General features: G+C 37.1%; 4 protein-coding genes across 9 annotated transcripts; 1 reads left to right on the top strand and 3 right to left on the bottom strand.

Moving 5' to 3' along the window:
* Nucleotides 1-2,234: 2,234 nt before the first annotated feature.
* LOC114317458 (uncharacterized) lies at nucleotides 2,235-37,408 on the top strand. Of its 2 annotated transcripts, none has more exons than XM_082893595.1 (8): nucleotides 2,235-2,595; nucleotides 7,337-7,729; nucleotides 9,550-9,623; nucleotides 10,188-10,619; nucleotides 11,648-12,974; nucleotides 33,089-33,183; nucleotides 34,912-35,053; nucleotides 36,344-37,408. In XM_082893595.1, exons 1-8 carry the CDS (start codon nucleotides 2,364-2,366, stop codon nucleotides 37,027-37,029), a joined length of 3,381 nt encoding a protein of 1,126 aa, XP_082749721.1. In that variant the 5' UTR covers nucleotides 2,235-2,363; the 3' UTR covers nucleotides 37,030-37,408. The 2 variants fall into 2 exon arrangements, with proteins under 2 accessions (XP_082749721.1, XP_082749720.1); XM_082893594.1 differs by having other exon boundaries at nucleotides 7,337-7,735.
* A 1,339-nt stretch (nucleotides 37,409-38,747) lies between these two features.
* On the bottom strand, nucleotides 38,748-44,119 carry LOC114317459 (E3 ubiquitin-protein ligase, putative (DUF177)). 2 transcript variants are annotated; one of them, XM_028264184.2, is made up of 7 exons: nucleotides 43,559-44,119; nucleotides 42,785-43,015; nucleotides 42,495-42,587; nucleotides 40,474-40,569; nucleotides 39,533-39,613; nucleotides 39,165-39,204; nucleotides 38,748-39,043 (listed from the first exon to the last, which is right to left on the bottom strand). In XM_028264184.2, exons 1-7 carry the CDS (start codon nucleotides 43,703-43,705, stop codon nucleotides 38,967-38,969), a joined length of 765 nt encoding a protein of 254 aa, XP_028119985.2. In that variant the 5' UTR covers nucleotides 43,706-44,119; the 3' UTR covers nucleotides 38,748-38,966. The 2 variants fall into 2 exon arrangements, with proteins under 2 accessions (XP_028119985.2, XP_028119986.2); XM_028264185.2 differs by lacking the exon at nucleotides 40,474-40,569.
* Nucleotides 44,120-44,170: 51 nt separating this feature from the next.
* LOC114317479 (alpha-1,3-mannosyl-glycoprotein 2-beta-N-acetylglucosaminyltransferase) lies at nucleotides 44,171-58,548 on the bottom strand. Of its 3 annotated transcripts, none has more exons than XR_014343577.1 (16): nucleotides 58,174-58,548; nucleotides 57,472-57,562; nucleotides 50,969-51,003; nucleotides 50,787-50,863; nucleotides 50,646-50,691; nucleotides 50,478-50,540; nucleotides 50,179-50,245; nucleotides 50,002-50,070; nucleotides 49,810-49,879; nucleotides 49,647-49,708; nucleotides 49,161-49,250; nucleotides 48,969-49,063; nucleotides 45,356-45,422; nucleotides 45,221-45,259; nucleotides 44,962-45,132; nucleotides 44,171-44,454 (listed from the first exon to the last, which is right to left on the bottom strand). XR_014343577.1 is itself a non-coding variant. In XM_082893596.1 (16 exons), the coding sequence occupies exons 2-16, from the start codon at nucleotides 57,518-57,520 to the stop codon at nucleotides 44,347-44,349; spliced, it is 1,104 nt and encodes a 367-aa protein (XP_082749722.1). In that variant the 5' UTR covers nucleotides 57,521-57,562; nucleotides 58,174-58,548; the 3' UTR covers nucleotides 44,171-44,346. The 3 variants fall into 3 exon arrangements, 2 of the variants coding, with proteins under 2 accessions (XP_082749722.1, XP_082749723.1); XM_082893596.1 differs by having other exon boundaries at nucleotides 45,360-45,422; XM_082893597.1 differs by lacking the exon at nucleotides 45,221-45,259 and having other exon boundaries at nucleotides 45,360-45,422.
* A 46,426-nt stretch (nucleotides 58,549-104,974) lies between these two features.
* On the bottom strand, nucleotides 104,975-111,289 carry DWF1 (cell elongation protein / DWARF1 / DIMINUTO (DIM)). Of its 2 annotated transcripts, none has more exons than XM_028264181.2 (3): nucleotides 111,099-111,289; nucleotides 106,528-107,792; nucleotides 104,975-105,839 (listed from the first exon to the last, which is right to left on the bottom strand). In XM_028264181.2, exons 2-3 carry the CDS (start codon nucleotides 107,773-107,775, stop codon nucleotides 105,384-105,386), a joined length of 1,704 nt encoding a protein of 567 aa, XP_028119982.1. In that variant the 5' UTR covers nucleotides 107,776-107,792; nucleotides 111,099-111,289; the 3' UTR covers nucleotides 104,975-105,383. The 2 variants fall into 2 exon arrangements, with proteins under 2 accessions (XP_028119982.1, XP_028119983.1); XM_028264182.2 differs by lacking the exon at nucleotides 111,099-111,289 and adding an exon at nucleotides 110,994-111,095.
* Between the last annotated feature and the right edge of the window lie 10,607 nt (nucleotides 111,290-121,896).

Below are 121,896 nucleotides of genomic sequence, written 5' to 3'. Positions count from 1 at the left end.
ACCGATAAGTGCAATGAGCTAACTGTGACAGTCTAGACTGCTCAATAATGGCTTTGAATCTGGTGTTGTTCTCTACTAACCACCATGGCTATGCAAGGATCTTGGAAGAGTGATTATGACACTTTCGGGGCCCTCGTTCCTATAACACAAATGACATCTCATTACAAGCTACCATACAACACACACAAAAAAAAAAACTCATATACAAATTAATTTCACTTTTACTGAGGAATGTTTACCTCCCCGTGCCAAATAGCTGCAGCCATATGACTATTGAAACTCCGCAGTATTGACGGATCAGTCGGTCCACCTGGAAAAGCATGAGTAAGGTACTCTTCCTGGACAGGAGGAGAATCAGGTAAGGAGGTATCCTCCACAGCAATGTCAGGCATATCATAACCTTCAACTCGTCTTTGGCTTCGGCCCCGACTTTGACTGGCACTGGGAATATCATATTCTACCGAAACTGGATCACGACCTCGACCACGACCTCGACCTCGTCCTCGTCCTCGCCCACGCCCTCGTCCCCGTTCATGGTTTACATCCAATTCACGACGTCGTCTATTTGAAGCAGTAGGTGGGACACGTTGTTGATATTCAGAATCCATATTATCTGCAAAAAATAATAAGTGTGTGTAATGAGTGCATGTGTAAATAAAGAGAGTGTGTGTAAATAAGGAGAATGTGTGTAAAATTAATGAGAGTGTGTGTAAAATTATAATAAGTGTTTTAATTAAGAAGGGAAAAGAAAAAAAAAAAAAAACCTGTTCGGAAGTTCACAACCGAAAATACATATTCTGTTCGGAAGTTGAAATCCGAAAGAAAAACATAATTTCGAAGGTTGACTGTAGTCCAAATTCAATTTTTTCAGAAGTTGACTATCGAAACAATGTAACATTTTCGGAAATCTACTGATGAACATATTGAATTTTTTCGGATTCCTACGTCCGAACACATTGCTATATTTCGGTTAACTAGTTCCGAACGACGGTTCCAAATCAAAAACTCTACATTCCAAGTGAAAAACTCTACATTACAGATGAAAATGAGGATTGAATAAGAATGATGATTCAAAAGTAAACTCACCTAATGAGGATTGAAAATCTGATGGAATGCTTCAACGGGATGCAGCTTCATGGATGGAATGCTTCAACGGGATGTATACTTGGGTTGCACACGGTAATGAAATGGAATGCTTCAATGAAAATCTGAAGATGTGCTTCAGTTTCAATAGGTGCTTCAGCTTCTATGTGATGGAATGCTTCAAGGTTGAAGATGTGCTTTAGATTCAATAGGTGTGTGTATTTGGGGTCGGGTGTGTGTGCGTGTGTGTGAGGGTACATTTGGAACTCACGGCGTGTGTAGTGAGGAAATTAATTAGGAATTAATTTTTTGGGTGTGTGTAGTGAGAAAGATGTGCAAAGAGGAGATAGGTGTGTGTATATAGAAGCTCCCGTGGAGAGGTGGTAGTTGAAGGTGAGAAACGACAAACATGGTGATCAAAGGTCGCTGAGTGGTAATTGTGACTGTATAAAAAAAGTAAAAGTGGCCTAGAGGTTTCAGAGTGTGGGGTGTTTTGGAAAGATGATTAAGTTATTTTTTGATTTTTTTGTGAGAGATTTTAACCTATTTTCCAAAATAGCTATATTGAAAATTTGGTGTCATGGTTGGTTTAGAATTATGAATAATATTAAAAAAAAAATGAATTTTTAAAAGAACTGTAATTAGAAATTAAATGGAATAAATAATTTATTATTATCATTATTGTGTAAATAGAATTACTTTTATTTATTATTTATTTTTTTAATTTAGATGGTGTTGATTTCATATACCCTAATAATTTATTATTATCATTATTGTGTAAATAGAATTACTTTTATTTATTTTTTATTTTTTTAATTTAGATGGCGTGGATTTCATATACCTAAGATATGTTTGTTTGGGTGGACTGGATTAGCATTCGTATAATTAATAATCCTAAAATTACGAATACTTTATTTAGCCTAACTTAACTAATAGTCATCAAGTTTAAAATAATGAATCAATTGTTTATCTAACAATGATTCATCCCATTAAAAATATCACCACTAATAACACTAATGCATTAAAAAAATAAAATAAAATAAAATAAAATATAACTCTAAGACCAAAACATCACATCATCAATGACGGAACCCACTGCCACCTAATTAGTGGGAACACTAATTAGTGCTCCCAAGCATTTTTCTTGTTTATCCCATACCCAATGTGAAAATGGAACAAGTTACTGGTGGTTTTGGCGTGCCAAGTCAGGCAGAGTTCTCCATTGACGTTGTAGTTTGAGACTGACTGTGTTGTCTATCATCATCGTCTTCATCGTAGCTATGGATATGCTTTCACTTCTTCATCATCATCGTCGTCGTCTAGCTATAGTCATGGCTTCGTTTCTAATACTCTCATCACAACCGTTGATTGTTCAGGCCGCCATTGATTCTTCTGAATCCAACGGCAGCAGCAGCAGCAGCGGAGTATTCGAGTGGGAGATTCTGACCAAACGCAACTTCTCCTCTCAGATCCGTCTTCACCCCCACCTCCTCCTCATGGTCACCGTTCCCTGTATGTAAATCTCTCTCTCTCTCTCTCTCTCTCTCTCTCTATATATATATATATATACATATGAGTGTATAATGAATTCTTCTAGGACTCTGTCTATATAACAAATTTTTCATTGTGAGGCCATTTCCAGCCATTACTCAAAATTTATTTCACTCAAATTTGAGTAAAAACCTTATTTGATATGAACTAACTACTCAAATGGACAAACTTATATTTAGGTAAAAATTTGAGTATATAAGATTTGTCTATATAAGCTTTCACTTTGTTTGGATCGAGGGAAAGGGAAGTGAAGTGAAGGGAATAGTTAGTTGTGAGGGGTAGGAAAGGAAAGAGAAGGAAAGGGATGGAAAATATCATCCCTCTTGTTACTTAATTTAGTTAATTTAATATATTATTATGAGAATCACTTCCTTTCCGTTTCCTCCCAATTTTGGAGGGGAAGTGGAATGCTTAAAATGTTTGTACTCTCTCCCCCGCGTAACCACAACATGCACTTTCCTTCCCCTCCTTTAAAAGAATCCAAACATGATTTTAACTAATTTTATACTTCCAAATCTTAAACCATCAAAATAGGCTTGAAAAGTTTGAGTCTCCCTTGAATTGGGTAAAAAATTGAGTTTGGGTCAAGGAGCTGAGGGTGTTTTGAGTGATTTTTACCCAAACCTAAATTTTATACAGGTTTGAGAACATGATTGGAGATGCCTTAATTGGATGGAAAAAGGTTTAGAAGAAGATTGTAAAGCACTATTTTTTAATTATCGAGCAATGGGTCTACTACATGGTTATCATAATGAGTAAAATTTATTGAGGTGCTTATAGTTATTAATTTATTTATTTGTAATTTTGGGAATCTGTGCATAGTTGGTACAGTTTTTGATTGATTTTCGAGAAGCTTGATGGGTGTTTTTAGCTTTTGTTTTATGATTATCAATTTTAAGCTTACAAAAAGTTGTACCAAAACATGATCAATGTCTCCTGCTCAGCGGCAGCTCAATCCAATTTTTCCCAGGTCACATGCTTAAAAACTTGTCTTCCAATGCAACGGGTTCCAAACTCAGAAAAGTTAGGAGGGTCTGGCAGGTAGATAGACCGCCAAATGTCAAGTTAAAAAGTGGCGGGAGAATCTGTTCGCATATGCAACTTATAGTGACTTTCTGGGTGGTAAACTGATTTTTGCAGGGTACCTGAAACTGAACTTTTGACAAATTTGCATAAATCTGGGGATGGTGGAAAACGGACTATGATAGGAACCAAAACAACAATGGATGGGCTTATGAAACCATTTTTGGTTGTGACGTGTTTGGAATTTGCTCATTCCTAGTTCTCTAAAGATTGCTACAAGATTTCTTATTCATGGTGGAATTTGGAATTCCAAGTCTTCATTGCATGTAGAGATAAAACTTTGGTGTGGGTTTTGATATTGTAAATCATTTGTTTTGGGATTTTCACCATATTCAAGTCTATCTAGAGTGGAATTGTTTGGAATTGAACTTACAATGTGATCCCTTACAAAGATGTCAGCTATGTGACATACAGTGAATCTGATAAAATTCTAAATATTATTATTAGTAGTTTTTATTTAATCACTTATATTCTTTTCGGGGATAAGAAAGAATAGTAACGACAACTCTGATGGTGTGTCAAATTCTTGAGCCAAAGTCATTTTTAGCTATAGCTTCATAGAAAACACCCTCCAATGGTTTGCCAAATCTTGAGCCTAAATTGGCAATGCCAAATCTTGTGCCAAATTTGGTGATCACTAGATGTTTCTTGAGAAATAAATCCAATGGTCAAAAACTGATATCAAAGTTGACTATGCCAAAATAACATGAAACCAATGGAGTGGTATAGCTAAACAAGAACTTTGGCAAAGCCATTTTGGCTTTCACCGTTGGAGTTACTCTAAGAAGATGGATACAATGAACTAGGGTTGCACACGGTTTAGGTCGGGTTTACCCATAAACCGTCAACCGACTGTCAACATTTGGGTTGAGAAAATGTCAACTAATTTCGACCTAAACCCCCTTCGACACCCTCCGCTCATGCTCTTCCATTTCACAGTTGATATCGGTTCAAGTATCAGGTTGGACCTTAACCCAAACGCAACTGAGAATCTCATAAGTCTATCAATTTGGTAAACAAGAATGAAAAAAAATAAAATAAATTGAAACAAATTTATCACTTTCCTTTCCTTCAGCATAGATCTGTCATTTTGGTAAACAAAAATAAAAGAAAATAAAAAAATAGGAACCGAGATATAGTAATTTAATATTCCATTTAAGATTTTCATAGGACTTTAAGAAGATCGCCAGCTGGGGTCGCTCAAAGCCTAAAGTATCAGATATACTCTTTGGATGAAGAAGAATTATATCCGGTAGTGCAGTGCTTTACCATTTTTTGAATTTCAATTTGTGAAGGAGGGGCTGTGGCTGAGACTAAGTAAGGATTGTAAATTGTAAAGATGAACTTGAGACCAAAACGGTGCCTACTACGGCTAGGGTTTGAGAAAAGACAAAATCGTCTCAAAGGGAGAGAGAAGAGAGGAAGTTTGGCCAAAATGAGATGGGTTGGGAAGATAAAGGTGTAATATGAGACTCCCATGGAAGCATACCATGTGTAAAATATTTAATAACATCCGGTCAGTTTGGGTAATTCGGTTCAGTGTACAAGCAATCTGAAATCCGACCGATTACTCAAATTATTTATCTCTTTAGGCCCGCAACCGACCCTGCAAAGTGAGAAACCGTCCATTGTAGTGTTTAGCGGGTCGGGTTCGATCAAGTCCATCGGGTGATCAGTTTTGTGCACAGCCCTACAATGAACAAACATGAAGTACTTGCCATGCAATTTTAGGAAGATTTGCTGGATCTACGTGGGCTGTTTCATTATAGGTGCTGTAACTTGTTTGAAAATTTTGGAGTGGTTAAGTAGAGTTAATATGGAGAGATATTGAATAATCTTAATGACTTGGGAAAAGAAGCACTAAGATGAGATCTTTTGAAAAATATATTCTTAAAGCTAAGAGCAGGATTTGTTAATACTGAGGGTCACACCTTGTGGGAAAAAGTGGTGGTATATTTCAAGAAGTGACTTATTTATTTGTAGCATAAGCCATTTGAGTTGGTGTACTAATTAGCACATCTTTATGGAGGACCTCTCTTGTCTAAACTAGATCATCTGTCTTCCATAAAAACCATGCATTAAAGAGAATGTATGCATTGTAATCAGTAGGAAATTCATTTAAGTCTTTGAGGATTAGAAAGATTTGCATTTATTGAAATTGGAAAGTTTGCTCTAGAAATGAAGAGGAACCAACACAACATTGTCAGGAAAAAGTGTAGACTGATAGTTGAACTTTTAATTTCTGATTTTCAATTTAAAAAGGCATGTACCTCAATCAAAATAATTAATCATACTTAGTGTTCAAAGTTTTCCCAATTATGAGGGAGTATGTTAGATGCTAAAGTGATTCTTGCTATGCGCTTGAATTAAGTTATGGGGAATGGGTTTGTTGCGTAGTTTTTAAAGGAAAGTGGATTTGGTACTACAGTTGTTCAAGAAGTCCAGTGCAACTTAAGGTTTGGGAGAAGAATCCAAGACAAAATAGTGAAATCTATTAGATGAGGTCAGTTGTGTCTCTAAAGAACAAGCAAATAACATATGGCTGGCTGCAATGCATTTTAAACAAGAAATCCGATTGCGCAAAATTGAGGAGTAATCCCCATACCACTATTATGTTAAAGACTAATCAACCCAACCCCTCACTCTACTTCTTAACCCTTAATTTCTCACTAAAAGAGACTCACATAGTTACTTTCCAGATAATTGTAGCACATAATCTCCTTAAACCCAGTAACTAGCTTCTTAGCAAACCAAGCTAATTTGAACTCCTTTTGACTCACAATCACTAAAACTTTCTTCTATCTTTTAGAATCCTAAATTGTAACCCTGTAAGTATTTCATTTTGCCCTAGGCTATGAAGCACGGACACCTCTCCGGAGGTCGCGTATAGGTGTCCGACACGTGTTGGATACAGACACGCTCTGGACAAGTGTCGGATACGCTGGAAAGAGTTGGACATGCTGGGACACTTTGGATACACTACGGACACGCAAGGGACATGTTGAGGACAAGCTAGGGACACTCTGAGGACACGTTAGGGACACGCTGAGTACTTCTTTTTAAAAAAAAAAAAAAATTGATAAAATTAAATATTTGACATAAAATACATATTAAATATTTAAAAATATACATATAATAAAAATATATGTTTTGAACGTGCCCCCAACATGTCGTGTCCTGCATTTTTTAAAAATTTACGTGTCCGCGTGTCCGTGTCCGTGCTTCTTAGGCCCTAGGCATACGATAAACCTAACTGCATGTAGCCAAGTTTTGTAATGTTGTCCTACATCAGAAAGCTAATAAAATTGAGGAAGTTAAACTTTTCGTATGTGTGCATGTGAGACATTTATGTTGCCTGTAAGTTTGCTCTGATTGCAGACATTTCCTGTCTTGCCTGTTGACTACTGATTGTGTTACTTGTTCTGTACACTTCATTACAGCAATGCTGTTTTCTTATCATGCATTATGTGGTATTATATATCTTAAACATGTAGCCAATGCTATTATCAGATGTTCTTATTGGAATGAATTTACATTTAACCAAATTGTATTGGTGAAGTACTTTGCATTAGCAGGTGTCTTTTTCAAATATCTGATGGTCCCGATTTTTAATGATCAGGGTCTGGCGAGTCTCGATCCCTTATGAAGGAATTAACCCAGCTTGTTGCCAATAAGCAAGAAAAGTTTGGCACCCTTAAACTGGTGCTCTTATACAGAAATAGAGAGAGGATGCTTGCTGATGTCATTGGTGCTACCGAGGGAATAACAATTTTATGCTATCACCATTCTTTACCTTACAAGTATCAAGGGAGACTTAGAGCACAAAATATATTATCGTCTGCTCATTTTCTTATGACACATCCTCCTGAACAACTTCCCCTTGAATCTCTAAAAACGCCAGAGGACTTGAAAACATTCCTTCAATCAACTGACAAGGCTTTACTTCTCCTGGAATTTTGTGGATGGACCCATGCATTGTTGGCCAAGGGCAAGAACAATGGAACTGAAAATGGCTTTGGTACCTTTATTCACTTATTTGTCTTCTTTCATAGTTTATTTTTTTGGGTTGTTTATTTCTGTCGTTATTTGACTTCTAAATATTCTTTTAATTTCGGGAGGAGATGAGAAATCCAGACCAAGAAACTTTCAATCTTGGGGTCAATTTTTAACCCACAAACTCTTTGCTAACTAATTTAAGAAATTCTAATGGAAATATTAAGGTCTACTGGGCTTCCTTTATAGGTAGGGCTATCTGCAATTTTCTTAGCCTTCAGATGATTGTTCTAGAATTCTAGGCTACATTTTCCCTCACGATAGTAGATGGTTATTACAGATCCTTTCCCATTCAAACATCCTGAAACTGCATTGAAAATGCCTATGTTTATCGATTTCTTAATCAATGCATGTGTCATACTATCTTGTTTTTCTATTATCATTATCAGCCTGAAAAGACTTTGTAAGTTGGACTTGATCATCGTCACAAAAGCAGAGTCAGGCAGGGTGGCAAAGGGGCCAATGGCCTTCCATTGGTCACAAACATCCTTTCACTGCTCATTACTGAGATGTTAAAGCTTTGAAATTTTAATGATTGAACACCCGCCAATTCCAAATAGGACCTTCTTTATTGATGCTTTTACGCCCCACTATACCATGTCTTTTCATGTCTCAAACCGCTAATCACATTCCTCATTTGAATGGACTGTCCTATCTACTTCCACTTGCCTAGAGTACAAATCTAAAAGTTAAATTTTTTCTTATCTTTTCATTGTTGTTGTTATTATCACTATTTATTCTTGCTATTCTTACTATTTTTATTGTTGTTGTTAACACTATTATTGCTATTGTTACCACTATTATTGTTATTGTTACCATTATCCTTAAGCCCCAAATTCTTGTTTGATTTTTCAAAAGAAAAGTGAAATAAAGGAAAGAATGAATAGGATATAAAACACATTCCTTAGCGTTTTGTGATATAACAGGATATGAATTAATAAAAAAAATTACTTCCTAATCTCTATTTAATAGGAAGAATGTGCATGATATATTTTAAATTTCATAATATACCTAAAATGTGAAGCATGAGAGTTGAAAATTATGCATGAAGTAGTATTATCCTATAAAATAATCCGTTCCTTTCCTAATCACTGTTTCTGCCTGATATTGGCAGAAGTGGCGGTCATTGGAGCTAACTGCATCTGAATATCTTCTAAAAGTAAAATGGTTATAATTTTTCTCGAAGCATAAGAGCTAAAAGTGAAGTATGAAGTAGTGTTACCCTATAGAAACAAAACTTTCTTAAACCTGTGCTGCCTAATAGAGGCAGAAGTGAAGGCCACAGGAGCTATATGGTTCATGACAGCATGTTGTAAATGCATGTAGGAGTACAATTCCACTAGATTGTGTGTATATTGTATTACTTGGGAAAATGATAATAAAAAATACAAAGTAACAAATGTTGTCCAGCAGATACTCGTGGGATTATAGTTAAATGCATGTAGGAGTACAATTCCACTAGATTGTGTGTATATTGTATTACTTGGGAAAATGATAATAAAAAATACAAAGTAACAAATGTTGTCCAGCAGATACGCGTGGGATTATAGTAAGTTTCAATTGGAAATCTCTAGACTAAGTTGGTTTTATGATTGTGTAGTATTTCTTACCATAATTTTTGCATTTATTGTTTTGCTTGATATTGATTTACTATGTTCATGTGATATGTCGTAATTATTTGGATTTGTCTATTATAGATGGTTAGCATGAAATTGAAAGTGTGTTAATGCTATGCATGGTCATTTTGCTCCTTAATGGTGCTGATTCTTCTTGTTGCAGATGGCCAATTCGGAGTGAGTTTTATTGGTGAGACAAATAGATCACTTGCAGCCAAAGGGAAGAAAAACCAGAAGGTGGATGGTAGTAGCTTGTTGCACACAAATAAGAAAGCTCTTTTTAATTAGGGTAAATTATGCAAATGTTCCTTGCAGTTTACACGATGTGTCAATTTGTTCCTGTTGTTTTAATTTGCTCGATTTTGCCCCTTAATTTAACGGATTGTGTCATATTAGTCCAATAAATAACGGTCGTTAGGTTTGATGGACGGGAAGTCGTCACATGCTCAAACGATGTGTCAATTTGGTCTTTATGGTTTACACGATGTGTCAATTTGGTCCATGTTGTTTTAATTTGCTCGATTTTGACATGGACTAAATTGACACATGGTGTAAACTATAGGGACCAAATTGACATATTGTTTGAGTTTCCGTCCACCAATCCTAATGGCCGTTATTTATTAGATCAATATGACACAATCCGTTAAATTAAGGGGTAAAATCACTCAAATTAAAACAACAGGGACTAAATTTACACATCGTGTAAACTATAGGGACCATTTGCATAATTTACCCATGTAATTAAATGTTTCTGAAAAAGAATGTGGCAGTAAATATTTTTTATTTTATTTTTTAAAACAGGGGATGGAAAATGAAAAGATGACTTGCGGTGTTCAAAGTGGGGCTAGTGGACTCTCTTGGCTTGGGGAATTTAGCTCTGTAACTGAAATTGATTTCCTTGTGGCTAAAAATATGAGTCCCACTGTTGGGATTTCGTGCAGCTTTGAACAGTTCCAGCGGTTTGAATCTTTCTTCTCGAAGTTCATGACTGTTGCAAGAGAGTTCTTCTTGCCTCCTGAAAGGCTAAGATTCGGCCTGGTACCTGAGAGGTTGTTGCTTTCATCATTGGGTGTTGGAGATTCTGGTTCATGGTTTTCGTCTTTGGATGTTGGAATTTCTGGTTCCTGGTCAACAATACTTTATTTTGCTGGATGTCCCAGTTGTTCAAAGGTTCTTGGAGAAGGGGATGATCTCAAAATTGCTCTACAGATGCAAAGTTCACTTCTTGTGGAGGTGAGTTTCTATGTTATGCTTTTCACTCATTAGCTGCTAATTTCATTTCTCTATGAGGTTTCTATGGTAGTCTTATCTCCAACTGCTGTAAAAGGCTGCAGCTTTCAGATGCATGGCTTGGCTTAGTCACAATGTTGTATGCTTCAAATAACTCATCAAAACAGCATGCACATTAATTATCAATGGCATCTAGATATTTTGGAAATCAATTGAACTTTGTTTTTGTTGAGGCTTCTTTGGTTTCCTTGTTCAGGAATATATATGCTTTTTAACTTTAATTATTGAGCTTAGATCATTATTTCTTGGACCTTTGATTTGTTACTTGCATTCTTGCAGTCTGTATGTATCGGTGTGGTTGTCTACTTGGTTTGTTGTGTGAAAATTTGATTCCTTGTCTTACATCATATACTTTCTATTGTCGAGTTGTGTTGCATGGAATGGTCAAGCTATTCAATATTCATTATTGCAATACTTTTAGTTATATTTTTTCGGTTTTCGGCAAGGTCTGGCAGTAGTCATATATCTTGTGCTATATATAGATGTATCCTGGTCATTTAACATGATGCTGCAGCATTTTATCTATCTCTTGTAACCTCGTATTTCTCTGGTTTATTGAATAGACATTCAGTGAAAAGCGTTTTATTACACAAGTGGTGGAACCATGTACGTGCACTTCTTGTATTACAGTTGCTTTGATCTCTGTTTTGGCATTTATATTTATTTTACTTCTTGTATTAACTCCCACGTGCATTTGAATAAACACCAGTAATATTAATTATAGTCTACACATGTCTGGACATAGGACATGGTGCATCAATCCGATCCCTCTTTGAGTACTTTTTAACAGCCTACTAAGTTCCACATTCATTTAGTCACTTTACTGAACACTTCACCAGCAGATGTGGGCATAGGTCCTTGCACATTCACAAATATATAATTTGGCCATTTCTTTTGCCATTGTTGCTGTCATGATATCATGCTGGTTTTGCGATATTGATTCATGGATTTTTTCCCCCATTTTCATGTAGCTGGGAAGTGGTGGGAATGATCCTGAGCCTGCTTTACCTGCAAATAAACCTTCAATACTTCTTTTTATTGATAGATCATCTGATTCATTAGAAACTAGAAGAAAAAGTAAGGAGGCTATTGATGCTTTTAGAAATTTAGCTTTGCACTATCAGACATCATATGGGATAGGCGAGCAAAACAATATCAAGACTGACAAATCTGTGTTTGACACCAATCAAGCATCGAAAAGCATCACTGGACATCAAAGATTCAAGCTGTCTCCAACTTCTCGAAATGTAGAATTGAAGGATAAGATGTCTATCATGATTGTAAATGAGGAGAAACATGTCACCCTAGATAAAATTGCTTCAGATTTACAAGGTAAGTCCTTGCATGAGATCTTGGAATATGTACTTCAGCATAAGGACAAAGTAAAATTGAGCTCACTTGCGAAAGAGGCAGGTTTCCAACTTTTATCTGAGGATTTTGAAATCAAGATACAAGAAGCTTTACCAGCGCAGACAAAAGTTCTTCAGTCTGATCAAGTTTTTTCAAATCCGACAGAAGGCCTTCCGGAAGCCAGCTTTGATTTACACAAGGATCAGATACCATATATGGATGGCACTTCTGTGGCGCATGAGGAGCAATATAAACCTGCTAATACTGATGAATCTTCCCAGTATACTGAAGAGAAGACAACTTCTGATACAAACAAACAGTCATATGGAGCACATGATCATTTTCATGGAAATCAAGTTCTTGGCAGTGCTGAAGATGCGAAAATGGAACAGAAAACCTTTTCAGAAAGAGCTAATTTGAGTGAAGAGATTCATTTTAAAGGTTCCTTTTTCTTTTCTGATGGTGGATATCAGTTACTTAAAGCTCTATCTGCTGGGTCAAAGATTCCGTCAGTGGTAATAGTTGACCCCATTTTACAGAAACATTATGTCTTACCTGAAGAGAAAGTTTTCAGTTATTCTTCACTATCTGATTTCCTTGATGGGTTTCTCAATGGAAGTCTTCTTCCATATCAACGATCTGAATCTGTTGTCCCAAGCCCTAGGGAGGCTCCAAGTCCACCATTTGTTAATTTGGATTTTCATGAGGTGGATTCTATTCCTCGAGTTACCACCCGTACTTTTTCTGAGTTGGTTATTGGTTTTAATCAGTCAGATATTTCAAGTGCTGTCCATGCTTGGAAGAAGGATGTGTTGGTCCTCTTTAGCAACAGTTGGTGTGGGTTTTGCCAGAGAACAGAGCTTGTTGTTCGTGAAGTATACAGGGCTTTCAAGCACTATGCAACCATGCTGCAAAATGCACCTAGGAACGAGAAATCGGTGTTAACTGGTACGTGGTAAAGTTATATTATTATTATTATTTTTTTTTGTCGTTCATTTTGGCTCTCTTTGCGCATTGCTTTCCCAGTGAAGGCATTTTTGGTTTCTTCATAAGAAGAACTCATCTCCAAACATCTTAGAAACTATTTGGACTGGTTTTTGGTAAAAGTTAAAAATGTGATGAAAAGCTTGGGCCTACTATCTTGTGTTGAATGTATAGTTGATGGAGAGTTAGCTACCATTAAGCAAAATTTTTTGTTTCAAGGGCATCCACCTCCCCATTGAAACATGCAAGTTGCTTCCTGCATGATAGTCAGCTATGAAGCACAGACACCTCTCCGGAGGCAACGTACAGGTGTCCGACACGTGTCCGACACTCTACAAGACGTGTCCCTTTTTTTTATAAAATTTTTTGCAGTCAGACACGCATTGGAAACGCGAAGACACGTAGTGGACACTCACGGGGCAAAATATAATTTTTAAAACTTGTAATGGGGTACAAAATGTAAAAAGATAACACCTCAAGAATTAGAGAGGGATCGAAGAAGCCCTAACCTAACTGTTGGAGATGAGAGAGAGAGAGAGAGATCAATTGAAGCCCTGAAGTTGTTGAAAGAGGTCGATTACCAGCCCTAATGAGGGGTTCTTCTTTTTCTCTTCGTTTTTCTTCGTCTTCTCTATTATTGTTCTCTTTGATTCATTCGATTCTGCCCTCTTCTTCGTTTTCTTCGATTCTGCTCTCTTGTCGTTTTCTTCTTTTGCTTCTCTTTTCTTTCTGTTTTTCTTTTCTTCTTTTATATTTCTGATTTAGTTTCTCTCTCTCTCTCTCTCTTCTTTTTCTTTTACTCCAAATAGCCTTTTTTTTTCTTCTCCCCTTTCTATTTCTATTTTTTTGGTATCCTTATTTTTTTTATAAAAAATCAAATTTTATTAAAATCTTGTGGGTATTATGTTTATTACTTTTAAACATATATTAATTTTTTTAAATTTTCTTTATACATATATTAAATAAATAAAATTATATATATTGAACGTGTCTCCAGCGCGTCGTGTCCCCCGTTTTTTGAAAATTTGCATGTCTACGTGTCCGTATCGTGTCCCGTGTCTATGTCCGTGCATCATAGGTAGTCAGAGTTCTGCATCTTGATTTATTCTGAAGTGGAGATGATTCATGGACAATTCTGGAAGCTAATATAAGTCATATTTATTTTATGGAGAGAAAGTTAAATGGAAGTTTGAAGTTTATGAAATTCAACTTCGGATCTAATTCAGTTGGAATGCAAGTGGACTAAATTCTTGGTTGTTTATAATTTTTTTTTGAACAATTATGATGTTATATTAAAGCCATGTTTGGAAGTCCCATGGGGAAGCAAATGGCTCCCTTGACATTTTACATAGCCTTTTAAGGTAAAAAATGTCATATGTTGTATGGAACCATTACCGGAATGTGGCAGCAATCTTTCAAATGATGTTAGCAATATTGGGTTGTCAATTTGGGTTTACGCAACGGGACTCTACTAATTTTCTGAAATTTCTCTTTTTAGAGGAGGAGTTTGTCATTTCAACTGCCTTTGGAAGTGCGAAGGAAACATAAATATTCAAGGGGATAGGCATTTGCTCCTGGACAATGGTTTTGTTGTAGTTAATAAATACTATAAATTGTTGGGTGATGCCTAGCCCTTTTGGATAAATTGGTGAAAGTATCTTGTAGTTTTTTCATAATGTGTGCTTCTAGTTCACCCGATGGATGAGAATCAAGTTGCAAAAACAGTGACACTGAAGAGTTGGAGTTGACTTTGAATTTCAAAATGATTTATTTTCACTTAGAAAATATGAGGAAGAAGAACTCCGAAAATATGAGGAAGAAGGAATATATTTCTATTATATTCAAAACGTCTTATTTTACAAGACCAAATGACACTCCTTATATAGGAGATATTACAAACATCATTATAACCCATTATATGCCACTTACATATTATATATTACCACTATCTACCACTATCATATTATATACATGCCACTATCTACCACCAACACCACTATCATATTCTATACATGCCACTATCTACCACCAACACCACTATCATATTCTATACATGCCACTATCTACCACCAACACCACTATCATATGCCACTATCTTATTATATGCATTAACACAAATTTCCAGCACTCCCCCTCAAGCTAGTTTGAAGATATCTTCCATAGCCAGCTTGCTAGTCAGCTTATCAAATTGCTTCTTGTGTAGTCCCTTCGTTAGCACATCAGCTAATTGTTCACCTGTTGGAAGGTAGGTCATACAGATTATGCCAGCATTGATTTTCTCCTTGATGAAATGTTTATCCACTTCTATATGTTTTGTGTGATCATGTAGAACTGGATTATGAGCTATAGATATAGCTGCTTTGTTGTCACAATAGACCTTCATAGGTGTCGGGTGAGAAAGCTTTAATTCTTCAAGAATTCTTTTAATCCACATTACTTCACAGATTCCATGGGCAACAGCTCTGAACTCTGCTTCTGCACTACTTCTAGCTACCACATTCTGTTTTTTACTCCGCCATGTAACTAGGTTCCCACCTACAAAGGAGCAGTATCCGGATGTTGATCTCCTGTCTGTAACACTTCCTGCCCAGTCTGCATCTGTGTATACTTCAACTTGAAGATGTCCATGTTTCTTGAACAGTAAGCCTCTCCCTGGAGTTCCTTTCAAATATCTTAAGATCTTATAAACGGCCTCAAAGTGCTCTGCCCCTGGTGAGTGCATGAACTGACTTACCATGCTGACTGCAAAGGCAATATCAGGCCGCGTATGAGACAAGTAAATCAATTTCCCGACAAGTCGCTGATATTGTTCCCTCTCTTTGACTTCTTCAGCCTTAGCAGCTTGTAACTTCAAGTTAGGCTCGATCGGAGTCTCCACCATCTTACAACCAAGCATACCTGTTTCTCCAAGGAGATCAAGAACATATTTTCTCTGATTAACGAATATACCTTCCTTGGATCTTGCAAATTCCATTCCGAGGAAATACTTGAGGGCTCCCAGATCCTTAATGTGAAATTCTTTTGCGAGTTTCTCTTTGAGGGCTGCTAACTCTGCTTCATCATTACCAGTTAAAATGATGTCATCAACATAAACAATCAAAATTGTAATTTTACTGTTTTTTGAATGTTTATAAAATATTGTGTGATCTGCTTGACTCTGCGAGAAGCCACAACTGATAACTGCCTTCCCAAAGCGTTCAAACCATGCTCTTGGTGATTGTTTGAGTCCGTATAATGACTTGTTCAATCTGCATACTCTGTCGCTTCCAAGTCTCTGCTCAAATCCCGGCGGTAGGCTCATGAACACCTCCTCTTCAAGATCACCATTGAGAAATGCATTTTTAATGTCAAGTTGATGTAGAGGCCAATCTGAATTTACTGCAAGAGATAACAGTACTCTGATGGAATTTATTTTAGCAACAGGAGCAAACGTCTCCTGATAGTCGATCCCATAAGTTTGAGTGAAGCCTTTAGCCACCAGTCTCGCCTTGTATCTCTCAACGCTTCCATCTGCGTTACATTTTATCGTAAACACCCATTTACACCCAACTGTTTTCTTGTCTTTGGGTAGATCAACTATCTCCCAAGTACCACTTCTCCTTAAAGCATTCATCTCCTCCATGACTGCTAATTTCCAATTCGGATCATCCAATGCTTCCTGTATATTCCTTGGAACAAACAAGTGTGAAATCCTAGATGTGAAAGCTCTATGGTTTTTAGACAGTCTTTGATAGGAGAGGTAATTTGCAATAGGATGTTTAATGCAATTTCGGACACCTTTCCTAATTGCTATAGGAACATCAAGGTCGGAAATAGAAGGAATAGGATTACCTAAAATTTCGATGCCAGAACTCGGGTGGACATTCGGGTCATTAGGATGGACATTCGGGTCATTATTCCTCAGATGAAATCGCTTCCTAGTATAAACCTGAAGCTCAGGATTTAGATCATTTTGTAGTACTTCTCCCCCTAAACAAGAATCTTCTTGACTAGGCACCATAGAACTTGGTTCTCCTAAGTGATCATTATCAGATAGATGTGGTTTTTGTGTAGGATAAATGACATTGGGGAGCGGGATAGAAATATCCCAAAAACGGTCTTCTACTCCACTTGTCTCCCCCTGAAGAGAAGTGTTGGGGAAATAGGATTTTGTTTCCACAAATGACACATCCATACTCACATGAAATTTCTTGGTTTGAGGGTCGAAACACTTATACCCCTTTTTGTTTGAGGAATAACCCAAAAAAAACACATTTTATAGCACGGGGGTCAAGTTTTGAACGAAACTGACTAGGAACATGAACATAGGCAGTACATCCAAAAACTTTGGCGGGTAAATCAGAAAACAACCTCGTGTCAGGAAAAAAAGTTTTGAGACAATCGAAAGGCGTTTTGTATGTTAACACCTTTGTAGGCATCCTGTTTATCAAATAAGAGGCTGTTAAAATTGCTTCACCCCATAAATATTTAGGAACATGCATGTAAAACATTATAGCACGTGCTACTTCAAGTAGATGTTTATTTTTTCGTTCTGCAATGCCATTTTGTTGAGGGGTATCCCGACATGTAGATTGATGAAAAATTCCCTTTTTTTCCAAAAACTCACCCAACTGCTCATTGAAATATTCTGTTCCATTATCAGAATGTAAAATACCAATTTTGGTTTGAAATTGGTTTTCAATCATATTGTAAAAATTTGTGAATAAATTTTTCACGTCAGATTTTTTATTCATCAAATAAATCCAACATAAGCGGGTATGGTCATCAATAAATGTAACAAACCATCTTTTACCAGAAAGAGTAGTGATTTTAGAAGGGCCCCAAACATCACTATGAATCAAATAAAAAGGTTTGGAAGCCTGGTAAGGTTTTGGCAAATAAGTAGAGCGATGAAATTTTGCAAAAATGCAACTTTCACAATGAAAAGAAGAACAATCAATCCCTTTAAATAATTATGGAAATAAATGTTTCAGATAAAGAAAACTAGGATGTCCTAGCCTATAGTGCCATAGCATTATTTTTTCTCGAACAGAGATTGAACTAGTACTATTAAAGCTCTGAGCTTTTTTATTACTAACAGGTACTTCATCAAAGTAGTAAAGACCTTCAAGCATCCTAGCACGCCCAATCATCATCCCCGAGTTCTGGTCCTGAAATTCACAATGGGATTCAAAAAATGTAACACGACAATTAGAATCCTTAGATAGTTTACTGACAGACAAAAGGTTACAGGCTAAGTTGGGGACGTGAAGAACGGCATTGAGATTAATTTTCTCAGTTAGTTTAATAAATCCTTTTCCTGCAATAGGTGAAAAACTACCATCGACTATTCTGATTTTGTCATGACCGGAACAAGGGAAATAGGTACTAAATAAATGGGAAAAACTAGTCATGTGATCGGAGGCACCGGAATCTATGATCCACGGAGAGAAGTTTAGGCAAGAGAAGGCTTTAGGATTTCTACCTGTTTGTGCCAACAAAACACTAGGAGTACCGGATGAGGAGTTGGATTTTATCAGCTTTAAGAGTTGATCAATCTGCTCTTTGTTGAAGGGACCTGAATCGGCTTCATTAGCGGTAGGAAAGCCACGATTCTTCTCTCCTTGTTTGCTGCTTTTCCAGTTGACAGGTTTGCCATGGATCTTCCAACACGTTTCACGTGTATGGCGAGGCTTGTTGCAAAAATCACACCAGACCCGTGGCTTATCATCAAACCTGCGCTGGTAATTTGCAGCCTTGTTGGCCGCAGCATCGCTAATTAAAGCAGAAATTTCAATTGATTCACCAGTACCTTTTTTCTTAAGCATGACGCTCCTTCGGCTCTCTTCCCTTCTGACTTCGGCAAATACTTCGCCAATGGATGGGAGAGGAGGTCTGCCAATAATTCTTCCTCGCACTTCATCGAACTCAATGTTGAGGCCGGCAAGAAACTTGTAAATACGGCTGTCTTCCACAGTTTTCTTGTGGTGGTTGCAGTCGTCAACCGATTTCCGTTCGTATGTGTTGAAGATGTCAAGATCCTGCCACAACCTTTTCAACGAATTGAAATATTTGTTGACGGAATCATCTCCTTGACGAATCTCTCCCAACTTCAAAGTTAATTCGAAAACTTGAGATTGATTTCCTAAGTCAGAATACATCTGACTAACATTATCTCACAATTCTTGTGCAGTAGGATAGCACATGTAATTAGAGCTTATATCCTCCTCCATGGAATTGACCAACCATGTCATAACCATGGAGTTTTCAGCGTCCCAACTGTCGAACAGCGGATCATTAACAGCAGGAGCCTTCTTGTCACCAGTGATGTAACCGATCTTTCCTTGCCCACGGATATACATCCGGACAGATTGTGACCAGCGGAGAAAATTATCACCATTTAGGCGGATGGTGGTGATTTGGATAGAGTGAGAGTTTGATGTTTTCAACGGAATGGCAGCGGCAGGGGTTGAAGTGGTTTCGGACGTGACTTCCGACATGGCTATGACGGTTTTAGGGCTGCTGTGTTTTTGTAGCTCTGATACCAACTTAGAAAATATGAGGAAGAAGAACTCCGAAAATATGAGGAAGAAGGAATATATTTCTATTATATTCAAAACTTCTTATTTTACAAGACCAAATGACACTCCTTATATAGGAGATATTACAAACATCATTATAACCCATTATATGCCACTTACATATTATATATTACCACTATCTACCACTATCATATTATATACATGCCACTATCTACCACCAACACCACTATCATATTCTATACATGCCACTATCTACCACCAACACCACTATCATATTCTATACATGCCACTATCTACCACCAACACCACTATCATATGCCACTATCTTATTATATGCATTAACACAAATTTCCAGCATTTTCTTTCTAAAGCTTCTTTTTGAATATGCAACTTACATCATTTTGAATAGTGGAGAGGCTTCATAAATTGCTGAAGCTTCTATCGTATGTACTTGCACGCCAAAAAGATGCATACAGGGATGGAAACTGCATTATAGAATAAACTAGACAATTGATTCAAATCAAGTTCTAGCTCAAAGAAATGGTGTATGTTTAAACCAAACCAAATCAAGCCTTGTGTCCGAATCAATTGGGGTTGGCTATATGAATCTTTTTTTTTTTTTTTTTAATCTATTTTGCTCTATCAAGGGCCATATGCTTAGTTAAATTACGCAAAGTCATATCCTTCTTTGCTACGATATCTTATGTCAATCTAGGTTTTCCCCTCCCCTAGTGTTTCCATTAACTGTGATCCTACCACACTACTTCACCGTTGCCCTAAGAAGCACGGACACGGACACGCGACACACCACAGACACGCTAATACGTTAATTTTTAAAAAATGCAAGACACCACACGTGAAGGACACGCACAAAATATATAATTTTATATATTTATTATATGTCATATATATGAATATATTATTCAATGATAATAAAAAAATGTAATATAACACTTGTTTTATAAATTTATGTTGTTTTTTTCTTTTATTATTGTATCCCAAGTTATTTAGTTCAAACTTGTAATTAGTTTTGCGTGTATCTAATCGGTGGACATGTGTTTAAGCAACGAAGAGTGTCCGGATTTAAAAAACTTTTTAAAAATAGGACATGTTTTAACGAGTGTCAGACACGTGTTAGGAAGTATCCAATGAGTATTAGTGTTTGACATAGATATGACACGGATATGCTATTTTCTTAGAAGTGTCCGTACTTCTTAACCGTTGCCTCTACCAGTCTTGGTTGTAACTGAACAAACCATCTATCTCTTTTCTCGCTTCTTATCTTCAATCTATCCCATCATTTTACAAATGTATTCATTTCTAATTCTTTCTTGGTTTTATCATACATCCTCCTCAACATCTGTTAAGTTACCAATTTTTCCAAAAGCCTAAGTTATGAGGAAATGGGTCCAATCATGTATATCAAACTATCTAACACCCTCCCTCATGTGCAATCCCGTTTTGCACGTGGACAAGTGGAAAGACAAACAGAGAATCAAATAGAAGGAGAAACAAACAATCAAACAGAGAGAAAGAAACCAAACGGGGGTAGAATACCAAATACCAGCGGAGAGACTTAAACCCAAGACCTCTCTTAATCAGAGCTTTGATACCATGTTAAGTTACCAATTTTTCCAAAATCCTAAGCTATTAGGAAATGTGCCTAACAATGTATATCAAGCTATCAGAGTCGGAGTACTCAATGGTAGGTAGGGTGCGTGCCCCTGGCCTGCACACCACAAGTGTTGCCGAGTGAGCACGTTGCACGTGAGGGAGGGTGTGAAGTAAAATCCCACATCACCTTAGTACTAAAGTAATATTAAGCATATAAGCTTGAAGGCATATTTATATTAAACAAAATGAAATCATGTAAAATTCAAAACCCAAATAGTCTACAAGCAAAACTTGCTATCCAAAATCTCCAAATATATAGTTACTATAAAAAGGTACTCAAAACTTTCAAAGCCCTATAGTTTTAACAAAACAAATAGATAACCCTATTGAAAAGAAAGGATTCAAACCATTTCCATCACAAGAAACAACCATATAACTTTGATTACCTCCAAGATAACCTAGGATTGTGCAGACTTCATTGCATCCAATGTTAGCTTTGTTTGCTCCTGGATCAACTCTGCCCTCTTCAGGTATAAACCATCTTCCATCCTCGCACAAGTTCTTCCACTTTTCTTCCAACTCCATCGCCTTCGCAGTTCTAATCGTACTCATACTATCCTTCATTGAATTCTTTCCTACTCCTTCAACTCCAGAGACTCTTTCAAGCAAGGGAACATAGACCAAAAGTCCTTTTGATCAACAATTGGGTCGTTTACTTCGACCTTCGACGTCTCTTGCAAGACGAGCTAATTCCGAACGTCTTTCGGCAAGGTGCAGAATTATTAACCTTAACATGCTTTCTTGATTTTTTAGTGTCACTCTTACGAGCGCTATCGTCAACATTGTTCGCTCCACCACCCCATATTTTCTTGGAAAGCTTGAAGGTCTTGAGCTCATGGGGCTTGGTAAAAATCGGATCCTTGCCTTTCTCAGCATTGATTTGGTACTTCTTTAACCTCTTAACCTTATGCATTAATTGATTCTTCAAAACATCAGCACGAAGCAATTTCTTAATAAATTCATGAAAGGCACCCATATTAGCGTGAGGCTTAGACCATTTCTTTGACTGGGATTGAATCATTCTCTTTAACGTATGAAGCACTGACACTTCAAAACAAGTGTCGTATTTGTGTCGGACACACAGACAAGCGGGAACACGTATGGAACAGGTCACATGGCGTGTCCCCATATTTAATTAATTTATTTTCAGGGGACACACCGGGGATATTTTGGGGACACATTAGGGATATGCTAACTTGTTTTTTCCTCCATTTTCTTTTGTACTTTTGATGAATGTTGAATGTTTATTATTATTATTTCTTCTTAGATTTAAATACTTAATAGATCATCCATGAAAAAAAGATATAAACTGTAAGTGTTAATTTAAAAGTATTTTTTTTTTTTTATAAAATAAATAAATATAGAATTAGAGTTTGTTTTTATTAATATTGATTATTTGTGGATGTAATATTAATCTAGATAATAAATAAAAATATCTGAAAACATATTTTATTATTATGTCCCAATTTTTTTGAAATCGCTGTGTTCTGTGCCACATCCGTGCTTCTTAGTCTTCAACACCGCAATCTCATCATCCTCACTCCACAACCTATTGATCATGAACTTTTTCTCTTCCATAGCAGCCTCTTTCTCATCACCATTAGAAACCTTCATCTTCTTTTTCTGATACTCCTTCCCATTTGGTCGATCTCGCCAGGCGCTTTGTAGGTTTCGATGTCGAGGGAGCAGATTTGGACACTAGTTTCTTGGGCTTGGTCGAATTAACCATTGGTTTGGATCATTGTTTTGACACGCAACACGATACAGACATTTCAATTTTCAAAAAATGCAAGACACAGTAAGTGGACACATACAAAATATATAATTTTATATATTTATTATGTCATATATATGAATATATTATTCAAAGATGATAAAAAAAAATGTAATATAACATGTATTTTTATAAATTTACATTATTTTTTCTTTTATTATATCCTAAGTTATTTATTTCAAACTTATAATTAGTTTCGTGTGTCTAGGTGGACACGTGTATTTAAGCAATGGACTGAATGTCTGAAAAGTGTTAGAATCTTATAAACTTTTTAAAAATAGGATACGTTTCAACAAGTGTCAGACACGTGTCAAGAAGTGTCCAATGAGTGTCGGTGTCAGACACGGGCACGACGCAAATAAATTATGTTATTTTTTCTTTTATTATTGTATCCTAAGTTATTTAGTTCAAACTTATAATTAATTTCGTGTGTGTCTAATTGGTGGACATGTGTGTTTTTAAGCAATGGACACAAATGTCTGAAAAGTGTCCAGATTTAAATTTTTTTTAAAAAATAGGACACGTTTTAACGAGTGTCAGACACGTTTGAATAAGTGTCCAATGAGTGTCGGTGTTTGACACGGGATACCGATGCGACACGGATACGCCACCTTCTTAGAAGTATTTATGCTTCTTAACTGTTGCCTATACCAGTCTTGGTTGTACCTGAACAAACCATCTATCTTTTTCCTCCCTTCTTATCTTCAATCTACCCCATTATTTTTCGAATGTATTCATTTCTAATTCTTAGTCTTATCATAAATCCTCTTCAACATTTGTTTAGTTACCAATTTTCCCAAAAGCCTAAGCTATTAGGAAATAGGCCCAACAATGCATATTAAGCTATTAGAGCCAGAGTACTCAAGGATAAGTAGGGGGCATGCCCTTGGCCTACACGCCACGTGTCGTTGAGTAAGCACATTTGGTGTGAGGGAGGGTGTAAAGCGAAGTCCCACATCACCTTAGTACTAAAGTAATATTAAGCATATAAGCACGAGAGCATATTTATATTAAACAAAATGAAACCATGTAAAATTCAAAATCCAAATAGTCTACATGTAAAACTTGCTATCCAGAATCTCCAAATATATAGTTACTATAAGAAAGTACTCAAAACTTTCAAAGCCCTGTAGTTTCAACTAAACAGACAGATAACCCTACTGAAAAGAAAGGATTCAAATCATTTCCATCACAAGAAACAACCATATACCTTTGATTAGACTTCATTATATCCAATGTTAGCTTTGTCTACTCCTGGATCAACTCTGCCTGCTTCAGGTATAAAGCAACTTCATTCTTGCACAAGTTATTCCACTTTTCTTCCAACTCCATTGCCTTCGCAGTCCTAATTATACTCATACTATCCTTTATTAAATTCTTTCCAAGCTCTGGCATTGATAAATTAGAATACTCCTTCAATGCCAGAGACTCTTTCAAGCAAGGGAAGATAGACCAAAAGTCCTTCTGATCAACAATTGGGTCCTTTACATCGACCTTCAACGTCTCTTGCAAGACACGCTCTTTCCAAACTTCTTTCGGCAAGGTGGAGAATTATTGACCTTAACACACTTTCTTGATTTTTTAGTATCACTTTTAGGAGCACTATCGTCAACAACATTTCTAGCTCTACCACCCTATATTTTCTTGGAAAGCTCGAAGGTCTTGAGCTCATGGGGCCTGGTAAAAATTGGATCCTTGCCTTCTTAGCATTGATTTGGTACTTCTTCAGCCCCCTAACCTTATCCATTAATTGATTCTTCGAAACATTAGCACAAAGCAATTTCTTAATAAATTCATGAAAGGCATCCATATCAGTGCGAGGCTTAGACCCTTTCTTCGACTGGGATTTAATCATTCCCTTAAACCTATGAAGCACCGACAATTCAAAACAAGTGTCATATCTGTGTTGGACACACGAGCACAGTGGGGACACACCACATGGCATGCCCCCCTTATTTAATTAATTTATTTTTAGGGGACACGCTGAGAACACTTTGGGGATACACTAGGAACATATAAAGTTGCTTTTTCCCTCATTTTTTTAGTACTTATGATGATGTTGAATGTTTTTTTTTTTTTTTTTTTTGATATAAATACTTAATAGATCATCCATAAAAAAAATATAAATTGAAAGGGTTTTTAAAAAAAATATTTTTACAATTAGAGTTTGTTTTTGTTAATATTGATTGTTTGTGGATATAATATTAACCTAGATAGTAAAAAAACATATATGAAAACATATTTTATTGTCGTGTACTCGCCTTATCCGTGTCCCTATTTTTTTGAAATTGCAGCGTCCCGTGCTGCATTTGTGCTTCTTAGCCTTCAACACCGCAATACTACAACCTATTGATCGTGAACTTCTCTTCCACAACAGTCTCTCTCGCTTTTTTTTTTTGAGCAACAACAAAATTTTATTAAAATGTAAAAGTGAAAGAGGACAAGGAGTCCTCATACAAACAGAGAGAGAGAAAGAGCAAAACAAAAACACAAAACTCATAGCCCTAGGGAAGGCAAACACGAGCCCAATCCCTAGAGATCAAGAACAAAGGGACTCTTTTAAAAGAAGGGGATACAAATGCCCAAAATGACGCCAAATATTCCACCCTATCCCACAAAGCCTCTACACTTGCTTCCTTGCCATCAAAGATTTTAGCATTTCTCTCCAACCATATGGCCCGAAAAATAGCAAAAACAATGCTTGTCCACATTGTTTTGGCTCTCGTAGTTCTCCCAAACCCTATAAATCGAATAAGAAGCATTTGAATGCAGTCCCGCGAAGTAACCCACTGCTCATCACATAAGCCGAACAACCGCTGCGATAATACACAAACCACCGGGCAGTGCAGAAATAGATGATCCGCTACCCGCCAAGTTCCTCTTGCACATCACACACCATTGAGGGCAACGAGAGTGATTAGGTCTTCTCTTTTGGAAAACATCATTAGTTGTGAGAACTAAGAGACTGATTAGACTCCTTCCCATTCGAGTTGATCTTGCCAGGCGCTTCACGTGTTTTGATGCGGGGTAGCAGATTTGGACGTTGGGTTCTTGGGCTTGGTCGAATTGACCATTGGTTTTTGGAGGCGATGGGCTTGATGGTGAAATTCGAGACGGTCGAGGACGGTTGGGTATCGGCGGAACAGATTTTCAGATCAAATTCTTCATAGTTAGACGAAGAATCAGGCTCAGAGGGTTTCCTTTTCTCTTCCTCTTTATCTGATTCTTCTTCATCAGACTCTTCGACTTCGTCTCCATCCTCGTCTTCTTCAGATTCAACATTTGGGTTGTTTTGTTCTTGATCTTCTTCTTGTCGTTGATTTCTTCATATTCGTCTTCTGAAGATGAAGCAGATGGAGAGAAACAAATCAAATATAGTATGCTAAAATCTATGGAGAGAGGTGTTTTGGTTTGACAAAACATAAAAAATGGGTTATAATGCTCATAGAAATGTGTTATGATAACATGATTAATTTGAAAAAGAAAGCAACATTTTATTGGATGTCTAATTGTTAAAAGAAAATTGTTCTAGAAGTACTTTAAATTCTAATAGTGTAATCTAAACAAGTCTATCCTAGTCGTACCACATTTTAGAGAACTAGTAGGCATGCACGTGCTTTGCATGTGGCAATATTCTACTAATTATTGTAATTATTCTTGAATTTAAGAGAAATTGATGGTGCGCATTTTTGAAAAGGGCATACGACAAGAAATGTTATGTCATTTTAAGACGTTAGTTATGCCTTTAAGTAAAAGTTATTGACTATTGTGAATATGTTATGAATAGAGTACGCTATAAATGTTATGAAAATTTGTAGTGACATCTTTGTGATATTTGCCACAAAATATTATGTACGTTGTGAAAAAGTATGCACAATATATTACTTCTAGTACTGCACGTTGTACCAAGTTTTTGAAATCATTGAAACAGTCAATGATTTCATAAATGTAATTTGTTCATAGTATTTGGATTGTTGTTGCTTTTCATTTGTACTTTTTTTTAAAAAAAAATTATTAGGGATTTACATGTGTTTTATGTTAATTATGTAGAAAAAAAATTGGCTGGTGATGTAGTTGAGAGACGATAGATAATTCACTTAATGTGTGTTGTAATATGTCGCATGATACTCCGAGAATATTTATTAATTTTCCTTTATGCTTGTAGTATAAGGAAGCACGTGATTCACCCATAGGAACTACTGAGGTCTCAACTTCATTTATTTATTTATTTTTTGATCGACAAATGTTAGTTGTTAGATTAACACATGGGAGAAAATCTCCTCACCCTTGGCAAAGCACCAAAGTACTTGCACTCCTTTAATTCAATCCCCCTAAGGGGAATTGAACCCATGACCTCCTTGGGACAAAGCCCTAAGGAAGACATGATGGCCAATAATATATATATATATATATATATGTGTAAATAAATATATTGATGTATATTATTGATTGATGTATTACAAGATTGATTGATATTGTGTTATGTATTACAACTCCTATATATAGAAGAGAAGGTGGTAGTAGGTGTAGTGTAGTGGAGGAGGTAGGTGAAGTGGGTGCTAGTGGAGATGGTAGGTGGAGGAGTAAATTGGTAAATTCTAACAGCCCCCCGCAAACTCAAGGAGGATAGAAACTAACCAACTTGAGTTTGGAGAGAGGAACAAAACAAGAAAATACATAAAAATAAACAAGAAAATACATAAAAAATAAACAAGAAAATACATAAAAAAAAAAAAGGGATAGGAGACACTGTATGGTCGTGTCAGACCGTTGGTGAAGACACTGTATGGTGGTGTCATAACGTTGTAGAGGACACTGTATGGGGGTGTCATAACGTTGTAGAGGACACTGTATGAGGGTGTCATAACCATGTAGAAGACAGTTTATGGGGTCATGTCGGACCGTTGTAGCAGACAATGTTGTGACAGTTGTGGTGACAGTTTACGGAGTCTTGCTGGACCCTTGTAGAAACTAACCGGAATCAATGTCGGGACAGTTTACAGAGTCTTGTCGGACCCATAAAGGAGCTAACCGGAATCAATGTCGGGACAGTTTACAGAGTCTTGTCGGACCCCTGAAAAAAGCTAACCGGTATCAAATGTCGGGACAGTTTATAGAGTCTTGTCGGACCCTTGGAAAAGTGGCACCCTCAAAAGGTGTGCCCAATTTTGTCAAAAGGCGTGCCATCAAAAGGCGTGCCCAATTCATCAAAAGACGTGCCAGATATGATGGCGAGGCACGTGGGCGCCTTGGCTTGCGTGCCCGTTTGTCGGCTGGTGGCAAGAGGCGCGCGATGCGCGTGGCTGCCTCGGCTATATAACCAAGACTGAACCTGAGGCTGAGGCAGAGGCTGAGACAAAAAAAAAACCTGCGAATTTCTCTGAAAAACTCTTCGTTGTGCTGAGAGAGAGAGTCTGTAACACTCTGTTACGAGAGATAGTCTGTAATACTCTGTTGCCCAGAAAATGGCCTCGTCTTCCCGGAGTCTGCTCACTCTCTTTCCCGACCTCAACGAGTCAACAAGAGAGAGAACTGGTGCGGTGGCACTGGAACCTCAACCAAGTGCCCCGGAGTTTGCTCCGTTGAATTTTCCGATGCGGTCGGTGGAGCAAAAAATGGCGGTGCAGTCAGATGTGGAGGCCAACCAGTATACTTTGAAGACATGTGTGGAAAGCATGACGGCGGTCACTAATTTGTCGAACCGGCTGCAGAGTAGGACAAATGAGGTGCAGCATGTAAATGCCCAGCTGGTTCTGCTCCAACGCATGTATAAGGATGCGCGAGCAGAGATCAGTGTGCTAAAGGCAGAAAACAAGGAGCTGAAGCGGAAGGCCACCGTGATGTTCCGATTTGGAGGTCCTCCATATGCTGCAGTGGAGGAGTATGGGGGAGTGAACTTGCTCGGCGGCGTGGAAAACACGGAGGCAGCACCGTCAAGGGCTGCTCAGGACGGAGGCAAGAAGAAGAGACCGGCGGCAGAGTAGAGAAGAAAATCCTGCCTGTGGATGTGGTTGTTGTTTTTTTTTTTTTTTTTGTTTTTTTTTTTTGTAAAATGGTGATCGGGGTGAGCCCCTGATATGAATAAAATAGGAGTGTTGGGCAAAGATGTAAATTTCGTGGGTTTGTTTGTTTGTTTTTTTTTTTTTTTTTTAATAAAAAAGAGATATATATATATATATAAAATAAAGAAAGTGGGAAAGTGGCGGTGGATGCAAAGTGGGTTGGAAAGTGAAAAGATGAGAGAGAGGAGGCATGTGGGTTGAGTTGTGTGGGTGGAGAATAAAGAAAAGAAAAGAAAAGAAAGGGGATCATTGTGTGTTGATCATTACCGAGAGAGAGAGTTTGTGCATGCGGACCTCATTTGAACAGCATGTGTAATGGGTCTTCTTTTGTCAAAAGACTGACACTGCAGGCCAAGTGGCCTAAGCTCCAATGGAAAAGAACAGGTTGGCTTGGTCTGCCTCAGTCAGTGAAGACATTCTGGTGCAAATCATAAAATGACCTGTAATCGTATGGAGAAAAGGAATGAACAAAACGGAGCTGAGATACACTATATATATGTGCGTGTTGCTGGAGATGAGAGGAGCCTTGGGTTTGAAGAGGAGGAAGAAGACTACGGCGGCCACGAGATCGAAGCCTAAGCTGGAATCTGCGTCTTCGGACTCTTTGGCGGCTGCGTAAGCGTTCCAATCGGCGAGCAAAGACGACGACGATTTCTGCAGATCGTTGCTGCTACTGGGGCCTCCGGCGAACCATGCTTGGGCAGTTTTCTGCATATTTGTAGAATTTTGAAGGACGGAATGGAGAGAGACGACTGTGATGATCGAGAGTGAGAGACTTCCGAGAAAGAATCGGATTTATCACCAGCAATTTCACTCTCTCTCTCTGGAAAGACTGAGAAACAAGCTTTGATGTCTGATCTGTTTGATTGGCGAGGAAGAGGAGGAAGACGCTGGCGACTATACATGACGCTACGTTTGTACGGCTTCTGCTTCTTCGAGATCTCAGGTAATGAGGTTGAGGTTTGTGCACTGGTATGTGGGTGAGGGTATGGAGGAAGGAGAGAGAGAATTTGAAAATTTGGGTTTGTCCGGCGGACGGCCAAGGTGAGGCTGCCGCCCGCCGGTGAAGCGGAATCACTAATTTCTTAACCTTGCTCTGATACCATGTAAATAAATATATTGATGTATATTATTGATTGATGTATTACAAGATTGATTGATATTGTGTTATGTATTACAACTCCTATATATAGAAGAGAAGGTGGTAGTAGGTGTAGTGTAGTGGAGGAGGTAGGTGAAGTGGGTGCTAGTGGAGATGGTAGGTGGAGGAGTAAATTGGTAAATTCTAACAATATGTGTGTGTGATGATAATAACATTATTACCCAAATATGGACACAAAAATATACGCATTATTAGTAATTCATCCTCTGTAAGTTTGTGAATGCTACTACGAACAAAGAAACTTTGAAGAAGTGGGCTTTTGATATTTCCTGAGGACATTTAATATAAAATAGTTAAAATAATGCCATGGTAGGAACTTAATTAGGCATAATTCAAATGTAAATGCAATATAACTATATTTCACACTTTCTCTTTTCCTTTCCAAATTTCTATCCAAATCCATAAACCAAACATAACCTCAATACTATTAAGGCAATTGGACGAGAAATTGTGTACTACTTTGAGTTTTTTTTGTTTTTGTTTTGTTTCTCCCTATCATGTATAATCAATCATCATGGATGCTTTTAATTACTATTTCAAATACCAGCAACATAGAAAACAAAGCCTGAGTCTCTTACTTTCCCATCTTCTATCATAAATCGAACAGAACATGAGTGTAATAGGAAGAATAATAATTACCAGAAATCTTGATCATCTTTTGAGAAGGATTTAGACGAGGCCAAAAATCCCATGGAAATTGAACTCTCTGATGTGTTTCTATATATGGGGAAGGCTATGGATCCGTTCCTACTCTTTTTGTTTCCCAAACATCTTGGGTTTCCACCATGTTATACATTATGTACACAACTTTGAGATAACCACTCTATCTCTACTTGATTTCTCAACCGGGTAATGCGAACAGTGTCTGTAGGGGCACCAACAGTCAGCCATACTAATTCAAATGCAACTCGTTGCGATGAGCCACCCTTTCAATATTTAACCTATTTGTTGCAAGGACTTGAAGAAAAATAACATAACTATAATTAATAAGAAAGAAAGGGGAAGTAGAAGAATGAAAATTGAATACTAATAATTAATTAAAGAGAAATCAGAAAGAGAAAGAGAAAGCAGAAGAAAGAGATTCATAATAATTAATTAATTAATAAGAAAGAAAAAGCACAAGAATAAAAAATATATATATACAAAACCTTTGATGCATAATTATGTAGATCAAAACAATGGAATAAATATCTATCAAAAACAACTAATCCAGTTCATTTATTCAAAAACAAAAACAAAAACAAAAACAAAATCCCACCGGTAAATCTTCACACATGGAGAAGAAGTTGTTAGGTTTCTCTGTCAATTGAATAGGGACTCAATCTAAACCCTTATTTTAGTTCATGATGCGGCGGAGAAACTGTGATTGTTGACTTGATGGAACGGTCTGTGTTCTGTAACAGACATATCCCTTCTCAATCGACGTCAACATTGAAATCTTAGATTGGTTCTAAACGAAGTGCGCCAGGTATGTACATTTTTTTTGTTAGGGACATTTGTGGAATACGAAAATATAGAAAACAATTGGATCCTTCCGCCTTTTTAAGTAGTAGAGATGTGGCGTACCACGTTTCGGATACCGTTTTGCATACCAAAATGATCCACGTTCTAGGTAACGCAAGGTCCACATTTTGTCCCGTAAAGCATTGTCGGCTGCTCTATAAATATTTTCAATTTTCCTAATTATAAAATGATATAGGGAGGATTACACTAACGGTCCCTGTAATTTGGGACTTGTGTCACTTTGGTCCCTGACCTTTCAATTGTGATACATTTAATTCTGAATTTTGAATTTCGTTCCAAATAAGGACAATTGAAGACATCGTTGCTCCATTTCAAGGTCGTCAATTTGATAAAATATAAACTAATTTGACAAAAATAATACCAAAAAATTATTTTTGAATTTTTAAAATTAATTTCTACCTACCAAAGATGTACTTATATAAAAATAATAAACCTTTTACATTTTTATTTTTTTACCCAATTAATTTTTAGTATGTTTTTGGATGATGATCGTGTAATGGGTGGTCGTTTTTGTTGATATTTTTGGATGGTTATCATGTGATAGATGGTTGTGTTTGTTGTTAACTGTATTTTTGGATGATTAATGTAATGGATAGTTATTAGGCTCTTAATGTATAATCGATATGTTTAATATATGAAATGTTTTTAGTTTTGGATTTTTTGGTTTAATGGATTGGTTTAATAATGACATCAAAGTTGTCGCTATGTTTTACTTTTGAAAAAATAGTAACTAATTTAATGAAAATAAATATCAAAAAAAATTTATTCATACCCTCCCTAAAGATAAAATTATATAAAAATGATGTGTTCTTAATTTTTGTTCACCAATTTAATTTTTAGTTTCTTAAAAAAAAAATTTGAAAATAGATTCTGAAAACCAAACCAAACAGAACAGAACTTTATAACCAAGAAAGTTCCAGCATTATTCATTAAAAAAATTGTCATTACATCTCAAACAACATACAAGTTAACCAACACAAAATAAGTTGTATGATGACTTTGCCCTTAAAATGGACCGTTTACAAATGAAACATCTTTGATTGTCCTTATTTGGAACAAGATTCAAAATTCATGATCAAATGGATTATAATTGAAAAGTCAAGAACCAAAGTGACACAAACCCCAAACTACAGAGACTATTTGTGTAATTCGCCCAATGATATATGTTTCCTTTGAATATATTTTCCTACTCATATAATTTCAAATGATGGAAAGGCTTTTTTGTTTTTTCTGCCTACTATCACAGACACAGTCTCAGTATTCAAATATTCTTTACTATAAGATTATGCAAAAAATGTCATAATGAAGTTATAACTTAAACATGTTTTCATGGTCTGATTAGTGGGTTCCATATGTGGCAGATGACATGAAAGATATTGCGTTGAAGCTTCCACAAATTTACCTTATGGATTGCACGCTGAACGAATGCAGTTTGATCTTAAAATCAGTAGCTCAGGTGCAACTTCTGGTTTCAACATCTATCTTCTTTCTCCATATATAATATTTAATTTTTTAACATTTTTACTTAAGTGTATTGGTTAAGTGCGTCGTTTCCATTGATATGTCATGCATTTTTACTTCAAGCAATTTGTTTAAGTTCATCTCTCACATTGATATGTTATGTGTTCCATAATAATCATTATTGTTATTATTATATCATTTGAATTCCTTTCATTCAAATGCTTGCAACCCTCTGAAATATAAAGGTGCAATTTTAAAATGATTGATGCTACTGGGCTGCTGTTTTACATAAATTGAATAACACTGAAGCCACTCTTGACTGCTGGAAAATTTAAATAAATGAACATGCTATCCAATGGTAGTTTGTTTCACAACTTTGTTAATGTCCCAAAGATAAAGGGAATAGAAAAGTAATAGAGAAAACTCCAATCTGAACTTCATTTGTCAAAATCATTATGATACAAGCTGTATGTAGACTTACATAAAAAATGATATGAGTTGTAAGTAGTTGTGCTAAACTTGTTCTCCAAGCAAGTTATTTTAGGTATCTTTTCCTAATCACTTACCTCCTCCTAGTAACTACCCTTAAGTAACTTTGATATCGTAGTTGCTAGCTATGTTCATTCCCTTAGAAATGCTGCATCCACAGGAACAGGAAACAAAAACAAATTCAGTAAAGACGGTTGTGTGTGGCAACGTTGACAGAAATAGAAGACAGGAAACTTGTTTTTACTTTTTTTCTTTTTCTTTTTCTCCAAAAAACTGGTAATACTTTTGGTACACACGGTACACAGATGTTTTGAAAACAAAGACCAACAAACATATTTAGTGAACCCCACACAACATCCTTTCGTTCTCTCTCTCTCTTTAAAAGCTTGTCTTTCTCTCTTTGAGTGAGGAGGTGAGGGTGGTAAATAATTGTAGGGGAGAAGATTTTTGGGTGGGGGAGGGAGGAGGGAGTTGGATGTGGGCAGGGGGAATGGCTAGGGGGGGAGAGTGTCGAGGGAGGGAGTTGCAGGAAGGGAAGGGGGGTAGTTGTTGGGAGGAGGGGATGAAATTATAGTAACTTTATTTTCAAAATAAGAGAAAACACATTTTCCAAGTCTTTTTAAATATTTGTTTCCAGTTTTTAGAAAATTTTGCCACTTATTTGCAACAAAAGCACTCCACCAAACATGTTTTCATTTCCAATTTTTGAACTTTTTGAAAACAAAAAATGTAACCAAATGGGTCAACTGTCGAAATAGATATTTAAGAAGTAAGTTGGAATATTTCCTTCTGAAGAACAAACATAGGATGAGACCTGGATCAACTTAAAAATAGGTTAACCTCATGGGGTTGGCTTGGTGGTCAAGGCTTGGGGCCTGGTGGTGTGCTCCCTCTATGGTCTCGGGTTCAAAACTTTCTAGGTGCAAACAACTTATTGGAGCCAGTTCATATGGGGCTTTGCCCCTGCTTTAAATTGGCCCCCTTCTAGTCGATGGTGGGATTGGTTCTCGGGACTAGTTGGTCTATTGGGCTAGATACCGAGTTATCCAAAAAAAGAAAAAAAAAAGAGGTTTCTGTTCATATATATTGGCTTATTGGAAGCTTGAGGCATTGCATGTCCCACTTGTTACACCAAAAATTTCTCAGACTTCTAATTTGTGCTTTTACAATCCTAACAAAGTTCTGCATAGGTAATTAACTTTTTTGTTCTTTTTGGTGTACTTGAAATATGCAGAGGGAACTTTATCCATCACTGCTGTTATTTCCAGCAGAAGGGAAGAATGCTGTCTCTTATGAAGGAAATGTGGCAGTAAGAGAAATTATTAAGTTTATTGTTGATCATGGAAATAATGGTCGTAATCTTGTCAAGGAAGAAGGTAAGCTTTCTTGAATCACTGATTTCCTTACGGCATGTGGAATTTGTCCTTTTCAAAAAGACTTGGAAGAATTAAGTTGTTTAAACATATATATATATATATATTTATATATTTTTTGGTACAAGCTTACTTGGTTTGGTTTCAAATGCATAGGCCTATTTTGATGTTTGTGGCGAAGTACTTTGCTTTGCTTTTGCTTTGCATATGGGTTACAACTGATGTATTTCTGACATTGGTTGTGTACATGCCAGTTGGAGGGCACAAACTTGTTTTTACACCTAGTTCGTACACTTGCTCATCATCTCAAGCCCACTTCATCTTCTTTCTTTGATTTTACATTGCTAGTCACTATGCTCAGCATGTTTTTCTCAATCCATTGTTTGTCACTAGCCTAGTTTTGTTATATGGTTTGCTAGAATTTTTTATTTGTAAATTTGATCGAGGTTATTATGAGATAGTTTGACCTTCATGTAGTAATAATCGCACGTGTGCACGTCTCTTCTTGATTTAGCATTTGGATTGTCTTGTACTTACATAGGGCTGCTGGTTCAATGGTTAAAACTCAGCGTACTAACCTGAACCTGAACCTGAACCGGAACCTGAGGGCAGCCACTTTGTGCAAATTATACCAAATGTTAGGTCTGTACAAAATCTACCTCTCTCTTAGAACCCCCATCAAATGAGAACTAAACTCTGTGTAGTTTTTATTGTCGTCTTGTAGTTGTCAGAAAATGTGATGTATCTGGGAGTTACATCAAAAGGTAATCAATCGGTGGTGTCCATGTGATATCATGGAAGGCTTGTGGTTATGAACAACTGAACTGTTGGATTAGTTGGTGTTGAAGCTCCAATTACCACAAACATTAAGGAAAAATTTTCAGTCATTCGGCAAAAACATTTTCCAAAAAATGTTTTGCGCATTTTCTGGTGGTACAACAGGAAACGAGAGTCCACAGAAAAAAATTTCTATATTCAACGAGAAACAAGCTTATTTGGGTGAAATTTTTTGTCCCACTTTTAAGAGGTTAAATATATTTTTTGGACTCAAGTCTTACCAATACCACCACACTATTACTGCCGCCGCCACTACACCACCACTTGTACAACTACTAGCAAATTAGTTTCAAGGTCGCAACCAAATATAGAAAACTATTTCTATGGAAAGTATTTTCTAGAAGTTATTCGTTGAAAACATTTTGTGGTGGAAACTATTTTGCGCCAAAACAAACAGTGCGTTGGTGTTTAATATTTGGTTGTTTGGATGTCTAATTGTTTTTTCACTTTTGATAGGTATTCTATGGGCCGGAGTAGAACGAGAATGTAGAGGGAATTTAAACGAAGATGCATCACAAATTGCGGTTCACAAGGAAGCTCCTTTGTCCAAGGACAAATACCATGAAGTTCAACTAAAATATAGAATACCAGAAAGAGTCGTTGGACACAAACCGATAAGTACTCGCAAATCAAATGGCTTGCGCAGAGCAGAAGCCCCACAAGTGGTTGTCGGTTCGCTCCTCATTGCAACAGAGAAACTTCTCAATGTACACCCATTCGATAATTCGACAATTCTCATCGTAAAGGCAGATGAAAGTACAGGTTTTCAAGGTCTGATCATTAACAAACATATCAGTTGGGATTCTCTTGAAGAACTCAAGGAAGGGTTAGAAATCTTAAGAGCAGCTCGTCTTTCGTTTGGGGGCCCACTCATAAAACGTGGAATGCTTCTTGTTTCCTTGACTCAGAAAACAATTGAGGATCGGTACCCAGAAGTCCTGCCTAATGTTTACTTTGTAGATCAACGGTCCACGATTCATGAAATAGAAGGGCTCAAGTCGCGCAATCACTCTGTTACTGATTTCTGGTTTTTCTTGGGGTATTCGAGTTGGGGTTGGGACCAGTTATTTGATGAAATTGCCCAAGGAGCTTGGAACATAAGCAGTGACAGTGTAGAAGAGTTAGATTGGCCATGGAGGTGACTTCAGTCCGGTGATTTAGGGTTTTACATTGTGTTTTTGTTTTTGCAGAATGGAACCATGCAGTACCAGATGCGATATACATACTAGAGCTTTGGAGTTCCTCAATTCGGAATTCTAAAAGAGCGGCAAAACTCTGAAGCAATGACAGTATTAGAGAGATGAGGTTGGTATTACATTAGAAATTAATTTTGTTATTTTTAATTTATCACATTGAATTTTCTGTTGTATGCCCATTAACTGTACATCTGTGCTTTTTGTTTTTTTTTTGGTGCTGAGCTTTTGGGTTTTATAGATTGTCAAACAATATTTTCATTTCAAATTGGGTTTTTTTTTTTTTTTTTATAATTAAATTATCATTATTATTTATTATTGGAAACAATATCAAAAGCACCCTTTTAGTGTTCTTTGTATCTTCTCTTCTTCTTCCTTGGTTAGGAAACACTATTTTCTATTTATTGTTCATAGTCCAAGAACAAACACTCTTTTCACTGCCAAAATCAACCCCAAATAATCTCTCTATGTTTTTTAATTGAACCTTAAACCCATATTGGACTTGGGTTAAGTTTGGATAATAGGAATGTTGAGGGAGAATATGAATGTGATTCCAGATCTTTTATGATTTCAACGTTTGGAATGGATTGGTGTAGAAAGTAATTATTGATTGATTTATTTATTTGAGCGGGAATCACATGTTTGAATTAGGTAAGAATTTGATTCACCTATTTTCTTGTGAGAATGCCATATTTTTGGAGGATTATTAGTCATTTAAGAATAAAAAATATTAATTGATTCACAATATTTAAAATTTTATTATTGTCATTGAAAGTTCTTGACGAAATCATACACTTAAATAACATTGGTAGACTAATTTTATTACTAGTAATGAGATTTTTATTTTTCTTCAAAATTCATTTGTCTCACCCCTAAACGTGGAGTGTACACTTCAAAAATTAATATAAGCTTTTGGATCATGCCTTTGCCTTTGCTTGTGCCATGGTAAAAAGAATAGCAATTTTGCACACTAAGGCACCATTTAAGAATGAAAAATGCTTCCTACCCCCAGCTGGGGGTGACACCCAGTGAGGTGTCAGTTGGGGGTTGGAAGGAAAAAAATAGTTTTTCTTTCTTTTTTTTTTTTTGATTTTCGACCAGTGGGGGCGCGCCACGTCACTGGGGGCGCGACCCCCACTGGGTGTAGGAAGCATGGTTGTTTAAGAATATAGTATTTTAGTTGGTTATTTGATTTTTTGGCTATTTTAACTTGGTTTAAAAAAAATTGTGATTGAAATGATGGTTGATATGTTTTTGTAATTAATTTGATGGTTGTGAAAGAAAAAATAAAATGATTATGCGTTAGATATGACAGATGTGTTGAAAGTACATTACTTTTATGCTTTTACCAAAATGAAATAATAATAATAGTAATAATAATTAATTGTTGAACAAAGACTTGAGAGAAATGGAGACTCAAAAAAAGGAAATATATATTATTATTGTGTAATGATTGAATCAATTTTACCAAAAGAAGTTTACAACAATGCTAGGTAACTCAAAATTTTGTGGCTCAAATGGCTCAAATCACTCAAAACGACGTCGTTTTGAGTGTAAATGAGTGTAAAACGACGTCGTTTTGATAAATTTGAGCTATTTGAGTCACAAAATTTTGAGTTACCAAACATTTTCTAAAAGTTTATTATGTGATCTACAAACACTCCCCATTAGGAAAAGCAAATTTTAGTAACATGTGTGACAAGTAAATTAATTACATAGAGACATTATAGAGGTACATTATATGCACATACTAAGAAATGATATTCACACTTTTCTTGTAACCACTCACTCACTCTCTTTATATATATATATATATATATTATTAATCAGCTCATTTAAAAAGGAAGAAGTGTGAATGAATATGTATATATATACAAATATAGATATTAAAAAGAATTTCTCAATTCCAATAATCTTGACCAGCGTTTATCAATAGAAGCAGCCTTTTGTTCACCAACAACATCTGTAAAAAAATGAAATTGTTTTATTTAACTCAACTGATTAATTTTACTTAATAATTTTTTATGATCAGAAGTAAATTAATGGTAAGTTTAAGAAATAAATAAATATATAAGAATTCATACGTAGTTGATCAGATTTCTCACAAGCCTCTGAACAAGTCTCCTGCAAATATATATATACACAAATGTCAGTGCAATCTTCAGTTGTTTTTTTTTTTTTTTGGAATCTACAAGATATAGGAGTGATTATAGCTTATTTTGATTTGGGAATCTGTATCGAACTGTTTGGTGCAGTTTCTGTTTTTAACTTATTAAGTAGAAATAGCTTAAATAAGCTAAAAAAACTGATTATTTGGAAGCTAGGATAGGATGCTTTTAACTTCTGATTTCTGATTATCAACTTTTAACTTACAAAAAACTCCACTAAACAGGGCCATAGATGAATAGATATAAAATGAATTAAAGAGGTAGAATTAGAGGGTGATACGTACATTAACAGAGGTAGCAAGGCGAATAGCATCTTGGATGAGTGAATCAAGGTCAGCTTCTCCTCCAGCTTTCACATATATCACCTACCCATTTTACATGCAACCCCATTCTACATTATTGTATATATATATATATATATATAATCATACTTGGTTAGATTTGAAGTTTTTAAAAATAATTTTTTGAATTTTCAATTCGTATTCTTTTGTTTTTTATATGTTAATTAATTTTTTACTTTTATATTTTAAAAAAATTAATAAATATAAAAATATACTGAATTTTTGTAATTTTGAAAAATTCACAAATTTGGTTCTTTTCGAAAATTCACAACAATTCACAAATTAAGAGGATCTAAGAAGTTTTTTTTAAAAAAAATGAATTAGAATGTTAAAAACGTTCATTAAAACTTAAAAAAAATTACATATTGAACATTTTAAAAATTATTTTTAAAAAGGGTTTGGAGTGCCTCCTGTCCAGATCTGAATTACTCGTTGGAGCTCTCATTTTGAGAATTTGAACCATTTATTTTGTAAGCTTTTTGTGTATACCATTCATATTAAAAAAAAAAAAACATGATCAGCCCAATAATTATAACATGTTTAATTTATCGTGTTTATCACAAAAAAAAAATAAAAAAATAAATAGATGGTCTATTTCAAAAATACACTTGCAATCCTCTTTTAATTTTGAAATGTGATAAATTGAATATGTTACGAGTATCAAACTGATTTGATTTTTTGTTTGAATAATATATACGAAGAGTTTTACAAAATAAACGATTTAAATTATCAAAATAAAAGTTATGATAAATCTTACGAGTCCGAACAACAAAGTCCAGTTCAGATGTTGGACTGAATAATAGCCATCCTTTTTTAAGAACTCAAAACCAAAAACTCTAACCATATATAAATATGTAGAGAGAGTTTAGAAATGAGAGAGTTACAGAAGGGTCATCGGCACCAATTTCAGGTAGGTGATGAGTGGTAGTGCCGCTGTGTCTGCTTGATTGCAGAACCCAAACATTGAACTCTGTATCAATCTGTGAGACCACCACCACATCACATTATCCACCAATACTATAGTAATATAGTATATTATTGGAAATAAAATTATTTATAAATATAAATTTTATATAACAAATTTTTATCAAAAAGATGTAATGATAATATTTTTTAAATAAAGCCATTGTAATGGAATTTTTTTGGATGTAATATAAAGGGGGAATATTATGCCACACACCCTTTAAAGTATGTATCATATGTATTTTATAACTAAAGAAAAAAATTACATTATTTTTTATTTTGTAAGTTATAACTAAAAAAAAATATATCATAACTAAACACAACATGAGATATAACTAAAGATCTCGGGAGTCATAACTAAAATAATGTCATAACTAAAAAAAATATTAATCATAATTAAAGAAGAAAATAACATAACTAGAGGTGCATATGGTACACCATTTTAAAGGAAATGTATATTAAAATGAAAAATACTTGGGCCCCCATTTTTTGGGAGACCCCCATAATCCTTTTTGAATCTCAACTATTAATATATGTATGTGTGGAACCCACACCATCAACGGTTAAGATTCAAAGAGGATTGTGCGAATCTCAAAAAAATGAGTCTCAATCATTATTGTATTGGAATTTCCCTATAAGGAGAGAATTAGAATTAAGTGTGTAGGACCAAAAAAAAAAATTAACATTGAGGAGTGCAACTCAAACACTGTGAAGGGACAATTTTGGCCCCATTTGTTTCAATGTAAAATATTTTACACAAAAAATATTATTTTTTTGTAAATTGATTTTGTACAAAAAAAAATGCGTGTGTGTGTGTTTTTTTTTTTTTTTTTTTTTTTTGAGACTTGGTTAACACTTGAAACAAAAAAAAATATTGTTGCTTAAAAGAAAATTTTGATTCAATAAAATGTCATTTATGAATTTTTAGTGAGCTAAGATATTAGTATTTGAAAATGTTAAATGTGTTGAAAAGGTAGTGAGAGAGAATCAACTTTATAAAAACTAACTTACAAAATTTTTAAAAGTAAGTCATATTTTAAAAAATGATATAAAAATATATTTTTTAAAAAAATATTTTATTTACTTTCTATCCAACCAAACAACAAAAAAAAATAAGTAAAATATTTTTTACGTTAAAACAAACAAACTTGAGTAGCACTTCTTTTTTGTGTAAATTATTTCTGTCTGTTCCACTAAACTATAATTCCCCTAATATAAAATAAACCACATCATTCTCTAAATGATGGCTCTTTATTGGGAAAATTAAGAACAACAATGCTATGAAACTCGGAAAAAGTTGCTCAAAAAGTTATATGAAAATAAGTAAGTTAACCATTTAGTATTTTTTGATTTTTATTTTTTTTTTGAAAAAATATATAAAAAAGTATAGAGGTAATGTAATTCAAAAAAGCTAAAAAAACTGACTTTTAATCCAATTATCAAAATAAGCCATCACTCATATTTGAATTTAATTATAATTTTGAAAAAAAACTACAAAAACAAAATCCCACAATTTAAGCATTTTAATAGAATAAATCTTTTAGTTTTTAGTTTTATCAATTTAAATTATAATTTTTTAATTTGTTTTCAATACAAACCATCCGCTTATTTTCATTAAATAAAACTGATAGAAAAAATATATTTTAATCAATAAATTCAATAGAAAAGGGTATTATAGACATTTTTTTACACCTACAATGAATTTAATAACTAAAATAAAAATAAAAAAAGTAATCAATTTTATTTAATGAAAATAAACAGATAATTTAAATTGAAAATAAATATATAAAAAAATTATTATAAGGTTCAAACTGTCGGAGTTTTTTTTATAATTTCTCCTAAATATTTCATTTACTTTATCACAATTCCACCCCCACCCTCCTTAGCACAACTTGTGGAGGGAGAAGGAGAAGAAATAATTTAATTAATTAAAAATACAAACCTTTCTGGAATAGGGGGAGGAGCAGTTACAACACTTTCTGGTTAGGGATGTGATGATGATCCTTCCATTCACTGATAGCCCAAAGCTTGCATGCTGCATTTATATATATATAAAAAGCCTATGGTATCATAATTATATTCAGAAAATTGTTAAAAATTTCAAATCTATATTGCATATTTAAAGTTGATATTGTGAGATCATACCGTACGTGAATCTTAACCATTGACATTTCGACCGTTTCAATGAAAAGAAAAGGAAACATTGTTCTTTGGGAACAAAAAAAATATTACCTTCTCAATGGAGAGGGTGATAGAAACTTGAGTGTCTCTCCCACCGCCATTACCATTGTCATTGCCATTGCCATCACCATCTTCATCGTCTTCGATCAAATCTTGAAGATGCAATTGTTGGAGAGAGAAAATGTATTCACTAGTCCATTTTCCATTCCATCTCCCCTTGTTCGACGACGATGTTGCTATTTTCACTAGACGTCGTGGACTTCGTTGATTTTTTCTTCTTATCTAGATGATTATATTTAACAAAAAAATAAAAATATTTATTTTTAATTAGCTAAGCATAGTGTTAATTTATGCAAGTGTCATTAATCTTGAAAATCTAATCAACATATGACCTTCACTATGATCACAATATGATAGCATCTTATTGTTCTCTTATCATAAAATGTACATTAATTAAAAAAAAAATAATTACAAAATTTGTTAATGAGTTCCACTTTAAAAAAATCTTTATGTCTATAGATATTATATAAGTTGTGTTAGTTTCTTTCTATATCATGTATATAGAATACATGTAAACAAACAAGATTTTATATAAAATAAAAAATAAAAAATAAATTAATGAGGTTTACTTCTAAAAAAAATTATGTCTATTTTTATATCTTGTTTGCTTTGTGATAGGTTTCTGTATTTGTAGCAGAACTGCTTTTGTTTGTTTATGAAATGATGGAAATCAAAAAGATGTCATTTCTTCTAAAACTCAACTAACTAAGGTGTGAATTTGAAATGAATTGAAGTAGGATAGCTTTTAATATTAATATTACCCACCAGTGAGAACTCTTCATTTCTTGTTCTGGTTTTGGTGGCCCAAACAAATGGCAATTTGAAGGACTTCTTTGCCTCCTCAGCTTTGGATGATTGGTTCAGATTCAGGTTTAGGCTTCTTCCTCTCAACCAGTAACCAGTCTCTGCCATCTCTCTCTCTCTCTCTCTCTCTCTCTCTAACAGAGCATTGGATGTTATTGAATGGAAACCTTATCTTCAAGACTTGCTGGCTATACAATTAGAAAGGCTAAATTACACTGACACCCCAGATATTTGCTTTTATTGTAAATTTTTCCTCCAAGTTTGAGAATTACATTGCACCCCTGTAATACGTAATTAGGCAAATTGTAAGGAGATATTGTTAATTTACCCTTAAATTTATTTACTTGATACAAGGTATTTTGAAGAAATTTACCAATATATATTTTATTTAATTTTATTTTGTTGAAGTCGTGAGATCAAAAAATACAATTTCAATTTTGAAATTATATTTTTTAAAATGAAATGCTAATCACTACTAACATTGTTATTTTATTTTTTCATTCTAAGGATAATTTTTTTGTTCAAAAACTACTAACTTATTTACTAAATCTGTCCACAAAAGAGACCTTCATGGATATCAGTTCACATAACATTTATATCTCTAGATCTCTGTTCCAAATTGATTCTACAAAACATAATAATTTAAGATTGCATTATGAATACATATGGCTTGCAATCACTGAACCTCAATCATTACTAATGAATACATATGGCTTGCAATCACTAAACCTCAATCATTACTAAGCGTGTTAAATCCCAAGATGTTGGAGAGATTCTGGGCCAACAAGGAATACACGCTTTGGGCTTTGGTATCGAAAAACAACTACTCCTTTGTAGGCTGTTCTTGGCACGTCATGCTGGGAAAGGACACAAAACAATGGTTGTGATTTCTTTGAACGGAAAACAATTTTAAGCAATAAGACTACCATCAGAACAAGCATATTGTGTACAAGTGTGAAAAAGGCCTTCAAACTCTAAATGATTAAAAAGATGTATAATTCTGCATCTCCAAGAAAGCGTATCAAAGCATGAGAGAGATAGAGGGAGAAGTTCAACATTATTTGATTTCTTTAGTTCAATAAGAAACAAGAACTTCATTAAAAGGTGCTTAATTCACAAAGTCAAAATACACATATCCAGATATTGTCTTACGAAACTAGTCAAGCACAACATTGACCCAATATTAAGATTTTCTATATTTAGTGAAGAAAATGAAGTTAAAAAAAAGGTACCATAGCCATTTTTTAAGAACCAACAAGGTGTGTGCAAATGTCAATAAATTGTGTTTCAGATCCATACTAAAAATCAATCAACAAAATCACCCGGTTTCTATTGTTAGATAAATGAATTGGAAGTTGCACTACCTTCCATTCTTCAAAAATGCCAAATTGGTGTGCAATGTGTTCAAAATCTGCCTTGTCTTTGTACTGAATGCGCACATCACAATCTATATTACATTCCTTCAGAACATCATCAGTTCCACAGACAGGTCTTGCATTTTTAACCATGTCAGCAAAGTGCTTAACATACTTGTCCTGAAAAAGTGGGGGTTAAAAAATTTAGGCATAAATACACTAAATTCTGAGTTCACCTCGGACAACCAATTTCAAATGTATCTTATACCTCCATCAGGTAGTTCAGATCCATTGACTTCCAATCAACCTTTCAGCGAAAGTAAAATATCATTGATGCTATAAGAATTGTGCACAAACTAAAATCATATTTTCTATGCAAAAAAATAAAATAAAAAATGCTCACATGCCTGAACACCATTCAACTTAATTGGCTCAAGATATTGTTTAAAATACTGGCCCAGACTAGAGCCCTGCAAGGAAATCAGAGTAAGACAAAAATAAGCAAGGTTGTCAGGAAACCATAGTTGTAGGAAACAGTGTGTAGAAATTTAATGTATAAAGAGAAATAGAGAATTGTATTATTGATTGATTTATATTGATATCTATTACAATGATTCATGATTCCTATATATAGAAGAGGGTGAGTGTGTAGTAGGTAAGGAGTAGGTGAAGTGGAGGTGATAGTGGTGTAGTGGGTTAGGTTTAGTGGAGTAGGTTTAAGTGGGTGAAGTAGGTGGAGAGTAGGTGGATTTTAACAGCCCCCCGCAAACTCAAGGGGGATAGGAACTAACCAACTTGAGTTTGGAGAGAGTAACAAAACAAGAAAATACATAAAAATAAAAGAGGATAAGAGACACTGTATGGTCGTGTCAGACCATTGGTGAAGACACTGGATGATGGTGTCATAACGTTGTAGAGGACACTGTATGGGGGTGTCATAACCATGTAGAGGACACTGTATGGTGGTGTCATAACGGGGTAGAGGACACTAGATGGCGGTGTCAGACCGATGTAGAAGACAGTTTATGGGGTCATGTCGGACCGTTGTAGCAGACAATGTTATGACAGTTGTGGTGACAGTTTACGGAGTCTTGTTGGACCCTTGTAGAAACTAACCGGAATCAATGTCGGGACAGTTTACAGAGTCTTGTCGGACCCATGAAGGAGCTAACCGGAATCAATGTCGGGACAGTTTACAGAGTCTTGTCGGACCCTTAAAAAGTCGCACCCTCAAAAGGTGTGCCCAATCTTTCAAAAGGCGTGCCATCAAAAGGCGTGCCCAAACCATAAAAAGGCGTGCCATCAAAAGGCGTGCCATCAAAAGGCGTGCTCACTTCATCAAAAGACGTGCCCGACAGAAAGCGTCGAGCCATCAAAAGGGGCGCCTGACACGCGGCGATGCACGTGATTGACAGAGCGCGTGTCGGCCTCGTCGTCTCTGTCTTTATAAACCAAAGCGAAGTCTGAGGCTTGGAAGCATAACAAACCAGTTGAAACCTCTTCGTTCTCTGTAACATTCTGTAACCAACCCTTCTCTGAAACACTCAGCAACCCAAAAACATGGCTTCTTCTTCCCGTTCAGCTACCCAGAACATAGCCTCTTCTTCCCGTGGTCTGCTCACTCTCTTTCCCGACCTCAACGAGTCAACAAGAGAGATAACTGGTGCGGTGGCCTGTGAACCTCAACCAAACACCTCTGGTTTTGCTCCGTTGAACTTTCCGATGCGGTCGGTGGAGCAAAAAATGGCAGTGCAAACGGATATTGAAGCTAATCAATATACATTGAAGTCCTGTGTTGAAACTATGACTGCGGTCACAAACTTGTCGCACCGACTGCAGAGTAGGACAAATGAGGTGCAGCAGTTAAATGCCCAACTGGCTCTGCTCCAACGCATGTATAAGGATGCGCGAGCAGAGATAAGTGTGCTAAAGGCGGAAAATAAGGAGCTGAAGCAGAAGGCCACCGTTATGTTCCGATTTGGAGGTCCGCCATATGCTGTAGTGGAGGAGCAGGGTGGAGTGATCGTGCCCAGTGGAGTGGGAAACACGGAGGCAACACCGTCAAGGGCCGCCCAGGACGGAGGCAAGAAGAAAAGACCGGCGGAATAGGCGAAAAAATGAGGTCGGTGGGTGGCCGTCTGCAGAAAAGAAAACAAATCTTGTGGTGTTGTGGTTTGTGTTGTTGTGGTTGTTTTTTTTTTTTTTTTTTTGGTTAAAATTGTGATCGGGGTTGATCCCTGAGATGAATAAAAGATGGTTTGGTGTGCAAAGCTATATGGTATGAATGGAATTTGAAAAAGATTAAAAAATAATGTGAAAGAAAAATAAAGAAAGAAATAATAAAAATATATTTGAAATCAAAATGAAAGATGGGGGAAATAAGGAAAGTGGTTTGGAGAAAATAAATAAAAATAATGGATTTTGAAATCAAACGGAGGAGAGAGAGGGGACAAGCCCATGTGAGAGAAAGAGGGGAAAAATGATAGCCGATGCACCCAAAAATAATCTAGCTGCTATCCACAGGCGCTTAGGGGAAGGAAATGGTAGCAAGAGACGGCCAACACCATATATGGCTATAGCAAAGAAATGGAGTATCAAGCTCAATGGGCTAGGATTTAGACCAGAGAGTAAAGCCACTGGTCCTGTTGAACACACACCTCCAAGGCTCAAATAATCAAAACATGCTTCACGCATTTCCTTCCTTGCTTGATCAGGAGATGCACAAAACACCTTATACAGGGCTCCAGTCATTCCTCCACCAGTTAAAGGATGACGCATGTTGAAAGCATCACCTATTAATAGTGCTCCAGGAGTAGGGTAAGGAGCAGCTGGCATACTTCTATTGGGCATTGTTCTAATACTTCCCTTATCAATTGCAGCTATAAATGAATCATGCAGCTCAGGTGGAACCTGGGGAGCCACCAGAGGGAAGCAAAGCCGAAGGCTGCTGCAAAGCCGAAGGCTGTAAAAGCAAAAAAGGAAAAGAAGGCTCCGGCTAAGACAAAAGCTGCTGCGCCAAAAGCTAAAGCTGCTGTGAAGCCCAAGCCAGCTGCGAAGCCAAAAGCTGCTGTGAAACCGAAGGCTGCCGTGAAGCTGAAAGCTGCAGTGAAGCTCAAGGCTGTGGCGAAGCCCAAACCAAAGCCGAAGGCGAAGGATCCTAACAAGAGGCAAATGAGCATGGAGGAGAAGCATAGATTGAGTGTTGGGTTGCAGAGTTTGCCCCAGGAAAAGATGCCACAGTTAGTGCAGATTATGAAGAAGAGGAATTCACATTGGCCTCAAGAGAGAGGATTTAGGCAGTGATGGGAAGGTATGTGTAGAAAATAAGCGGAATAGGTTGAGGTCCGGCGGGCGGCCAAGGCGAGGTTGCCGCCCGCCGGTGAAACGAAAAATACTAAGTGCTTAACCTTGCTCTGATACCATGTAGAAATTTAATGTATAAAGAGAAATAGAGAATTGTATTATTGATTGATTTATATTGATATCTATTACAATGATTCATGATTCCTATATATAGAAGAGGGTGAGTGTGTAGTAGGTAAGGAGTAGGTGAAGTGGAGGTGATAGTGGTGTAGTGGGTTAGGTTTAGTGGAGTAGGTTTAAGTGGGTGAAGTAGGTGGAGAGTAGGTAGATTTTAACACAGTGAATAATAATTAACGTTAAATGTCAAAACTATTTAAAGATGATTATTGTTATAGAGGAAATATGACGATATGTTTACTTTGTCAGGAAATGGGTGAGCAAGGTAGCGCATGTATGCAGAGGGTGTGTGTGGGTGGGTGGGTGCGTGCATGCATGGTGTAACTTCTTGTGTGTGAGAAATAACTAAGAGTCAATCTTCAACAATAAATTTTTATCCCGGTGCCAAATTTCAAAACAACATACATTTAGAACAATATCTTGAGCAATGACATGGTTCAAATTTTATAGCAATGATAACAAGAACATATTTAAGTTTTCTGAGTGAGAATTGTTGTTTCACAAAGAAAAAAATCACTTTTGAACATTTTACATACATGTTCTCCAAAATTATATGTTCTGCACACTTCTGGACGGATAAACTGTCGACCTTTGTGAGTCTCTTTTGACCTCAACCAATCATCCCAATAAGTGAAAATTTATGTCAAAGAAAATGTTCAAAAGAGATGCATTAAAGTAATATGCAAGTATGAACAACAAACTATGACTCAATATGCCACAAGGATATGCTTTTGGCCACTTTGGAGAGAGTTCATCCCACGTAGATTTAGCCAGCATCCACCCCAATCCAGGGAAAAAATCTGAACGGTAAAGCATGTCTGCAAAGCGTATCATAAAGCTGATAAGAGAACAGTTTCTCAAGATTTCTGATTTAAAGAATAATCTTTATACGATGCAACATTCATTTGCCTGCTAGAATCAAGTAAACTAATTTCAATCCAAACATGAAAGTTATAATGCCTTCACAAGAACCTTGGAAGCAAAAATCTCCAAAGTAAACTTTTTTTTTTTAATAGGTCAGTTGAGGAGACTTGAACTGGAATCTATGGGGGGAATGCGACCTAAGCCACTGAGAAGTCCCTAGGGGACAAAAACTCCTTGTAGTTACTGCAAAATGACTAATAACTGTAACCTCTATGCAGGTTTATCAGTTAGCTTTACATTTAGTTCTAGAAGAATAATTATTTACCGATACAAGCACCAAATGAACTTACAAGGATCCTGCACAAACTGCTTTTGTCCATTGTCATTCCATGAAGAAACAGCCATAATGGACCTATTTTGGATTCATACAAACAAAAGCAAAAAGATAGTTAGAGGGTGCAGACTCTGATCTTGAACTTCAAATAACGAAATGTACTTCATAATAGGACTCACTTATCACTTTCAAGGAGTGCAACTGCAGCCTCAAAATAGTCGAAGAAATCAGGGGAAATTTCCATATCATCTGTATTCCATGGAAATTTATTTTCAGCAAATTGCTTAACATTTCCATTGAAAAATAAAAATAAAAATAAAAATAAAGGAGAGAGAAAGTAAAAAAGGCAGCACAAAGCAAGATTGTTGCACCTTCAAGTATGATAACTCGACTAAAGTTATGTTTATAAAACAATTGATCCAGTGCCCATTTGTAATGACCTAGAAAACACCAGCATTAAAAGACATTCAACAATGATGCTTTTTAAAGGGGACCTTTTTTTATTTTTTTATTTTTTTAAGCAAGTGACGAAAAAGATAAATCCTTACGTGCAATCTTGTAGTATACAATCATTTCCTTGGGCCTCTCGGCGTGCACTGGTTCATGATCCAAGTGCTGCAACCAACTGAAGTTAGTGTTTAAGCTAGACATATTAACAAAAAGTCTCACAAAAGGGTAGAAATTATGTCATGAAAACATATGGCATCTCTAAGACAAGATTTGTATGTTTCTTGAAAGGAGCTTTCCATGGCATAAAATTAATTGACAAATGTATGAGTTGATGAAAATTTGCTGAACCATACTCCTTGTCATCAGCATCCCTCGCTAGAGAATTAAAATAATTTACCTGCATGTAGGTTAGCTGATTGTAACTCAAAGCCTTAGTTTTGACATCAGGATCTTCTCCATCCTACAGAAATTTACTAGCTTTAGCTGTCTTGTCCTTCCTGATCTCTCATTACCAATCAAACATATCTAAACTTGTGTTGACTAGAATCCCCACTTAAAAAAGTACCTGGGATACAAAAAGGGGATACTTTGAAGGAACAGAACTTCGATATCTGGAGAATATGAAGAATTTTGCAGCAGTGAGTTAGTTGAAATATGAGCAAATTAATCAGGAGCACTAGAAAATGCTCACAAATATTAAGCATACTTTAGAATAGATTTGAGAGCCCTTTCAAGATAATTAGCACGGTTACAAGCCATAACCACAACTGCCGCAACTGGAGCCTAATAATTCAGAAAAGAGGGATGCATATGTGATGACTTTTAAACAGAAAAATAAATAAATAAAATAGACGAATTAAATTGAAAAAACCTCCACTCCATCCAAACCTGTACTTTGTCTATTATTTTTTCAAGGCCATTCCCTGCAACATGATAACATTATAACTATCAAATTACAAACAAAAATGCACAAGCATACACATCAGTTAAATAAAAAATGTGCAGGGGAATTATGTAACAGGCTCAGAATTTGAGCCAAGTTTTTCAAATTTCTTAAACAACTACACCTCAAATGGTGACTGTGCATTATAATTTATAATAGAGTGCATTGTATATGAACAATACTATCAGAAAAAAAAAAAAAAAAAAGGAAAAACCAACCAGCAAAAGCTCTCACTCAGAAAAAAGAGAAGATAGGATCAAAAGGAAGATTGTAGAATTAAAGGAGAGTTTTAAACTTAATATGACACCCCAACGAATGTCACGTGCTATAACTATATTATTATTCATCCTTGAATACCCTAAGCCCTGCCTTATGTTATATGCCTAAATAAAATTAAAACTTCTTAAGAATTAAAAGTGAGAAACATGCCTTGAGAAGACAAACCAACGAATATACTTGAGAATGAGTTTGAAAGTATATGTTAATATAGAGCTTCGAACATGGAAATCCTTATGTCTTGTATTGAGAGTTAGGGAAGGACTTCTAGGTTGAATTTAGTAAATTTTGAGTTTCCCTATTCACTAATCGAGGAGCTTAAAGATCTTAGACTAATGTGCATGCCATTTTGATGCTATATTGTTCTTACTAATCGGGATCAGTGCTAATTAAGTAGAATTAGTAAACCGTAATCGTAATTAAGCTAAGCAAGATTAATTAGAGATTAACCGTAATCGTAATTAAGTTAAGCCTTGATTAATTAGAGATTAACCTTGATTAATTATAACTAAGATTGATTGACTAAGCTAATTAATCCTTTGTGATGCATACACACACACCTCAACATTTCCTACAAAACAAAAGAGAAGAATATAGAAAAAGAGAGAGAGAGCTCTAGAGTTTATTCAGGCTAATAAGAATTAAAGAGTAAGCATGATTGGTTAGGACTAAAGCTTGGTTAATTAAGCTAATGAGACAATTAGTAAAATACTTAAGGTAAACTTGATTAAGCTAAGCTAAGCTAAACTAAGCAAATAAATTAGGATTTGGGGAAGCATACACATAGGTGAAGCAAACAAGCACCTTCCTTTTTGTATTATTTAACTTTTGTCTTGCCTTAACTCAATAAAACCAAACAAGAAGAAGAAAATCTGTAGGGTCAAAACAAAAGGAGAAGAAAGAAGAACAAAGGAGACGAAAGGAGAAGAAAAAAACACGGAAAAAGAGAGGAAATCGAAGAAAAATCAAAGGAGCTTCAATTTGAAGCCTAGAAATTCAAGGAAAATCATTAATAGGTAAGAAATTCAACCCTCTTTCTTGTATTGTTGCTATAATCTAGCTAGAAGATCATCTAAACTAAGTTTTGAGAGATTGAAATTGAGGAAGATAGGAAAGAGTTTGAGAAATAGGAAGGGTTCAAAAAATTTGCAAGAAAATCACGTTTTGATTGGTTTAAACTTTAAATTCATTGCATATGAATGTTTTCCTACAAAACCCACATCATTTATTCATGTTTTGAAGCCTTAAAATCTTGTTTTAAAGGAATGAAAATGAAGAAATGAAAGAAAGTGGAAGAGAGAAAAAAAATTAAAGAGCTCTTGAATTAAATTTTATTTTTTTGTTAGTTTAATCTTGAAATCCTTGCATACAAATGGGTATTCATGAATCTTGTATCATACTTTCATGTTTTGGAACATTATACATCATGTTTTGAGGCTTTTAGGTGAAGAAATTGGAGTTAGAAACCTCAAGAACATGAAGAACAGCTTCAGCCCGTCCAACCTAGAATTTCCTGCACGTGCCCTAGATTTCCCGCACATGCGGCCTAACCCTCCAGAAGCCATTTTGCATTCTGAAATAACCACACGTGCGGCCAGATTTCCCGCACGTGCCCCAACCTTCCTGCACCTTGTCCTGCACGTGCAGAACCTCTGTTTCAGCGCAACTTCAAATGGGTATATCTCTCATCCGGACTCGGTTTTACGCGATTCTTAATTCTAAATTTAAGTCCCGGAAGTCTAGTTTCCAATGGTGGTGGTCTCACATCCAAATTCCAAACATACAAAAAGATATGTTTAAATTAGTGAAGGTTGCTTACTTTCTTCCTGACCATTTCATGCTAATTCCTCTCATAACCTAGTTCTTTTCATTTCTTCCTATTTCCTTAAACCTTAAATACCTAAACATGATATTTTTCAACGCATAGTATATGAAACTGATGTGGAATACTTAGGGCCCTTCAACTTACGTCTTTGACACACTTCAACCTTCTTCAAGCCTTAATCACCTAGGGTGCTTCTAGCCATGCATTTGATACATGTCTGACACTTGATTTAGATTTGAATTAGGCGTAGAAAAGTCTGGATAATCTAAGAAAATATTAAGAAACAGAAAGTTAAGTTAGAACACTTGAAATGAATTTAGAAGCTTGTTAGTTTAAGTGCTTTCAACGTCTTGCTTATGCTTTGTGTAGGTCAAGCACTCTGAGGGGGGAAAACCTCATTGTTCACAAGCCATTTGTGAGTACTATTATTGTAAAGTTATGTTTGAAAATTGTTTTGAAAACTCGATGATATATCATATGTTGTGAAATCCTTATTTTGTTCCCGAATGAATGAATATCCTATATTTTGATAAATTTGTTGTGGCATCCTTTAGATAGTCCTAGCCATTGGGGGATAGTTAAATTTACCATGGCTATTATTGAGGTCTCCTTCGCCACCTGAGAGTGGGTTGTTTAATCGGTGATCAAACCGGTTATTCCTTCGCTTCGCCCTAATGGATGTACCATGCTATCATGTTTTGATTATGAAATATTATGATGAGAAATGTTCGAATGCTTTTGAAAATATGATATGATATTATGCTTTGCAAATGAGATTGGAATTCATTCATTTACCACTAAACTGTAATATTATTCATTGGGCAATGACTCACCCCTCTCTCTTAAATATATGTAGGTGATGAAGAGTTACGAAGAGAAGTTTGAATAGAAACTGGTCTTGTGTGGTTGTGCTAGATTTGTAAAGCCTTGTCATATGTGTTTATTTTACCTTGTCGTTTAGACCATGTAATAATGTAAGATAACAATCCAAGAGGAATGAATGCTTTCATTTCATGTAGTTATGCACTGCTCTGAGTGGATGTTTCGAATGGACTCAATATAAACAAATAATGGCTTCCGTACTAAAAAATATAAAAAATTCACCCCAATTATCCTAAGACTCGAACTTGTTTTGAAAGTTAGGCCCTTGATAATCTATGACTACTGGCCGGTCACAACGCCATCCTGTTTGGGACGGGTTGGGATTGTGACACTTAAACTTTTCCGTAAATTAGAACAGAGAGAAAGAATAGGAGAGAGAATCAGGAAGAGAAGAATGCAAGGGCCGCAATCCTAATCACACAAAGGCCGCAACCTTAAACAACTGTCAATTTCATTAATTGAAGGCTGCCTAATATAATACCAAAGCCTATTATATATAGGTTAACCTTAATAAAATAGAAAAATTAATAACAATAAGAAAATAAATATTAAATACTAAACACTTTAATTTATAAAATTATTGTTAAAACCTATCACCTACTTCACCCACTAAACCTAACCCACTACACCACTACCACCTCACCTACTCCACTAAACCTAACCCACTACACCACTACCACCTCACCTACTCCACTAAACCCACTACACCACTACCACCTCCACTTCACCTACTCCACCTACCACCTCCACTTTACCTACTCCATCTACCACCTACTCTTCTATATATAGGAATCATTGTAGCATTCAATAATTCAACAATTACAAACATCAATCAATAATACAATTCTCTTTTTCTCTTTATACATTAAATTTCTACATGGTATCAGAGCAAGGTTAAGCACTTAGTATTTTTCGCTTCACCGGCGGGCGGCAACCTCACCTTGGCCGTCCGCCGGACCTCAACCTAATCTGCTAAAATTTTTCTACACATACCTTGAAATTTCCTTTCTGAGTGCACTACTGTTCAGTCGCCGGAGACCACCACCGCTTGCACGTCGATGTCCCTTTGCCAAAGCTCCGTCGCGACACCGGCCTTCCTTGCGTCTGGTTTCAATCCCCTGCTATTCTAAGCCACAAAATAGGGCACGACTTTTGAGGGCTCGATATCTATATCCATGGATATCTTTTGGGCAGTCTATATACACACTCATACAGTGTCTTCTACACCGATAACATGGTACAAGGGCCCAACCCTTCTTGATGCCCTCGACATGATTACAGAGCCCAAGAGGCCATCAGACAAGCCTCTTCGTCTCCCACTTCAGGATGTCTACAAGATTGGCGGTATTGGTAATTTGGCCCACTTTTTTGATCAACACCAGCATATAGTTTCAAAGAGATAACTATATTATATAATTTTTTCTATTTTAAAATATTTTTCCACCGTCCAAACCTTTTTTTTATCTTATATATATAAAAAATTGGATGGAACTCACGTGGGTGCTACTTTTTCTTTTTTCGCCCTGATCACAATTTTACACCCAAAAAAAAAAAAAAAAAAAAAAAAAAAAACAACAAACCCAAACAACCACATCCACAGGCGGGATTTTTCTTCTCTACTCTGCCGCTGGTCTCTTCTTCTTGCCTCCGTCCTGAGCGGCCCTTGCCGGTGCTGCCTCCGTGTTTTCCACGCCGCCCAGCACGTTCACTCCCCCATACTCCTCCACTGCAGCATATGGCGGACCTCCAAATCGGAACATCACGGTGGCCTTCCGCTTCAGCTCCTTATTTTCCGCCTTTAGCACACTTATCTCTGCTCGCGCATCCTTATACATGCGCTGGAGCAGAGCCAGTTGGGCGTTTAACTGCTGCACCTCATTTGTCCTACTCTGCAGCCGGTGCGACAAGTTTGTGACCGCAGTCATGGTTTCCACACATGACTTCAATGTATACTGATTGGCCTCAATATCCGTTTGCATTGCCATTTTTTGCTCCACCGACCGCATCGGAAAGTTCAACGGAGCAAAACCAGAGGTGTTTGGTTGAGGTTCACGGGCCACCGCACCTGTTATCTCTCCTGTTGACTCGTTGAGGTCGGGAAAGAGAGTGAGCAGACCACGGGAAGATGAAGCCATGTTCTGGGTAGCTGAACGGGAAGAAGAGGCCATGTTTTTTGGGTTGCTGAGTGTTTCCGAGAAGGGTTGGATACAGAGTATTTACAGATTGTTTCAGAATGACAAGTTCAGAGGTTTCAGTCTGGTTTGGTTTCCTCCGCCTCCGCATTGGTTTATATTGACACTGACGACGCGGCCGACACGCCGCTCTGTCGCTCACGTGCCTCGCCGCGTCTCCGGCTCACCTTTTGATGGCTCGACGCTTTCTGTCGGGCACGACTTTTGATGAAGTGGGCGTGCCTTTTGAGGGCACAACTTTTGATGGCACGTCTTTTTATAGATTGGGCACGCATTTTGATGCACGTTTTTTTATGGATTGGGCACGCCTTTTGATGGCACGTCTTTTTGAAAAATTGGGCACACCTTTTGAGGGTGCGACTTTTTAAGGGTCCGACAAGACTCTGTAAACTGTCCCGACATTGATTCCGGTTAGCTCCTTCATGGGTCCGACAAGACTCTGTAAACTGTCCCGACATTGATTCCGGTTAGTTTCTACAAGGGTCCAGCAAGACTCCGTAAACTGTCTTCTACAACGGTCCGACATGACCCCATAAACTGTCTTCTACATCGGTCCGACACGAGCCAGTGTCTTCTACATCGGTCTTCTACAACGGTCTGACACGACCATACAGTGTCTCCTATCCTCTTTTATTTTTTATGTATTTTCTTGTTTTGTTACTCTCTCCAAACTCAAGTTGGTTAGTTTCTATCCCCCTTGAGTTTGCGGGGGGCTGTTAAAACCTATCACCTACTTCACCCACTAAACCTAACCCACTACACCACTACCACCTCACCTACTCCACTAAACCTAACCCACTACACCACTACCACCTCACCTACTCCACTAAACCCACTACACCACTACCACCTCCACTTCACCTACTCCACCTACCACCTCCACTTTACCTACTCCATCTACCACCTACTCTTCTATATATAGGAATCATTGTAGCATTCAATAATTCAACAATTACAAACATCAATCAATAATACAATTCTCTTTTTCTCTTTATACATTAAATTTCTACAATTATAAATATAAATTAAGCCTCCACATGGTGGAAAGATACTGCGTGTGAGCCGAATAGTGGATCTCTACCTTGTGCATCACTTATTAACATCTTTGTACACATGTTTGATTTGATCAAAAGATATCACAACATGCTCACTTAGGATAAGATTTATATGGCCTTTGCTCTAGCTGCTTCCTTTGAATGGAAGCAACAGATAAAATCACAGAGAGAGAGAGAGAGAGAGAGAGAGTAATATAGCAACCAGAAATATACCATACCTTCTTCTAGTGTCACAATTCTTCCTTTTTGAATGCTAATCTGATCCATTATTAATCGTGTTTGGCTTGTATAATGATTTTCTGATTACACCTGTTATGATCAAATAAACATTATATTATAGGTAAGGAGGGATTGTACAACTAGCACATCTGGAAGTGATTAACTTCTGTGAATAACAGATTCCAAGACACCTAGACATTGTTAGGCAAAGGGAACATAAAGCAATCACTAATGCTGTGTTTGGTTGAGGGATTTGGGGAGGGATTTGAAAAGGGAAAGAGAAAAGGTGTGTGAAACTAGGTGAAATGTAGGTATATTTTATTCATATTTCACCAAACTTTTCCCTTTCCCTTTCCAAATCCCTCTCCAAATCCTCCAACCAAACACAACGTAAGCATTTCAAACAGATGAATTATGATTTTTGATTATTCTCATCAAATACCATGTAGATGGATTTATCATATTTTGCATGCAATAATATGCATAAAAGAATTCACTGCTCTGAATCTACATCAGATTAAACAAAGGAGGAACAAACAAACATTGCAAATGCAGCATAGAATAGAATGTTAAGTTCCTCATACAGATACACATTATTACATGTACATATTGAGCACAATGTTCACAAACATAACATGTATTATATATATTAGGGATTCAAATCAAACTTCCTAAAAAGTATAAGAATCAAAGCATTTTACCCCTTTTTAACTCTGTTGTGGAGTGTGGAATTCAATTCGACCAAGTCAATCAAGACACGTTATGTCATGCTAGTCTCCTCTTCTAATCTAACCCTGATTATTGTGGCTTTTAGTGCGATTGCCGACTTTCCCTACTCTTTGCCTTCTCAGCTCAGGTGAGCATTGAATTTTCATGACCGAGTGAGTGAGTGAGTGAGTGAGTGAGCCCATTCATATCCTTATGTTCAATCAGCTAACTTAAGTAATTAATATTTTATTTTTTTTCATCAATCATATTATTGTGGCTTTTAGTGCGATTGCCGACTTTCCCTAGTCTTTTCCTTCTCAAGTGAGCATTGAATTTTCATGACCGAGTGAGTGAGTGAGCCCATTCATATCCTTATGTTCAATCAGCTAACTTAAATAATTAATATTTCTTTTTTTTTCATCAATCATATTATCATAAGATATCACATAATCTACTGCCGGACCGCTAAATCAGTAATGATAGAAATTCATAAAATATAACTCTCATAATTCTTAAAATGATTTGAACTATTTATATTACTGTCAGACATAATTTCAAAAAAAATTTAAACACATCAATAATCAATAATGTTTATGGTCCCAAACATTTTTCCTACTAAATATAAGTAATACTAAAGACTTCAAATATTTTACTAAAAATTTATCAAATATCTCACATAAATATACAACTCATACAATATAGATCTTATATAAATCTCGTACCTATATAAAATATTTAATAAAACTTATAAAATATTTAATAAAACTTTTAAAATTTCTAACATTTTTGTTAAATAATCACCGATTGAGGGGGTTGTGTAACGCCCCACTCCCGGGTCGTTAAACACACTAAAATAGCCTAAAAAAAAATTACAAGTTTTGCTCCCAAAAATAATAACTACAAAATTGTCTCCAAATGGTATAATATCCTCCAAATATTCTATAGCACAATTATCTCCAAAATAAACAATGTTACATCTATCTTCAAATTTAATAATTACAGTGGTGGGTCCCAAATCTTTATATTAATAAATCTTTTTAATCTCAATTTTGAGCTCCACTAAAATCTGCTCCGCACCTGAAAAATAAATTAATTCGCGAAATATACAATACGACAGGAATACAAGGCTCGGATACAGAATAAATTAACAGGAATCCAACAATTTATGACATTAAATCAACGATACGATAATCAAGCAATTTATCAAATTGCACAACAAATCAACTATAATTTATCTGGACCAAATACCCGGTCATACTCAGTACATGACCAGTGAATAGATTCATTTATTCACCCACCTCACCTAAGCTCCACGCTTATCCGGGCATATTGGTGTAAACAATTAATAAGATTCACTCGATCCATGTACGGAGTATTTCCATGTCATTCAGTCAGACAAATCACCATTTTAACACAGAAATATTTGTAGGAAACTTTACCAAATGATCAGAATATCAACGATTCGACTATGAGATGATTTTACAAAATCTATTAATAACCACAATAATCAAGTAGATTACAAATTGAGGATAATTAAAAATAGAGAACTCTTTGCAAAGAGATTTAAATATAGCATATTGTATAGAACCCGAATTTACCTCAAAATAATTAATTTCATCACCATAAATCCGAAATTGCTCCATGGATCTCCAAAAATAATTCTGATCTCTTGTAAAATTACTAACTCTCAATTTAAATATTCCTATGTCTAAACTTAAAATTTACATCACAAATGGAGAGAGAGTTGAAAGTAGGGGAAAAGGAAAAAAATGAGAGACAAATGAAATTGAGTGTTCGTAGAAAGGAGGAGAAGAGGGGTATATAAGAAAAGCAAATGGTTGGTTTAGGGTGATAAAATATTCCCCCCTTTGCGCACCCAATGCTAGTGGGTTGGTCAGAGTAAATGTTTATGATCGGAGGTTAGACGGTAATGACAGTTTGCAGGCATGGTTTATTTTCCCAGTAGATTATCAATGCGAGTTAGTCTATTATGGGAATGGTTATTGTTCAATTAACGACAAATAGCTGTCATGGATGGTAAAGTATCGACTTGAAAATTTCAATATTAAAAGGGGGGTTACGTATTGTAAAATGAAGGGGTATCTGAAGTATTCTACGAGTGACATGCCAGAAGATTCGCAAATGAGGGCCCCCTCTATTGTTGTGTTATCTAAAAAATATACTAATGATAATGTTGGTGTCTGGCATTGTCCTCCAACGAAGGCCATTCCGATTCTGACACGGACTAAGTCTGTTGGTTTACCGGAGAGGCGAAGAGATTTGTTGTTAGGAGGTTTTGGGGAAAGTGATTTAGTCATTCATGAACGTAGAGGTCGTCTGAGTTTGTCAGAGATTGATGTACGCAGAGGTGGTGATGACACTAGTGATGTTGATCCTGGTCCGTCGATTTCAGAGGTTGGTGTTAGCAAAGAGAAAGTTGATCGTAGAGGATCAGTTGTTATGGATGCAGCAGAATTTTCTAATGTTTTACGAAATGTAATCATCAGTGTAAAAAATAGTGATGTGACTCAAGATGTAATAGTGAATGATAAGGAAAATGTAGTAAGTAAATAAAACTTTGAGTGGTTTCATAAATAAAATTAATAAAAATTTTCATTAATCATGACAGTGGTTACATTAACATCAAACCATTCTCTCATTTTTGGGGACATTGCATCCAACATTTCCCAACAGCGTATCTTTGTAGTCCGTCCAAACATCAACTGGGAAGAACCGGTCTACAACTTCTATCCTGTGACGAACGTACTCTTTGTCCTTGCCACCAACGAGCTTGAATCTCATTTTCTTTAGCATCCGAAAACGGTCGGACTGGTCAGGATCAACAATCCAGGTCTCAGGATTACCCTCACCAACTCCAATAAATATCTTGTCAGGTGTAGGGACGGAATCTGACGGACTATTATCACTGATGACAAAAAACAACACGTGGTGGACCACAGCTTCGTTCTTAGCATCCTGTCCCAATTGAACATTACCAATGAATTTGATACCCTTAACCATGATCTTGTCTGATTGACGGTCAGATCTCTTATTACCCAACTCAATACCATTAAGTAATCTTGCCACGCCTCAAACTTAACGTCCCTTAATTGTTCATCGTATAGCTGTAATTTCCTTACTCCCCTCTTAGTCTTCTTAATAAATCGGGGAATATTCTGAACGTATCGTCTGCGAACATACTGGGTCTTAAAAGGTGCACGACTACGGTAACTACGCATTTATCCATTGGCCGCTGGTGTCCTTGACCTCCGGTACGCAAGGGGGGTCTGGTAATGGCTGCTTCCTATTCCTTCCATTTTTTATAAATAACTCCAAATTTTTTATACGAACACTTCTACAGGATCTGTTACCTTTGCTAACCCTTCTGTTCAGACACCTTAGCTTTGATATTTTTGCCCTCTGATCTTCGTACATAATAATGGCATCAAAATCAACTTTTATTCATGCTAATTGAGGAAGAAATTATACAAGAGTTTTGTACGGACCTAAAAATAAACATCGTATTTGATGATAAAGAAATTTAATAAAGAAGATGATCAGCGTCATTATGTGATCGCCATCTGCAAGACAAAGCACTCCCAACCGTAGCACTCCCAACCGTAGCCGAGGTCCTCTGACGCCCAAGTCAATTCTCTAATATTATCAAAATATTTAATGGATTAATTCATATAGAGAAATTATGTATGTTGCCTATTTATAATATCCAGTGACTTACTTAACAAGTTGTTTGAATGTTTCAGAAACCCTATCCCAAACAATCTCTGATTGTTGATGACTTCTATATTGATGAGTTTTGCACAACATAAAACACTAATGCAATGTTTGATAAGAATTTAATAACTATCATATCCATGATAATTTATAATTACATCACGTATCAAGAGCCACATAATTCCTGTAGTTATTTCTATTCACTCTCAAGTTTGATTTTCATTTTCTGTTGGTGAAGAAGAATAGAGCTTCAACTTTGTAATGGCAACGACAGTCTAATGTAATTATTCGCCCATCTCTCTACTATTTTTGGTTTCTAATTTTCATCTCTTTGACACTTAAATTTGGATTCAAACAAATACATATATTGTGAAAGAATCAAATTCAGAACGTTTTGAAAACAAAAATTAAGACTCATATAATATTTTGAAAATATTGTAGTAATTCCGTATTTCAAGACTTTTGACTCTTCAAAATTTTGTAAATCTTCCACGAAGAATCCGCTTTGAAGACTCAGCATCCAAGCGTCTACATCAATTATTGGCGTCTCAGAAGAAAAAGACAATTTGTAGAAGATAAAGCCTCTCTTCAACAATCAGAGAAAAACACGCCAGAAACGACAAAAGTTATTGTAGATATTTATGTCTGCAATTATTTGTGTCTGTCAGTAGTAAGACTTTTCCTTCACTCACTACTTTAATAGAGCAGATGACCCCTACCCTGCTCCATTAAAGAAAAGCTGTGAAAATCCTTACACGTGTCTTGTAATAAATTATAGTGTCAACATTTGATCAAAAAAGAAGGATTGAATGATATGCGATGGAGTCCAAAGCAGTACCCGATATCATTATCCTAATCTTTTATTGATAAAATGATATTACACATATCTAGAATAGAAATTTGAGTCAAAATCTATGCATTTATGGCATAGAATTTTTTGTATAGACTATGGCCTAGACTTAAGTAGTCTTTTAGACTTTTGAGTCCAAACTTTTGATGTATAGATTTTTAGGATTGTTTGTAATCTTTAATCTTGTATGTATCTATCAACCATGTGTATAAATTGGCATTCATGCCAATGGAGGAAGCAGAATGAAAAATTCCCCTTCACTCTACTTAGTAAAAATTTCCAACCCCTCTTAAAAATCCTAAGTGTCCCAAGTCTTTCAGAATTTCAAAGTCTGTAACATAATCTTTGTAAGTATACTACTTATTAATATGAAGTGTGAGTAGTCTCTCTTTTTCCTTAAATATTTCAAAAGGATAACTCTTCTATTCTAAAATTTTATTTTCTTTTTGGAAAAACTAAGTTTATGGAATGCTTGTTTGCTCATTAATATTACATGTTTTGCACCTTCGTAGTATCTGTTGTTTTCTATTTTATTACTGAGTGACCTTAGCTGAAGAGCCCGTGTGAGCCATGGTTAGGCATTTTAGGGCAAATTGTAGGCAGAAGGGGAAAGGTAAAAAATAAAAAATAAAAATAAAAATATACTATGTTGAATGAAGCTTAGCTTCAAGGTGGGAGTACATGTAATGAAAACAAACATTGCCTAAAAATAGTTTGCCAAAGAAAAAGAATTTTAGAATACAATGAGAGCAACCCGAGTAGAAATATTAAGGAAATATTGTCCATAAAAGAATTTTAAAAATCAAAATTTTATGCCTTTAGAAGAAGAACTTAGGATTAAAATTAGAATAAGTACTGAGCTTATACAAGAATTAGAAGATCAGAAATTAAGATATTAATTTCTATTATCATTAGCTTCCGGTAGATCTCTAGAAAATTATAGTTTGAAAATTACTCAAATAAATAGACAGATAACTATAAAACAAGAAGCCTTACAGCTAGTTATACAACAGCTAGAAGATTTATTAGCATAACTATAGAATTAATTAAATAATTCTCAGCCTAATTTCAAAATAGCGGTAAACCACTAACTCCAACCGTAAAATTGATATCAGAGCAATGTTCGGTTTTAGAACAGTTTAAGTTAGTTTATGCATTTTGCCTATGGTAATAGAGCAGTTTCTATTTTTGGATAATTTAGTTATAAATTTCATGGTATAGTAGCTTTTAATAATTTTAAAGTAGGAGTTAATTTTGTGTATGAAAAGAGTAGATTATTTAGATCTAGAACTCAGCAATCATAACCATCGACTTAATATAGATAAAAATAAATTCTGTTGTAATTTTGAAGATACTTTTACACTTCAGCTTCATAATGAACATAATCCTCAGTTAAATAGTATTATAGATTATCAGATTAATTTTACAGAAAATATTAAAAAGGACATAGATAAAATTAGTAGTCTTTTTACTTCATCTATAGACTATCTTCATAATACTCGTAGTATAATTAAAAATCAAGATAAAAAATTAGATTATATCAAAGATCAGTGTAGTTCTATCCTACAAAAACGAATAGATTTAAATTTAGAAAAATTTCCCACTAAGCTAGAAATAGAAACTCTAATTTCAGCTACAAATACTAGCAGCTCAAAGCAAATAGAGCAACTAATTGAAAAAATTCATAGTCAGATAAATCAAATAGCTAAACAAATAGAACAAATTAATCAAATTCAAGATAATTATAACATAAATTAGAAATCTTAGAACAACTAATAAGATCTTAATTTATGAGTGTGATAAAAAGGTTAATAGGGACTACCAGATTATTTCAAAACAAGCAGAAGACTTTCATAATAATCCAGAAGGAATCAGTAGCTATCAAGGAATAAATCAGTCAGATAAAATATCAATAAGACAAAATAATATAGAAATTTTATTTCTAATTAGATTGTGTGAAAAATTTGAAGAACTATCAAAACAACTACACAGCTTAGAAAATCGTTTAACTTCTTTAGAAAGAATAATACTTCAAAAAGGAAAAGGAGTAGAAGGACAAACAAACAAACCCCAATCTCAGATAAATGAAGAAGATATAGCTAGATATTTTGAAAAGCTTAAATTACCAAAGAAACCTGCCTGTAGAACTTACATAAAATAAAAATGTTTAAACAGCTAATAAAAGAAAGTAGTAGTAAAAAGCGTAATGAGGATGAAGATGTTAAAATGGAAGAATTTATAAATGTAGAACAACAGATAGAAAAATTTAAGAAGGAAAAGTTAGAATTAATTCCAGCTAAATATGTATATAAGTTAGGAAAAATTCATAAAAAACAATATCTATTTAAACACTATGGTGAACAAATGATTAGTGTAATTCATGAAGATAAAAAAATAGAGCTAAATTTAATAGACAGAGAAAGCTATAAATATGCAGTAAATGAACACCTCAAAATTACTCACTTCGGATTAGTTGTGGTAAGAGTTAAAGCTTTAACTAGAGAAAATTTAGGAACTAAAGTTTTTGTATGTCTTTATGATGATAGATTTAACGATGTGGGACAAAGTATTTTAGGCAGCAATGAATTGGATATGAATTCAAAAGGAGGAATAGTTTATTTTACACCAGATTTCTTACTACCAACCTCAACCTATCATAAAAAGATAAAAATAGGGATAAAAAGTAGAGGATACAAAATGAAAAAATGAGAAAATAATTTATTAGTTTGCACAGGATTTTTAGGCTTAGCAGTCTCAGAAAGCAATACTCATTATAGACTTACAAATGACCAGATAGTTAAGCTATTAGGCGCGAAAGGAATATAGGCACTACCAGCTAAAAAATTTAATTCTGAAGATAATGCAACACTAGATTGGAATTTAGGAGATTTTCTAGGACAAAAAAGGTTAGCCCTCAAGATAACTTATTATATCAAAAAGCAGATGGCAGTTATGCAGTAAGATTTACTCAATATACTTATGTAGCACCAGAAAAATCTGAAGATGATGAATTTAGTAGTATAGATAAGGAAGAAAATCAAGATAATCGTAGTGACATAAATCAGCTTTATGTAATGACAGAAGAAAAAATAATATCACAAAATAAGATATACAATATTGATGAGATAAACTTAGAAAATTTCACCCTAAGCGATATAAATAAAATATTAGATACTAGATATTATGAATACTTAGCTAGAGGAGATACCCATGATGAAGCAGTGTCATTTTTAGATCAAGAATTTCATACTGAATATGTAGATGATATCATAGAAGATAAAATACATCCTAGCAAAATATTTAAAATACCAAAACAATCTAACTTAGAAGATACTTTTTACATGAACACAGAAAGCATAGGAACTAGTAACCCACAACCGACGGTAGAAGATCCAGTAGAACCAATGCATTATGCAGTCGGAGGAAGAAGGCCATTAGCTAGTTCAGGATGTAGTAAAGCAGATTCAAATAAAAGTTATAGATTTCATGGAAAAAGTAGACAACCAGATATGAGTATACAATTACAGCCAGCTAATAACCAAGGAACCCTTTTAGACTTAGCTAGATTCGACCCTCAGATATGGCAAGAAGTAATAGAAAAATGGGAAAAAGATGCAGTAAAAGCATGGATGAGTAATCTCTTTGAATCAACAGATATGTGGGAATATATGAAAACACTTTTAGAAGATTCAGCTTTTAATATATATTTAACATTTAAAGGAAAATATGAGGAGACAATTAGACAGCTTAAAGGACTAGGAGATAACCCATGAAATTTCACTAGCTTTATAAAAGAAATACTTATAGGATATAACCCTTCTAGAAGAAATAGTTACACTCAAAGCATAGAATTAACTGAATTAGATAAGATAACATTAGGAAGTTAGAAATATGTTGTACCCTTTAGCAAAGAATATTTAGCCATAGCAGCCAGAACTGGAAAAAGTTTTGATGAAGAAATAGGAAATAAATATTTTAAAAAATTACCCGGAGAACTAGGAAGAGAAATAGAAAATAAATGGTCAATTTATTATGCAAACTTACCAGCCCAAATAGCCTCAGGAGAAGTAAAAATAAAAGGAACTTTAAGAATAGGACCTAGAATAGTTTTTACATTTCATAGGCTCAAAGAAAAATGTATAGAAGTTAAAATACAGAAAGATTTGAAAAAACAAAGCTATGGTTTCTGTAGCAGCGTAATATATACTCCTCAACAATATGAAGATAAATATAATAGAAGAAAATATAAGAAATATGGAAAATATAGAAAAAAAAAATTGAAGAAAAAATATAGAAAACAATGGAAAAAAACAAAAATTCATTAGAAAGAGTAGAATTTTTAATAGGACAAAATATAAGCAATTACCCAAAGAAGAGAAAGATAAAAGAAAATAGAGATATGTTAGAAAACCCAATAGTAAAAAATGCAATTGTTTTATATGTGGAGAATCCAATCATTTTGCAAAAGTCTACCCAAAAAGACAAAAGGCCTAATACTAATAAACAGATAGAAAGACTACTGTAGACACCCCATTTTTGACCGACCTTAAGACTTAGACGTCATCGATTGAGCGCTCGGTGATGGTGCATGTTGTGCTCGTTCTGAGGTTTCAGAGTTTTGGCTGAGAGCCTTGCCTCCGGGCCTCGGAACTCTTTGTGCTTTGGCTCGGTTTGCGGACCAAGTCTTATTTTCCCTTCCTGGAGGTAGGGAGTGGTCTTGTAGACCATCTCTCTGTGGTCATAGACTACTTTTCGTGGTCATAGGCCACTTTTCTCGTTTGGAGACTAGTTTCCGATTTTTGGAGCCTCTGGCCGCGCGCCTTGTCTCGGGACCGCTTAACGTTCTCCGTTTGGTGTGGTCTTTGAACCACACCTTGTTGCCTCTGCCTAGAGGAACACTGTGGTCTGGGAGACCACTTTTTGTGGTTGCATACCACTTTTGATGCTCGTCAGCTAGTTTTCGGGGCTTTTGGCCGCATGTTTCGCCTCCTGATTTCTCGTCTTGCATCCGCTTTGGTTTTTTTTTGGTACAAACCTTGCTTTCCTTGTTTGGAAGGTGGTACAAGAGTGGGAGACCAGTATTTCTCCTTAGAGACCACTTTTCCTTTTTTTAGCTAGTTTTCTTGTTAGATAACTGGCTTTCTTGCTCTTTGGACCATCTTTTCTGGTCGGCCACCACACCACAACCTTGCATTTAGTGTGTTGACCTCTCCCACCTATGGCCGACCAGTTTCTACTCTGGTTGACCACCTAAAGTGGTCGGTCGACCACTTAAACTAGCAAACCGACTACTTTTTGGCACATTTTTTGAGATATTTTGGGACAACTGGCATAGTTGGAGAGCATTTGAGCCATCCTCCATACACGTGTATAGAGGGATGGCATTCAAACTTAGCTTCTCCAAGAAGCTTTGGCTTTTCTCTTCTATAAGAGGGAGGCTTCTCCTCCCTTCTCCAGGTTCAGAAATTTGCCCCAAGAGAGTTAGATATAGCTTTGTCTCTATATCACTCTTGTTCTTCATTTTTGTGTTCAAAAGTGTAGATTTGTCTTACTTTAACACACAAACACACACTCAAACACCTTGCTTGGGTTGTTGAGGCTTCTTGAGGTTGTTTTTGAGGTTCTTGGACTGGTTTGAGTTCAAAAAGGTTGCTGGAGTTACAGTTATAAAGAGGGTCTTCAAGGGTGAGCTTTTGACCTTTAAATCTCCCTTTCTTGCTTAAGCTTTTAGCCTATCTTGCATGCTGTTTTAAGCTCAACTTATAACTAATAAAAGTTCTTTTTTTGCATGCTTTTGATCTTTGTTTAAGATCACTTTTGTGTTTGGGGTTGTTTACCCCCTCTTAGGCCTTGTTTGGCCTTATTTTTTAGCTTTTTTTGTGAGCTTCGGGACCACCTTGTATTGGCCTTCTCACCACTGAAATCCCTCTCCTTGCATCTTCAATACATATCTTAATATGCCTCATGTTTGAGCATCTTTACTAAGTGTATGTTGGCCACATCTTAGCTTGTATTTGTGGTTATTTTGTTGAGGCATACCACTGTTTTTATTTAGTTTGGTCACTCCATGCATGGTTAATACACTTGTAGTGTAAATCACACAATCTAGTCTTGTATGCCTCATATTTGAGCATGTCTTTCTAGCTTGTTTTGGAGCCATCTCAGTGGGTTTTTGGTGTTGTTTTAACATGCCTTAGATCTGTTTTGGGATGGTTTGGTTGGCTCTTGCATGCCTAATACACTTGTAGTGTAAATTCCTTAAACTAGCTTTGTATGCTTCATGTTGTAACATGTCATTTTAGCATGCTTTTGGCTTAGCTTAAAGAAGATTTTGTTCATATTTTATCATGTCTAAGGTCTGATTTGTGTTGTATTGGTCATCCATGACTTGCTTTGTATAGCCTTGGTTCAATCTAGTTTGTTAGCCTTATGTATTGAATCCTCTAGCATGCATTGCTAGGCCTATTTCAATGATTTGGCATCACTCGTTATGTGATTTTAATCCATGTTTCATGGTCATACATTCACATTTGTTACTTATTCAATGCGTTGGAGGGTTGGCCCCTTTATGTCTTAACATGAACCATTGCGTATGTCTTCATGCCCTTGCTTGCGAGCCACCATTTCAGTGCTTATTTGGGGTTATTATGCCATGATATAACTCTGATTTTGTTGCTTAAGTCATTCCATGCTTGGTCTTAATAGGTGTAGTGTAATCCATTTTATTTGCCTTGTATGAATCATGCCTTATGCCCTTCATGCTAGCATATTTTGGCTTCCTTCCATGTATGTTTTAGACTCATTTTGACATGTACTAGGACTATTTTGGGTCGCCTTAATCACATGCTTCATGTTTTGTACACTTGTAGTACAAGTGCTCTTGCTTGCTTCAAGCTTTGAGCATCATTGCATGCTTCATTTGTGTTGTGTACATAATCTAGCATCATCTAGCATGACATTTCAGAGCTTATAGTATGCTTATGTTCCCACTTCGTTCATGCTTTGAATGACTTTGAGTATTGTCTATGTTTGCCTAGCTTATGGCTTAGCTCGTATGCTTGCATGCCTAGGCCTTTGGGCCCTTATCTCAGCATGTTTTGGTCCTTGTTTTGACCTACTTGAGCTCTGTCCATGCTTAGTTCATGCATTTGTGCCATGTATTGCATGCCTCCTTTGTGTTGCTCTTTGCTAGCTTTCATGCCTTAGGACCCTAGCATGCTTTACTTATGTTGTTTGAATGATTTGGCATCATTTCTTACTTCATTTCAGTGCACTTAGTGTTGTTACACTTCCATTTTTGCCACTCATTGAGCACTTTTGAGAGTTGTGCTCTTTGGCCTCTTTGATGGCCAATGCATTGTGCATGCATGCCTTGCTTTGTGTGCCTTCATTTCATCACCAATGGCCATTGATTTGGGCATGATTGAGGTCTACCCTTTTGGTTTAAGTCCATTGAGTATACCATGTATATTACGTTGAGCATGCCATGCTTGGTATATTACATAAGTTGCCCTTGTTGCATTGCATTGTGCATGCATGCATTAAATTATGCTTAGAACCTTATGAATGCCTTGCATTGAGTATGCCATCTAGTTCTTAGCATTTAGCATTGTGTATGCTAGTTGTTACATGCTTTAGCATTGTGCATGCCATTAGCCTTGTTAGGTTGTTCATATTGCATTGCATGTTTGCATGCTTAAGTCATATTGCATACTTGCATGCTTGAGTCGCATTGTGTATGCCATGCTTGCTTGCATTGTGTTTGGAATAGGTGCTAGTCCAAACACGGGAAATGAGGGACGTTTCATACTTACAGTGATGAAACGTGCCTTACTTCCTGGTCGCCGACGCTCTTGATCATCCATGATAGAGTTTTAGGCTTTATGTGTTTACTTGTGCATTCATTTCATATTGAATTGTGCAACTTTGCCTCTCGCCCATCACGTATGGAAATGCGCGATTGGTGGCCAGAGGGTCGAGAACTACACTCCCTTGAGTTCATTACATGATAGGGAGAGTGGTTGTGCACACATATCTTGCAAATACATTGCCATGCCCTTTCTTGCTCTCTGTTGCAACAAATTGCAGTTCAGCAGCAACAACTGGCCGGCCAGCCAGAAAAAGTAGCTGGCCGACCACTTTGCTGGTTTTTCAACAACCAAAAGTGGTCGGCAGGGGTTTGGAGAAACCAAAAGTGGTCGGCCACCCTCCCACAGGATTCCCAAGGTGAAGTTTTAGCTTTCTGGAGTTTGGTGCAGTGTTCTGAGAACAAATGAAAACAGAGGCAAATCAAGGCATCGCATTGGATTTCCGAACGAGGTGACCGGGCTTGCATGCATTCCTCTACCTCGAGGCTCCTAATTTATTGCTTTCCTTAGCTGCCATGCTTAGATAGCTAGGTTTTGCTTTGGTCTGTACCTTTAATAATTAACGCGTTTAGCTATTTCAATTCGTTTTGTAATAATTAGTTAACTAGGATTAGTTAATTAATTTGTTGTGTAATAATTAGTTTAATTAGCTTAGATTAGTTAGTTAGCTTCTTATTCGGTCTCTCCCTCGAGAGGGCCAATTGTTGTAATAAGCGTGCATGTGTGTGATGCATGTTTTCCAACCTCCATTTCTTTCTCCCTTTTACTTAACCACTTACGATGGTTAGTTTTAGGGCATGTTTCATTTAGCATCCTTATGCTATGCATATTTGCATCCATTCATCTATATTGCATGCACCGAGCTCGGCGCATCATACTAACTGCATTGTATTTTCAATACATTACTTGAATACGTGTTCAACAGCATGTTACCAAGTTGCATTTCACATGACATGATTAGGATAGCCGAGCCTATCTTAGTTGCATTTCGCATGTGTTGCATTAGTCATCTTAACATGAACTAGGATCATGCATGATTTCTAAATAGTTCTTTGTTTTGGCTCGGAGTACACTGTGAGTGTTTACGCTTTAACATACTACATGTGTGTTATTGACTGCATGAAAGCATGCTTGCTATGAGGCTAACTGCTTGCATGATTAACTGCCTGAATGCTTGTAGGTGAAGGTTGGATTATTTGAATTGGAACAATTCATTGAAATCCTCATTTTAGCCTACTTACGAGTAGCAAACTTCAAACCATTTTCCAAACAAACGGATATGCAATGCTTTGTTCCAAATTAGGCGATCTAGTTTATACTTGTTTGCTGTGCACATCACATAGTAAGATTAGCTAATTAACCGGAATAAGAGTACATGTGTTTTCAAAAACAAAATATCATGTTTAGTACAGGCCGATCTTTGATCGGGCGAGCGGGGGTGCTCATTAAATGACCTTCCCCAATCATACCCAAGTTCTCGAGCCAAGGCAACTTTGGTGATGACGGACACGTGGCTTTCAGCACGAGTCAGGGTTTCCTAAATTCCCCCAAAATAAAATATTTAGGTAGCGACTCTGTATTTGGCAAAGCAGTCCATGTTTGACACTTCTTTCTAAAAATTAGTTTTCCAAAAATGATTTGCCGGATTTGGACTCTTTGGTGATTTAACAGTCTTACATCACACATTATAAGATTAGATTCAGAACCGTGACATTTGAGTCCGAACTTGTAGTAGCTAGAGAGCGAACGAATTTTGCGCCTTCGCAAGCGTGGAGCTCGGACCCCCTCGGGCGCGTCTACAGTTTCTGGCAACTCTGCTGAGGAGTTAGAGAACTTGACTCGAACTCATGATATCTTATTTTGACTACACTTATATGTTTCTTTGCATTGCATTTGCATTGGTGCGCCTAGGACACCGTGTTTGCCGTATGCTATTCCTGAACGGTTTGCCAGAGGCTCGCTTTGAGAAACATGCCATAAAGGCTGACCGGTTGCGGGCTTTGCCACGACGGGAACACAAACCCCGATTTTACCGGGGCACTCTTTTTGACCATTCGACCTAGTGCATATTCAGAATCCATAGTAACTATTCCAAACTAGGACAAGTTGCTTACCCGATTGTAGGTTGTTTGAAACCGCTGTGTGCATAGTGTAACCCTAGCTCCTGACAAAATAGGACAGGGAAACCCTACCCCAACATAGGGGTGTTTTGGCTCTCACTTGCTTGTTATGTGCTATTAGAGTGTGCCTCTACAGGTTGTGTATCAGTTTGCAAGTCCGGGTATCAGGCCTGAGGGCATCAGTATTTGAGAATCAGTTATATCTACGGGTATTAGATTTAGTTTTGGGGCAGCTATTTGGGCAACAGCGATCAGTGTTTGAGAACAGTGTGCTTCAGCTCACAAACATCAACTGTGTGTTGTGTTTATTTAAAGCCGTTATGCTGTCCGTTTTTCTGGTCGTTTATTTATTTATTATGCTTTATTTATCTTTTTGCAAGGTAGTTTAGCACAATTGCATCTGACCAAGCAGATATTCCCCGAGCACTCTGGGTTAGAGGTTGAAGACTCAATCGATCCAGGGATCTGATAGATGGACAAGCAGTGTTTCTTTCTTTACCCCCAGTTACTAGGCGGAGGTCAAGAGGCGCAGTGTATCAGTACAGGGGTTGTCAGATCAGTGTTTTTTGAACAGTCAGGCTAAGGTCTCAGTTCCTACTACAGAGTTAGATATACCAATTATCTAGTCCAATCCAGACAATATGGCAGGCTTGGAAGAGATAATGCGTCAACTCCAGGAAAGTATGAAAACTATACAGCAGGATGCTGCCCGTCAAACAGAATTTGCTACACGCTAGGCCGAGGTTATGGCCTAACAGGCAGAGGTAATTACCAGGCTACAGTAGCAAACCGGAGCGTCTGCTTCACACACACCTCCTCCCCCACCAAGAGTTCCAATACTCGGGGAGACAGCTAATGTCCAAGAAGATACGGACATCCCCACAGGGCCAGCTCCACCCCCAATCCGACCCCAGCTATCTAAAGCACCCACCAACCTTGTGGATTCACCGTTCGAGTTCGAGGTGGATTCAACAACATTAAAAGTAAGCAAGTTGAAAAAGCTTTTCAAAAAGTCTCAGGGTGTGAAGTCCATTTCGGATATTGAGGATGGATATACCGACTCGGCCGTGACTCTGCCGGACCGATTTAAAATGCCGTATATAGACCGCTTTGATGGGTCTGGGGATCCTATGGTGCACTTGCAGCTGTTTTCAGACATCTTAAGGCCAATGGGCCTCTCCAGATCACAGAAGTTTTCTCTGTTTGGCCGGACCCTGTCGGGTGTAACGACTATTTGGTATGCAAAATTTGAGGATCCCGTTAAGAGAAGTTGGGAGGAGATGGCTGAGGCCTTCATAGCTCAATACTCTTATAACACTCAAATCGAGGTCACAACCTGTGATCTCAAGACCACCAGGAAAGAACCAAAGGAGAGCTTCTCCGATTTTGTGACCCACTGGAGGGCTAAAGCCTCGATGATGACCATCAGGCCTGTGGACAAAAATCATATTCGAATGGTTGTGCGCTACCTCTAACCCAAGCTTATGCAGAAGATGATCGTCCTCCCCCTACCAACCTTTGCAGACCTACATGAGATTGGGGTGCAAATAGAGGACGCCATGAAACAAGGCCTCATTGATAATGAGAGAGAGCAGCCCAGGAGGGCATTCAACCGCAGTACAAATGCAGGCACAAGTAGTGCTGCACCCAGCAGAACGTCAGATGTCGGGATGGTCACCACTACCACTCCAAAAACCCTCACAGCTACCCCATTCACTGGTGCGTCCGGTAGTAACTCATAACCAGCTAGATTTGCGCCCAGAGGCCAAAAAACCTTCACCCCATTATACATGCCCCTATCCAAAGCTTTGGGAATTTTGATCAAGAAAGGGCACCTGAAGCCCCTAGAGCCGCGACCCTTGCCAGAAAAACTCCCTCCCTCTCATAACCCAGCTAAGTACTGTGCCTATCACCAACAACATGGTCACGACACCGACCAATGCTTTAGACTGCGTCAGGATATCCAAGATCTCGTTGACAATAAGGTGATAGCACCTCCGGAAAAACCAAACATCACAACCAATCCACTCCCACCACATAACCAAGCTCCACCTCCCAAATGTATCAACTTCATCCAAACCGGGGTTGTGTCATACGACCCTAGCATATATATCACCCCTTCTCACCTACCTAAGCCAGAGGTATTCATTCCGGAAAGCAAGGATTTGTGCATACTGGACATTTCCCAAACCCAACCTGAGCCGGTGGTGGTGACTATCAAAGATAGAACCGGGATGATTACAGGAGCAGATGGAAATGATTATTCAGAGCCTGAGGGGTCTGTAAGATTTGTGTATGACCCAAGCGGTTACATTACACTAACAAGGCAGATTAAGCTGAGGGTGGAACTACTGGTTGGGGCAGAGATTTGTGTCGTTCGAGAGGATGGACCTAATCAGGGACTAGATGACCTAGCAGAATTGGAAGAGGACATAGCCAACCTTCAATTCTTCAACGAACAGGACTCGGGAGACGTGACTGTCAACTGGTTCAATCTGAAAGGACCAGCAAAAGTTATCGGTTAGCTCAGTGACAAGTCGGATGTTATTGAACAACTTCAGCTAGACCAGAGGCAATTAGGGGTTAGAACATCATCAACAGTGGCCAGGATGGCCGGGAATCAGGAGCAACCGCCGGAGAGCGCTGGTGCTAAGAATTTTGCTCGGGATCAAAACAGTTTGAGTACAGAAGATGTTGAGCAGCGGGCTTCACTGAAACAGTTCGAGAAAGAGAAGATCAAAGATCTGGAGAGAATTAGAAAGGCCAAAGCCCATGTGGGGACTGAATGTGCTGTGAATACAAGAGCAGAATGTGCTGTGGGCATAGGGACAATTGTAACAAAACCAAGTAGTTACTTGTTGATGGCCGACAGAATGTGGTGGAAGGATGACGACCTATGTCTTACCCACACAGACGAAGATTGGGGGAACAACCAACCGGATGATACCTGGTATCTTGGAGAGGTGGACCACATGACCAAGAGTGGGCGGTACTTCAAGCCCCCACACCTAGATCAACTAGAGGCATCCGGGAAGGACAGGGAGGCAGAGAAACAGAAAGAAAAGTTATTCGAAAAGGAAGCTGTGCTGAAACAGTTAAAGAAGATACAAGCAGACATCTCCATCTGGGGACTGCTTATGGCTTCAAGAGTACACAGGCAAGCTGTCCTTTCTGTAATGGACAAGGCTAAACTTTCAATCGACACAGCGCCTGAACAGTTGGTAGGGTTGGTTTTTCCGGGAGGAACTTCCTCGACGTTAACCTTTACTAATAAGGAACTACCGCCCGAGGGCGCAAACCATAACAAACCACTCTATATCTCTGTGGAATGTAGAGACAAGTGGATACCAGTAGTTCTTTTCGATACAGGATCCGCCATTAACGTGTGCCCGTCGAGGACAACATATACAATCGGGTTGAAGCCCGTGGACTTTGTACCTACTGCCCAGGTGATTCGGGCATACGACAACACCAGCAGAGAAGTAATGGGGACTGTGCAGGTTCAGACTAAGATCGGTCCAGGACAACACGATATTAACTTCCATGTCTTGGACGTTCCCACAACCTTTAATTTACTCTTGGGGCGGCCGTGGCTGTACCAAGTGAAAGCAGTCTCTTCTACCCTCCATCAGATGTTGAAATACTCTTCCAGGAAGGGGATGGCCATTGTTTTTGGGAATTCGTCAATCCATCCGCTGCCAGAGGTGTCTACGCTAGTACTGGAGATCGAACATGGCGTGGAGGATGTGTTCCTGTCAGGATTTAGCCTAGCTGAAGCTCAGGTTGTACAGAACATTCTGGCTATTGATGAGGGGCTATATGTCAACGCACAATCAGTGTATCTCATGAACAAGTTACAGCATATCCCCGGGATGGGATTAGGGCACAGTGGTCGGAAAGGAGCTGCAACATCGGCCGAAGTGCCGCATAACCCACATACATTTGGTCTAGGTTATCTGTCTACCAAGGAGGACTGGGTGAGGAAAGGCAAAGAAATGGCCAGAAGGGCCAGAGCTAAGCAGATGGGAAGGCATTTTGAGTTGATGCATCGACCTATTCAGGGTACCCTGAACGGACGCTTTGTCCGGGAGGGGGAGGACTTCCTGTTCTGCGGCTTCCCAGAGCCATGGTTGAATGCAGAGAGGAGACGCTTGCCGGGGTTCGAGATCTTCTTTGACTTGCAATTGTCTAAGGATGATGTTACCGAGGAACGAACAGACCCGGGTCAGGTAGTAAATCGAAATCTGATTCTACTAAGTCTGTAGGATGGGAATCAGGTTCCAGCGAGTCTGAGTCTGAGTCCAGTATTCCTGGGAGTGATAACCCGGATGCCACAGTCCTGTCTAGGTCGTCTTTTCTTTTTCCTTTGAGTCTATTGTCACAGAGGAAGCAGGCGACTTGGGAATGATTAATGAGAATGATGCGACTGCGGCCTTCGATTACTTTTCTGTGCCCTTAATTTATTGCATAAATCAGGATTTTCAAAATTTTAATGAAAACGACGAGGAAGAAATTCCTCCGATTTTGCAATATTTGCTTGATCAGGAGTAGGAGATGTTTGTTAAACCCCTGGTTGATGAAATCACCCAAATTAACGTTGGTACTGAGAAGGACCAGCGGCTGGTCCAGATTGGGTCAATGTTGTCTTCGGAGGAGCGCGAGCGCTTAGTCGCTTTATTAAAAGATTTCAAAGATGTTTTCGCGTGGTCCTACGAAGACATGCTTGGAATCGATCCTGAGATTGTACAGCACCGGATCCCTCTTGACCCAGAGACCCGACCTGTCAAACAGAAGCTCAGAAGGATCCGCCCTGACTGGGCTCTCAAGATCAAAGAAGAGGTCACCAAACAAATTGACGCAGGGTTCCTGCTGGTATCTGAATACCCAACTTGGTTGGCCAACATCGTTCCAGTGCCGAAGAAGGACAGAAAAATTCGGGTATGTGTGGATTTCAGGGATTTGAACAAAGCTAGTCCGAAGGACGACTTTCCTCTGCCGCATATCAATGAGTTAATGGACTTCACTACAGGGCATGCGTTGCTTTCGTTCATGGATGGGTTTTCTGGCTACAATAAGATATTGATGGCACCCGAAGACCGGGAGAAGATTACTTTTACCACCCCGTGAGGGACCTATTGTTATAGGGTAATGCCGTTTGGGCTGAAGAATGCTGGAGCTACGTATCAATAGGCCACGACCACAATATTGCACGACATGATCCACAAGGAGGTTAAGGTGTACGTGGACGACATGATTGTCAAGTCCAAGGAAAGAGAGGGCCACTACACCACCTTGCAGAAGTTCTTTCAACGGATCAGAGAGTATAGGTTGCAGCTGAATCCTCAGAAGTGTACATTCGGTGTTACAACAGGGAAAATGCTGGGGTTCTTGATCACACAGAGGGGCATCGAGGTCGACCCTTCCAAAATCAAGGCCATCTTAGAAATGTCACCACCAATGACTGAAAAGGAGGTGCGAGGCTTTCTAGGTAAAGTGCAATTCATAAGACGGTTTATTTCTAAATTTACCTTGACTTGTGAACCACTCTTTGGTCTCCTGAAAAAAGGAACGAAGTTCCAATGGGACAGCCGATGCCAAGCAACTTTCGAGCAGATCAAACAATGCTTACAGAACCCACATGTGTTGTCACCGCCTGAGTCGGGGAAACCGTTGATTCTGCATCTTTCAGTGACTGAAACTACAATGGGCTGTATGTTTGCACAAGAGTCTGAGGACAAAGTGGAGAGGGCTATCTACTATCTGAGCAAGAAAATGCTAGATTACGAGACCCGCTACACTCCGCTGGAGAAGGCTTATCTGGCCTTGGTATAGGCTACCAGGAAGCTGCGGCACTACCTGTTAGCTCACTCCGTAATACTGGTTTCGAGATTAGATCCCATCAAATATCTTTTCGAGAAACCAGCACTTACGGGTAGGCTAGCTCGTTGGTTGCTTCTGCTTTCTGAATTCGATCTGAAGTATGTGACGTGCAAGTCAGTAAAGGGGAGAGCGGTGGCAAAGTTCCTAGCTGATCACCCCGTGGAAGGGGATGAAACTGTTGAGTACCTATTCCCAGATGAGGCCATTCTGCATGTCGAAGACGAGTTTTGGACGATGTACTTTGACGGAGCGCCAAACAAATACGGGTATGGGATAGGGATATTGCTGATAGCACCCGACAAGTCCCGTATACCTTTAGCATTCAAACTCCGGTTCAAGTTCTCGAACAACGAAGCAGAGTATGAGGTATGTATTGCCAGTTTAGAAGCTGCCCTAGAACTAGGGGCAAAACGGTTGGACGTTATCAGGGACTCGAACCTTGTTATATCCCAAGCTAAAGGAGATTGGAAAGTCAAAGAAGAAAAAATGAGAATTTACCACCAGACCTTGGACTTGCTGATTCCTCGGTTTGAGAAGTTGAATTTCGCTCATCTGTCAAGAGAGAACAACAGGTTCGCAGATTCACTAGCAACTCTATCTTCCATGATAGATATCCCTTTTGGAGTCCGGATGCATCCGATCATCATTGACCAGAAATTTGTGCCGGCCTACGAGCTGCTTGCTGCCATAGATGAGGTACAAGATGAAAATCCCTGGTATTACGATGTTTGGAACTTCTTGGAAAAAGAGGTGTATCCACCAAGGGTAAATGCCAAAGATAAGAGGGCAATTCAAAGAATGGCTGCTCAGTTCATCATCTGCGGGGGTAAACTGTACAAGAGAGGTCATCTCGAGATGCATAAGTTGTGTGTTGATGCCGAAGAATCAAAGTGCCTGATGGAGGCTATCCATGGAGGAGAGTGCGGAGCATACATGAACAGGGTAATGCTAGCCCGGAAGATCCTTAGACAGGGTTATTATTGGTCCACCATAGAGGAAGATTGTATTGGCTTTGTCCGGCGATACCACAAATGCCAGATCCATGCAAACCGCATGAACATTCCGCCATTAAAGCTGTACAACATGACTTCGCCATGGCCATTTTCAGTCTGGGGAATTGATGTGATTGGAGTTGTCACTCCGAAGGGGTCTAATGGGCATGAGTTCATTCTGGTAGCGATAGACTACTTCACAAAGTGGGTTGAGGCCCAGTCTTATGCGGTGTTGAAAGCTTCGCATGTCGCCAAGTTTATCCGAAACAACATCATCTGTCGCTATGGGGTCCCGAATGAGATCATTTCTGATAATGGCTCTCACTTCAAGAAGGAAGTGATCGACTTGTTAGACAAATATAACGTGGCTTTTCACAAGTCATCTACATATCGGCCGCAGACTAATGGAGCAGTTGAGGCCGCCAACAAGAACATCAAGCACATTTTGTAGAAAATAGTAGAAACCCATCGGGACTGGCCAGATAAGTTGCCACTTGCTCTGTGGGGCTACCGAACGTCAATTCGAACTTCTACTGGAGCGACTCTGTATTCCTTGGTTTATGGGATGGTGGCTGTTTTGCCTATCGAAGTTAAGGTTCCGTCATTACGGGTACTGGCTGAGTGTCAGATAGCTGAGGCAGATTGGCAGCAGAGCAGGTTCGAAGAACTCATGTTATTTGATGAGAGAAGGTTGAAAGCACTGTACCATGTTCAGGGTTATCAACGAAGAATCGCCAGGACTTTCAACAAGAAGGTTAAGTCCAGGAATTTGAAGGAAATGGATCTAGTGCTCAAAGACAACCGAGCTCCCATCCACGACCCTAGGGGCAAGTTCAGACCCAATTGGACTGGTCCTTACATCATCAAGTCTATCTGGTCGGGCAGAGCTGTTGTTCTGATGGACCTAGATGGCCTAGAGTTCTCCCAACCGATCAACATGGACAAGTTGAAGAAATATTTTCCCTGAGTGGCTCGCTAGACCGAAAACCCGAAAGGGTGACCTAGGCAAAAGTTAAAGCACAGAAAATTTGAAATTATAAAAACTGAGCTCTCAAAGTTGAAAACCCGCAAAGGGCGGCCTTAGCAAAAGTTAGAGCGTAAAAGGGGAGGGTTAATACACGAGTGAACCTGAGCCGAACTACGTAGGGCTTGATTCCCATCTTTGGGATACGTAGGCAACTTCATTCCGAAGTCCAGCCATAAACACTTCCCCAATCAACTTTGTCCATGTGATCATGTTTGGTCATCTTTGTCTATTCAGCATTCAAGAGCTCGGTTGTGATCTCCAGTGCAGTGCTATTCAGACTAGGGGCAACTTTCCAGTTGCTGAAATCCGGGGTTGTGCATCTTAGTGACAGATCTCAAGCGTGTCCAGTTCTGATCCATATCGAAAATGGTTTTGAAAAGTTTTAATAAAAGTTGATTTTGTTCAAATTAATCTTTTTTACAACTTAGACCATTTTTGGACCAAACGAAAAAATTTTAGTACCCACAACCTTCAATTTCATTGATTTCAATACAGAGTTCTCCTACTCTTGAATACAAATTGAAGTTGCTTTTTGGTTACATTCATAAAGAAAATTTGAAAGTACTAATAAAGTAATAAACTCGAGGCATAGATAACTCAGGTGTTCCTGCGCCCCCTCCCAGAGCTGGTCGAAGCCTCTGATGCCAAAGTGGGCCCTACCTATGCCTCTTCATTGAGCCAATCTATGCACTCATCAGAGAGGGTGCAGCTGAAAGTGGGAGTGGGGGCCAGAAGCTCTCTAGTCCTCCATGTCGTGGCATACTGAGCTAGTTGAGTGCCTCGGACTGGAAATGCAGCAGAATGCTCTATCCCTTCTGCCGGGCAAGTCTGATCATGTCCGAACTGACGCTGAAACCGGAAAGGAAAATAGAACACACAGTGTGTCAAGCCAATCAACTGAATCTCGGGCTGGTGAGTCATACTGTAGCTCATTGCTGGTAGATTGAGCCAAGGACAACGCCAAACAATGCGGTCTACGGACAAACTGCATATCCAGTCAAACCACCATCCCTCATCAGGGGCATCAACTAGACGTCGTCGAAAGAAATAGTTGCGAGTTGAGTATGCGGGGCAGGAGTCCACAATCCTCAATTTGTCCATCAATCATATCTGGGGAGGGATTAAAAATGAGAGATTAAAGAATAGAGAGATGTTCGTTGAGAGAAAAATTGAGAAAAGGGTTTTGAGAGAAAAACCGAGCCTGAGGGCCGAGTGATGTGAGAAATATATATGAGATGGGATGGGAAACATTACCTGCAATAGTAATGGACTCCCCGCGAATCTAGCCGTCTCCCGGTGATGAAAAGCGTCCAAGCCTATTAATGTCTCAGCTAATGTCATGGCGATGCAACTTTGCCCTCTCGTAAGCCCTCGACGACCTCAATCAAACGAGTGTTAAACCCACCAGAGCCTGGGGCAAGCAAGAAATGAGACAGCATGCACAAGCAAAGTGCATGTTGCCGATAACCCTACCAATCATAATCGTCGCGGTCACTAGTATCAGAAAATTGACAAACCAAGCTTGGAATGTCTAGCTCTCCGTCATGAATCAATGACCGAGCATCATGCAAAGTAAGGCCGCACATCCTTCCTAACGCTTGGACGTGGCCGAACAGCAGCTAAGGCAAAATTTCTTCCTCGTGCTCGGATTCCATTAAAGCTTGGAAGTCTTCAAATGTGGGACACATTTCTTGTCCGCCAAAGCTAAAGACATGTGTTACCGGGTTCCAAAACCTTGCCGCGACATAAAGGAAAGGAAAATGCAGCGGAGTGCGACTCAACATGAATAGTGCATTTATGCCAAAGCCCCGGAAATTTAACTTTTTCGAGCCGTCCAAGGAAGTAATCCAATTTATGAGATTTTGGACAAGAAACGCCTCCATTTTGATACAAAACTGAGTTGGAATGAGGGAACCACGAAACTGGAACCTTTATGGACGATAAGGCATTATTTGGAGGACAAGTGTCACAAAACTGGAGGTTCCCGGGATAAATGGTCGGCCGACCACTTTTTCTGGTCGGCCAGCTACTTTTTTGGGCTGTAGACAGAAAAACTAGTCAGCCGGCTCTAAAAGTGGTCGGCCATGTGCAAAAAGTTGGTTTCCAGCTATTTCTTGTCTCTAGAAGGGAGTCTCTAGCTTTCCTGTGTGCTGAGAGTACTGAAGGTCCAAGTTTACCTCTGTTTCAAATGCATTTTGTTGATTTTGTTTGTGTCAAAATGCATTCGCTCTTCGAATTGTTAAGTTTTGCTTATCGAGTTGTTAAGTTTTACTTATCGAGTTGTTGCTCTTTGTTTATCGAGTTGTTGCTTGGTGCTTATCGAGTTGTAAACTTGCTAAGGTTTTGTTTCTTAGTAAGTTAAGTTGTTTAGTTTGTTGCGTCGGTTCACTACTTGACTTGGTAATACACATTGTTCTATTTTCATTCAAATTCATTTTTGCGCAAAATGGTTCAATGCGATGCGGTGCTAAGAATACGAGTACAACACTTTTTTTTGAACAAAAAGTCGTTTTCATTCCATCATGGCTTCTTGTTACAACATTTTACAAAAGGGTACAAGTTTTGAAGAAAAATAAAACTGCCTAAGCTGTGCAATGTGCTACAACTACATGTAAAAAAGAAAAATAAAGCAGGAGCATCTGCATTGGTGCCATCAAGCTCAAGACCGAGAGGCCCTCTTCACCCTCTTCGGCTGAGCAGCCTCCGCGCCACCGGCACCGGCACCGGCACTGGCACCATCATCTGAATCGGAGTTAACGTCCTCAGAATCCTCCTCAGCGTCGCCTCTGCCCTCAGCACTGGAACCAGAGTCGTCATCCCTGCCTACAGATGTCTCTGACTGCGGATGTGCCAACTCCTCCTCTTCACTAGACTCGTCATCCTGCCTGACAGGTGCCCTGCGTCCCCCTCGGCCGCGTGCTGAGACTCCTCTCCTAGCTGCTCGAGAAGGCCTGGATGGCCCAGTCTGCAGAGGCGGGACCTGAAAAGGATAGTTTGAATGCGTCAGCCAGTATGTATATCAGATGCAGATGCGAGAATGACATAGAGCAGGTGTATGCAGATATGGTGTATGAATACGGTGTGTCAAATGTGCTCTACACATATAATGAATCAATACAATGAAATGTTCGGTTTCCATATGTCATTACAAGCATGATAAATGCGAGGAAATTGAGAAGTACCTGAATGCCGGAGGCACAAAGCATCGTCTCCCTCCGCAGAACCATGTCCTCGAGTGAAGCCACCACTCCGAGTAACCCCTCAGTATTCTCCCTGGGAGGCTGCACACACAAGTTCAAGTCATCAGTGAATCAATGAATGTCTAAATATCTGAATGATAAATGAAAACTGTGAAGCATACCGGTGGTGAGTTAGAGTTACTGACATATCGGTGATCCGGCCGCGGAGGCTCTAGCGGGATCTAGTATGGTGTCCCATACTCCCAACCTGTCAGCTCGGTCAGAAGATCTGGCCATCCAGCATACTGGCAAGTAGAGGGCATCCATCCAGCCCCACCCCTCGATGTGCCAGCTCCGCTGGTCGAAGGAATGTCTCTAGCTCGGGCGCGACTTGAGAAAGGCACGTCAGCAGCCCTCCTCCTAGAGGCACGAATATCTGACAGTGGAGGCATCAAGTACGTATGGCGATACGTCACGTAATCCCCCTCCTCCCGGAAAGGCACCGCGTCAATACCCAACATGAGGTCCTCCATCTTCTGGAGTGTGAGATCCCCTGCAGACCGCATCTCTGGTGGAGGCAATGAGGGGACGTCCTGATCAAAGTTCCCCATCGTCTAGCGCATGAAGCGCTCTCTGATGAACCACGCTCTGCCAACTGGTCCCTCAAGCAGAACTCTCTATCGCGAAGTGCCCCATGCCCCAGCGAACAAAAATCGAGGATTCCCTAGCATGGCTATCCAAGGCTGCCAGTTAACCTGCGGGTAGCAAGTGCATGATTTAATTAGATGTCATGAATATGCGAGATGAATCAAAACTGAAAGCATGAAGAACTGAGAGTTCTGGATTACCTCTGTCGTCCGTACAGTATCGAAGAACTGCCCGAGGAAGGGCAAAGTCTGTCGGGGCCTCGGCCGGTACCGACCCTCAAATCTGTGCGAGTAGGGGATCTCAAGGGGTGCCTCAACCTCGAGCTCAGGAGCCAGCGTCGGGAAGTATGCATAAACCCATAACTGTAAAAGGCAAGACAGTGGCCGTCAGAGAATACAGAATGTTGAGTGCAGAATCAGAATACAGAATGTTGTGTGCAGTATACAGAATGTACAGAGAATACAGAATGCTGAGTGCAGTATACAAAATGTACAGAGAATACAGAATGCTGAGTGCAGAATCAGAATACAGAATGTTGAGTGCAGAATCAGAAAATACAGAATGCTGAGTGCAGAGAGCTGAGTGCAGAATATACAGAAAATACAGAATGCTAAGTGCAAAATGTAGAATACAGAATGTAATGTGTGCCATGTGCAGTGTACAGATAATCGAAAGCAGAACTGTAAATCAAGAGGGTAGACTGTACCTCCCAGGCTCACCAGTAGCCCCCAACTATGGTCTCCCACTTACAGGAGGTCGCACTCATGTAGCAATAAAGGGTAGCGAGGGTAGCGCTACCCCAATCAAAACGCCGGACCTGTGATAGGTCCACTAGAGCACTCAGTAGATAAAGCCCAACTGTGTTCCCCCTGTCGGAGAACAGTGTGGTCCCGAAGAGGAACATCAAAAATCCCTGGGCATACTGATGTATGGCCTCAATGGTCTGGGGCATAGTCCTCCGGTACTGCTCTAAGAACCAGGTGTACCTGACCCTGCCTGATGATCTGTCGATCGGCGGACGGTCTCTGAGCAGATAAATCCACGCGACCTTTCACTCACCCATATCTGCGTCGTATGGAATCGGCCGGCCTCCCACGTCAAGGCCCATTAGCATGGAGAAATCAAATGGGGTCATCATCATGTCCTCGGTAGCCGAAAAATGGAAGGAGTTGGTAATGTCCCACTATCTCTCTACAAGTGCGCCCAGGAGGGTCCTGCTCGCTGGATGACGTGACAATCCTACACAGAATGGGCCAAACCCTGCCTCGTCCACTATGTGTCAGACAGTATTCGGGAGCTCCGCGTACCACTCCCTCGCAAGGATAGATCCATAACCCCATGTGAAACAGGAGAACACCTGCATTCAGAATGAATAGATGTATTCAGTTCATATTCAAATGTATGGGTTGTGTGCAAATGCAAATGTATGAGCTGCGTGTTCAGAATCAAATGTATGGGCTGCGTGCAAATACAAAATTTTTGAGCTACGTGTTCAAAATTTCAAAAAAAGTGAGCTGCGTGTTCAAAATTTCAAAAAAAAAAAAACGTGAGCTGCGTGTTCACAACAAAAGTTTGAGCTACGTGTTCAAAATTTCAAAAGATGTGAGCTGCGTGTTCAAAATTTCAAAAAGCAAACGTGAGCTGCGTGTTCACAACAAAATTTTTGAGTTGCGTGTTTAAAATTTCAAAAAAAAAAAGAGAGCTGCGTGTTCACCACAAAATTTTTTAGCTGCGTGTTCAAAATTTCAAAAAATATGAGCTGCGTGTTCACCACAAAATTTTTGAGCTGCGTGTTCAAAATTTCAAAAGATGTGAGCTGCGTGTTCACCACAAAAGTTTGAGCTGCGTATTCAAAATTTTAAAAGATGTGAGCTGTGTGTTCACCACAATTTGAGCTACGTGTTCAAAATTTCAAAAGATGTGAGTTGCGTGTTCACCACAAAAATTTTGAGCTACGTGTTCAAAATTTCAAAATATGTGCGCTGCGTGTTCACCACAAAATTTTTGAGCTGCGTGTTCAAAATTTCAAAAGATGTGAGCTGCGTGTTCACCACAAAATTTTTGAGCTGCGTGTTCAAAATTTTAAAAAATGTGAGCTGCGTGTTCAAAATTTCAAAAAAAGTGAGCTGCGTGTTCACCACAAAAAGTTTGAGCTACGTGTTCAAAACTTGAAAAATGTGAGCTGCGTATTCACCACCAAAAGTTTGAGCTACGTGTTCAAAACTTGAAAAATGTGAGCTGCGTGTTCACCACAAAAAGTTTGAGCTGCGTATTCACCACCAAAAGTTTGAGCTACGTGTTCAAAACTTGAAAAATGTGAGCTGCGTGTTCACCACAAAAAGTTTGAGCTGCGTGTTCAAATTTCAAAAATGTGAGCTGCGTGTTCACAACGAAAAGTATGAGTGGCGTGTTCAGAAATTCAAAAGTTTGAGCTGTGCAAAATGCAAAAGTGTACTATGTTATGAGCTGTGTGCCAACAAAATAGAATGCTGTGTTATGGGCTTTGTGTTCAGATTGAGCAGTGTTATGAGTAGTGTTATGAGCTGTGTACCAACAAAACAGAATGTTGTGTTATGGACTGTGTGTTCAGATTGAGCAGTGTTATGAGCTGTGTGCCAACAAAACAAAATGTTGTGTTATGGGCTGTGTGTTCAGATTGAGCAGTGTTATGAGTTGTATGCCAACAAAACAAAACGTTGTGTTATGGGCTGTGTATTCAGATTGAGCAGTGTTATATGCTGTGTGCCCAAATATGCTGTGTGCCCAAATGAGCCGTGTGCCAAATTAGCGGAATGTTGAGTATAAACTGTGTATGTAAATATGCAAAGAAGTGCAAAATACATTGTAGAAAAGGTGCAAATGTAGTACGTACCTCATGTGCGTGATGAGATAGATGGGGCTCCAACTCCCGCAACAGTAGGTCTTCAAGTGCCCGCCGTGCAAAGTCCGTGAAGTGATAGAAGGTGCTAGGAGGTAGAACGTGCTCCTACGGGTCGTATTCCTCTGGGTTGAATGGCCGTATCCTCGGAGGCAACAGTATGATGTCAGGCTCGTCCTCTGCATATGGAAAGCCTCCGCCATACGGAATATCGTCGGCCATCTGAAGAAATCTGCAAAAGATGCAAAAACGAGCAAAATAAGCCAAAATCGCAAAAAGTCAACAAAAGTCAACGCTCGAGAAAAGGTGTCAAACTGTGAGACAAACATACCTCAAGTGGTGAAAATGAAGAAAGAGGCTCCGAAAACAAATTCTAATCGGTTCAAATCGAAGAGAATCGAAAGTTTTCGAGAAACAACTTCGCATGGGGCATTGGAAAACATATATAAAGTGCAGATCTAAGAGAGAAAAGGGTTTAGGGAGCAAGGAAAATGTGTTTCGGCCTTAGAGGTGTGATACAAAATGATTTGGAGTTGTGTATTTAAAGAACCGAAGCTTAAAAGACCAAATTATCCCGAAATTTTGTAAACTGGTCGGCCAGCCAATTTTTCTAGTCGGCCGACCACTTTGGTGAGCAACAACTAGTCGGCCAACTTTATAACTGGTCGGCCAGCTTCCTGGATGATCTTCAGAGCTCCATTGTTCTCCCTGTGTGTTTTGGTGGTGATTGGAGTACCCAGTTCTCGAGAAAGTGCAAGAAAAGTACACCTTTCGGCTCGAAAATGTCCCCGCGAAACTCCGATTCAAGTCTTCGATGTATGACTCATCGTCACTCATCCAAAGAGTGAGATATATCCTTTTTAAGTATGTTACGACCCTTCCGAGAGGTAAATCGGAAGTTATGGTTGAATTATGCTTGTTAAGGCTTACGTTTCCTCTTTCGGCATTTCCTTTCAAACATACATCTGAAGTTGCACGTTTCTTTCGCACTATCTTGCACTTTTCACACACGTTGTCGCGCATGTTTCACCTGTATTATTATGCACACCACTTGTGGCTTTGTTATATACTCACTACTTGTGTTGGCACGCTCGTTTCGGCTGCATTGTTTTGCATCCATACCGCATTGTTATGCGTCACACTTAGGTTGCATTGTCATGCATCCCTCGACTTGCGTTATTATGCACTTTTCACTTGCATTGCTATGCATGTTTCTAACAATATTGTACCTGCAGAGTTTCTCTCTTTTGCAGGCACGATATTGTATGTACGGTTTATTTGAAGCTAGCGCGACCAGACGAACCAGACAGGTATTGTATGTACTCCGTGTGAGACATAGCGAGAATTGTATAATTCTCTTACATCCTTTCTGTATGTAATGCAGTTTGTTTTGTATTCACCTGCTTAAAACTGTTGCATTTATTTTGCATATTTGCTTCGTTACAGCTTTCTTTGCATGATCATAAGTTATGTTCGGCTTCTTGCATTGTCACTTGTATTTTGCCCCTGCCTGCGGGCACATTTCCTTGTTATCTTGCCTGTTTGTCTAAGTCTTCAGCCTTGTCAAAAATGGGTCATCTCTGGGGTTTAACACTCACTCTCGTCACTTGTGACTTTCGAGTTCTGTCAAAGAGGGCAACTGTAGACATCCCATTTTTGACCGACCTTAAGACTCAGACGTCATCGATTGAGCGCTCGGTGATGGTGCATGTTGTGCTCATTTTGAGGTTTCGGAGTTTTGGCTAAGAGACTTGCCTCCGGGCCTCGGAACTCTTTGTGCTTTAGCTCGGTTTGCGGACCAAGTCTTGTTTTCCCTTTCCGGAGGGAGAGAGTGGTCTTGTAGACCATCTCTCTATGGTCGTAGACTACTTTTCGTGGTCGTAGGCCACTTTTCCCATTTGGAGACTAGTTTTTGATTTTTGAAGCCTTTGGGCGTGCGCCTTGTCACGAGACCGCTTAACGTTCTCCGTTTGGTATGGTCTTTGAACCACACCTTGTTGCCTCTGTCCAGAGGAACACTGTAGTCTGGGAGACCACTTTTTGTGGTTGCATACCACTTTTGATGCTCGTCAGGTAGTTTTCGGGGCTTTTGGCCACGTGTTTCGCCTCCCGATTTCTTGTCTTGCATCCGCTTTGGTTTGTTTTTGGTACAAACCTTGCTTTCCTTGTTTGGAAGGTGGTACAAGGGTGGGAGACCAGTATTTTTCCTTGGAAACCACTTTTCCTTTTTCCAGCTAGTTTTCTTGTCAGATAACTGGCTTTCTTGGTCTTTGGACCATCTTTTCTGGTCGGCCACCACATCACCACCTTGCATTTAGTGTGTTGACCTCTCCCACCTATGGTCGACCAGTTTCTACTCTGGTTGACCACCTAAAGTGGTCGACCGACCACTTAAACTAGCAGGCCAACCATTTCAAGTGGTCGGCTGCTTTTTGGTACCTTTTTAGAGATATTTTGGGACAGCTGGCACTGCTGGAAAGCATTTGAGCCATCCTCCATACACGTGTATGGAGGGATGGCATTCAAGCTTAGTTTCTCCAAGAAGCTTTGGCTTTCCTCTTCTATAAGAGGGAGGCTCCTCCTCCCTCCTCCAGGTTTAGAAATTTGTCCCAAGAGAGTTAGATATAGCTTTGTCTCTATATCACTCTTGTTCTTCATTTTTGTGTTTAAAAGTGTAGATTTGTCTTACTTTAAAACACAAACACACACTCAAACACCTTGCTTGGGTTGTTGAGGCTTCTTGAGGTTGTTTTTGAGGTTCTTGGACTGGTTTGAGTTCAAAAAGGTTGCTGGAGTTGCAGTTATAAAGAGGGTCTTCAAGGGTGAGCTTTTGACCTTTAAATTCCCCTTTATTGCTTAAGCTTTTAGCCTATCTTGCCTACTGTTTTAAGCTCAACATATAACTAATAAAAGTTCTATTTTTGCATGCTTTTGATCTTTGTTTAAGATCACTTTTGTGTTTGGGGTTGTTTACCCCCTCTTAGGCCTCTTTTGGCCTTATTTTTTAACCTTTTTTGTGAGTTTTGAGACCACCTTATATTGGCCTTCTCACCACTGAAATCCAAGGGATTTCAGTGGTGGGGATGGTGTTTAAGGTCCTAAGAAGGGGAGGGTCATTCTCTCTCCTTGCATCTTTAATACATGCCTTAATATGCCTCATGTTTGAGCATCTTTACTAAGTGTATGTTGGCCACATCTTAGCTTGTATTTGTGGTTAGTTTGCTGAGGCATACCACTGTTTTTGCTTAGTTTGGTCACTCCATACATGGTTAATACACTTGTAGTGTAAATCACACAATTTAGTCTTGTATGCCTCATGTTTGAGCATGTCTTTCTAGCTTGTTTTGGAGCCATCTCAGTGGGTTTTTGGTGTTGTTTTAACATGTCTTAGATCTGTTTTGGGATGGTTTGGTTGGCTCTTGCATGCCTAATACACTTGTAGTGTAAATCCCTTAAACTAGCTTTGTATGCTTCATGCTGTAATATGTCATTTTAGCATGCTTTTGGCTTAGCTTACAGAAGATCTTGTTCATGTTTTATCATGTCTAAGGTCTGGTTTGTGTTGTATTGGTCATCCATGACTTGCTTTGTATAGCCTTGGTTCAATCTAGCTTGTTGCCTTATGTATTGAATCCTCTAGCATGCATTGCTAGGCCTATTTCAGTGATTTGGCATCACTTGTTATGTGATTTCAGTCCATGTTTCATGGCCATACATTCACATTTGTTACTTATTCAATACGTTGGAGGGTTAGCCCCTTTATGTCTTAACATGAACCGTTGCGTATGCCTTCATGCCCTTGCTTGCGAGCCACTATTTCAGTGCTTATTTGGGGTTATTATGCCATGACATAACTCTGATTTTTGTTGCTTAAGTCATCCATGCTTGGTCTTAATAAGTGTAGTGTAATCCACCTTATTTGCCTTGTATGAATCATGGCTTATGCCCTTCATGCTAGCATGTTTTGGTTTCCTTCCATACATGTTTTAGACTCATTTTGACATGTTCTAGGACTGTTTTGGGTCGCCTTAATCACATGCTTCATGTTTTGTATACTTGTAGTACAAGTGTTTTTGCTTGCTTCAAGCTTTGAGCATCATTGCATGCTTCATTTGTGTTGTGTACATAATCTAGCATCATCTAGCATGACATTTCAGAGCTTATAGCATGCCTATGTTCCTACTTCATTCATGCTTTGAATGACTTTGAGTATTGTCCATGTTTGCCTAGCTTATGGCTTAGCTCGTATGTTTGCATGCCTAGGCCTTTGGGCCCTTATCTCAGCATGTTTTGGTCCTTGTTTTGACCGACTTGAGCTCTGTCCATGCTTAGTTCATGCATTTGTGCCATGTATTGCATGCCTCCTTTGTGTTGCTCTTTGCTAGCTTTCATGCCTTAGGACCCTAGCATGCTTTACTTATGTTGTTTGAATGATTTGGCATCATTTCTTGCTTCATTTCAGTGCACTTAACGTTGTTACACTTCCACTTTTGCCACTTATTGAGCACTTTTGAGAGTTGTGCTCTTTGGCCTCTTTGATGGCCAATGCATTGTGCATGCATGCCTTGCTTTGTGTGCCTTCATTTCATCACCAATGGCCATTGATTTGGGCATGATTGAGGTCTACCCTTTTGGTTTAAGTCCATTGAGTATACCATGTACATAACATTGAGCATGCCATGCTTGGTATATTACATAAGTTGCCCTTGTTGCATTGCATTGTGCATGCATGCATTAAATTATGCTTAGAACCTTATGAATGCCTTGCATCGAGTATGCCATCTAGTTCTTAGCATTTAGCATTGTGTATGCTAGTTGTTACATGCTTTAGCATTGTGCATGCCATTAGCCTTGTTAGGTTGTTCATATTGCATTGCATGTTTGCATGCTTAAGTCATATTGCATACTTGCATGCTTGAGTCGCATTGTGTATGCCATGCTTGCTTGCATTGTGTTTGGAATAGGTGTTAGTCCAAACACGGGAAACGAGGGACATTTCATACTTACAGTGATGAAACGTGCCTTAATTCCCGGTCGCCGATGATCTTGATCATCAATGATAGAGTTTTAGGCTTTATGTGTTTACTTGTGCATTCATTTCATATTGAATTGTGCAACTTCGCCTCTCAGCCATCACGCATGGAAATGTGTGATTGGTGGCCAGAGGGTCGAGAACTACACTCCCTTGAGTTCATTACATGATAGGGAGGGTGGTTGTGCACACATATCTTGCAAATACATTGCCATGCCCTTTCTTGCTCTCTGTTGCAACAAATTACAGTTCAGCAGCAACAACTGGCCGGCCAGCCAGAAAAAGTAGCTGGCCGACTACTTTGCTGGTTTTTCAACAACCAAAAGTGGCCGGCAGGGGTCTGGAGAGACCAAAAGTGGTCAGCCACCCTCCCACAGGATTCCCAAGGTGAAGTTTCAGCTTTCTGGAGCTTGGTGCAGTGTTTTGAGAACAAATGAAAACAGAGGCAAATCGGGGCATCGCATTGGATTTCCGAACGAGGCGACCGGGCTTGCATGCATTCCTCTACCTCTGAGGCTCCTGATTTACTGTTTTCCTTAGCTGTCATGCTTAGATAACTAGGTTTTGCTTTGGTCTGTACCTTTAATAGTTAACGCGTTTAGCTATTTCAATTCGTTTTGTAATAATTAGTTAACTAGGATTGGTTAATTAATTTGTTGTGCAATAATTAGTTTAACTAGCTTAGATTAGCTAGTTAGCTTCTTATTCGGTCTCTCCCTCGAGAGGGCCAATTATTGTAATAAGCGTGCGTGTGTGTGATGCATGTTTTCCAACCTCCATTTCTTTCTCCCTTTTACTTAACCACTTACGATGGTTAGTTTTAGGGCATGTTTCATTTAGCATCCTTATGCTATGCATATTTGCATCCATTCATCTGTATTGCATGCACCGGGCTCGGCGCATCATACTAACTGTATTGTATTTTCAATACATTACTTGAATACGTGTTCAACAACATGTTACCAAGTTGCATTTCATATGACATGATTAGGATAGCCGAGCCTATCTTAGTTGCATTTCACATGTGTCGCATTAGCCATCTTAACATGAACTAGGATCATGCATGATTTCTAACTAGTTCTTTATTTTGGCTCGGAGTACACTGTGAGTGTTTACGCTTTAGCATACTGCATGTGTGTTATTGACTGCCATGAAAGCATGCTTGCCATGAGGCTAACTGCTTACTTGATTAACTGCCTGAATGCCTGTGGGTGAAGGTTGGATTACTTGAATTAGAACAATTCATTGAAATCTTCATTTTAGCCTATTTGCGAGTAGCAAACTTCAAACCATTTTCCAAACAAATGGATATGCGATGTTTTGTTCCAAATTAGGCGATCTAGTCTATACTTGTTTGTTGTGCACATCACATAGTAAGATTAGCTAATTAACCAGAATAAGAGCATATGCGTTTTCAAAAACAAAATATCATGTTTAGTACAGGCCGATCTTTGATCGGGCGAGCGGGGGTACTCATTAAATGACCTTCCCCAATCGTACCCAAGTTCCCAAGCCGAGGCAACTTTGGTGATAACGGACACGTGGCCTTCGGCACGAGTTAGGGTTTCCTAAATTCCCCCAAAATAAAATATTTAGGTGGCGACTCTGTATCTGGCAAAGCAGTCCATGTTTGGCACTTCTTTCTAAAAATCAGTTTTCCAAAAACGATTTGCCGGATTTGGACTCTTTGGTGATTTATCGGTCTTACATCGCACATTGTAAGATTAGATTCAGAACCGTGACATTTGAGTTCGAACTTGTAGTAGCTAGAGAGTGAACAAATTTGGCACCTTCGCAAGCACGGAGCTCGGACCCCCTCGGGCCCGTCTACAACTACATATTCTAGAAGACTTAAAAGAAGATATAGTGAGCATAAACAATGATAATTCAGAAGTATATAGCATAGTTAGTGATTACGAATATCAAATAGAAGTCATAAGTTCAGATAGTGATTCAGAAAGTGATACGGATGTAGATAATCTTTTAGGGCAACTTAATCAAGAAATAGGAATACCCCCTTCTCACGACACTTTCTTTATGATGGAATGCAATGCAGATATTGAATGTCAGCATAATTTTCAAATAGGACTAGGATTTGATACCACTAGATGCAGTTATTGTAATTGGTTCCCAGCTAAGAATAAGAGAGCTCAGTATTTATTATGCAGTATAACCTATTGTGTAATCTGTCTAGAAAAATTAAACATGACACACAAGATAACATTAGGAAATAACAATGAAATGCTAGAAGATCGTAGTATAGAAAGCAGAGAATTACATCTAACAATTAGAGAATTAGAAATACAAGTAAGAGAACTTAAGTTCCAAATACAAGAGGTAGAAACTAAAGCTAATTTTGGCATAGAATGTTTAGAAGCAGAAAATAGACAGCTTAAACAACAGTTAGAACAGTTTCATACTAAATACCCTTTAAAAGATAAATTGGTTAAAGAACATATGAACTATTTAGAATTAGTCAACCTAGTTGATTCTCAACCCTTTAGTCAATACTCCCAAACACAGTCAGATAATACATACTTACCATTCAATTACCCTGTCATACCCAAGCCAAATTTAGTTGAGATTTCTTGTGTAATTAAATTTGCGGAAAAAACCCTTAGTATAGATGCCATGATAGATACAGGAGCCAGTAAATCATATATTGAACAACACATAGTTCCACCAAGATAGAGTACAGCTTTAACAACCCCAGCTTTAGTCAGCATAGCCGATGGCACTAAATAGACATACACACATTACATTAATGGAGTACAAATTAGTTTTCATCATATAGGATCTCAAACTCAACATATAGTATGGTTCCTTTTACCTCAAGTTTGGATTGGAAATACACGACAAAATCATCTTTTCATCTTAGGACTTAACTTTATACTTAGTCTACAGGGTGGCATGTTTATCAGCCAAAACCACATCAATTTTTTCAAGCGAACTCTATATACACCCACAGCATATGCCCTTAGCACCATTGCCCATTCATCAGAGTTGCATGTGAAGCGTGGTGGTACCATAGGAGTAGATTCCGTTCCCGCTAGTTTTTTATTTCCTAGTAGAAATATTTTTCCCGAGCTAGCCCAAAAGTATATACCTGATGAGATAGTAAATGCGTCTTTAGAAAATTTAGACATAGAAAATTATGAGTTAAAGGATTTAGAAGAATTTGATTTCGAAGAAAAAGAAGACTATTAGAACCTAAAAGATTTTCAACAAATTGTTAACCTAGAGTTAGTCTTTGCCAAAAATAGGAAAATTAAAGAAAAAACCAGTAAACAGAAGAACAGAAAATGATTTAGATGAAATAATTAGATTAGCTGAAACAACATAAATTTTAGGTGAACAGCCCATGAAATATTGGGAAAGGAATAAAGTTTTAGCCAGGTCAGATATAAAAAATAAAGATTATAGGATTACATCAGCACAAATAGATCATACACCAGCAGACATAGAAGAATTTAGGACACAGATTAAGGAGTTATTAGATTTAGGAGTAATTAGACCCAGTAATAGCCCACATAGGAGCGCCGCATTTATGGTTAGAAATCATGCAGAGAGGAAAAGCTAGAATGGTTATAAATTACAAAAGATTAAATGACAATACAGAATAAGATAAATATAATATACCAGATAAAGATCAGCTCATAAACAGAATTCAGACAGCAAAAATATTTAGCAAATTTGATTGCAAGTCAGGATTTTGGCAAATAAAAATGGAGAAGGAAAGCATACCTTGGACAGCTTTTTGTTGCCCACAAGGACATTATGAGTGGCTAGTTATATCTTTTGGACTAAAAAATGCACCTTCCATATTTCAACGTAAGATGGATAGCATATTTAATAAATATAGTTTTATATTGGTATATATAGATGACATATTAGTGTTTAGCCCAGATAAAAATAGTCACATAGATCATTTATATATAGTATTGGAAGAATTCATAAATAATGGAATAATAATTAGTAAGAAAAGATGGTATTAAATAAACCTCATATAGAATTTTTAGGAATGGAGTTAGGAGATGGAAAAATTAGGTTACAACCTCACATAGTTAAGAAAATTTTAGATTACCCAGATAAATTAGAAGATACAAAACAACTTCAATCATTTTTAGGAATTTTAAATTATGCCCGAGTATACATTCCTAACCTTAGTAAAATAATAGGACCCCTATATAGTAAGACCACACCCACAGGACAAAAATACTTCAATCAACAAGATATAGCTCTAGTTAGAAAAATTAAAGACATTTGTAGAAATCTACCCGACCTATAACTTCCCCCAGAATCAGAATATACAGTCGTAGAAATAGATGCAAGTCACTTAGGATGGGGAACAGTATTATTAGCTAAACCTAGTAAGTATGATAGTAAAAATAAAAAACGCATTTGTAGATACAGTTCTGGAAAATTTAAAGAAAAAGATACAACCATGACCAGCCTAGATTTTGAGATATTAGGAATAGTATATGCAATAAACAAATTTAGATTATTCTTACACAAGCCCTTTACAATTAGAACAGACTGCGAAGCTATAGTTAGATTTCATAATAAACTTAACGAGCGCAAACTAACTACCAGAAGACGGGCAATATTTTTAGATTGTATAGTAGGACAAGGATATAAAGTAGAATTTGAACATATTAAAGGGAGTGATAATAGATTAACAGATTGGCTAAGTAGGAAGATTTATTTTGAAAAAAAAAATAACCAGTTCAATTTTTGTGCTGATAATGGAGAACAGCAAAACCATAAACTTTAGGGGATTTGCCCTTCCCATTTATGATGGCAGAAACAAATTCAGACCATTAACAGGAGTTGGGCTAGACCCAGTTCAACAGTGTCTACTAGATAACCTTTGGAACAGTCATAACCACCCAGCCAAACGCCTGTCAGCCCTAAACTCTCTTAGTATATATTTTTCAAAAATCCAGAATAAACCTTTGTCTAAAAGTTTTCTTTCTATGTAGTAGTTAAAGGAACCAAGCCTGGTATTTACCATGATTGGGTAGAAGTTGAACCCTTAGTTAAAAATTTTCTCGTACCTCAGTTTAAAGGATTTTATGATTTCGAGTCAGCCAGTACATATGCTCGTAAATAAATAGAAACCAGTTACTTTATCAGTCAGATAGCTAAAGATTATCTGGACACATTAAACAAGATGCAGTCAACCATTCTTGCTACTAGTGGAGTTCCAGTTAGCCAGATAATTGGGAGCAGTAGTTCTAACCCTCAAACAGATTCTCTAAATCCTCTTCTAATGTGCAGACATTGTGAAGGCCTTACCAGAAATTTCAAGAAAATTATGGATAAAGGCAAAAAGGTTAGTGAAGAGCTAGACCAGCTCCAAGACGAAGAAAAACAATTGAGAGCCACCATTCGAATCCTAACTAATCAGCTTAAAAAGCACCCACTCCATTTCTTGACCAAGAAACTGGACAACTCGCCAGTGAGGAGTTTGAACAATTGAGTACTAGAATGTATTTCTTCAGGTATTCTATCATTCGATCTTTTTGTGAGAAAAGCCAAGAAATAGAAGACCTTAAACCATATATATACACTTTAGCCGAAGATAGCAGAAATGATGAGCTCATCACTATACAGCAGTTTCTTCAGGATCTCTCCATAGCAAGAGTTCACTGCCCTGGTATAGCTTATCAATAGACTTATCTCTACGAAGAAGAAGAGCAACCCTGCTTAGAAGAGGAAAGATGTATGGACATGCCAGAATGTTTTGGTAGATGTCAGTGTAATTTAGACGTCAGCATTTGCCTTTGCCAGATAAATCTAGCAACGTTCGAGCCATTGGAGATAGAGATTAGGGGCAAACCACGTTATCTAACAACCTCACAATTGTTAGATTATGGCTTTGTCTCTAGAATAATTTTTTCAAATCCAGATCAGACAGATAGCTTTGGAAATAAGCTTGCTCATTCAGTACTTTGTGTAATGGAAGAGTATCATCCATATGTAGAAGCATTAATTGATAATAGGCTACCAGAGTGGAAAGGAATAAGGTGTATTCTAGCTAAACATAAAATGTACCTCAGAGGAACCTCAACATTTCCAAGATACCCAGGACTTCTCAATCGGAGACCCTGGCCATGTAGAAAATTTTCACTCAGAGATCAGCTCAATAAATGGAGGAAATTTGCTAATAATCCTCTATTAGCGTATAATGGAAATTATGGACATCTAGTTTGCGAAGATAGAAATCAGAAGATATATTGTAACCTAGCTATCCCAGGATATCCCTTCAGCGAAGAAACATTCGTCGATGAAAGTCAGTATCCCAACTATCAGCATAGCGTCTCTCATGAGTCACCACTAATGGGAGAAGATGACCAAGATAACCAATGGGAAAATGAACCAACCATGGGGGATGATTTCTATGACCAACTTTCAACGGTAGATCTGGATGATCTCTCAGATAGAATGTATGGGTTAAAATAAAAAATAAAAAAAGAAAAAAAAAGGGTGCACTTCACAATTAAGAATCAAATTCAGAATGTTTTGAAAACAAAATCATTTGGTTTCAATTTTCTAGATTAAGTTTTATAAAAAAAAAAAAAATGTTTTTAATGAATATTTTTAAAATTTTAGGCATTTTTTTAACTTTTTTATACACCTTAGATGTATCTAAAAAATAAATGTTTGTGAAAGAATATTTTAAAAAATTAATAAATATACAAAAATATGAAAAATATTTTGAATTTTCATTTATTTATTTTTTTTGTATTTTTGGTATTTAGTGAATTTTTTAAAGATTTTTTTTCATAAAAATTATACTTTTTAAGTGTATTTATTAGGTGTATTTAAAAATTCAAAAAATTGTTTAAAATATTTAAAATATTCAATAAAAACAAAAAAATATGAAAAATAAGAAAATAGAATTTTGTTAAAAGTGTTTTCAAGAATCTAAAACCAAACAAGTTGAATGGTTTTCTAGGTTATGTGAATGGAATAATTCCTTGTATGATATGTTGGAATGTGTCATATATCACCTGAAATTGTTCCATTTGTATTGATTATAAGATTTCAATTTGTCTAACACTTCAGTTTTAAAGACAAGTGTGAACTGAGTATTTCAATTTGATGAACTCTCAAATTTATGTATATTTGTATTACACTTAGGGGTTGTTTGGTAATGATTTTTTTAGTTGATTTTTTGACTTTTTTAACTTTTTAAACTTAGGACTTTTTTAGCCTCCGTTTGGGAAGTGGGTTGGCTTTTTGGCTTTTTGGTTTTTTTGGCTATTTTAGCCTGGACTAAAAAATTTGGTTTGGGAAGGACTTTTTGGCTTTTTGGCTTTTTTGGCTTTTTTTGTGAGAGAAGAATGTAATGATTATGGGTTGGATGTGATGTTTTGTTTTTTGTGGCTAAAATAGCCTATTTTGTCTTTTGTGGCTAAAATAGCCAAAAAAGCCCCGTTTAGCTCTTGCCAAACGGAGGCTTAGTTGTTTGGTATTCCTGTTTGGCTTTTTTGACTTTTTGGTTTTGAAATGACAAAATTGCCCTTAGTATAGAATGATGTTTTTTTGACTTTTTATTTATATATGGGATAGTTTTGTACTTTTGTAGTTTTTTTTATCTTTTTGTCAAAATGTGATAAATAATACTAAACATGTTAAAAATTAACTAAATACTATAATAATAATTTAGATGAGTATTTAAATAATAGATTTGAGTGATTTCACTATGTTTATATAAATATGCAGGACTAATTAATTTTTTTGAAATGCACTCAATTGAATAAACTCAATTGAAAAGGAAGAGTAAGAGTAAGATTCTATAAATATAAGATAAAGATAAAAAAAAAAGTTAAGTTCGAATTTGAAGATAAAAAAATTATGATCCCACCCATTATACAAATTAAAAATATTCAAAATTTCTAAAATTATGTCACATCATCTGTTAGTATATTAATTGATATACCAATTGGCACATATAGCATTATTCATTATTTTTCCTTAATTGGAAAACTCCTTCCTTGTTTGATGGTAAGGAATGAATGATTTTTTTTTGGGGGGAGGGGCGAAATGCACTATTTGTTTAAAATAGAAAGTGTTAGTGTCTGATTTATTAATTATTTTTTAAATTGAAAAATCAAGAAATTTAGATTGAACACTTAGACCTCTCTCAACTCTTCTCACTAAAAATCCCTTTTTACTTATATAATATATAGAATAGATAGATTAGTGAATGATTGGTTATCCAACTGGATTATTGAGATGAATAATTTTTTTGTTTACTTTTGTTTTGCAATGAATATGAAAATAAATAATTTTAATACTCCCTCCGTCCCAAAATAATAGTCCCTTTTGGGGAATCTAACTTTTTTTGGTAGTACAATTATTGTACTTTTAAAAAGTTGATTTTCCAAAATTACCCTTTGATAGTACACTTTTTTGAGAATATCAATGTCATAATTGTACTTTTTATATTATTTATGAATTTAAAAGAAGGGCAAAATGGGAAATTTATATTATTTTTGTACTTAATTTTTGAAGAGGGACTAATATTTTGGGACAATGAAAAATGGAATAAGGGACTAATATTATGGGACGGAGGGAGTAGTATATTTAATTTTGTTGGATAGAATGTCTATCGAAAACTAATTTAGATAATAAAAATTATAATCAAATATTGAAATGTTAATTTCATGAATTAATAAGCTCAATTCAATGTTATAATCCAACCAATCAAACAATTCTATATCTACTAATAAATCAGCTCCATTCATTTGATCATTGGATTTGTTCCGTTGGATTAGGCAATGAGACTGGCTTCTCTTCATTTTTCCATTGGACTCGCGAGGTACTGTGGGACCCAGTGGACTCACTTTTGAGCTCTATTTTTATAATTTGAACCATTCATATTTTAAGATTCGTCGAGTATATCATTTCTACAAAAAATCAAGTTAATCGGATAACGACAATCACGTATTTGGATCAATTTTTTATAAAAAAAATAAACGGTGAGAAAATAACGATTTATACAAAATTAATCCAAACATGTGGTCTCTGTTATCCGATTAACTTAATTTTTTTTTATAAAGATGATGTATTCGATAAATCTTAAAATATGAATGATTCGAATTATCGAAGCAGAAGCGGGGCCTAAAAACAGGCCCATTAGGCTAGACTGGACGACCCAGTCTAATAGAAGATTAGAGAGAGTCCAATAACACATCTGATAGTTGCTCCAAGTTATTGATAAGAGAACTAATTTTCTTGGGTCTGACAACACGTGATAATTGCGCCTTGTTATTGATAATTGCGTCTGATAATTGCTCCTAGTTATTAATTGTGTTGGTCATCCATCCAAACTAGGATCCTAGTTATTAATTGTGTTGGTCATCCATCCAAACTAGGAAACTAGGATTTACACTAGTATATATACACTACACAGCTTTATTTCTAGTGACTTCATTCCTTGGATTGGTGTTCACGGGTTAATAACTTGATTCATTCTTGGTGGTCTTCACATATCATACACTTGGTGATCTTCGGTAATCTTCTTCTTCTTCGTTGGGTTGGTGTATTTGTTTTTCATTGCATATTAGTAATATGATGTTACACACTCGGGTTCGCTCATCTTCATTTGGTGGATTTGGATTTATTGATATGGAGACGACAACTCCGTGGTTGCAGTTGCCGACACCAATACCTCCACCTCTACCTCCGTGGTTACCCACATCTACACCTCCGTGGTTCCCTACGTTCCTGTCTACTGACGATGAACAACCTTTGATTATCCTTAAGTTTCTTCAACACTCTCTCGCAACAGAAAAATTGTGTATATGGAAAAAACCAAAAGTCGGCTGGATTAAATTAAACACTGACGGATCTATACGTGGTGGTCAAAATAATGTTAGGACTACGAGTTATGGTGGTCTTCTACGTGATTACAATGGTCTTCCCATATGTGCTTATGTCTCCTCAGTTCTTCCTCCCAAAGATGTACACAACATCTTCGTAGTCGAATTATGGGCCATATGGAGAGGTCTCATGCATGCGTTCAAACTGGGTATTAAATATATTTGGATCGAGTCTGATTCGTTGAGTGTCGTCAAAACAATTAAGAAAGAGCAACAGTGCTTTCATTCAACGGCTAATAGTGGATTGGACCACATTTGGCGGCTTCTGAACAAGTTTGACCAATTCGAAATTTCTCATTCATGGCGTGAATCTAACCGGGCTGCGGACTATCTCGCGAAGATGGATTTTGGAGTTAATGATGCTATTCTGCAGCCGATTGATTTCCCAGAAAGCCTGATTGATATTATCAATGAGGATGCTCGTGGAAAGTTGTACATGAGAAGCAAGAAAGATTAGTTATGGTTTTGTAATAGTCATTTGTCATATTATTGTACAATCACAATTTGTTGTGTATGTACATCCTCAAATTTGAATATAATATTAGGGTTGTGTTTTTATTTTGGAAATTTTCTCAAAAGCAATTTGTGTAAATGGCTTTTCTAAATAAGTATCCTGTTTTTTTTTTTTTTTTGGATGTTGTTTCCTTTAATGTCGTCACTTCCTCCGTCTTTAAACTGAAAAATAGGCTTAAGAAAAAATGGCAAACAAAAGCAAAGTTCTCTGGAATGAAAGAAAGGGATAATTTGTTGTAAGTACTTGTAAAATAGCCATCATTCACCAACAATAAAAGATGTAATGGACAACGTATAAATCGCGTAATGACATTAATACCTTCGATTGAGAGTATGAATTAACCATATTAACCTCTTTTCCTTCCCTTTCTTTCACACATATCCTCAATTGCAGCGCTACCATGATCCACCATTTATTCTCTCAACCAAATCAAACACACTATGATGAAAAGGTCAATAGGTTGTGTGAAACATCTCTAATGAAGTCACGCAACACTTTTGGCTTTAACTATCGTGGAATCAACACGCCGGCTCCAATTGTGATAGATTTACACAAACTCCTCACTCAATTGCATTGTCACTTTCAATTCGGAAACCCACTATGATGGTGGTTTGAAATTTGATTTGGTCTCTTTTTATTTGGTTATATCCATATATTTGATTTTAAGATCTAATTCGGGGGTTTGTTTTTCTGATTTGGTAAAACAGTGGTGTTTGGTGGCAAGGCCAATAATGGTGGTGGTGGTGGCACAGTAGTCATAATACATATACACAAATACACACATGTACATGTATAGATTGCAGTGAAACATTAAATGACAAAAATAGAGGTTGGGTTTGGATTACAATGGTTATAGTGGGTAGGAGTGTTGGTTGCAAGTTGTCTTGAAAAAATATAGCGGTAGCAGTGGTTACTATGGTAGAGAGCGAGCTTGCGTTTGTTACGGCAGTTGTTCACATATGGCGAAAAAGAAGTAGAAGAGGGGGGCTAGAAAGGGGAGAATGGAATTAGGTTATTAGGTTAAGAGCGTATTGTGGTCATTTTGTTTTGACAATTAATGCAAGGGAAGAGCAAATCAATTAAGTTCCAAGTTAAAAATAAAATTTTGTATAACAAGGTCAAAGAGTCATTAATCGAGACTCAATTGTGCTCAAGCAAGCTTTTATAATCACTTCTCTCCATATATATCCCCTCAAACACAAAATAATAAAAATTTGTAATTAACACTGCAAAATCTCAACTTTTCTTAGTAGCATTTCTCAACAAACAAACCTGAAAAATGGACAAGGGTCCCTCTCAAATTCTCACTTCCCTTGGGCCCCGTTTGGAAACAACTAACATTATAGCATGCAAAAATTTGTTCAATCTTCTTTAGTTTCCTACAATTCCTACCAAATAGTATGGTTGCCTAAATGCTAAGACAACCATTATTTTTGCCATAGGCAATTAACTGTGAACGGACAAAACTCCCCTTCAAAAACTTACTATGGAATCTTAACTTGGGTATGGTTATGCCAATTCAATTTAAAAACAAAAACAAACCGACTATAATAGGGCCATCACCGTACTTGTAACCCATTTCGTTGCACTTCGAACACTTCCAGTAAAATGAACCACCACATACTAAAGACTGTTTGGATGGTGAATTTACCTAGGACTTTGTGAAAGGCAGACCAAAATGAATGAACTATAAACTGTATTTTTCCCTGCCCATTTCTTTTACTCCACAAATTCAAAATCTAAATACAGCATCAATGAATTTGCAATTCCAATGGGATCAATTCCCACAAGAGATGACTGCTATAAACCAAAAAGCATTATATCAACAAAAGTAAACCTTTGCTATCATTTAGCAAAGTATTAACACAATGAAATCAAATTTGAGAGAGAGAAAGAGAGTATTTAGGCACCAACTCAGCACGCTAATATGGTGTTCCTGAACCAATATGTGCAGTACTCGAGTCATGAATAGAGCCGACCTAACCCACCTTGATAGGTTTGACCTGGGTGGGAGACAAAATCGTTCCCATCCATCCACTCCTTTTGCACAGCCTCATTGATCATTGATTGGAAACACCACGTGCACATTCAAACAATTTAGTCCGACTTGTGAGAAGTTCAGCTACCCAAAAATGTTCAACTACCAAAACTAACAGAGAGAGAGAGAGAGAGGAAAGAGTGTTTCTGCACCAACTCAACACATTGAAATGGAATTTCTAAACCAATAATTGCAATAAGAGATAAATAGAGCCGACTTGACCCACCTTGGTCAGTTGGGCTTACGTGAGAGACAAGATGAGCCCCATCCATTCATCCCTTTTGCACGGAGCCTCGTTGGTCAGGGGCATCATATGCAACACAATGCACTCCGAGACTATTGAATAATTTTCCTAAGAGAGGCCATCAACATTCAAACAGTCTAGTCTGACTTGTTAAGAAGTTCAGCTACCAAAAATGTGCAACTACCAACAAACTCAACAAGAGGGGAAGACAAAAGAGAGAAATTACAGAATCCAGAAATGAAAGGACAATGACACGAGCAAGAGAAACCCTACCAGAAAATTCCAAGTTCACTTCAAAAACCAATCAATCAATCCACCGGCTGATCAATTTCTGCATAAGCCATGTCAAGATGGGCTTGCTCAGCTTCCTGCACCTCCTTCTCAGTCTTCCTCCCTTTCTTCGACTTATAGTACACACTCATAAAGGTCCCGACAGCTCCGTACTTGCTACGGCTGTGCTCGTACAGCCCTGCATCAAACATCCTCCAAAAGTTCTTCTCTGAAAGCTCAGACACAGCGTACTGAGGCTGGTAACCGTGGTTTTCAATCAACCAGTTCTCCATATTATGAACCGCCTCCGCCCCATTGAATACCTCACCCCTCAAGACAGGTCCCGGTGCATAGTAAACACCAACATCTGTGTACATCTGAGCATAATGTGTGTCGCCTTGCCTGTGATGTAGTTCAAATCCAGGTTCTGGGTATATCATTGTTTTGTAGGGGAGCTTGTACAGTTTGTGAGGGCAGAGCCAGAGGGGATATACCTAGAGAAAACATCAAAATTTTAGGTAAAGCCTAGAGAACATATTTTGAAACAATTTAAGCTAGAACTTCTTCAGAACCCAGAAGATTTTATTATGGTCAACCATAGATGTCTACAAAAAGCAACTTTAGACTAAAAAAGAGCCTATCCTTTCTTGGGAGAGGGGTGTCTCACTGGAGAGTGTTGTTGGGGCTCGTGGGGCCTGCCACAGGTCCCACTCCGACAATATGAACTTAACTTTGTTGGATCGTGTGAGTAGATCATTCATGAAAAAAGTCTAATTGATTTGATGAACTTAACTACATGATTTTATCATGTTTGGTTTCAAAAAAAACGGATGATCTATTTTTAAAATTATACTAATCATTCTTTTTTTTAAAGACATCATGGAATTATGTGACTAAATATCGGATCAATCTAACTTTTTCATAGATGATCTACCCACAAAACCTTCAGATTGTCGGAATAGAACCTGTAATGGGCTCCACGGGACCCCAACAGCACCCTCTCCCCGTCTTCTTTAATGAGCATTTAAAATAGTTCTCTCCTAAGAAGAAGGTCACAGATTCTCCCGAGGACAAGTTCCATGGCAAATTTAGATCTTAGAACATAGCTTAGACACTTAACATATATATAGAGAGAGAGAGGGAAAGCAATTTATTAGAATGCTGGAGCAAAGAACATCATACCTCCATCTCTTTGTGGACAAACTCCAGAGCATCTCCAACCTTGTAAAGAGGTACAAGCATATCCTGAATGACGTGCATCTCATGGTAATAGTTCCTGATGGCTTCACCTTGTGTAGCCTTCAGCAGAGAAACCTTAGGCGGCATCAACCAACCCAAGAGAACCCTAAACCACCATTGATCAGCAAACGGAAGGATCAGCTTCCCTTCCCAATACAAACACCTAGTGTGCCTGTGGTAATACTCCCTAGTTGGAATGTACTCTACAAACTCTCCTCTCTTTAGTGCCCTTTGTGCATACTGGTAGAACCAAGGTTTAAACCACCAACCAATGCTGTTAGTCACATTCCCCTTCTTCTTAGCCTCTTCTTTTGAGGCATATCTACCCGTCATGCAAACAGCTTCAGTTGGAGTATAGATCATGGTTTCTACAAAGTCTGGAACCTTCTCGGGATTATCCTGATCCCCATCTCTTGGTGCAAAAGAATCTATATATGCCTGAGCAATGTCTTTCAGATTACCCACTACAGGTTTGTAAGTCAGCCTCATGTACTCCTTAATTGGAATAAGCTTGATCTCAGCAGAAACAAGAAGCCCCAGCGTTCCCTGAGACCACGGGATAGCATAGAAAAGATCACAATATTCATTGTCCTTTGTAGCCCTAACAACCTGCCCATCGGCTAAAACAATCTCATAGGCCACAACCGTATCAGCAAACAGGCCATAGATATGGGAACTTCCTTCAATACCGTAGCCATTGATGAGGCCACCAACAGTCAGATCATCAAGTTCAGCAACAACTGCAAGGGCAAGATTCATCGGGACAGTAACCCTGGTTATCTGCCCCATGTTGACCAGAGGCTCAACTCGGGCAATCATTCTCTCTCTATCGATTTCGAGGATATTTCGGAATGCAGAGAGATCAACCTCAAAATGCCGAGCGCGCTTGTAGTCCACATTGCGCATTCCAACAGCAATCCAGGGTTTCCGAGCTGTGCAGACAAGGCCGTCCTTGGATGGATTCCTCTGTTTGAGGCGTTTCACTACTTTCTTGACATTTTCATCGTGTTCCTTCTGACGCTGCTTGAAGGACTTGCACTCAGATCTGACGTCCCCAAGATATGTCATGAAGTACAATGTGAAGGAGATAGGGAGGACAACAAAGATAACCAAAATCCATCGGAACTGGACAAAATAGTCCACCCAAATCTTCTTCCTCTTGGGGCGTAGTGGGGCCTCAAGATCTGACATTGTATTGAAAGAAGTGACTGCAATGAAGACAGCAAAATTGTGAGCTGACAGAAAATACATAAATTTTGCATTTGCCTCCAAATTTCTAAATCTAGATAAATGAAATAAAAAAGAAAAACCAAGCCTTGTACACCAAGGACAATAGCAAAATATTTAACATTTGATTATCAAAATATCCAATAATAATAAGCTAATTCATAGGTTTAGCTTTAAAATATCTTTAGAAATGTCAGTACATTGCATAAATTTCAAACAAGCAGCATTCCATCAGTTAACAAAAATGATATCATTTCAATTAGAAATACGAATCTAATCATCCCAGGTTTGACACACTGATCAATGGTTTTAAAGATATCAATATCTATCAACTCATTAATGCCAACTGATGATTTGTAATCTCCTTCAAGTTGAAACCAAAAATCAAACAAAAAAGGTACAAGAAAGGGGCTTGTTCCAAATTCCAATCATCGGCCTGATGTAATAGAATTAGAAAATATATAACAAAGCCCTACAGGGTGATCTTATTAAATGTCAAGTGAGTGAAAGTGCAAGGAAAAGAAGCCTTTAGTACCAAACCATTAGAAGTTCATAACCTTGCCAAAAGAAAGGGAGAGAAGAAGTGCACATTGTACTAAAGTTTCAAAGTGCATCATGCATTAGTGGGTTAAAATCGTTTTAGAGATAGATGACAAATAAAAATGAGCACCATGCTTCAGGTGGGTTAAGTAAAAGAAGAGCAACTCCTACAGCTTGCCTTTTATAAATGCCCTTTAGGCAATTTCAAAAACTAACCCCAATGCTCACTTCTAAAAAGAGAAGGATATCTTCACCTCCTCTGAGTGATTGGGGAAGCACAATGGTCTACAGTTACAAGGGGCAGCACAAAGGAAAAAAAATTATGGTATCCAGTACCAAATTGAGTTAACTTTTCCAAACGCATGACTGGTGCATTGGCCCTTAACAACGAATTCAACAAGATCAAATTTCAGATAGCCAAAACTTGAATTGTACATCATCCATCATATCACAAAAAGCACAAACATCACTAGAAGAAGGTGAATGAATGAGTTACAGAGATGATCTTAATAGAAAAAGAACAAACTTATTTGAGGAAGAATACAAACTAAATATGGTTAAAATAGATTTATTTCTTACAAAACCCACAATACACAATGGGACCGTTTGCTATAGCTTTTGAGGGGTGATTATAGATTATTTTGAATTGGGAGTCTGTGCAAGACTATTTGGTACAGCTTCTGCTTATAGTTTATTAGGCAGAAATAGCTTAAATAAACTGAAAAAAGCTGATTATTTGAAAGCTGAGGTAGGGGTGCTTTTAGCTTCTGCTTTCTGATTATCAGCTTTTAACTTAAAAAAAGTTTCACCAAATAGGGCCAATGATTGCTAGAAACTTTATAGTACGTACAATGGTTGGAAAGGAGTACGCTTTACATTTTGCTATATAAACCAATCATATATACACAAAACACCATAAAACAGCAAAGAAAATCAGCTACCTATGACTGATAGAATTACATAGGAATATTCTATATTGGAATTGTCTAAAAAACAATAGGAATCAATAATCGACACACAAAACAACATGAATAAAGAAAGGACAGTAAGACTAACATAATAACATAACACAGTAGACAATGCAGAATTGTTGTTCTTACAATATTTTATAACACAACTATGTGAAGAAAGAAATCAATGCTCAGCCAGGAAAATACAAAACTTTGATTCCAAATTATAAATCAGCTAGATTCAACAGCTTAAAATACCTTCAAGACCAACGTTTGATCATTTAAAATCTTTAAGGTCCTCAAAGCCAAAGGGTTGGACTAATTGGTCAATTAGAACAACATTTCAATTAGAATATGTAATGCACATGGTAGTTAGAATATGTAATGCACATGGTAGGTGAATATTATTAATACTAAACATTCAGAAGGGGTGGAAAACGATGCATGTTGACCAGTTTACAAATGTTTAGTGCTATCTTTAAGTTATGGTTTTGCTACTCACACTCTGCTCAGATGTTTTAAAGCTAAACCTAATATGGCACATGCCGGCCCACAAAAATATATGTGCACGTGATTTGCTTAATTTAATTGTATCAAGAGACATTAGTTTACTAATGTTGGTTATATTGTGTTTTATTCGTGGTTGGTTGTTAAAATCGAAATTATGCGCTGGATCAATGAGAGTCTCGTGGATCAGATCGTAAGATCAGATCTGGGATCATCGGATTAGATCCTGGGATCATAGGATCAGATCGGGAATCGTAAGATTTTATTTTCTACAATACATATGGGATCAGATCGGGAATCGTAAGATTTTATTTTCTATAATACATATATAAAAATACCTACAGATGATGAATATTAAAAATTGGTGAATAATCAAGAAGCAAGCAATCCAACATGATTCCACTTGTAATTCTACTATAATACCAATTTTACAATAATTTGAATTGCTTTGAAAATTTAGGATCGTAGCATCGTAGTCCAGATTGAAATTTTGGTAACCATAGTTTTATTGAATACTTTCAAAATAATTTATTGTGATATTTATCTCTTGACTACGTGACAAAATGAGTCAATACACTCAATTAATCACATGTGCGCCAAGCAGGTGTGATATCATGTAAAAATAATTAACTCCATAGTCAATTTGAAGTGATGTCAACTAATCTCACTAGTTCAACGATTAATGCTTTAAAATGATAGTTAACATATTTTGTGGAGGCAAATAGAATTTTTCCCCAACTTTGCTACATAAACCCTACTGAAACAATCAACTTTTCTACCAACCACACACGTGTGTAGTTGTTTGGTAAGATATCTATCAAGTTTTCACTTTTTCTCTACAAAAAAAAAATCCAAAATCTTAGCACAGTAAATCCAATTCAATATGAGAAAATTGGACATGCAGATTAAGAATCACAAAATCGGATCTCGCAGATTTCACGATCAAGCTTATCGATCACTTGGAAAACAGTATTTCAAGGCAAACACAGTCTCCAAAATTCATTTTCGAGATAAAATAATCGATTTGCATGCTCTGAATTAGCAAAAAAATAGTTCAAAAATCAAAAAAACTACTAGCGAACAATGTAAAATCAAGTGCATATATAGAATTACAGATCCATAGATCTACTACTACTACTACTACTACTTGTACGAAGAACTGTTGAGAGTAGAATCAAATCGAACATTGATCGAAACTTGAAAATGAAGACTACACAGTTCGAAGTGAACAGTAAGAGAATAAGCGGCTGCTGAAACCCTAAGAGAGAGAGAGAGAGAGAGAGAATCTACCTGAGAGAGCAAATGCAAATGCTATAGTATAGTGCAGACGCAGAGGCTTTCAGATGAGGCAGAATCTGAGGTGAAAAGGATCGGACATTTATAGCAGAAAAATAAACAAAAGAATAAAAAAATTGTTAAAGATGCGTTAATGGAACGGTAAGGATGCACTTGTGGGCGCTGATAAAAAATAAAAATAAAATAAAATAAAAAGGATGCACCTGTGGCCCTACTCCATTCTGAAAAAGGTTGGACAAGTGAGAGCGACTATTTTCACTCTATTTTATTCTAAATATATTTTTTTATTTAACTTATTGTGATAATTAAGAAAAAATTAATTTATTTGAATTATATTATTTTTTTATTTTTTCATATTTAAAAAAAAAATTAAAAAGGTGACTTTTTTTTCTACTTTCCAAAATAGACATTTGTCTTTATTATATATAATTATATTAATATTCTTTCACACAAAAGATAGAAGTCTAAAAACAACTTGCAATCTGAGATGGGTCCGACCCGTTTAGGCTCGTATGAGCCCAAGCCCAGCCTGACCTCTTGGGCCATCATTTTGAAGCCCGGCCCGTGGCCTAATCCATCAACTTGCTTAAGGCCCACTCAATGCCCGAACCGAGGCCCAGTATATTTTTAAGTGAAAATAATAAAATTTTAATAAAAAAAAAATAAAAAATTTAAAAATATAGTTAGGCCCGGCCCATCCGAGGCCCGAATACCTTTGGGCCTAATTTTTTAGTCCGTGGACAAGCCCGAATTTTGGTAGGAGCCCACGAAACCCGACATGAGCCGAGCCAGATTAGATTTACACCCCTAACAAAAGGCAATTAAGTTATATGTGCAAGATTAAAAAGAATATTAATATAATTATGTATAATAATAATAATAAAGAAAAAAAGTGTATTTTGAGCAACGTGAAGTAAGAATAGCGTGGAAGGTCAAGAGTTCAAATTGATGTAGCAACGACAGCCGCCCTTCAGTTATAGTCTAACTATACTAACAAACAAACACTATTTCAAAAAAAAAAAAAAAGGCCCCTATAAAATTTTGAAATACTGTGATAAAAGCAAAGGGCATTCCCTTGGTTTTGAATTTTAAAAAATAATTTTTGAATATCTTTACTTTACTTGTTTTTAGATATATCTAATTTAGGTATGTTCGTCAAAAATAAAATATTTATGATGTTTTTTAAATAAAAAAAATCAATAAATACAAAGAAATAAGAAAATGTAATAATTTTTTATATTTTTTTAGTATTTAGTGAATTTTAAATATATTAAAAAAAAGAAATTCATAGATTTTGTAGATTAATTGTATCTAAAAAGTATAAAAATATATATATATATTAAAAATATTCATTAAAAACAAAAAAAAATGCAAATTTTAAATTTACAAATTATTGTTAAAAACTCAAAAACTAGACAGAATGATTACTACTCGTTTGTTTTTTTTTTGATTTTTTGTTTTGTTGCAGGAAAATCCTCCCTACCCTCCTGCAGGTCCAAGGCAGAGATTGGCCCAAGGGAGAGGGGAATTGAACCTGTGACCTTGGGATATAAACCCCAAGCCTTAACCACAATGCCACCCACCCCTGCGTTATTACTCGTTTGTTATTATTTGTATTATGTGTTTTAAGAAATTTTAAAAGAAACAATTGAAAGAAAATTTATAGTTCCAATTATGAATTATTGAAGTAAAAGAGATGCAATGTGTACTAACGTTCTTGTTAATGCTTTAATTTGATAATATAACTGTAACATTAATTTTATTCGCTAATGTTTTGTTCAAATTACTAAAAAGACATATAATTGAATGATCATTATTATAATCGAATAATTATTTTATTTTATTATAATACATTAAAGAATATTTAATTGGTTGAATTGATATTGTACGGGGAAGAAATAAGTTTTCTCGTATAATCTTGTTGATTAAGTCCACGCTTCTCCGTACGACGTCGCTTTGTCACCTGAAAACACAAACGTGAGCTAGCCGGCGGGTGTGTGCCGGAAACCTCTCTGATGCCTAAGTCAGAAAACTTGACAAATAGACAAAACTCAATGTATTCAAGAAGCAAAATTGTATGTTGTGTTATGTTACCTCCTCCAATGTGATGATTGTGAGCTTTTATATAGGTTTCGAGTGGCCCAATCCTAGTAGGACTTTTATTCTTCCATGCAGAGTCCTCCTAGGATTCATACTCCTCAAGGATAATGCTTATCCTTTTACACCCCCCACTGCTTAAACCAAGTGGGATGGTTTTTACTACGGCCGAACTACCATTTGACCGAAGTAAACTGGCTAAGCTGAGCCATGAGGTAGGCCGAACTATCCTTAGTTCGGCCCTTCCTTTTACTCCTCATATCGGTTCTCCCTTGCATGAACCATGATATGTTGGGACCGAGCTACCGAGTAGCAAGGTATTGACCGATCTATCCAGGATACGTCATGACCGGACTAACTCGAAGACCGGACTAACTCAAGTTGTCCAAACCGAAGTAGCTTTACAATTCCTGAGCCGAAGTAACTTCATCTCTTTTGACCGAAGTAACTTTATTTCTCATGGGCCGGAGTAACTTCTCGGCCCATTTTACCCAGTCCTTCGTACTTTGGGCCATAAAGTCCATTTCATAGCTCGGCCCAATTTTCTCCAAAAATTACCCTCTCAATTGCCCCTTAATTCCATCTGCACAGCATGATTGGGATTACCTAGTGACCAGCCGAGCTAACGTCTATAAGCTTTTCCAACCGAACTAAAAAATCACGCAGCATCTCCAACCGAGCTCATTTTACTCCGGCTCTACACGTTCGGTCAAAACGTCTCTTCAATCACTGACTGTAACGCTTCACTTTCCAATGACACGTGGCAGGCTCTGATAGGCTATGAGCAGCTGTCACGCCGCCCTCGTACTACGAAAATTTTGAACAGTTCCCGCTTTTTTTTCCCTCTCTCCTTTTTCACAAAACAGTCCTTTCATCTTTGGATCATTCACCTATTCTATACATCTTCTCTCTTCGTGTCTCTACTTTTCCAACTACTAAGCTCGTGTTCATTTGTCGTTACTATTTCCATCTCCAGTCCTCTTTTCTTCAATCTTGGTAAGCAAATCTACTTTCCTTCCCTGTTTTTGCTTTCGTATCTGCTCTATGCATTTGGTTTACTGTATTTTTGCAAAACATGTTCTTCCATTTCTGCTTCGCTTCTGTACTTTCATGAAAAAATTAGTAGAACTCATGCGTGTATGAACTATTCTGTAGAAAACTAGTCTTGGATCCAAAATCATGTAGCAACCGAACTAGGATACTGTTTGTCCTATATAGGTAGATCACTTTAGATAATAACCGAACTAGAACTCCAGAAATCAGTAGTTTCAGTAGGGTTATAAACTCCTGAATAACTCTAGTCGAGATAATCCCACCGAACGAAGTTTGACTTTAATAAATAAGGAACCTCGGTCTTCAACCGAGCTAAGCTTTTGGGGTTAAGCCAGCTTTCCTAGTTTCTAAACCAAACTCAGAAAGCTGCCCCTAGAGGCTCAACTGAAATAACAAAACTCCTAGTTCAACCGATTTAGGCCTTTGGGGCTGAACCAGCTTTCTTAGTTTTTTTAGATCGAACTCAGAAAGCTGCCCCTAGACGATGAACCGGTCTAACAAAATTGTTTCCAAAGCCAGTATGCCGAGATGCCTGCCAAGATTTGGCTAATAAGAACCTTGCTCAAACCGAGCTACCAAGCGTTTTGCTGAACCGAGATAGAACCCGTCCATAAAGCCGAAGTAGGACTTTTTTACCTCGCTTTTAATTTGTAGCACGGTCCAATGATCTGTGCTTAACCCGTGTTTTCTACTTTGCAGACTTAGGTTGCCCAGGCACTCCTGCGTGCGCTCAACCGAGCTACTGAGCACAATATTTGCACCGAAATAACTTATTCTTAAATTATATGATAGATGGGGAAGTATAGATACCTAGTAAATACTCCGAGCGGCCTAGCCGAATTCAGGAAAGACTACCAAATACCTGATGGCGTCCATCTGGTCTTGGCCGAAAAAGACGTCATTCCCTGGGGCAATGAAGGCTTCGTCCCCTTCACCCTTTTATCCATTATAGAGACCGGACTACGGTTCCCAGTCCAGCCATTGATTTGCGAGTTCCTTAGGCAAACCAGACTATGCCCAACCCAACTCTCTACTAACTCCTACCGCATCATTATGGGAATTGCCGAACTGAACCGTCAAGCCGGACTAAACCTTGGCCTGGCCGAAATCTTCCATCAATATTCCATTGGCTCAAAAGAGGATGGATGAGTTTATTACCTTAGAATACGTCGCCGCCGTCGAGAGAAGATAATAAAATATACACCGGACAAAGACTTAAACGACGACGATTTTTTCAGGGTCTCTGGGAACTTTGAGGACTTTCAAGCCCAAATTCCTGGCCGACCTATAAATTGGAAAAAAGGAGAGCCCGGTAATTTAACTTCGGTCTTCTTCCTTGCATTTTTTACTTCGGCTTTTTAATGTTTCAGCCGGACTAACAGTTGTCTTTTCTTGCAGATTTTGCCCACCTTCACTCTCTATACAGTTATCCAAACATTGCAACTTTGCGAGCCGCACTACGATATCCTGAACGTAGCTGGGCCAAATTGCTGCAATTCGAGCCGACCTATCGATATAGTGGTCGCCGGAAAGCCAGAGTAACTGACTTCCTTCTTGAAGACGCCCCAGAATCGGACCCTTCCTTGCCCGAGATTAGACTAGTCCCACTTACAGCTGAAGAAAAGATGGCAAAAAAGAACAGAGTCAGGGCGCTTTTGACCGAGACAACCAGGCCCGAAGTAACGCTACCCAGCCAATTGCAGCCTGCTGTTGTGGCCCTCCCTTCTCAACAGCCGTCCTCTTCCCGCCGAACCAAGCGTGCCCGAACTGCCGAAACCGAACAAGTTTTGGTTGATGAAGAAGAACCTGCTCTTCCGCCGAGCTTACCACCAAGCCCCCAACCGGAGCCTTCTGACCGAACTATCGGCAGTTGGGCACCAAAACTTACTTTCAACGACCGAGACATCCGAGACACAGACTCGGTTGTTGCTGAGAAAGACCATCTGTTGGCCTTCAATCTAGCCAAGAGTGTGTGTCTGCCCAAAGACATGGAGTACCACCAAAAACAGTTAAACACCGAACTGAAGGCCATCTGGTCTTCGACAAAGTCCATGATTCTGGTAAGTAACTTCGGTCGTTTTTCTGTCTACTTTCTTTTTTCAACTTCTACTTCGGCTAAAGGGAAATCTTTGCTTTGTCAGGCCATTCAGAAAAACCAAATCACTCATAGGAAAGTGCTGGAGCTTAGGAAAGTAACCAGGCAAGCCGCGGCAGAAGCTGAGGCAAAAGCGACCGAGCTGGAGGAGGCCAGAAAGGAAATGGCCGAGCTACGAGGTGAGATCGGCATACTGACCGGACTGGTTAGTTCGGCCGAATCTGAAAAACAGAAGGCTGCCATTGCTCTGAAGGACAAATATCTGCGCGAGCTGGTAAAGCTTGAAAAGAAGAAAGATGCCGAAATATCCCAGGCGAAGGAGAGCGCAAAAGAGGCCGAAAAGAGAGGCTTCAAGAAGGCAGAAGATGTATATATCAAACAGTGTGAGGCCGCCAAGGAGCTGTTCTTTAAGTGCGGCTGGAGGGGAGCCGTTGAGAAGCTCGGTCATGATCCTCAGACCGAGGTTTTCAACCCTCCGGCCTACTTCATACCGAACTCCCTCATGGAATATGCAAATACCATGCAACAGCAGTTTCTTGAGGGCTCATACTCTGATGAAGACTCTGCCCCTGAGGATACTCCGGTTGCGAATGTAGATCAGGTAGTTCGGTCGGAGCCCACGGTGGAAGATCTAACTATTGAACAACCAGGTGAAACCGTGGTTCCGACCGAAACCACTCTTGCGACTGAAAACGTCCTTCCGCCTGAAACCGGTCTTCAAGTTGATGCCGACGCTGCCTTTGACGCCGAAATTAAAGATCTTTTTTCTTGATTTTGCACTTTTTCTCTTTTTTGTTACCTTTTGTCTTTGTAACCGTGCTACGCCCCTTTGTAATTGTTTTTCAATGAATGAAAATTTTGTTCGACTCTTATTCCGGTTTTGATGTGTGCTTGCACTTGTAATGTCTTCTTTTGTTCCAACTGCTATTCCGGTTTTAAATGGTTAAACTATGCTTATCAGCCAACCACTCCTTAGCCGACATAAATTACTTCGGCTGAGGAGTACGATGAGTTGGTTTTGTAGCCAACCACTCTTCAGCCATACCCATATTTCGGCTGAAGAGTACCAAGAGTTGGCTTATGGAGCCAACCACTCCAGCCATACCCTTACTTCGGCTGAAGAGTACTAAGAGTTGGTTTAGCCAACCACTCTTCAGCCATACTCATACTTCGGCTGAAGAGTACTAAGAGTTGGTTTATTCCAGCCAACCACTAAATTAGTTTTTTCCAGTTAACTTAGAACATTGTTTGGTTATTCCGACCAAACGTCCTGCAGCCTAGATCCTTATCATGGGCTTAGGAATGGTGTTAGTTTATTCCAGCCAACCACTTCGGCCATACTCATACTTCGGCTGAAGTGCACAGGGGCAATGTGTACTAACGTTCTTGTTAATGCTTTAATTTGATAATATAACTGTAACATTAATTTTATTCGCTAATGTTTTGTTCAAATTACTAAAAAGACATATAATTGAATGATCATTATTATAATCGAATAATTATTTTATTTTATTATAACAAATTAAAGAAATGATCATTATTATAATCGAATAATTATTTTATTTTATTATAATAAATTAAAGAATATTTAATTGGTTGAATTGATATAATAATAATAATAATAATACACCATTTTGGTTCTAGAAATTTGAGTTTTTTATTTTTCGTATTTTTTTATTTTTAGTCAAAAAATTTAAATAGTTTGTGCAAATTTTTATATTTTTTTAGAGACTCCTAATCTAAATATATTTAAAAAGTATAATATTTGTCAAAAAAAAAAACTTAAAAAAATTCACCATAAATAAAAAAAACAAAAACAAAATATGAAAATTCAATACATTTTCACATGTTGTTATATTCAATTATATATATATATATATATTACTTTTTTAGTATATTAAGATTAAGCGGATCTAAAAATTAAAATATTTTGATTAAAATATTTTTAAAAATAATTTAAAAAATCAAAAATACGAATTGAAAACTTAGAAAACTGTTTTTGAAAACTCAAAACCAATGTGAAGGTATAGGTTAACGATTCAATAATGTAAAAAAAATAAATAAATAAATTTAACACGTATTATTATTATTATTACATATTTTAAGAAATTATTAAATATTTATAAGGTATCATATTACATTGTTTATATGATACTTCCGACTATTAAGAAATTGTGACACACGATAAATAAATTATTTTTTGTCTCCTAAATACCAAACAAGGTGAATCAACATGTTTTGTTTGCAAAATTTTTCACTATGTGATTGATTCTGACCACTATATAAACAATGTCACATCGTGCTATGAGACTGTATAATATTTATCTCATATTTCAATATACTTTTTATGCATATATCAATATTAACTATAGTTAAAATGTCCTACATACATATACACTTGGAGTTTGAATTTTTTAGTAATATCCTTACTTTTTTAGCAAGAGAAAATGGGTTCTTCTGAGAATTAATTTTTTCGTGATTTTTTGAATTTTTAAAAAGTCATCAGAAAAATAGTTGATATTTTTTTTTAACCACTTTTTGATTTTTTTCACTAAAAAAAACATGTTCAAAATACCAAGATAATGCGTTTGGAAATTACTTTTGCAATTATATGAAAAAACGTGAATGATTAGGGTATATTTGGTAACGTTTTTATTTTTAATTTTCTGTTTACATTTTAAAATTTTCATATAAACTTCTTTGGTAACTTTTTTAATTTATGAATAAATTTCATCAAATCTCTATTTATCTATATATCTATCTATCTATCTATTATATAAGAAAAATGAGATTTTTAACCCACAAGCCTAATAAGAGCTTCAATGTCATAATCTTAATTTTTTAATTTTGAATTTAAAAAATAAATAAAATCTCATCTATCTATATCTATATCTATATATATACTATATATTAAGCAAAATGGGGTTTTTAACCCCAAGTTTTGTGGGAGCTCCAATCTCCCAATCTAAATTTTCTGATTTTTTGATTTAAAAAAAAAAAAAAAAAAAACCTTAACTCTTATTAACTTCTCCCAATCTCCAAGTTTTACCCTCAAAGTAATACTTTAATGCATTAAGTACAAGCATGAAAAAAATTCTTTGAAATCCAATACAAATGAATTCCTTGAAAAGTTCCAACACATATGATTATTATCCCTCATAATAACACTTTAATGCATTAAGAACAAACATAAAAAAAAATTCTTGAAAAGTCCAACACATATGATTATTATCAAAATATTAAAATTTAATATAATATAAAAAAGGAAAAAAAGAAGACATCTAAAAAAAAAAAGACATTTAAAAATCGCAATTCACATAAATAGATAATTGTAAATATATTAAGGAAAATGGGGGTTTCTAAACCCCAAGCCTTGTGAGAGCTCGAATATCTCAATCTTAATTTTCTAAATTTTTGATTTAAAAAAAAAAAAAAACTCAACATTTATTGATTTGGTCAAAATTCCCTGATCAGCATTTATTAACTTTTTTCAATCCACATGCATGCATTTATTGATTTGGTCAAAATACTTAATTAGCATTTAAAATCCCCTCATATAAATAATTATAGATACAGCCGGTGCATAGTTACTGCAGTAGCCTTTTTAATTTCTCATGTACACTATGGTTAGTAATAAGATTGTTAAATTATTTTTATAAAAAATCTTAAAAAATATATTTTATATATTAAAAAATAATTAAAACAAATATAAATATCTATAATTGTCCCGTGCATAACACGGGTGATAAGCTACTATTATATAAGGAAAATGAGGTTTTTAACCCACAAACCTTATGAGAGCTCCAATATAATCTTATTTTTTTAATTTTTTTATTTAAAAAATAAATAAAATCTCAGCATTTATTGAATTCTCCCAACCCACAAGCCTTTTTGACTTCTTTCATACCTACTACTACACTATTTTCAACTTCTCTCATACACTATAGTTAGTGATGAGATTGTTAAATTATTATTAAATCTATCTATCTATCGATATCTATACTATATATTAAGCAAAAGTGGGTTTTTAACCCCAAGCCTTGTGAGAGCTCCAATCTTCCAATCTAAATTTTTTGATTTTTTGATTTAAAAAAAAAAAAAAACTTAGCATTTATTAACTTCTCCCAACCCTCAAGTCTTATTCTCATAATAACACTTTAATGCATTAAGAACAAGCATAAAAAAAATTATTTGAAATCCAACACATATGAATTCTTTGAAAAGTCCCAAGATATATGATTCTTATTCCTCATAATAACACTTTAATACATTAAGAACAAGTATAAAAAAAATTCTTAAAAAGTCCAACACATATGATTATTATCAAAATATTAAACTTTAATATAATATAATAAAAAAAAAAGACATTTAATTCCTTGAAAAGTCTAACACATATGATTATTATCAAAATATTAAACTTTAATATAATATAAAAAAAAGAAAAAAAGAAGACATTTAGATATATGATAGAATTATGTGTTATGATATGTATGATTTTTTGATTTGTTATACAACCAATAATGCCGACTCTAATTTTATTATCATATCATTTTTGGTGAATTTATGAGTTTTAAATATTTCTTCCGAATTCATAAAAAAAAAAAAATACAATGTGTAGTTGTTTTCAACAGATAAATATAAAATAAATACTAAGATAATTCTCTCATCTAAAAAAAATACTAAGATAAGTCACTGAACTAATAAAGAAGCAGAAGAAAATGCATACATATACAAATGACTAATTTTATTAATACATAAATCATATTCTCACAACAACTGATTAATTTTATTAATAAGTAAATTATTAAGTAAAATAATAATTTTTAATGATATGAAAAAAGATTTCAGTTAACCGTTTTTTTAATAAATAAATTATTAAGTCAATTAATATTTTTTTAATGATATGAGAAATATTTTTCAATAAACAATTTTGATAATTTATTATTGCATAGGAGAATAGTTTTTTTTCTTTCTTTCTTTCTTTTCCTTGAATATTGTATTAAATTAAAATTTATAACAAACGATAGTTGTAATTTCTACTATTATATGACCAATTCATATTTAAAATAAATTTTATGGTATATTTGTAATTTGTTAAAAAATAAAAGATTTATGTTTCATAATTAACCAATAATATCTCAATCTAAATTTCATGATTTTTTGATTTTTTAAAAAAAATAGCATTTATTAACTTCTCTCAACCCTCAAGTCTTACCCTCATGATAACACTTTAATGCATTAAGAACAAGCATAAAAAAAATTCTTTGAAATCCAACACATATGAATTCCTTGAAATGTCCCAACACATATGATTATTATCACTCATAATAACACTTCAATGCATTAAGAACAAACATAAAAAAAAATTCTTGACAGGTCCAACACATATGATTATTATCAAAATACTAAACTTTAATATAATATAATAATAAAAAAAAGACATTTAATTCCTTGAAAAATTTAACACATATGATTATTATCAAAATGTTAAACTTTAATATAATATAAAAAAGGAAAAAAAGAAGACATTTAAAAAAAAAAAAGACA

This window comes from Camellia sinensis, chromosome 11 (assembly GCF_055761805.1).
Source record: "Camellia sinensis isolate YWXY chromosome 11, ASM5576180v1, whole genome shotgun sequence".
Taxonomy (NCBI): domain Eukaryota; kingdom Viridiplantae; phylum Streptophyta; class Magnoliopsida; order Ericales; family Theaceae; genus Camellia; species Camellia sinensis.
Note: the sequence above shows the minus strand (reverse complement) of the source record. Positions and strands in the feature narration are given on the sequence as shown.

Bases quoted from the DNA above. Each gene is read 5' to 3' on its own strand.
- LOC114317479 (XM_082893596.1), bottom strand. From the start codon at position 57,520: ATGGATCAGATTAGCATTCAAAAAGGAAGAATTGTGACACTAGAAGAA. The intron at 50,541-50,645 runs GTACTTTTTTAA...AAATTTCTGTAG, and splicing joins ATCCCCTTTTTGTATCCCAG to GATGGAGAAGATCCTGATGT. The intron at 49,709-49,809 runs GTGAGTCCTATT...AATCCAAAATAG, and splicing joins GCACTCCTTGAAAGTGATAA to GTCCATTATGGCTGTTTCTT.
- DWF1 (XM_028264181.2), bottom strand. From the start codon at position 107,775: ATGTCAGATCTTGAGGCCCCACTACGCCCCAAGAGGAAGAAGATTTGG. The intron at 105,840-106,527 runs GTATGATGTTCT...TGTTTTCTCTAG, and splicing joins TTGTCCACAAAGAGATGGAG to GTATATCCCCTCTGGCTCTG.
- LOC114317459 (XM_028264184.2), bottom strand. From the start codon at position 43,705: ATGGCAGAGACTGGTTACTGGTTGAGAGGAAGAAGCCTAAACCTGAAT. The intron at 43,016-43,558 runs GTGGGTAATATT...ATAATCATCTAG, and splicing joins GAAATGAAGAGTTCTCACTG to ATAAGAAGAAAAAATCAACG. The intron at 39,205-39,532 runs GTACGTATCACC...ATATATTTGCAG, and splicing joins GCCTTGCTACCTCTGTTAAT to GAGACTTGTTCAGAGGCTTG.
- LOC114317458 (XM_082893594.1), top strand. From the start codon at position 2,364: ATGGATATGCTTTCACTTCTTCATCATCATCGTCGTCGTCTAGCTATA. The intron at 9,624-10,187 runs GTGGATGGTAGT...TTTTTAAAACAG, and splicing joins AAGGGAAGAAAAACCAGAAG to GGGATGGAAAATGAAAAGAT. The intron at 12,975-33,088 runs GTACGTGGTAAA...CATATGTGGCAG, and splicing joins CGAGAAATCGGTGTTAACTG to ATGACATGAAAGATATTGCG.